This window comes from Drosophila nasuta, chromosome 2R (genome assembly GCF_023558535.2).
Source record: "Drosophila nasuta strain 15112-1781.00 chromosome 2R, ASM2355853v1, whole genome shotgun sequence".
Taxonomy (NCBI): domain Eukaryota; kingdom Metazoa; phylum Arthropoda; class Insecta; order Diptera; family Drosophilidae; genus Drosophila; species Drosophila nasuta.
The window spans coordinates 32367235-32490772 of record NC_083456.1 but is presented as its reverse complement, the minus strand read 5'-3'; the positions used below and the strand labels follow the sequence as shown (position 1 = coordinate 32490772).

At 37.2% G+C, this 123538-nt stretch overlaps 4 protein-coding genes across 10 annotated transcripts; 3 read left to right on the top strand and 1 right to left on the bottom strand.

The window, feature by feature from the left end:
- Nucleotides 1–2265: 2265 nt before the first annotated feature.
- LOC132784613 (extracellular serine/threonine protein CG31145) lies at nt 2266–79062 on the bottom strand. 4 transcript variants are annotated; one of them, XM_060790333.1, is made up of 13 exons: nt 78870–79062; nt 37187–37268; nt 34942–35144; nt 33404–34491; nt 27733–28632; nt 21095–21358; nt 13265–13389; nt 12202–12280; nt 11415–11507; nt 8448–8691; nt 4833–4913; nt 4268–4380; nt 3560–3704 (listed from the first exon to the last, which is right to left on the bottom strand). In XM_060790333.1, exons 3-13 carry the CDS (start codon nt 34975–34977, stop codon nt 3560–3562), a joined length of 3168 nt encoding a protein of 1055 aa, XP_060646316.1. In that variant the 5' UTR covers nt 34978–35144; nt 37187–37268; nt 78870–79062. The 4 variants fall into 4 exon arrangements, with proteins under 4 accessions (XP_060646317.1, XP_060646314.1, XP_060646315.1 ...); XM_060790334.1 differs by lacking the exons at nt 37187–37268; nt 78870–79062 and adding an exon at nt 2266–3489 and having other exon boundaries at nt 3564–3704; nt 34942–34992; XM_060790331.1 differs by lacking the exons at nt 34942–35144; nt 37187–37268; nt 78870–79062 and adding an exon at nt 2266–3489 and having other exon boundaries at nt 3564–3704; nt 27733–28629; nt 33404–33418.
- LOC132784614 (GILT-like protein 3) lies at nt 20584–91481 on the top strand. 4 transcript variants are annotated; one of them, XR_009632273.1, is made up of 5 exons: nt 20584–20941; nt 20997–21612; nt 90814–91042; nt 91093–91270; nt 91323–91472. XR_009632273.1 is itself a non-coding variant. In XM_060790335.1 (4 exons), the coding sequence occupies exons 2-4, from the start codon at nt 90947–90949 to the stop codon at nt 91328–91330; spliced, it is 282 nt and encodes a 93-aa protein (XP_060646318.1). In that variant the 5' UTR covers nt 21358–21612; nt 90814–90946; the 3' UTR covers nt 91331–91481. The 4 variants fall into 4 exon arrangements, 1 of the variants encoding a protein (XP_060646318.1); XR_009632272.1 differs by lacking the exon at nt 20584–20941 and having other exon boundaries at nt 21358–21612; nt 91109–91270; nt 91323–91481; XM_060790335.1 differs by lacking the exon at nt 20584–20941 and having other exon boundaries at nt 21358–21612; nt 91323–91481.
- Nucleotides 57360–58054, top strand: LOC132785822 (uncharacterized). The gene has a single exon (XM_060792109.1). It carries the CDS (start codon nt 57397–57399, stop codon nt 57946–57948), a length of 552 nt encoding a protein of 183 aa, XP_060648092.1. The 5' UTR covers nt 57360–57396; the 3' UTR covers nt 57949–58054.
- Nucleotides 91482–93243: 1762 nt separating the features above from the next.
- Nucleotides 93244–94082, top strand: LOC132785097 (GILT-like protein 3). The gene is made up of 3 exons (XM_060791086.1): nt 93244–93552; nt 93606–93914; nt 93970–94082. Exons 1-3 carry the CDS (start codon nt 93295–93297, stop codon nt 94072–94074), a joined length of 672 nt encoding a protein of 223 aa, XP_060647069.1. The 5' UTR covers nt 93244–93294; the 3' UTR covers nt 94075–94082.
- Nucleotides 94083–123538: the final 29456 nt, after the last annotated feature.

Below are 123538 nucleotides of genomic sequence, written 5' to 3'. Positions count from 1 at the left end.
GGACCAAGAAGCGCAGATCCTTGCAGCAGTTAAATGGAGATTATTTCCTATAATGTTAATAATGTAAATAATATGTAATTGCTAACTTAGATAAACTAACTTTAGGATTCTCACACTGATCCTTAGGACAATTACATAATCCTGTAATTAGACAAGTTTTCATGAAGTTTATGTAAGTGTTAAATATGTGGATGATTTCTATGTATTAAAAAATATTATCTGTAATTGATGTAGGTATTAAAATATAATTCAGCAATACTTATCCCGACGTCCTGCGGCAGGATATGCCGAAATTATGAGCAAAATACGTCGAAGGACCTTCTAATTTTAGCTCTACCGCTTTTGTGTCCCTACAAACTTAAAAAGGACCTTCGCTTTTGAGCTCACAGGAGCTAGGACTATCGATCTGCATTCAAGGATAATTCAAATCTTATAAAAAATCTGACTACAAATTTTTTAAAGGGGGGAGCACAGAAAATTGGTCAAAAAATCATAAATATCGCTGTAACTCCGCCATTTCAAGGACGATTGCGATGTCCTTTGGCCACCGGATATCATTTGTCAAACGAAATCGATTGCCGTTGAAAAAAGGACGAAAATCCTTACAGGAGCTGAGATAAAAGGACATTTTTGAAAATAAAAAATTAGCTATATCTCGGGAATGTCCTTGCATATCCTGTCGAGTGATATGTCAAACTAAACCTATCATCAAGGACTATCATCCTGCCAAAGGACATCCAAATCGTCCTTTCGGTTCTCGAGATATTCAGGATTTTGTAAATTTGACCAATTTCTTAGCGATGCCGAACCGAAATTTTACAAGTGTTGGATTCTTAGATGACCCCATAATGTTTTGATGCAAATCAATACAGTTCGTTATCCTGATTCCAGCAAAACTTATCTCGACGTCCTGCGGCAGGATATGCCCAAGTTATGAGCAAAATACGCCAAAGGACATTCTTATTTTAGCTCTACCGCTTTTGTATCCCAACAAATTCGAAAAGGACCTTCGTTTTTGGGCTCACAGGAGCCAGGACTATCGATCTGCATTCAAGGATAATAAAAATTTTGAAAAAATTTCACCAAAGAATTTTTACAGGGGGGAGCATAGAAAATTTGTCAAAAAATCAGAAATAACGCTGTAACTTCGCCATTTCAAGGACGATTGTGATGTCCTTTGGTCACCAGATAGATATTCACAAACGAAAACGAATGACGTTTGAAAAAGGACGAAAATCCTTACAGGAGCTGAGATAAAAGGACATTTTTGAAAATAAAAAATTAGCTATATCTCGGTAATGTCCTTACGTATCCTGTCGAGTGATATGTCAAACTAAACCCCTTATCAAGGGCTATCATCCTGCCAAAGGACATCTAAATCGTCCTTCGGGTTCTCGAGATATTCAGGAATTTGTGATATCGACCAATTTCTTAGCGATGCGGAACCGAAATTTTACAAGTGTTGGATTCTTAGATGACCCCATAATGTTTTGATGCAAATCGATAGAGTTCGTTGTCCTGATTCCAGCAAAACTTATCCCGATGTCCTGCGGCAGGATATGCCCAAGTTATGAGCTAAATTCGTTAAAGGACCTTTTTATTTTAGTCCTACCACATTTGTATCCTTACAAATTCCAAAAGGACGTTCTTTTTTGCACTTACAGAATGCAGGACTATCGATCTGCATTCAAGGATAATTAAAATTTTGGCAAAAATTCAACCCAACATTTTTTACAAGGGGGGAGCACAGGAAATTTGTCAAAAAATCAGAAAATACACCGTAACTCCGCCATTTCAAGGACGATTGTGATGTCCTTTGGCCACCGGATATATTTCGGCAATCAAAAACGAATGACGTTGGAAAAAGGACGAAAATCCTTACAGGAGCTGAGATAAAAGGACATTTTATAAAATTAAAAATTAGCCATATCTCGGTAATGTCCTTACGTATCCTGTCGAGTGATATGTCAAACTAAACCTCTCAACAAGAACTATCATCCTGCCAAAGGACATCCAAATCGTCCTTCGGGTTCTCGAGATATTCAGGAATTTGTGATTTTAACCCGTTTCTTAGCGAAATTTTCCAAGTTTTGGATCCTTAGATAACCTTAAATTGTTTTGATGCAGATCGATAGAGTTCGACGTCCTGAATGCAGCAAATTCAGTCTCGAGGTCCGGCGGCAGGATATGCTAAAGTTATGAGCCAAATTCCATTGAGTAGTAAATAAAAGAGCTCGTTGCATTTCTTTGGTATTTTTTATTCAATGTTTCTGAAATTTTCACTAAAATTGTTGCTACTTCTAACATTTTTGCATTTTGTTTTTGTTTTTGTGTATGTTATTGTTTTTGTTTTTGCTTTTGCTTTGTTACATTGTTTTATGTTTTTTATAGTATGCTCTCTCTCTGTGATTGGCCAACAAACAAAGTGCAATGCGTGGCATTGCGTCAGATTCAACTACATTAGGTACGATTCAAAAATGTACATTACTTTGTAAAAACGAAACGAAATTAACTATAGTAATTAATGGTAATTGTTAACAGTAGTTTGATAACTCTTGAAGTACATCGTTTTTCACGCTGGAACTAATTCGACTAACTAATAAGACAAATAATAAACACAACATGACTCTCAACTCTCAGGAAGAGGGCCGTGGTACGCATTCTGATAAAGCTACACGTCTGATATCGATCGATATAGTTTAGTATCTCTTATCAACTAAATTTGCAACTTGAGGGTTGTGGTAAAGGGAAGGGAAGGGTTAAGGGAAGGGAAGTATTATGCATTAAATTTACATATTATAAATATACATGTTTGTTGTTGTTGTTTGTTGTAAAATGTATGAAACAATTATAAATAAATATTTAGCAAATAGTTGTTTTTTTGTTATATAGTCTTTTGAAGAAGTTTCACTCGAGTGCAATGCATGTGATTTAGTTTTTTAGTTTACACTTTTTTTTGTATCAATTCAAGTTCTGCTTTTGGCACCCACTGTCGTGTGTGTGTGTGTGTAGGTGAGTAGATTATTGTTCTAACTACACGATTTTTAGCTGCTCAGAAGAAAATGCACACAAGATATAGTACAACAATGATTTGTTTGCTTGTTTCCCTTATTGTTTTCCATGCTTCGCTTTCTTTTCTGTTTTCTGTTTTTTGTTTTTGGTATGTGCAAGGATATCGCTGGGCAGCGCGACCTTTTACAAAGGTCTTTGTCAACGCTTACTTCTCTAGACAGTACACAAGACACACTCAACTAATAGCTAACTTTAGACTCTAAACTCTGTGCTTAGCGCTATGACGACAAATCCGTCTCGGATGCATCGAGTTCGCCGGGCGGATTCCGCTTGATGCAATCCCGTATGCTTTGCAGTATGATGCCAACTCGTCGATCGAGTGCTTCGAGATGCGGTTGCCACAGCACCGGGCTGACTGGATCATTGCTCAGCGATTCGCCCATCACCTGTGAGAGCGGCTTGGGTCCATTGTGGAATCTGATTAAGAATAAGAAACACAGACAACAACAAGTAGTTGGTTTATCAAACATCTTTGCTTTATGTTTACTCACTCCAGCAGCTTGGTGAGCGTCGTCTTGCGTATCAGGCAGCATTGCAGAACAGGCGCCAGAATGGAGAGCTCATCGTGGAAGGGACGGCCAAAGCCACGGCCGTGGTCCAAGTGGAGGGGGAAGGTCTCATTGCCATAGATTCTGCAAAATGGTAGAATAATGCAGGCAAGTGTGGTTGTCAAATTGCGCATACGACCCATGATCAAGGCTGTGTGGCATAATTGCCAGCAAATGTGATTAGAGGGGGAGAGAGGAATTGGCTTGACTTGGCTTTAGGGCGTGCAGCCAACCAGGTGTAAGCGGACTCCAAACGATGTCATCGTTATGTGTGTGTGGCAGACGCTTTTGCATAGCAAACAATGTGGCAACTGGCAACGAGCAACGTCTGCTGTCTTCGACTCGCAGACAGATTCTGGTTTACCTTATGCATCAGCTGCATGAGAATATCTTTCCGAAGCATTGCTCCCAAACGCTTAACGTAGTCCTTGCCAAATGCAAGCAACAGACGGCAGGCTGCAAGCATACGGAGCGTATACGTAACGTGCATAGTAGGCATGAAGCCAACAACGCCATTTATGCGGAAATAAGCCAATCGCATTATGTGTCTCATGCCAAGAGAGTTTCAACCATTTATGCACACGCCTCAGCATTACCCATTATCCATTACCATTCCCCATTCCCCCCTCAACTGGGTCAATACTCACTTGAATGTCTCGTAATGATGGCGATCCATGTTGCCGGTGAGAAAATCAAACACAGCCATATCCATAAGGTCCAGCAGACGTCGACCCTCATCGTAGGGCGGAATATCGCGTACCTAAAGAGAGAGGAGAGAGGAGACAAAATCAAAATGTGAAATTAAATTGCAGCTCCAAGGAAATGAGTATAAGGAAGCAAAAGAAAGGCAAAGAAGGATGCTGGTTGAAAGAAGAAAATAAGGACTTAATTAAGTCAAAGGCGATTGCCAAGCCTGCACAATACAATCTGAAGTAGCAGATTCCAGTGGCAGAGGCTGAGAAGGAGAAGGCAACTCGAGCAGAAGTAACAAATAAAAACATTTGCATTCCATTCGAGCTGAAATGCAAATTACAAGTATGTAAAAGTAACCGCAGTAAGCAGCGCAGGAAGCGCTGCAGACGACAAAGCATGGCGAGGACAACCGGAAGTGGAAATGAAAATGGCACACAAAATTGGGGTAAGCTCCAACTCCCAACTCCCAACACTGTGAAGTAGAAGTTGAAGCTGAAGCTGAGCCACTCGTTTACTTACCAGAGCACAATAATTGGCATCTGTCTCCCATTGAGCCTTCTTGCGTTTGTGATAGGAGCGTCGCCAAGGATGCCGCCAGAGCTGCACGAGAACATGAAGATAGAGATGAAGAAGACGAGAAACCAAAATCAATATCAATTTGAGCTGTTTGAAGAATATAAAAATCCAAAGATGCTGCTGCTTCTGTTGAGTGGCATTAATATGCCACACGAGTGTGGCAGAGGCGGGCAGACGGGAAGCAGCTAAAACATTTATTTCTCATCTCGCAATACGACAATATTATTTTTTATTCAGTTTTTCACTCGTTTTCCTCTGCAGCAGCACTACAAGCGAAATTAATTTTGCTTAAATGAAATTATTTGCGGGGCTGCTGCCAAGAGAAGCAATAAAACTTTCTCTCTGACTCTCTCTCTTTCTCTTTTGTCCCCCAAAATGGGATAGCAAAACTTACCTTTCGTCCCTATGCAATGGTAAAGAGCGCGGCGCGTTCAGGGAAGCATTTTTGTGGGTGGGAATCGCAAGGACAACAACAACAACACAGTTACCAAAAATATGTAGAAAAATTAAACAAAAAAAAACGTTGAGAGTGGAGAGAAAAAATCATAATAAAAGCGCTGGGCAAGTCTGTGTAATGACCAGAATCCCGCACTTGCCACAAAATGCAGCAAGGAGGCAAAGCAAATAGAAAGCGGGGCACAAAAAAAACACATAATGCAAGCTGCCACAACGGCAAAAGCAGAGGCAAAAGCCGAGGCAGTTTCAGTGGCAAGCATGAACGGCAGCAAAAAGCAAACACACACACACACACACACACAAAGCGAGCATATAAAAAATAAAGCACGAAATGTAAGGTAAGTTAACGGTTACACGGCGACTATGGAATATAATGGAAAGAGATTGTTTGCATATAAAGCAGCAGCAACCACGCCCCATAAACTGCATAAATCAAGCAAAATTAAATTCACGCTGAAAGACAAGCAAACGCCGGAATGTGGCATACAACTACTGCGATGGGCAAGCACTTTGTGGCACGTTAAATGCTCACAAAAAAAATCGCATTAAAGATTATCAAATTCATTTAAATGATGGAAATTGCGGGGTGCTTTTCAAATGTGGGGGATGTGGAATGGGTTTTAGGTGGATGGGAGATGAGATTAAGCCAAAAAAATATGATAAAGATTTCATTGTTAAGATGAAATTAAAAAGCATAAAAGCTAATCCAAAGATTAAACATCCTAAACGACAAAACTCAGTCATAATATGGGTAAAAAAAAACATATATCAAAACAATTTTTTAATTGTACTTTAAGTAAGGATGAATGTTATAGATCTCGATTATCTTTTTAGGTAGAGCTAAGAATAATTTTTGGAACTATTTTTCTGTTTTAAGATAATTGCAAAAAAACCAAAATATTAAAAAATGTATATAACAAATACAATACAAAATAGTTCTAAACTTCTATTTTAGGAACACAATTTTTAAGACAAATGTTGTAGTTTGTAAGCCAAAGATTAAACATCTTAAACGACAAAACTCATTCATAATTCGATAAAAAAAAACATATATCAAAACATTTTTCTAATTGTACTTTAAGTAAGGATGAATCTTATAGCTCTCGATTATCTTTTTAAGTAGAGCTAAGAATAATTTTGGAACTAATTTTCTGTTTTCAGATAATTGCAATAAAGTATGAATTCGTACTCAAACCAAAATATTAAAGAAAAATAGTTCTGAACTTCTATTTTAAGAACTAAATTTTTAAGACGAATGTTGTAGTTTATTTTCAGTGTAATTTCTAACAAATGCCTCACCTATTATAAGCTGAGCAATCTATTCTCTAATTAGCAAACTAATGACACAAACACACCTTAAGCATTGAATGCATAACACCCACTATAAAAGTCAAGTAATGAATCTCTTAAATACAATTTTGTATAATAGTTGTATCTTCCATATATTCCTCTGTTGTATTCTAATTCCCCTATAGAAATTAACAAGCGTGCAAATCAAATTTGCAACTTAATTAAAATTCCGCACAGTTACAACATTGTTTGGCGTTTTCTTAACTCAGTTTTCTGTGGGGGCAAAAGCAAAAGCAACTCTTAAAAGGATAATAGTAAAAGTGAATAAAAACCGAAACAACAATAGCAGCAACAATAAGAGCAACAACAACGACAACAACAGCGACAGCAACAACACCTCTGCATTTTTCTCTAAAAACGGTACTAAAGAAAAATGATCTCCTGTGCATAATTTACAGTTTTGCCTTACGCTAAATCTCAAGTATACACTTAACCATTTTCTACTTGTTAACTGCAAGAGAGCCGAAAGCCCGAAAGCAAAAACAAAGGCGTAAACAGAGCGAGAAAGTCGCCAGGAAGATACCCTTTAGTAGTGGCTATAAACGCTGATGTGGGACATCTCCAAAAAACATGGCTTAAATGTTGTTTAACTTATTCATCAGTTTGCATATTTTAACTGCCACCTGTGTTTAGGCTTAAGTTGTGTCTGTTGTGTTCCCTTTGGCAGCTTACAGGGTATACACAAAAAAAGGAGAACAGAAAATAAAGAGAATTATTCCTTTGAGGCACGAGCCCAGCCCTGTAAAAATAAAAATACTTGGAGAGAAAAATGTTTTAGCTGCGGCAAATCTGTCTGCAAAATGCTAGGGGACATGGTCAAAGGGATAAACCCTTTTCTCTAAGCCAAAAGGTGGCTGAGTCGGCATTTTGTTGCTGCTTCTGCTGCTGCTGCTGCAAGCTGATGGAGTTGGGTTTTTGGTTGAAATTTTCAGTTATTTGCATTTAAAAGCCGTTGCTGTTGCCGTTGCCGTCACAGTTGCCTCTGTTCCCGTTTGATGGAGTGGACTCTAGAATTTATTAACGTCCGTCTGTCTTTCTCTGGTCTCCGTCCGGGTTGGTTGGTTGCATTTATATTTCATTTTACGCTTTACGAGTTGCTGAAGAACTGATACAATATTTTTGTTTTTAATTCAAGCAGCGGCGCAGGCGGCAAAATGAATGAAATGAAATGAAATTGCCGAGTGCTCTGCTGACTCAAACAAAGGATACACAAAAAGTAAAACAACAAAATAAGTAAAAATAAAAAATTATGCAAATTAAAAGCGACTTTTTTTCTTCTTGTTGTTCTGGGGGATGGCAACATGAAACATGAGGCGAGAAGCGATGAAGTGCCACATCCCACGAAGCACGAGTAACTAGTTAAAATTCTCCCCCGGTTTGCTGTGAACTCTGGCAAATGAACTGCTTTAGTCCCAGGGGTCAGCTTATAGAGCTTATTTCCAGATACAAGAGAGATACCTGTTGCGGGCGGCCACTTGCCACTTGCCGCATGCCACATGCCACACACCACATGCATGCTCTTCTAAGTAAATAATGTGATTTGTTATTTAGTTTGGCCAAGCGAACGAAATTAGTAATGAAAGCGAGGGCCAAGCATATAAATTGTAATCTGGGCGCTATGTTGAGAGTTGAGAGTTTGCCGTGCATTAATCAAATACCACTTAGCAGAGAAGGACCACCATGAGTTTTCCCTTTTTCACACTATGACTAGAGATGAGAGTGAGATGGAAGCAAATACTCGTACACACATACCTTGCGATTCGATGAGTCCAGGCTGGGCAGAAAGGCGGCAAATGAGCCCTCGAGCATGTCCGGATTGCCGCAAATGGCATGCGAGGTGTCACAATAGTACGAGCACTTGCCATGGAAGCATAAATTAAGCGATGGCGAGACAAAGAATGTCTTCAATAAATTTTCGTCGGCCTTTTGATATATTTCGGTCGTAATGTTCAGCGTCCGACCTGCCACAGGCATGGCGCGACGAAATCCGAGAACTCTGCAAAGCAAAGACGAACAGAAACAGCAATGAAGAAAAACAATACAAAACATTCGAGATCTGAGTGTGAAATAAGCGGTAAATAAAGCGACCAACAGCAAAAACAGTTATGCTAAGAGTTGGTTAAACACAACACAAGTAAGAAAGCGAGAGTCAAGTGTGCTCGACTGTGAGATACCGCTACTCATTTAGAATAAAAGCAAAAAGGTGGGGTATTAACATATACCAAAGGGTGCATTTGGTATATTGTTATAGTAGTATATTTAACTTATATTAAAATACTTAACTATACCAAATACTACATTTGATATATAACCACATTCAAAATATACCATAGAGTTGAAAATATAACAGATATATATACCAAAATATACTGAAGGCTATATTTAGTATATCGATACTGCATCCCATTTTCATTATAGCCATATTTTAAAAGTATGCCAAATTTATATACCGCAAAAATACTAAAAATATAACAGAGGGTCTATTTGGTATGATATGGTACCAAATTAATGTGCCTCAAAATATTATATTGATATAATACTACATTTTAAATTATGGTATATTTTATTGCAAAATATACCAGACAAAAGTATTTCTTAAACAACTTATACAGTGCTTCTTTGATCTAAACCATAATTTTCAGGAATTATATCTCCATCTCTTATAGTCCCTGAGATCTAAGTGTTTATACAGACGGACGGACAGACAGACAAACGGGCATTGCTATATCATCTCAACTGTTGACGATGATGAGAAATAAAATATATAAAATATACCGAAGGCTAAAATTAGTATATCGATATATACTTCAATCTACTTTCAACGTAACTATATTCTTAAAATATACCACAAAAATACTAAAATATGCTGAAAATTATATTTGGTATATTGATATAGGATTTCTATCAAAATATACCATAAAGTACAAATTATACCAGATTGCTAAAAATACTGAAATATACCGAAGGCAATATTTGGTATATCGATGTAGTATATATACTATACCAGATTATCAGCCAATATACCGAAGGCTTATATTAGTATATCAATATATACTTCAATTTACTTTCAACGTAACCATATTCTTAAAATATACCGCAAAAATACTAAAATATACTGAAAATTATTTATGGTATATTGATATAGGATTTCTATCAAAATATGCCATGGAGTACAAATTATACCAGATTGCTAAAAATACTGAAATATACCGAAGGTAATATTTGGTATATCGATATAGTACTACAATCAAACTATACCAGATTGTCAGACAAAGCAAAAAAGACCCGACCGCAGCAGCAGATCAAGAATATATGATCGTATATATATTCTGCCTGTTAAATACATTTCCCTTGGCCACAAAGCTATAATACCCTTTCTCCCTATAGGTAGCGGGTATTAAAATACGAAACTGGGACATTTTTCTTTCGCCCCATATATCAATAGTCAAAGATTTTTCCTCTCTCTGGCTGGCTTTATAAAATTTATCTTTTTCACATTTAAAACTTGGCTTCAATTTAATGCTGAGCTCTGAGCAGACTGTATCACAGCAACAGGTGAACAAACACAGCAGAGGAGAGAGGAAGGAGGGAGGGAAAGCATGTTTGTTGACCAAAAATTCTTTGGCAACAATGAAAAATGTTGATTGCGTGTGCGACGAGTGTCGCCTGAGGTTATCAGTGAAATGCCATAATTTTATTTTGTTTCAGTTTCAGTTTTGCTGTTGCTTTCGGTTTTGTACGCACTTTAGTTCATTGTTTTGCCGGGGTCAACAAGTTGGTCCCTTTTAGCAAATTGCAAAACTCTAGAAAGTGAGACTTGACTTGACTTGATTGTATGTGCGTGCAAGTTGGTACTTGGGACTTTCCTCTTGTGTTGTCTGACAGCAACAATTACACAAGTTCTGATGTTTATCTAAACTCAAAAATGCCATACTCTCGGATCTCTGTGTGTGTGGAGTGGTCTCGTCTGGTCAGTATAATGGCCAAAAGCAAGCAACTGCCAACTATGCAGACAATTTGAATCTAAATTAAGGCTAAACATGTCAGAATGGAGAGAGTTGGTCTGCTCCTGTGTTTGTACAAGTTAATTAGTCATTAAAAAGGTCGTTTGCTCCTTGTGGGTCATCTCATTATTTGGATGAGACTGCATTTATTTCCATATGAAATTTATTCTTAAACAGCATAACATATATATTTCTCTAGATGCTGTGCGTGTTCGTTGTAAATCATTTTATTGCCATGACCATCGTAAATAATAAACATAAATTGATGGCACCTTTTGCTTTCCCCCTGAGGCTATTTGCGGATTACCACAGACTTCCTTTCCAATCTAACAGAGTCAGACGGACTCATAAACCTAAACTAGAGCCTAGCATTAGCTAATTTGATTGCTTTAAATCCGTAAATGGAGCACGGATTTGTCAGGTGTAAAGAATGTTTGTAAATAACATTCCATCGATCTTTCTGTCTGTTTATTTTCTAATTGAATAACGTAATTCCAATTGCTGCACAATTTGCATAAATATTTGCGTTCGTCAGAGACGAAATGTAATTAAAAATGAAATTTAAAATAAATATGCATTCATTTCGAATGCAGTAATGAGAGCGATGCAATGAATTTTATTGCATAAATTGCACTTGCATTCAGTTCACTGCGTACTCTCATTTCCAATGGCCTTTACAAAGGAGAGAACAGAGAGAAAAAGAAAGTAAACTCACCTGTCCAAATGGAAGGCTGCAATCTCGGCATTGTGACGCTCGTAGTCTGTGAAGTAGAAGTGATTGGGCAACGTTTGCTGGTCCCGCGGAAACCTGAGAGAAACAGATGTGCAACGGCATAAAATAATAAAGCGATAAAATAATGCAAATAACAGAAAGTAAATGAGAATTGCGAAGTGCGAAGTGTAATGCAATAAATTGAATTTAAAGTGCGGGTGCCAATTGAATGCATTTGCATTTACAGCTACATTCAAGGCACGAGACACAGAAACAGAAACAGGAACAGAAACAGGACCAGGTAGAAAGTCCTGTCAGCTGGCAGCTTAATTACTTACACGACGACACCGCAGCGCAATTCACAAAAACGTTTCATTTAAATTGCAAATGAAGAACATTAAAAGGACACTTTACACTTTGGCAGCTGCTGTGGTTTCTCAGCTGCTGTGGGCTGCTTGACCAACTCCAACATTGCAACGCGTTTAAATCTCATTAAAAACAAAAAAAAAAAGAACGCGCGTATAAATAATTTAAATTGCGAGCTGCTTGAAGTGCCACAGCAAACTTAACATCGCAATGCTCGATGCATCGCAGTACATCAACGAATTGTCCATTTGCGTGGCCACAGAAAAGTCAGCATTGCCGTGAATAAATTATATTTACTCAACTCAACTCAACTCAGCTCCGACAACCGCTGTCGGTTTGAGTTTTTATCAATTATTGCGATTCACTTGCACTATATACATATATGTGTGTTCTCTCTTGGCATTTTGATTGCCATTAAACTTACCGCATTGGCTTCATTAGAGCCTTGATGTCATTCGGATACTCGATGATCAGTTTCAGTTGTGTTCCGCCCTCCTTTTGCACTGTGAAATACACAATTAATTGAAATCAAGTTAAGTAAAAACTCGCTGCACTTGCATTTAATTACGTCCAGAGTTCAAAATTCGCACATCGTTGCACAATTATTTTTGGAAGAAGCTGCCACAGAATTAAGAGAAGGCAGAGGCAAGCGGATATTGCAATCATTGAAATTGCATCAAGTGAAAGTGCATGAGCAAATTACACTTGACTAAATTGCAATTAAAATGCAAGGCATACAAGCTTACGAAAAATATTGCGTATACGCAAAGTAACCCCACAAAGAAACCGACACGAAAATGCTGACCTCTTTTGTTGGGCCTGTGCACTCAACTGGCCATTGCCCAATAATATACACATCAAAAGCATATTTTTGCTACCCGTACAAGTAAATGTAAATGTAAATGTAATTAAAAGCAAGTTTCTCTCAGCCATGCAAACCACATACCACCAACAACAACAACAACAACAATTGAAACAAAAACTAATCTCATTCTGCATTAGAATGCAAGTCGAATAAATGGACAATACTTAACAATAAAAACAAAGCCCAAAAAGGGAGCAGTTGTTTAGCTTAACCCTTGCTTAAAGGAGGTGAATTTTACCGTTCAACACTGCGTATGATAAATGTGCACCGATAAGTAAAGTTTGCGACTTTAAAGTGTCATTGTTGTTGCTGCGAATGAGTTTAGACTTTTGTCTTGAACATTTTAATGTTGTTGCGTAGTTTTTGCGCCTCGTGCAAAAGTTTATTATTAATAAATTACGGCCAGAGCAAAGTTTCGAATGAAAATAGTTTTGCGTGTGCCACCTTGGCGGAGGTCTCAATAATCCCGGGCAACTTTTGTGCAGCTCCTTTGCATAATTAAGTTAAATGTGCAGCCAGCCAAAGGGCGAGGAGGAGCAAGACAACGAGAACTTGGCGTATTTATGGCTCTACAATATGTGTTGCGATTGAGAGACAGGCTCGGGCTTCGTTTCGTACTTACCCACATGCTCGATTGGCAGCTTGATCATGTCACGTAGCACCGCATCGACCAGTGTATCCTGTTCGCTGTAGAGCTCCTTCTTGGTAATGCGCAATTGGAATCGCTCCAAATTGCTGGCGTTTGCTCTGCAACACAAGCGTGAAATAAAAGAAACTTTTTAGTCAGACACAATCACACAATTGGGGATGTGCAGGCGACTGCGCTTATAAGTATGCTACGGAAATGCTTTGGGCCAAAAGCACACACACACACACACACACACAGTCGTGTACTCAAGAATAGGTATCAAGTTGCCCTAATGATTGTCACATTGATTTGTCAAAGCAACCAACGGCAGAAGGCAATCGCTAGACGACGTCGTCAGCTGGCTGGCACAGCAAATCTTTTGCCTCTTTGTGTTTTTTCAATGCCAATTTGGCTTTCAAATGCATTCTCCGCCCGCTGCTTCCACTTCCATGACTCTCTTTCACATTCGCAGACTGAGATTGAAAAACTAAGAAGGAGACAGAGACGGAGACAGAGAGATAGCGATAGCGATTGAGATACGCATTTTTTACGCTGTAATCTCTCAAGCCTCAGAGGAAACCATCTTCAACTTCTTATGCGTCTGCGATGGCCAGCACAAAAAAAAAGAAATGGACTTTACTTTTATCATACACCATGTTGCATATTTCCTTCTTCCTTCCTCTCTCTCTCTCTCTCTGGGGTTTAGTTTTTTGTCTTTTGACTGCTTCTGCTCTCGCATTGGAAACAGTTTATTTAAGCACATTTTTGCCCAGTTTACTTTTAGTTTTGCTGTCAAAGCATTAAATCCGATTGGAAATTGCAGTTTAAATGCGCCGCAAACTGTTTAAGTGGCTTTGCCTCGATGTTGCATACTTTTCGTTCGTATCGAACTGCAGAGAGTGAAATTGCTGACAGTCCACATAGAAAACAACTAAGTAAGCTACAGTCGAGTGTGCTCGACTGCAAGATACCCGCTAAATGTTGTAAATAAATGCAAAACAGCACTAAAACTTATACCAACGGCTATATTTGGTATATTGATATAGTATTACATTAAAAGTATACCAAATCTATTGATACTACAAAAATACTGTCACTATTTTGATAAATTAATATAATACTACATTAAAAATATACCATTTAAAATCGTAACATATACCATGGTATATTACCATATTACCGGAAAAATACTTCAAAAAATACCAAATTATAACTAGTATATTGATATAGTACTGTATTCAAAAAATACCATAGCAAAGCAAAACACTGTGGTATTTATTTTTAAATATATCAAATCAATATATACCACAAAAATACTAAAAGTATTACATTGGCTATATTCGGTATATTTATAAAGTACTGCATTAAAGATATACTGTTTTTAAATATAATATACCAAAATAATATACCAATGGCTATGTTTGGTATATTGATATAGTACTACACTAAAAATATATCATTTAAAATCGTAACATATACCATGTTAATATACCGGAAAAATACTTTAAAAACTACCAAACCATACCTAGTATATTGATATAGTACTGTGTTCAAAAAACAATGCAAAACACTGTGGTATTCATTTTTAAATATACCGAATAAATATACCACAAAAATACTAAAAGTATGACATGGGCCATATTTCGTATATTTATAAAGTACTGTATTAAAGATATATTAATTTAAAATATACCGAATCAATATACCACAAAATTACTAAAAGTACAACATGGGAAATATTTGGTATATTTATAAAGTGCTGAATTAAAGATATACTATTGTTTAAATATACCAAATTAATATACCACAAAAATATAACAAAGATTTTTGGTATATTTATATTGTACTACATTACTTAATATATAACATTATGAGTAAAATATACCATATTGTCAGCCAAATCAATAATAATTGGGTAAAAGAGACGTAAAGACAACTTAAATAAATACCAAGAGAAATATAAGACTGACAAATTGAATTGTTGCAATTTGCTGTTGCTGTTGCTGTTGCTGTTGCAACTGCTGTTGCAGTTGCCGTTGCTGTTGCAGTTGCAGCTGCTGCCGGTCAGTCAAGTTGCCAACTTGAAAATCTGGCCATGGACAAAAAGGGTTGACAGCTAGCAGCAAAGCATGTTTGCGGCATTGTGCGGCATGTTTATCACGAGATAATGTAGTCACCATTCGCCCAACTCTATCCATCGCTTGGCTGAGCTCACGTAACTCCCATGGCCATATTCCGTAGACGTAGTCAACGTCGTTGTCATCGTCCTTTTACCCGTTGTCATTGTCATTACTGCCACTACAATGATTGCTGTTGCTGTTGCTGCTGTTCCTGACTTGGCTGCTTGGCTGTCTGGCTAGCTGCTGCTGTTGGCCCAAAGTCAACTCGCTGGAATCCTTTTCATAATTTGCTTGATGACGTCTGTGATACTTTACGCAGGCAATGCTTTAATGCTGCCCCTTCCTGGTTGCTGCTGTTTGCCAACCTTTCAACCTTTTGTCGCCACTCGCTCCTCAACTCTAGTCGACTCGACTCGACAGGAAGGAAACAAATGTCTGAGAGCCAAGCCCCTTGTGCAGCGAGCAGCACAAAATGACTTTCAATATTTTAACTTTTTATGGAAATGGCGACAACTTCCTGACTACCTGGCCTCAGCTTGTAATGAGTCAGTTTTCTCTCCGTTGCACTTTAAATTCTTAAAGCGACTGTTAGAATATATTTGGACTGCAATTAAGCATTAGTTCGAATGGCTATTTCTTGGCAACAGTCGGCAATTGTCATGAGCTGGTCAAAAGATTGACAAGGGTTCAGTTTCTATTTTTTCGGTCTGAGGAAGAAGATTACGAACGCAGCTGCTAAGTGCGGTCGACACTTTGCAACCACCAGCAACAGTAAGGCAGCAGGCATCATCATACTTCATTCGACTGGCTCAGACTGAGTCCAATTTCTGCGCATGTTTCATTTGTCAAATACCACAGCGGGGGGCAAGCCAAGAGAGGGAGAGCAGAGAGTTGTGTAATTGATGAAGCAGCTCGCCCGGACATTGACTAAGCACCGACCACTGTCCAGAACTGGCAATATGTTTGAGGTTAGCGGCTTCTTAAAACATTTCGCCAGTTAATGCGAGTTTCGAGTTGCTTTCGATTGCAATTGAGTTGCAACTACTTGCCGCCATATGCTGTCCTTCAACAATAGCGAAAGCGATCACAAATCCCTTCCAACCATTCTACTCCTCCTCAAAAACTGTCAACCGATGTAAATTTGATTATGCAATCCGTTGACAAGTTTCAGTCTCCTTGTTCACAGTTGACAGTCTCCAGAAATAGCCAAAGAACTGACACAATTTTGTTGGATAATTTATGAACAAAGTTCTGGATGCGGATGATGCTCTGCTTTGAGTCACTTTTGATGGAAATGAAAAGGAAATCAAAAATGTTCAAGCACTTCTGAGCAAAGCCAACAAATTAAACTAATTGAAAAGGGATAAACAAAGGGATCAGATGAGTGATACTGATAAAAATATGAAAAAATAAATGAATATTATATAAAAGTAGATTCCAGTTGAATTTGAAAATGAAATAAAGTTAACTGCATTAAATATTTTAATATTTCTTTGGTGAAGTAAATTGAAATCTTCTAAATTTCTTTCTCTATTCTAAATCGATTTTTCCCATGGTGCAAACCTTTAACTTTTAAACAAACATTTCAAACAACAAAATGTTGCCGTAGCAGAAAACTTTCACTTGAAGTTTCTGTGCTTATCGTTTATATATATTTTTTCGAGTTTTCTTATATATTTTTCATTTTTTTTTTTTGCGATTGCAAATGTTTTCTCTCTGTGGCCCTAGTAGATATAATAACAGCTGTCAGTCGGCATGTCTGTCCTAAGCCCTGTGCTCGGCTTCTCGTCTTCACCGTCTTCGGCGTCTTCGTAGTCTTCAAGCTCCGCCCCATAATTGTTTCAGCATAAGAAAATGTCAGTAAACTTTGCCATCGCTGATTTTGCTGTGCAGCTGCTGCTCCACAGGGAGAACGAAAACCAGGAGCATCAGCTCAGAACTAAAGCCCCAGCCGGAGTCGGAGTCAGAGCCAAAGACAGAGCTATAAGCAAACCACAGGCACTTCTAGAGCAGCTCGACGCCGTGTGCTTAGAAAGTGAAAAAGTTTGTGCGTGTGAAATTGTGGCAAGGCGGCAACCAAAGAATCGCCCAACAAGGCAACCGCGGCCAACAATCCGGCGACGCGACGACAGCAACGACTGGCGAATGGCGACTTTAGAGTGTAGAGCGGAGAGCGGAGAGTGGAGAGCTGGCAACCACGGGCGGACATTTTGAAGTGAGTTACAAGAGAGCAACAAGAACAAGCGAACGCACAAGAATGAAATTAAACTTATATTGTTGCGTTTGCCGGTCTACAAGGATAAACTTTAGTAGCGAACGCGAACATTAAAACCACTGACAGCAGCAGCAGGAGTAGAACAACTAAGAAAGCTACACTCGAGTGTGCTCGACTATGAGATACTCGCTACTCATTTTAAAGCAGTGCTGTATTAATTTTTATTTAGCAAAGACTATCTTTGGTATACTGATATATTAACATTTAAAATATGCCATTTTAAAATATACCAAATTAATATACCGAAAAAATACTCTGAATATACCAAAGGCTATATGTGGTATACTGATATAGTACCATTTAAAATATGTCATTTTAAAATATACCAAATTAATATACCACAAAAAATACTATAAATATACCAAAGGCTATATTTGGTATATTGAGTACTACAATTTAGATATGCCATTATCAATTTTAAAATGTGCCATATTAATATACCACAAAAATTATAAAAATATACCAAACACTGTATTTGGTATATTGACATAGTATGGAAAATATACCGTTTTGCCCATAGAAAGATATTTCTTAAATAAAATCTACAATTTTTTCCCATTTCCACCAAAATTTCAGGAATAAAAGAAATTATAGCTATTATTGTCTGTACCAAAATCGCAGATTACAAGATTACACTTGTTATTTGATTGGTGATCAATTTGCGGGGGCGTAAGTGGGCGTCACAAAAATTTGAAAGAAACTTGATCTTTGTCGAAGTGATGTCGAAGAACAATTATATCTTTATAGTCTCTGAGATCTACAGGTAGGTGTTGGTGGACAGACAGACAGACAGAATTACAGACAGACAGACAGACGGACAGGCGGCTCATCTGTTAACCCTGATCAAGAACATTTATACCTTAAAGGATCATACATGCCTCTTTCTGTCTGTTACATATATTTCCTGCAGTCAAAAAGTTATAATACCCTTTTACCCTTCTGAGTAGCGGGTATAAAAAGAGGAGGTGGAATTTTAAGAGAAGATGGAGTTGGAGTTGGAGAAGGTGGAGCAGCTGCAACTGGGAACTCGCAAAATGTCAGCGCACTTTAGTTTTACACACTCGCCGACATTGAGCATAGTCTTTTATTACGACGCGTCTGTATAAACCGCATCGCCATCCGCAGTCAGATCCGGCCCAGGAGTTGAGCCGGGGCCAACAGCAGCTGCTTAACTTGCAGTTCGAGCTTAATTCTCTCTTCCTTTTCGCTCTCTCTCTTCATTTTTTTTTTCGGTTACTTGGTTTGTAATTCGCTCGAAATAAGATTGCTGTCCCAGCTCAACGCGGTCGCAATTGCAGGCTAATTAAAAATTTGTCATACTAATTAAACGCACGCCACCGCGTAGACGTGACGAAGAGAAGAGCGACAACGACAACGACAACAACGATGACAACGACGACTACGATGAAGGCCAAAAGGACATCGGGACATTGCGGCTTATGGTAAATCAGTGGCACTCGCTGTGTCAGTTCTTCTAACAAGCACAAATTTTTGTAATTATATTTCAGCTAATGGAGAAGCGCACGACCCACTTTGCTCCTCTCTCTCTCTCTCTCTCTCTCTCTTGTCTCTGCTCATATTTCATATTATAATTTTTAGGGGAAATTTGCATTTTTTCGTGTTACGAGTAGTTGCATTTCTTTTTTTGCAAAAGAGATAAAGATAGAGAATCACCTGCTGCCTGGCTGCAGTGCAGTGCAGTGCTGTGTGTTGCAAAAGTGCTGACAAAGCTGCCACTTGCGCCACCCTCGCTGCTGCCTCGTAAATATCTTCAGCATGCATAGCCAAGACAAAAGGCGGCCTAAACCAACCACACGAGCTCGGAGTGAGCTCGGCACGCGCTTGGCAACAAAAGCAGCAAGCGGCAGCGAGTTGACAGAATTTTAATGAGATATCTCTGATGGCAGCAGAAGCTATGCTTGGGATCCAATTTAGGCTATATCCTAAAGCCTTCGCCAGCCAGAAAAGGTATCCTCACATTGTTATAAACTTTGTCACAACGTGGCAACAGATGTGCGAAATCTTGCCACAAAGTTTCATTCTTTTCTATATAGCATTAACGCTGCTAAAATTTTAAGCTGAATTTTGACTTAGGACTTTGCAGCTTGTTAAGACTACTTATGACTCCGCGCTTGGTGGAAAGTAAGTGTATTTCCATTTCTACCACATGATGCATGTTCTACACTAACATACACTTTGCTATTTCTTTGATTTTTTGCCTCTTTGTGCTATGGCAATTTTGCTTGTTAATGAAATTTGCATTTGTGCTACGTGCAGCGCAAAAAAGCATTTTGGCTCCGTTTCGGTGATGTGCGATAAATTAGAAAATCAAGCACTTTTATGCTAATGCCAAGAGCGCAAAGGCAAACAGCCGCCTCCAGGAGGCAAACGGCAAACAACGCCTAGAACAACATACTTTCAGTTTGACAAGTTTTAACCACTTTGCATTTTCCCCCATTTGCGTTTTATTATCATTACACGAGTACGAGTATTTTTTTGTATCCTTTTCCCTGTTAAACTATTCGAGCAAATGAAATCACTCATACGCCACGTTTTCAATTTTGATAAAGACAGCATGAACAATCGTAGAGGGGAGAAAGGAATGTACCTAAGCTGATTACTGTGCAAGGAAATCAAATGAATTCGCAGCGAAATAAATTTCATTGCTGCATTAAGTGGAAGAGAAGCTGTAGCTGAAGCTGAAGCTGCGAGACAGAAAAGTCTGAAGCAGCTCGATACGGGAATCCGCATTGATTTCTTTATTGCAGTTTTATTTGATTGCGCTCATATGAAATTACGTATACGCAATGTTGAGACAAGCACACACTGTAACATTGCGCTAAACTCTCATCAGCGTTATCAGCGAGTGGCATCAGACAACACCAAACCACAGTCGAAGGGGAGACAGACAGACGGACAGACAGACAGTCAGCCAAGACGTAAACGTTAACGTTAGAGCAAATATCTAAAACGTAAATGTGTCACGTAAATGGAGCGTAAATTTCAATAAAAATCATTTCAATTTCACCAAAGCCAAAAGGACTCGTAACTGCTTCAAACGCACACACACACCGCACCGCATTGCCTAGGAAGAATTTGGGATTGGAATGATTTGGGAGAAAGAGGTGAATGGTTGTCTACTCGGTTGTCTGGCTTTGGCTTTGCTACCCCACAATTACAACAATTACAACAACCGTTGCTACGCGTGCCTGGCAAATCTAAGCGAGACTGTAACCAAAGCAGAACGAAGCCAAAGCCAAAGCGAAAGTCAGGAAGGTAAAACACTAAGCATTATGCCTTCCGCTTAAGGGAAATTGAATTTTTCGTCCAGCTTCCGTTCATCTGGCATTAACAATCCTCGGAACACAAATCACAAATCACGAATCGCACTTAACTACTCGACACACTCTTTAACTATCATTCACTCACCCCACTTGTCGATGCAGCATCTCGCCCAGCGTCGGATTGTTCACGGACACATCTGGAGCATTGTCCACAATGACGTGCAGATACTCATCGCTGAGCAGCAGCTTCTGCAGATCGATGTAGCGATCGTGTGGCGTTGGCTTCCGTGTGGAGAGCGTTGAGCCAGCGACGACGGCTTCTTGGCCGCTGGTTGTGCCACCGCCGCCGCCATTTTGACTGCCCGATGCTTGGGCCTGAGTGGACGCCTCCTTGGAGCCAGAAGAGTTGCTGCAACGAAAGAAAATAAGATGAAGGCCATAATTAGTTTGACGTTGAGGCGCACTTGACAATGGACCAGCCACTTACACTTAATTGCAACTCACAAGTGGCAGTTTATGATGCACTGTGCAGCAAATGGAAAACGGCCAAGAGACCGAACGAAGGCTGAACACTGAACACTGAATGTTGTAAACTGAAAGATGAGAGACGAGAGCCGAGAGCCGAGTGGCTCAAGTTGAGCATTTAAGGACATGCTCCACAAGGTAAGTTGAAACTTTGACTTTTGCCTAGGACTTAGCTATCTAAAGCCCACACGCATTTACACGTAGACACACACACACTCGCACACACACGCAGCTGAGCTGCAATAAACCAAAATTACAAGCACTTTTGATGGAAAGTGCATGCCGTAAGTCGAGGCTGCACAGTGGCCTAAAGTGGCAATTATGCTGGCCAAATTCTAAGTAAATATAATTTATTGTTTCATCAGACGAACTTTGACATTTCAGCTAAATGTTTCGCAACTGCGAACAAGCATTAGTAAGCCATTAGTTGGTCATCAATACAATGTTGTGAATAAGTTGAAATCAGATTCAACAAATTTTGAGCATCTCCTTTCATCTCCAGCCAATCCCTTTTGATCGGAAAGCTAAACAAAACGGAAGCTCTTAAATGTAAAAGACACTTCACAATCATCATCATTCATCATAAATTGCCTCCCGATAGAAGACAACACTTAAAAAGGCTACAGTAAGGTGTATTAATTTTAAAATATACCAAATTAAATATACCCCAAAAATAATAAAAAAAAAATTTACGAAATGCTATATATGGTATATTTATATAATACCACATTCAAAATATCATTTTCATTTTTTAAATATATCGAATAAGTATACCGCAAAACTACTACAAATATACCAAAGGCAACTTTGGGTATATTGGTATAATACCACATTCAAAATATACCATAGAGTGCAAAATATACCATACAAAAGTATTTTTTCTACAATTTAATAATAAAACTTTTAGTTATTATTGTATGTAGTCAAAATTGCGACTCTATCTCTTATAGACTCTGAGATCTAGGTTTTCATACGGACGGACAGACAGACAGACGTATGAACTTTGACATTTAAACTAAATGATTCACAACCGTGCAACCATTAGTTTACAATTAGTTCTCTATATATTTAATGGAATTCTCTCAATACAAAGTCAGTCATTAGTTGAAATACTTTGACCTACAACGTAGAGCGTTTGCATGTATTTAAAAATATATTTTAATTACTTTAGACTATCAGCAACTTTTGCTATAAATACATTGATAATTATTTCGTTGCTCTGCCTTGACTTTTGACCATTGTACTTTGTCAGTGAAATAAGCAGCAGTTGAGCAGTGCTTAGAACTGAAATAAAGTTGCTGCACTTTGTGCTCTCCCATAATATGATCCACACACACACACAGCTTGGTTGGCCGAACTGTTTTATATTAAGGTTTAGTAACTTTTAGATTTTGACTAAAGTTGCCACCATTGATGGAGCAGCATCAGCTCTTGTTGCTGTGACTGTTGTCAGAGTTACCTTAACCTTGGCCAAGATGCTCAGCAAATTGCAGTTGCTCGTTAGCACAATTTCAATTTCATTTCGAGGAGTGGCAGCTTTGGCTTCTATCGTAATTTGAGTGCTAGCTTTTTTGGCCATTAAAATGAATCTCAAATCTCTGCAAATCTCAAATCTCAAATATGCCTATGCGACACAACAAGAGTTGTTGCCCGAAAAGGAGTGTTGCATCATTAAGCGAAGGGCTTCCAGGATGAGTTCAGTTGAGTTGAGTTGAGTGAAGAGCTTGAGCTGAGCCTGAGATGAGCTGAGAACTCAACTGAGCTGAGAACTCGAATCAAGAAGTGCAAATTGTTTTGCCTTAGCCACAAAACTTTGCACATTGTCGTTTAAATTTTTAATTGTTGCAGCAACAATTTGCGATGCGTGCGCTCCAATGGATATATTCCATCTCCTTCCACCTCTTGCTTGCCACCCTCAGGTGAGAGGATGTCTGTGTTATGCTGCTGTCTCTGGCTGTCACTCAAAAGGAGGCATGCCACATGTGCAGGCGCCCAGGTAAAGTGCGAAACTTTTTCAATTAACAGTTACCAGCAAGCTTTAAACTTTACAGCCGCAACAGCCTCCTTTGCTCCTCTCTCTCTCTCTCTCTCTCTCTCTCTCTCTCTGTCTCACTCTCTACTTGCCACTTCTGAGTTATCTTTGCCGCAAGGCTTATTACGAATATCTCATAACGAGCTTCAGCAGATTTAACGCATTTAATGCCATCACAACACACACAAGAAGCTGGCAAGCATGAAGCATGCCACATAATAGCATTTTATGCGGCAATAAGAATTAAAAGCTTACTTTTGTTTGTCTCGCCCCACTCTCCTTTTCCCATTCTATCCATTCTTTGCAATTTTTGATATTTATGCAATGCTTGAAATTGATTTTGTGGACAGCGTCAGATTACTCGCTGGCTAACAAGCCACGTGGCAGCTTAGTCTGTTAGTCTCCTCCTAGTCTGGTATTGTTTAGTAACGACTACGTGATGCAACAACGGGGCAACTACAAAATACATTTGTGACATTTGCACCGCCGTTTGCCGCAGATCGATGCGACAGCTTTGCTCATTAAACTGTCACGTGACATGCGTAAAGCAGGTGGCACGGCCTTTGGTCTCAGCTCACGGGCCTTCAACTGGACATGCAACGCGATTAATTAAGCGATTGCTGCATTGTCAAGTGCAGCCGACATTTGCCCCAGATCGTTGCCATGTAAATCAACAGTCGCGATGCGTTCTATGCTTCAAAAGCGAGCATAATGACGAGCTGTTCTAGTGAGAGCTTAGTAACGAACTGCATTGATATTGAAGTTTATGATAAGTATTATGGCATATCGCTTTAATAAAACAAGATTCAAGATATGTCAAATATACCAAAAATATACCACAAAAATACTAAAATATGCCGAAACTAATATTTGGTATATATCTGCTGAAATTTTTTAATGAAACAAATTCTGCAAATATGCCAAAAATATACCAAAAAATACTAAAATATGCCAAGGCCTATATTTGGTATATTGTGAAAAGCCCGCTGTCCATTTTCAATAAAACCAGATTATGCAAATATACCGAAAATATACCGCAAAAATACTGAATTATACCAAAACCTATATTTGGTATTTTGTGAGAAATCCTATTTCATTTTCAATAAAACTAGATTCTACAAATATACCAAAAATATACCGCAAAAATACTAAAATATACTAAAGCATATATTTAGTATATTGTAAGATAACCGCTACCCATATTTAATAAAACTAGATTATTCACGTATGCCAAAAATATACCACAAAAATATACCAAAGCCTATATTTGGTATATTGATATAGTATGAAATTTGAAATATACCATTGAGTATAAAATATATCAGATTGTCAGCCAAAGCAGCTAACTCTGAGATACAGTGTTTCATGCTGACAGACAGACACACGGACATGGACATCATTGTCTCAATTTCAGTTGTTTTCTACATTGATCTATAATTAATCTTTAATCAGCTAATTACCACTTATTAGTCTGATGAATTCTTTAATGAAATTAATCGATGTTCTCGCACAACATATTCTAAACTGCTATCTTCTACATTGTGATATCGATCTTTATACAGCTAATAATTTGTTATTAGCCTGCTGAATGCTCTAAATATCACATTGATGTTCTCCCGTATAATTCATCAAAGTAATACCCCATATTTATATTCTTTTCTTAAATTACAAACAACATTTAAAGCTTCATTGCGATGATCACGTTCAAATGCGAAATGAAATAATAAATAATTCAAAATAAATCGCGAGCCGTCAATTCGGGATGCTTTAATAGAATTTATTACACTGCACTGCACACTGTCTTAGCTGAGGTATCATAATTTTGCATTTGCCACACAGCACAAAGGGACGGACATGGAGGGAGAACAAACTGTACAAAGTTTTCCAAAGGGAAACACGGAACACGGAAATGTGGAAACCGTTTTACAGGCGACGGCGACGGCACCAGGCGACCGACTTATGAATTAATTAAATATTTACTAGCAAAATATTGGCGTTTTATGTTCCCCTGTCAGTTTCACCAACCAACCAGAGAAGCAAATGGTGTATCGTGAACGCCTTCACGGCTCGACAGACTGCCTGACGCCCTTCTGACTGCCTTCCTGACTCCCTCCTGACTTCCTCCTGACTCCTTTTCTCCTTCCCTCCTCCTCATGCTTTGCTGACTTGTTCCCTGTTTGCCTGGCTGGGCCCAGCCTGAATGTCTTGAGACTTGGCAAGCGTATCTTGCTGCGTCTTGCTGCGTCACTTTTTATGCTTTATTACATAACTTCCGCCAACAACGAGCCGCAGAGCAACACACACCCACACCCTCACACACACACCCACGCACACACACTCCCTGCGATTATGTTGGTGGAAAGAAGAAGAAAAACGCAGGAGCAGCAGGTCGACGTCGACGTCATCGTAAAAAGCGCAAATGCAACCCCGCTATGAGCTCACTCATACACAAGGTAACTGCTACAGTGGAACTTCCCTAAGAAGCACAATATCTTTTTCTTTTGATCTAATTATGCTACAATTTTGCTACAGCAAAAGTTGTCTTTATTAAACTTCCTCTGCTTGGAAATAGATTTAACTTAACGAAAGGTTTCACTGTACCTGCTGCAACTTTCCACAATGTGCAACATCCTAAGCTCTGCCTGCCCCCGCAGCACGTTTAGCTAGTAGCAAATTGCGTTTTAATGCCAGACCAAACAACTTTTGTATTGCAACTTTTGTTGCATTTGCTAAATTGAATTATGTACAATGCGCGACCGAAGCTCCTCTGGGATCTGGCCATGACGTGCGGTTGGCTTAGCAACAATCTAGGGAGAGTCCTCAGTACAAGTCCGAACAGATGCCGAAAAGTGTGCTATCAAATAACCCATTATTGGAAATTAAACTCGATGAGCACAGCAACGAATTCAGTACTTCGCATTACCAAGGATTCCATTGAGCGATTAGTTTGTTGCATTACAATTACTTGTGATAAGAAGTAGCAGACATTTTGTGGAGAGAGTTTGGTCATATGAATACATATGTTGTATTAATAATAGAATGAATGATTGCTTATACTGAGCACCTTCTAAATTAGTAACTACATCCTTATAATATGAGCTTAAAGTTCAGCTCGAAGAAATCCCTAAAATATATTGTTGTGTTGTTTTTATACTGATTCAATTACATAATGAATCTTTCACTCTAATAAATTGATAAATTTGAAATTGCATCATTACAATATGCACCTCTTATTGCATTAATCAAACACTTTGTAGTCTAACTTAACACTGAATTTTTACCTAACTACTAAGCTAGCTCTGTATTAATTTCTTCATTTATGTTCTTTCTTCTTTAATTTCATTATATATGTTGTATATATATAGAGATGCATAGCAAACATTCTTTTGTAGAATAATCTGATACTTAAAACCTTTAAGTAGCTGTCAAATGACGTCACTAATAGACGTTCTATCTTTGAAATCGTATTCTTGTCTGAATTTAGTTTGAATAATCATAAAAATAGCATTTCAACAAAGACTGTGTTAATTGAGTCAAACATTCTTTAAATTCCTGGAATAAACTAATGTTAAATAAGCATCAATCGAATGCGATTTTAACTCTCGATTTCACCGCTGAAATAGTCATTTAAATATTTATGTTCTTTCCAAATAATGCCAAATAATAAACATTTCATCTACGTCAAGCTGTATTGCTCTTTCTTGGATATTTATCTACACATAAATATATTTCGATAGTATAAATTTAATCATCTCCCAGAGAATGAGTAGAAATGGAATAATATGACTTATGTTATAGTTGCTCTGCCTTTATAATCCTCTATCAAACAATCTAAACTAAAACTGATCACAAAAATAGCAGTTAAGCAAAGTTTGTGAATTGATTTTCATATTCTACAAATTTATTGAATATATTGTTGATACATGCTCTTTTTACAGTCATACTTTTATCACTGTTTAAATATTAATATTCCTTCATACTAAACCCATATAAAAACCATTTCCTTTACACCCCATCATATCGCTTTTGCTTGCATAATTCTCTACCCAAAGCTGCTTCTTCATTAACTTAAATTAGATGATCTCTAAACGCACTCAATTTCCATGCTCACACCTTTATCCTTTGCATATTTGTTAGCTTTTCAATCACCCGCTCTCAATTTTGTAGTTGATTGAGAGCAGCTTTAATAAAGAACAAAAACAATTTGCAACCGCATTGCTACTCACCTCTTCTGCAGGAACTTGCGTTTGAACTCATGCAACATGCCACCGCCTCCTCCTGCTGTGTTGCCTGTTCCCAACTCGTTGTAGTCGTTGTTGGTGTTGCCGAAGCGGAGCTTTTGATGCTGCTGTTGCAGCAGATGGCGATTCGCCACACCGAAATCCATTTGCACATCGACAATGAGGAGCAGAGTGAGCAGCACGAGCGTTGCACCGAGGCTAATAGCCAGGCGCTCTTTAAGCTTCATAGTACGCAGGACGGCCATAATGGGATTAGTATGGGAATCAAGGGGTGAATCGAGGGGGGAATTGGCTTTCCTCTTGCTCTTCTCTATTTGACTTTGAGTCTGTGCTGTGTTTGGCTCTCGAAAACTGAAATTCCGCAGCCTTGATAGCCAGCCGAGTCGAGTATTTGGTTGTTGACGTTCGCGTGGCTTCAACTCCTCCTCAGGATGCTTGCCGGCTGAAGGCGAACGGACGCGTGTCGAGCGCACAATGCGACGCTTGATGAGCACACGTCGTCGCGGTCCAGACGCCCCAGATGCCCCCGATGCCGCTTCACTACCGTCGCTCGCCTGTGGCAGCAACAGCGACTGTGGCTGCAACTGCGACTGTTCTAACGCGTCACTCGAATATCGCGATGCGGCGGCATCAACTGCAGACGCAGCACTGACACCAATCGAATGCCAAGCTGCGGTTTGCCAATTGTTATTGTTATTGTTATTGTTGTTGTTCTGCTGCTGCTTCTGCCTATGTAAATTGGCAACGGTTACGTCTATTTGTTCAGCTGATAACTTGAAGTTGTCGTCGTCGTCGTTGCTGATATCAGCGCTGATGTTGTAACGCTGCTGTCGCTCCCGGAATCGCTGCAGGCGCTCCGCAAGCGGCGCAGACTGCGCACAGCTGCTGAAAGATAGATAGAGAGAGAGAGAGAGGAGAGAGAATTTTATTAGCAAAACGATAGCAGAGAGTCAGTCAATCGCAAGCGTAGTGAATGCAATAAAACCAACTGTGAACAATCTGTGTGCAGACCGAAGGGAATTTTATTGGCCAGCTAACAGCATTAGCCACAGTTCGACAATCGACAATCGAGGAACAATCGATCCTACTATGCAACTGCAAGTTAAAGACTTTAAAATGAGAGTAATTGGCATATTCATGTGGCACAGCGAAATGTGATTATCTAACATGAACATGGCGGAGATTGGGCTGTCATAATCCTAGAGGGGACAACAAATGGCCGACTTGACAAACTTGTTAAACTGCGCTTTCCAACTGCAGTAAAAATATGAACAGCCTGTCAGAGTTGGCTTTGGGTTTGTTATGCTTTCCTTTCTGTCTGTCTTTCTGTCTGTTTTTTGGGTTATGTGGCGCATAAAACGGCGTCACGACCATCCGCCATTCGGTATTCGCTATTCGCCATGTTGACTGCTGCCGGAAATGCGCCAGAGTCCATTTCTTTTTTGCCAGCCGTTCGTCGTCGCTTTTGTTTTCTATTGTCTGGCGTACAATTTTTTCGTTGCATCAAGCATATTTTTTTTTTCATTTGTCTCGTGTGTGTGTGTGTGTCAGTCAGAAGCATAACAACGCGAGTTGTTCTCATTGTTGTTGCTGCTGCTACCGCCACTGATAGCCAGGGCAAAGTTAACGAAGCTTGTCGCTAGCCCACTTTAAAAGCCAACATTGCTTGCTAGCTGATAACAACAAGAGCAGTGTTTGTAACTCAGTTCTAACACTTAATTGAAGCAACACTTTGCATTAGCAAAGCTGAAGACACACTTCCATTGCACACAGAATGAAAAAATGCTATAATCAAGAATAAAATTTTTAATCAAGATTGTTTACGATTGTTTACGTAAATGTCAAAATATAGCCAAGAAGGTTTATTCTTAAATCAAGATTTAGGATCTACAAAAAAAATCTAGATTGCCCAATCATGAAATTCAAGATAATAATCTTGTTTCAAGAATGGAAAAATATTGAAATAGAACCAAGAAGGTAAAATCTTAAATCACGATCAAACGTTCTACATATATTAATTCTAGATTGAATATACTTGATACCAGATTGAATTTGACTCATTCTTCTAATTTTAAAGGAAGTGAATTCCAAGAATTCTAAGAAACATATCGAACAAATCTTAAATCAAGATTTACACTTCCCTTTTCAATCTAGAATAAAACATTCTCGAGTCAAGATTTTAATCTTAAAATATGATGTTTTTAATTTTAAAATGTCAATTCAGCATAAAATTCTTTATTTAAACTCTGAAATCTTATTTCAAAATTGTTCTTTTTAATATCAAAAAAATGTTAAATAAAGTTTTTTATAATCTATATTTCTCGCTGTGCATTAATCATGCAATGAGTTGACTCATCTTCAGTTACGTAAAGCCCGCATAAACTCAGACTGTGAACGAGTTCAAATTTGACGGCTGTGCTCATTGCTGTCAAAAATTGGCGATTAGAGGCGATGGCTGACAGATAACATGACAAAGGCGCCTTCAGATTACCCACAGCACAGCAAATCGCAAATCGGAGAGGGATCAACTGCATTGCATTGCATTGCATTAAACTTTGCCATCGAGGAGGGAGAGTTCTTGTCAGACAGCAAATCAAACATTGTGCCAATTGGCAATTGGCAATCGTCGATGCAGCCTATCAAACTTGCATATCACGAGGCGCTCAGTGCGATGACGATTTGACAGGCACATCCAGAAGGAAGTGAGACCTGCAGAGACTTGAAGCAGGGGCAAGAAGAGATACCATCCAACAATCAAATCAACTGCAGACATCGGCATCGACATCGACAGCAACAGCGACGAGGTTGCCACGTTAAGCAGCAACTGCAACTGCAACTTCAACTGCAACTTCAACGTCAGTCAGCAATTGCAAGCAACGTGACCCGAGCAAATGGCAACGATGAGTTCAAAGACAAGTATATATACCAGACACACACATACTATATACATATATATATCGAGTACAGCAACAACGACGTGTGATAAGCGACAGACACAATGGCCCTGCGAGTGATTGAGGGGAGAGTGTTAATAGCAATTGCTATCGCTGCACGTTGCTGTTGCCGTTGCTGTTGTTGTCAATGTTGCTGTTGCTGCTGTTTGATAAAATTGCTGCGTTGCATTAAATTAAACTGATGCGGTGTATTAATGATGGAATGGCTCGATGGCTGGAACCGAGGGAACGTCAACACCAACAACAACAACAGCGACTAGCAACAACAACTTCGCTTTAATACAATTGCCGACAACGCAACGGCAACAACTTAAGTGAGTGACAGCAATTTCCCTTGCAATTTGCAGATCTGTTTTTATTAATCACATAAAAAGAGAAAACAACAAGAAAGCTACAGTTGAGTGTGATCGATTGTAAAATACCCGCTACCCATTGTGAATAAGTGCGGTATTTTAGATATACCAAATTAATACTTCAAAATACTAAAAATATACCCAATAGCAATATTTGGTATATTTATATGGTCAAATGTACCATGAAGTGTAGAATATACCATAATTATACCAAATTAATATACCACAAAAATACTAACATTATACCAACGAATATTTTTGGTATATTTATATGGTCAAATCTACCATAAAGTGTAGAATATACCAGATTGTCAGTTAAATTAATATACCACAAAAATAATAACATTTTACCAACGAATACATTTGGTATATTTATATGGTCAAATGTACCATGTAGTGTAGAATATACAAGATTGTCAGTTAAATTAATATACCACAAAAATACTAACATTATACCAACGAATATTTTTGGTATATTTATATAGTCAAATCTACCATAAAGTGTAGAATATACCAGATTGTCAGTCAAATTAATATACCACTAAAATACTAACATTATACCAACGAATATATTTGGTATATTGATATTGATATTTCAAAATATACCATAGAGTGAAAAATATATCAGATTTTCAACCAAAATATACCAGATTATCACAAAAATAGCAGTACTTGGTATATTTATATGGTCAAATCTATCATGGAGTGTAGAATATACCAGATTGTCAGTTAAATTAATATACCACAAAAATACTAACATTATACCAACGAATATATTTGGTTATTGATATAGTATCACTTTCAAAATATACCATATAATGAAAAATATACCAGATTTTCAGCTAAAATATGCCAGATTGTCACAAACAAATTTTTAGGAATTATAAAAACTTAGATTATATTATTGTATAAGCTATCGCAAAAATATTATCTCTATCTATTATAGACTCTGAGATATATGTGTGCATACGGACAGACAGACAGACGGACATAGTTAGATCTTCTCAGCTGTTGAAGCTGATCAGGAATATAAATATAGTTTATAAGATCGTACCTCCATTTATCTATTTCACACATTTCATAGAAGCACAAAGTTATAATACCCTTCTGCTATATAGATACCAGGTATAATAAAGCAAAAAGCAAAAGTAGAGTTAAGGGCAAACGAGTTCAATATCTTCATTTCTTCACTAAAAATATCCGCACATGTGAAGAACGTGCGAAGCGAGCAAATAATTCACATAGATAAGAACGAGAAGAAGAGAGAGTGACGAGGTGAGGAGGCGGAGAAGGGTCAACCGAGGGCAACAGAACTGTTTAAAAGTAGAGAGGAATTGACTTCGCTTGTTGGCCTCATTATCATCGTATTCGCAGTATAAATCAAACTCACTTTCAATCAAATGACAAATTGCTTTCCGCTACCTTTCTCCTGCTCAATTAGCTGACAGTCAGTGAACTCGTCGACAACAAGATTATGCATTTTCCCCCAACCCCACCCCTCTTCTAGCTACGCATGATTGATTTTTGGATACAATTCCCACTCAACTATATATATATAGTAGAAAAGACTCTGTGTTTGGCAATTTGGTTCGATGAGTGGCAAAAGCGAACGCGTAACCCGCACAATCTTGACTCGCAAATCAGCAAAAACTCGAAATCAAATCAATGGCGATTGTGCAACAGCTAAAATTGACACGCTTAATGTATTCAGCATGAAGCAGAGCAGAGTGGCAACTGTTTGTTGCATGCCACGCATCAATGAGGTTGAAGAATGTCATTCATTCTGCTTTTGCTGTTGCTGTTGCTGCCAAACAAATCGAGAGTGGCGGGCGGGCAAAAGACTTATCGATTTGCAATGCGATTCGTTTCGATTCGATTCGATTGTTGTCAGCAGTTGCACTTGAGCTGCTTACGACTGTCAACAACAACAACAACAACAACAGCAATCAGGCAATCGAGCAAGCAACTCAAGCCAATTGCAATCCGATATGCAAATGTCTAACTGTTGCGATTCGATTCGATTCGATTCGCTTTGATTTCATTCACCAACAGGGTCAAGGTTGCAGTTTGTATTTTCTTTGGAAAAATAGCAAAATGAAAAGCGTGGAAAACTTCCACAGAATTTTGCTGCTTTACAAATTAAACAATGATTCATTCATCTGCTATTTATTCAGTTTTGTTCCCTTTTGCTGCCTTATCAAAGTGTTTAATGCAAATGCTGCTTGTAAATTAGCGAAATTAATAAAAGCTAAATTCAGCTGCTTAAATCCATGCTTAATTCATTTCACTTAAAGTTTCCCTTAGCTTCAGCTTCAGCTTTGCCTTTGCCTTTGAGCTTTGTCAATTTACCTTTCGCTGTGCACACTTTGACGCTGCTGCTGCAACTTATCAACCTCATCCGCATCCGCCTCTGCATCCCCATTATCATCATCGTCCTCATGCTCATAGTAATTGTAAGCCGGAGCTGCAGCTGCAGAATACATGAACATTGCTGGCTTTTGGTCTGCTTTGGCGGCTGGCGAGTCCTGGCGTACTTCCAGGTGATTCAATGTCTGAGATTTCTCTGTTGCACTGCCCCAGGTCATTTCATTACCATAGTCAACAATGTTGTTGTTGCTGCTGTTGCTGCTGTTTCGCAAGAATCCAGCCAACTTAAGCTCCAGCAACTCCTGCGGCTGTTGCTGCTGCTGCTGTTGCTGCTTCTGTTTTTCCATGCTGCTGTTAATAGAATTTTCCGACTGACTCGCTGCACCCAGCCAGTTCTTTCGCTCGTGCCAGGAAAACGATGGGCGACGAGGCGTCGCTTCAACGCACTTCTCTTGCTGTTGCTGTCCTGTGGCCAATTGCATTGCACTGTTGTCCCTTTTGGTAAAGCCATACTCTGACTCAATTCCATACTCATGCCCATTTCCATTCTGATTCCCATTCTCATTCCTATTGTCCATCGCATTGTCTGAGCGCCAGTCATGGCCCATTGAATTGCAGTTAACGCCATTGTATTGTTTCATTGCTGATTGATTCCTAGTCATTGGCAATTGATTTATGCCTGCTCCGGTTGCTGTTGCTGCTGGTCTATTGCTCCCCAGGCGTATGTTGTGCTCTCCCTGATAATCGCCATTGTTCAAGCTCGCATTATTCCCATTGTAGCCCGCAATTTGTCCCATGGAACGTCTCAGCTTGCTGCTGCTCATCAGCAGGTCAGCAGTCTCCAGCTTCTGTTCCTGCTCCTGCTCCAACTCCAACTCCGGCTTCGATTGTTGCCGCTCCAGGCAAACGCTGCTCTGGCTGCGCTGTCTCGCCGCCTTCCGCTGGGCCAAAGTTGCCGGCGAGGGCGCAAACAGACTTCGTATGTTGGCATTGCGTTGAGTGACGTTAATTTCAGTGCAGCTGCCGCTTCCACTCAAGCTGCCTCTGCCAGCGTCGCTGCCTCGCTTAACCTGAATAATTGTGAAATGTTTGCAATTGGGGTTTTCATTGCTTTTTTAGCTGGGAGCGGCTTTTGTTCTTGGCCGTTTAACATTGTTAATTGGATTGGCTCTGGCTCTGGGAAAAACCATGACGCTCAAGGCGATTCATGCGCAAAGGAAGTTGAGCAACAAACAACACGAGTTGTGAGTACTTTTTTACATTTTGTGTTAGTAGAAAAACGCAGCTATAGAAGAGAACGAGAACGAGGAATGATAACTCGGCAACGTCAACGATAACGATAACAATTGTTATAAGCAAGGCGAGCGAACGAACAAGGAACGAGGAGAAAAGGACACGTGAAGAAGCTAAGCCAACTTTGGTCAACTCAATGGGCAAACATAATCGGATGAGTTATTTGTGGAACAGTTTAAGCGACAGCAACGAACGAACAGGAACGGAACGGAAACGGAAGTACTTACACTGCTTGCCAGCGATATCCTTGAAGCAAGTGACATCGAAGAAGACGAAGAAGAAGAATAAGTCTCTGGCAACAATTCAGAGGGTCATCAAGTACCTTCTATGCACACTCTCTCTATCTCTCTAGATGGATGTCTCGTATGGATGTGCTGTGCTCTGTATTCTCGAAAGCCGGCTCAATCTGTTCATCCGTGAAACACTGAAACTGGCAATGCCAAAACACACACACACACACACACAGTAGCGAGAACAAGAGAGAAATCAGTAAAAGACTCGCAAGATAGATGGATAGAAAAAAGAGAGAGAGAAAATTTGAAACGTAAGACAGATTAGCATAAGCGGATAATTCTCGCAGCAATGAAATGGTAACAAAACAGCAACTTCAACACAATTGGGAAGCCCCAACTTTATGTGGCAAGTGGCATGTGGCAAGCAGCATGTGTGTGAAGCAACCAAGTGCTGATGCTAAGTAATTCTCAAATGCATAACAAACAAAAAGCTTGCACCGAAAAAGACAAAGCCACATTCCATTCCATTCAAATGGATGTCTGCTTCTTTCCAGGCATCTTCTTCTTCTGTCTAGATTTTCAGCAATTTCGCAACGGGATAAACACATATGTTTGGCGCCCAAAAGTATGCAGCAATATTTTACAGCCAGCTCAGACAAAAGCGAGCAATCAACGTAATCAGCTCAACTCAAAAGTATTGTTGCATCGCATCATATCAATATTTGAACTGCACTTGTAATTGCAATTGAGAGAGATTCCAGGCTCTGTCTAAGCTGATTAGGTTTAATATTAGCCAAAGAAGAGTCGAAGAATGTTCGATTTTATGAAATGAAATTTAAAAATGAAATCTTCATGCACATTTTTGTTTGTTGGCAATCAGTCAGGCAAGTGTCAGTTTGTGGTTGTGATATGTGTGTGTAAGTTTCGATCGGAGATTGCCAACTGATTCACTCAAGGTTCAGCGTGCCAATGATTGTTTATTTATCCAAGTAATGCTGCTGCTCCTCTGCCATGTCCCCACTTATCCCTAGTTTTGGCATTTCATTCACATTCACATGCAGCCAAGCTGCTGTAAAATACGAGCACTCTTTTCTATCTTTTTTTATTTCGCCTGCAAAATAATCAAAACTGGGACACACACACATACACAGACACAGACACGAAGCAGAGAGTCAGATAAAATGTGAAACTGGATGGAAGACCTTATCTGATGGAACTTTACATCTGTTTGTTTGTCCCACAGAACGATGTTGTTGCTGCTGCTGCTGCACACAAAAAATTGCATGTCAAGTGAAATTACTCGTTTGCTGTGGCAACAAATGGTGATAGAAGAGGGGGGGAGTAAGGAGTAAGGAGTAAGGATACGCATATGCCAGGCTTAGAGCACTGTGATATACGCAGACGACACTTCGATCTGCTCGGATATGTGGCTAAGAACGATAAATTGAGATGAATGTCTGGCAGTTTCTCTGCTTCTGCTGCTGGTTGCACTTCTCCTGTTGCTATACTTTATTTTCTGTGATGTAAATAGAGTACATTTGCCTGCTCTCTGTCTATCGTGCTGTCCATTGATAAACATTTTTGGCACTTCTCGATCGAAGGCTTTAAGATGTTGCCCAGCTATTGAACTGTGCGCCGTACGCCATAAATATTTTATAGTGCACTTCATAGAGCCAAGGGCCATAAAAAAAAAGAGGAATCGAGTGGCAGTGAGGCGGCAGAGGGCGGTGCAACCATTAAAATGCAACACGCATTGCAATTGCGACGCGTTGCATAATTTAAGGCGTTCGCGCACGCAGTCAACTGCAACAATCAGGAACAAGCCGAGGCTGCCAGCCTGCCTGCGAGTTGCAGTTGCAGTTGCAGTTTGCTGATGTCGACCATAAAATATTCATTTAAAATGCAACATGCAACACTTTGCATGACGCATTCAACATATTCACTTCACCCACTCTAGGGTGTCACATGCAAATGCCAGCCTTGTGAATGTTGCATGCCCCGATGACAGCTTCAAACGGACAAATGAACAGTTCCCTCAACTCTACCCTGAACCCTGAACCATCCTCGCTTCTAATCCATCCTGACAGCAGGCATGATACTATGATGTTACGTGTACTATTTGGCCGGGGCTTGGCCTTTAAACAGTTTGCGATAACAAGCGGCATAAAACAAGGCAAACATAAACAGAAACCGAAACTGAAAATGCAAAATGGAAATGGAAATAGGAACGAGCACTTACCAAATAACAACTGCCAACTGCTGTCAATTGGATGATGCCACTCCAATTGCTGTTGCTTGCCACAAATAAGCCGAATCATCAACTGCAAATAAAGCAAACACATGTTTAATTAGCATTTCAATTAGTCAAAACTGAAGCCCACTCTCTGATTTATGATTATGTTCAAATGTGAATTAGATACTCTCTCATATCTTTGAAATGATTAAGTAATTTCCATTGGATTGCAATCAATATTCAATTCGGAATCGAGCTCAAACAATAGATTTGACTTGTCAGCTGTCATTCGAATTGCCATTGCAGTTTGGTAATTATGTGTCTCTCTCTCTCTCCCTGTCTCTGTCTCTCGATGCCATTTGCTATGTTGCCTGATAATGCACAACAGTTGTTTGGCAAGAATACGCCATATTCGTCGATGGCAGACGCCATTATAATGGGTCGCATATTAACATTGGCTTTTAAAAGCAATATCACGTTTGGATATCCAAAGGCAAAGACAATGCAGGAAACTCTTGCCCTCTTGCCTCTGCAATTATCCAATTCACTCAGACGTGGCAAGATAGTCGTTATTGTCGTCATCGTTGATCGGACAACCGTGTTCCTCAGAGTATTTATACCCGCTAACCATAAGGCAGAAGGGTATTATAACTTTTTGCCTCAAGGAAATGTATGTCCTATAGTATTTACTTGTTTGATTCCTACAAATTTGATTGCAATCTAATTAAGATTGACGAAGTTTCTTAAGAAATACTTTTGGATGGCAAAAAGCTCCTATTGCAATTGGGTCTTAGTTTCTTTGGCTGACAATCTGGTATATTATTTACTCTATGGTATATTTTGAACTATATTAACAAATATAGCCGACGGTATATTTTTAGTATTTTTCTGGTATATTTTGTCGGTTATGATCTATGCCAAAAATATACCGCAAAAAATACTAAGATAGAAAGCTATATTTGGTATATAGCTATATTAACATACCAAATATGGGATATTTTTAGTATATTTCTGGTATATTTTGGTATATTTAAATAATGCAATTTACACAAAAATATGCCGCAAAATACAAAGATATACCGAAAGCTATATTTAGTATATAGATATATGAACGTACCAAATACGGGATATTTTTAGTATTTTTCTGGTATATTTTTGGTATATTTATAGAATGTAATTTACACAACAATATCTCGCAAAACACTAAAATATACATAATGCTATATTTGGTATATCGATATTATCCTATATTCAAAAAATACCTTAGAGTACAAAATATACCAGAATATGGTTGTATTGCAAATGATTAGCGGGTATCTCACAGTCAAGTACACTCAACAAACGTTTTCTTACTTGTTTTCTATAAACGCAAAAATTTATAGCTGAAATAGCCATCGGCTGTGCCTAATTATGCTCTGCTGCCGTAACAATTTTGCGAGCTATAGATTCAGTTTGAGATTCACGATGTTCACGTTTTGCCTTTGCCATGATCATGGCTCTCATGGCTCTTATTATGAGCCCAGCTAAGCCACGTTTTGCACACAAAAAAAAAAAAGCGAAAATGCAGCAGCAAGAAAAGGGGGAAAACTCGAAAAGGGAAATTTTTGCTGTGCTCACGTAATTGAATTGCAGGCAGCCAGCTAAATTGGCATTTATTATAATAAAAGCAAATATGCAATTTCACTTTTTTTTTGTTGTTGACTGTTGTCTAAAAACGTCAACAAGGAAGCAGATAAACTGAAGACGGCAGAAACTCGTTTCAGCAAAAGGTGAGAGGATAAACGAGACGTGTCAAATAAGCATTTGATTATACTTTAGGTAATAATGGGACAGCAGTTAAAGAGTGAACTAAACTATACTCTAACTGCCACACAAAGTGAAACTCAAAGAGAGCACTTAATCAGCTTACGAGTAACTGCAATTGTCATACCCAAAAATGATGATTTACTCGTAATGCGTGCAATCCTCTTAGAGAGTCAGTCTCTCGATAAGTACATTTTTAATTAAACGCACATTAATCTGATTTTCTCCATTAATAAATCATTAAATGTGGCAAAGGGGTCGCTTGTTATTGTTGTTATTGTTGGACAAACATTTCGAATTGATTGTGGGACAACACTCACTCGATTTCTAATGCTCAACGATTAGTTTATTGGCCACCGCATTTATTTAGATTGCCAACACCGAGGATGCACCACAAAATGCACCGCAATCAGCATTTGATATACGAATGAATAATTAAACAGGGTATGCGGTAAATGTGCCTTATTCGTGAATGCAAAATATCGAAATTAGCGAATGCAAATAGTACACAAAATCCCATAAATATTTAAAATGACAAAATGCCAACGTCAGAGAAATAATTAAATTGAATCGAATTGAATCGAATGGCGATTCCGACTGCTAAATTGTGTAGCAAAAATTAGAATTTTAATGAAATTAATTTATGCATAAATTATTATTAATTGAATGCTCGACCATTCATGCATTTTTCAGTCATTTACCGCTCTCTCTCTGTGTGTGGACTAATTCGATTATATTTATGCGTGCACGTCGAAAAGGATTTACTTTTGAATTTAAATCGCATTAGAATGCATTTCTTTGAACTCCCGCAAATCCCGAATTTATTTTAAGCCAAAGCAACGTTATCGCGACATCGATTAAATGGGCTAAATCTGTCTCTCTCTGCCTCTATCGCTGTCTCGCTTTCGAGCTGCACATCAATTTGGCAAATGCATTTATTTTCCAATTTTCAAATTACGCATGCGGTTGCCTCATTTTCCAGCTCGCATATTGAAAGCAATTATACCAAATAATTGCGTGAGTGTGTGTTGCTAACTCAAAGTACAGACAAGTATCTAGACTGAGTCTGTATTCATCTCAGACACAGAGACGAGTGAATACTCTACCAAAGAAGTGACTAAGGAATTGTCTGATAAACACTTTAGTTGACTTTCAGTTATTTTCTTCCAGTATTTTACACGCTAACCAAAAGTAGAAGGGTCAGGCAGGAAGAGTCAACTTCGATACCATATTCTTGGTATGGTATATATGGTATATATTCTTAAAATATACCGAATAATATACTGCACAAATACCGAAACACACCTAAGGTCTATGAATTAATGATATACCAAATATGACTTTTAGCATATTTAGTATTTCTGTGGTATATTAATTTGGTATATATTCTTAACATATACCGAATAATATACCACAAAAATACTTAAATACACCGAAAGCCGATCAATGAAGGACTGATATACCAAATATGACCTTTGGTATATTTTAGTATTTCTGTGGTATATTAATTTGGTATATTTTAAAATATAAAATTAAATTTTTTGAATGCAGTACTATATGAATATACCAAAGATAGCCTTCAGTATATTTTAGTATATTTGTGGCATAATAATTTGGTATATTTTAAAAATTAAAATTATATATTTTATTGTGGTATATTGAAATGGTATATTTAAAAATATAAATTGTTTTTTTTAAATGCAGTATTTTATGAATATACCAAATATAATCTTCGGTATATTTTGGTATATTTGTGGCATAATAATTTGGTATATTTTAAAATTTAAAATAATATATTTTTAGTGTAGTACTATATGAATATACCAAATATGAGCTTCTGTATGTTTTAGTAATTTTTCGGTATATTTTAAGCATAACAACGCACTGTGTTGCTTATATTCAGAATCGATTATACTCGACTGTAGCTTTCTTACTAGTAGAAAGAGTATCTCTACGTTTACTATCCTCACTTCAAGTGCGACAATTGAGTTTTCCATTGCGCCACACAGCAAACAATTTCCGCATTTAATTACATTAATTATAGGCGGGGATTTAGGGCTTTCGGTTTAGTGTTGCAGCATTGAACTTGAAACTGGTTGCAAATTGCCAAATGGCTTTCTGGTAGTGCCACAATTAGTTGCCATTTGTGAGGCGGGTGGCAACACTTTCATGCTCCGTCAATTGGTGGCGAAGCGCGTGAAATGCTGACGTTGTTGTCAACAAAGTTAACGCTTTTGCAAATTGTTATAATTGTGTGTGTTGTGTTGTGTTGTGTGTTGTGTGTTGAGTATGAGAATTAAACAAAATCCATTAACTCATAATTTTCTGCTATGTTGCACTCGCTGCGAATGCAAACAGCAACAGCAACGAGAGAACACACTGTCGACAATTGAGCGTTCAGTTTGTTAAGCCAAAAGGCAAAATTGTGCGCAATTTAACGGCAGAGCGCGCTTTGCCACACCAGACGAGAGGCCAGAGGAGAGGAGAGGCCAGACCAGAGACCAACAAAAGCGATGCGCACGTATCCGTGAAATATTGTGAAAATACTCACAGTATTCACAACGTTGCTCGTGCTGCCAACTCCAACAAGCAACAGCCAACAGCCAACATCCAACAGTAGCTACAGTCAACAGCAAGAACCACAACAACAACTTCGACTCAGACTCTGACTCCAACTCCAACTCGTACTCGCAGTTAAGAGCTGCCACTGCAATTGCGGCAACAAGAAATCTTTCCAAAAGTTGAGGGAGATCGCTTCAAACAAAATTCACACGACGTTGTCGTTGTTGTCGTCGTCGTCGTCATCGTTGTTGTTGATTATGGGAACCACTCAAAACGAGTTTGATTGTTATTATTGTTATTGTTGTCGTCGACTTTGTCGTTGCCGTTGTCGTTGTTTTTATACTTGTTACCCATAAGGAAGAAGGGTATTATAAATTCGGGAGTGGAGGAACAGAAAGAGGAAGTCATCTGAGTCACTGCTATTTTTTTTGTTTGATTTACAATCTGGTATATTTTGTACTTTATGGTATACTTTCAACTTTGTGGCATATTTAATACTTTGTGGTATATTTGTGTACTTTTGGTATATTTGATGCTTTTTAGTATACTTTCTATTTTATGGCATATTTATTACTTTATGGTATATTTTTTTACTTCTGGTATATTATCAATGTATTACTTTATCGATATATTTTCGGTATATTTTAGTGTACTTTCTACTTTGTGGCATATTTATTACTTTATGGTATATTTTTACTTCTGGTATATTTTTAATGTATTACGTTATCGATATATATTCGGTATATTTTAGTATTTTCGGCTGGCAATCTAGTATATTGTGTACTTTTGGTATATTTTCAAGGTAGTACATTTTTTGGTACACCAAATATAATTTTCGGTATATTTAATGTATTATTTTATCGATATATATTCGGTATATTTTAGTATTTTCGGCTGAAAATCTAGCATATTGTGTACTTTTGGTATATTTTGAATGGTTTGCTTTTTTTAAAACACCAAATATAGTCTTCGGTATATTTATTGTATTTAATGTATTACTCTATCGATAAATATTCGGTATATTTTTGTTTTTTTGGTTTACAATCTAGTATATTGTATACTTTTGGTATATTTTCAATTTAGTACCTTTTCGATATAGTCTTTGGAATATTTAAGTATTTTTCTGCATATTTATTTGGTATATTTTTAGAATATGGTATTTTGAAAATGGTTAGCGGGTATTTCAAAGTCGACCACTCTAAATTTCGAGCTCTATTGACTCTGTTGTCGTTGCTGTTGTCGTTGTCGTAATTTGACTGTTGCAAGTGAGCTGCATTGTGTGGGCTGCATTTACTTTGCATATGCTTCAGCTACAACTGCAACTTGCCTTTATTTCTTGCTCTGATGATTCACTTTTTCGCCACACTGTGTCAGTCATAAATCTAATGCTAATCAACAATTCGTTCAAGCTTTTTCACAGCTAAACAAATAGCGCTTAAATCAATCTCAGCGCAAGTTATTAATTAGCAAGTTAATAAACTCAAAAAGTATAAAAAGTGTATTCACTAGTCGTATTTCCGTTAAACAATCGTTTTGTACAGGAACTAATTGAATTTGTTTACACTGCGCTTTGTCTCACACAATTGGAGTTCGCATTCGCATTCGCGTGTGTTTTTGTTTTTTATTTATTAACTGTAAATTGCTGAATTAAAAGCAATTACATAATTTCATAACCAGACAAAGTCACACGTCAGCGGCAGTCGAAACGACTTTATTAGCAACGCAATTGCCGTAAAAACTTTGTTCGCCCTTTGCTTCGATTTGATTTGCAACTTTTGGCGGACACAATTTAAAATAAATATATAATTTGTGTACTTATTATAATTTTTGTTGTTATTCAGCGTGTGTTGCGACAACTTTGAGTTGACAGGGGAAAATAAACTTTTTCTTTCTTTCTTTCGGAGGGGTGAGGAGATTAAGTATACGCAGTGTCGCCAGCGTCGTCGGATATGAAGATGGAGATGACGACGATGCCGGCCGGAAACTAACGGAAATCATTAGACCCTGCACAAATGACTCGAAGTGCTTCTGCTTCTACTGCTGTCACACTCGTCTCGTCGAGTACGATGGGAATAAAACGAAATTACGCAATAAAACCGAATGCGAGTTCATAATAGAGGCGCAAACTATAAAGCAAGTTTATATGCATATTTAATGATGATTTCTAATATCAAATAAAATGTCAAATTTCAGCATAGAAGTTGATACACTAGTTTTGCAATTTGATTATAATTCTGGGTATAAAATATATTTTATTTCTATCTTTTCCATAGTGCGTTGCTCTACGATATTCTTTGTTCTGTTGTGATATTTTCGTTTGCCCTTCGCACAAAAGGCAAGATGTGCCTTTAGAGGCATTATTGTTATTGTTGTTACTAGTTGTTGGCTGGTTGCTGTTGGTTGCTGGCAGCTTATGCTCGAAACTACTCAAATATCCGGAATCATTATTATAAGAATGTGCCAGGGCAAAAGGCGAAAGAGAGCGACAGAGAGCGGACGTACTGGGGACAGGAAGTAATTAGAGCAGTGCACATAATTGGTAAATTATTTGCGCAGCCCGTTAAACTCCTTGATGGCCGTGAAAGGGAGCTGCGATTTAGCTGAAACAGGTAGCGTTAATTACGCCAAATGAGTCGAAGTCAGCGGGGAGCTGCTTCGTGGTAATACATCTCAGACAGCCAAGCGCAAACTAGGCGGGAACTTTAAAAAATTACCCCTAATAAAATCAGTAGCGTCAACGACAACGTAGCGTATACGCAATGTGACTGGAAAGAGGGAAGGGGAGGGAGAGCAACGTTGCCCGTAAAAAATAAAAAGCAGATAAAAATCAAATTAACAAACGAAGTGAGCACACCAAAAAGAGGAGAAAAATGTTCGCACAAGTAAATAAAACTGCCCCAGCAGAACGAGAGTCATCTGATAAAAATAAAAAAAAGGGAGCGAGTCGCTGCTGATGATGCTGCAACACCTGGGAATCTGGGAAGCTGGGAAGCTGCTACAAGTCGCTCTAGCTTGTCGCTTGGACAGAACCAATTTATATTTATGTATATGCAAACATTTGTTGTTGCCGCTGATTGCGCGAGTGAAATGAATTCAGCTGCTGAGAAATGAGAGCCCAAAATGCTGACTGGACTCGCTCGCTACTGACTAACTGACTCGACTCAGCTCGACTCGACTCGATGGATGGCAGAGGATAGCTCGCTAGGTGGTTGGCTTGTAACGTGTGTTGCGCGTTGGCAATATAAAAACCCAATTTAACAATGACCAAAAGGACATTTACAGAAGCAAAATTTAATGACGTTGGCGCGAAGATAAAAAACGGGAAAAAGGAAACCAGGTGAATTAAATGAACACACACACAGAGAGGCAGAGAGTGACAACGAGGCTGCTGCTGGCGAAAAGTGTCCTTAATCTGTTTAAAAGCCCAACGTTGCCACCACCGAGCGAGGGCATCAAAATTAACGACAAGAAATTTAAAATGTAATTGACAGGCCAACTGACAGAGCAACTGACACGGCAGCGCAGCTCGGCTCCGGCGGCAGTTATTAAAACACACGCACACGCAACGCGTTGCGTATACGCAACGTCGGAAACGAAAATGCAGCATTAAATGCAAATAAAGCAAAACGACAAAGGGAATGAGGACGAAGATGTGAACGAGAACGAGAATCAAGTGTGGGTTGAGGACACTTTTCGCCGCCTGTGTTTGGCCGTTAATGTCGCTGTGAGCTGCTCGTAATTGCTCTCAGTGGAGGGCTTAGCCCTTAGTCTCATTCTCTCCCTCTCCCTCCCTCTCCCTCACTCTTTCTCTCTCTTTGTCTCTGGCTGTTCATGTGTTGTTCGCCCAATGCTTTATTTGCGTTTATCGCGATCATTTCGGACGCCGCTTTCCGCTGTCCTGTTAATATGCCAATTTACATTTACATTATTTTTATTGCACCCGCGTCCCTTGAAATATATATTTGTCATATTCAATGTGTGAGGCAGCAACTGTGGCAAGCATTTTGTGTGCTTGCGCTTATCGCATAATTGCATTGCACTCAAGTGCTGCGCAAAGTTAAATTTAAATGCTGCCACAAAATGGCAGAGAGCAGCCCAAAGCCATAACAATTAGAAGCAATTGCTACTCGCTGCCAACAGCGAAGGCAGGCAGCAATTTCACTTTTCACGTGCAACTCGTCACTGGAGTGGCAACTAGCGGCGACGAGTGGCAACACGAGTGGCAAGAAGACTCGAGACTACCGACGACTGATGAATGACAGCTGCCTGCTGGTGGCATCGTGGCATCGTGGCATCATTGTAAAGGTAAACATTAAACGTAAATCTCATGGCTGCAGCTGCTCAACTCAACTCAGCGACTCTTTAGCCGGAAGCAACGACGCATGCGAAAATTTCACTTTCAACTCTTGACTTTATCTACAAGTTGGACAACAGAGCGCGACATAGTTAGATACAACGTTAGAGACAACGACAACATCGCTGACTACAGCAGCATCAAAGACAACAATAACAATGAATGTGTTGTAGCAACAATGGATGAAGCGCGGTGTTGGGGCACAGCCGAAAGGCAGAAGTAGCTAAGACAACAAATCTCATGTTTCCATGCAACACACACACACACACATGTGAGGGAGGCAGCAGCAGAGGTAAGTATTATGTGACAGCAGCAAGTCGAAGGATGCCGTCATATATCTTCAGTCGTACAAGAAAAGAAAAAGAGTTGAGGCAGCATACACTCTGTCCACTTAAAGTTAGTTGCAACTGGCAACTGGCAACAAAGTTTGTCAAAATTGCAACAATGGCAACTGCAACAGCAACAGCAGCGCGTACGTGCAACGTGCAACGTGGAGCGTGCAACGTGCAGCGTATGGAAGATGAGCTTAATTGCGAAAACGAGAAATGTCAAAAGGAAAATTATGAGGAAATAAAACAGCTAATTGGTAAACAATTAACCTGCAAAAGCTGGTGTTAATGCGATTTAGGATTAAAGCTGCTTAAAGCTGTTTAAAAGCTGCTTAGACCAGCTATAAACAGCTTAAAGCTCATCAGCTGTTTCTCTGCTGCTCTTCTCTCTGCTTATGACGAATGCCAATAAAGCATAAAACAGCTTCTCATAAAAGTGTTTTTTCAACATTTATCTCGCATAATATCAAATTAATTGCACTCCTCTCTTTCTTCCACACTCTCTTTTTCTCTCTCGCTCTCTCTTTCTCACTTTTTCCCACTGACGTATCACACTTCGAGAGCAACAGCAACAGCAGCAACAACAAGCAAACAACAAGTGCAATCAATTGCATCTTGTGCCGCATGAATGCTCGACTGAATAGGAGCACATTGCGTGTTCTCATCTGAGTGCCCCAGCCACAGTGTTCTTGCAACTGCCCCTGGCACAGCTAGCTGGGGTAATAAATAGCTGCAAAAAAGTTTCAAGTGCATTGCATGCGGACTGCATGAGTGAGTGAATGCTGGGTGAATAAAGTGAATGAATGCGTGCTCTACACGTTGAAGTAAAGGATTCAATCCATAAAAACTACGACTGACCCAACACACAACAGCGACAACCACACAATCGCCATTTGCTGTTGTTGTTGGACTGACAGGCGACGAATGCAAATCACAGAGAGACCTCCTCTCCTTCCCTCCCCTCCCACTCCCTTCTATCTATGCGCTGAGTTGAATTACAATCGGTACTTTTACTTTGCAACACCCTTGGGCCTTGGCGATGATATTGATTTGCTGTCATTATTGTTAGTTTTTGTGTGGAGTAGAAAGCACAGAGAGAGAGGAAGCGAGGGCGTTCCCTTTGCTCCGCCTAGAGGCAGACAACACAAAACTCTCAATGCGGCACGTGTGAAAATAGTATCCACTCCTCCCCCTCGCCCTCTAGCCAAGCCCTCAGGCTCAGCCAGCGACGAGTACAAAATTTGAATTTACGCGACGCTCGATTCGCGAAATTGAAATTGTTATTTGTTGAGTTGAGCCAAGCAAGGAACGAAATATATATTTACAGCAACATTGAGAGCAAAAAAAAACGAAGAAAAGTTTGTGGTTTCCAGTTGCCAGCGGCATCTCCACACTCCAATTTTCCCTTCTCCTCGCATCCAATATACAAAAATATTGTAGTGTCTTTTTGCCAATATATATTTTAGGGCGCATTTTACATTTCGTTGTTTTGTTGTTGTTTTTTCTCCACTGGCAGTAATTGACTTTGGCCAATGCAATTTGCATGCTGATAGTATATTTCCAGCAGCTGCATTTTAATTGTGTTCATTGTGGATCAGAGCAGAGCAGAGTGTGCGGCCCAAAAACTCAACCTAACTCAGGCTGTGCCCCAATAGTTGAGTTGATTGTCCACAAAACACAAGCCGGAGTCATTTAGCTGAATGGATGGAGGACGAGGGCCCCAAAAGTAAAAGCAAACGAAATCAATTGTCAGGTCATCTGTCAATTTGTTTGTTGTCTAGCTCTGCACAACACGACAGCTGTCAAGGGAAAGGGGTTGCAGTTGTTCCCGTTCCCTCTTCCTTTCCCCGTTCCCCTTTCCCGTTGTAGTTGAGGGTGGCAGTTGCAAAGGTAAACATGCCAAAACACAAAACGCTTTTAATGTGACGCGCAAGTTGCAACAAAATTGCCGTCTTCTCATTGCGAGAATTGAGACAGGCAGGCAGCAGGGAGCAGACAACAGACAGCCTGACAGACTGATGAACTGACTGAATGACTGACTGAATGACTGCCTGACTGACTGTCTCAAGTCGCGGAAAAGTTCAAAAGTTCGTTGTCGCTTGTGTAAACAAATTATTTGTTTAAGCTGCTTTTCCTGCCCAGGTAATTGGCCACGCGAGCTTGGCCAACGCCAGAGTCAACACATTCAGACAATTCGACATTTGTAATACCCAGCAAATGATTGCCTAAAGGGTATGCTCTATATATCTAAACTCTCTGAAATAGCAGCTTTCACTTTAATTATTTGCCTTTTCTTGGCAATTATAACTATCAACTCTTTAGCTAAACTTTGTATATATTCGCTACCCACTTCTGGTATATTTTGAGTGTAGTACTATATTAGGTATATTTTAGTATATTTCGGTATACTTATTTGGTATATTTTTAAAATATGGTTTTATTGAAAATGGGTTGCTCGCATTATATCGATATACCAAACGTAGTTCTTTGTATATTTTAGTATTTTTGTGTCATATTAATTTCGTATATTTTTAAAACATGATTTTATTAAAAATGGATAGCTGTTACTGTATCGCATACATGTATATATTTTACGGTTTATTAATTTTTAGAATATGATTTCATTAAAAATGGGCAGCTGATACTATATCACATATACCAAATATAGTCTGTGATATGATTTAGTATTTTTGTGGTATATAAATTTAGTATAATTTTAGAATATGGTTTTATTGACAATGGGAGCAGGTATTATATCGATAAACGAAATAAAGTCATCGGGATATTTTAGTATTTTTGCGGTATATTAATTTGGTATATTTTTAGAATATGATTTTATTAAAAATGGGCAGCTGCTACTATATCACATATACCAAATATAGTCTGTGATATATTTTAGTATTTTTGCGGTATATAAATTTAGTATAATTTTAGAATATGGTATAATTGACAATGGAAATGCCAAATATAGTCTGTGATACATTTTAGTATTTTTGCGGTATATAAATTTAGAATATTTTTAGAATATGGTATAATTGACAATGGAAATACCAAATATAGTCTGTGATATATTTTAGTATTTTTGCGGTATATAAATTTAGTATAATTTTAGAATATGGTTTTATTGACTTGGAAGCAGATATTATATCTATATACGAAATAAAGTCATCGGGATATTTCAGTATTTTTGCGGTATATTAATTTGGTATATTTTTAGAATATGATTTTATTAAAAATGAGCAGCTGCTACTGTATCACATATACCATATATAGTCTGTGATATATTTTAGTATTTTTGCGGTATATTGTTTTGGTATATTTTTAGTATATGATTATATTATTATTATTACTATATCACATATACCAAATATAGTCTCTGATATATTATAGTATTTTCCGTTATATTAATTTGGTGTATTTTTAGAATGTGGTTTTATTGAAAAAAGTTATATGATATTATATCGATATACCATATATAGTATATTATATTATTTTTGCGGTTGTGAATTTTGTATATTATGAATATATAAAATATGATATATTATATTTGTGAAATGTAAAGTGTAGAGAGTATTTCACAATAGTCACACTTTACTCTAGCTTTCTGACTTGATTCAATTTACAGCGCATCTCAAAGTTGTGCACTTCCTGTGTTTGCGTCTGACGTTTGCCATTTATGTGGCATTATCGACTTGTCGCTGGTCTTTTGTTATGCAAGGAGCGAGACCATTCAGTGCCGCATTGCAGTCCCGATTTTAGCCTAATTAGAATACAAAATGCGACCGACTGCTCGCAATTAGTTAACAACTGAACTGAACACGGACTGAACTCTCTCTCTCTCTGGATGGTTTGACATCTGGCAGGCAACTAGCTAACTACCGAATTAACATTCCACGAAATGGCAACGATTAATAAAGCACTCGAAAATCAACTCACTCAGCAATGGAAAAAACGAAAAATAGCGAGCGAATATCTATCAAGCTGCGTTCACACCATTGCCATTAATCAAATTAATTGAAATTGATGATATACCTTTTGTTCGGCTTCGGCTTCGGCTTCGAGTGTTTCCTCTTTGAAACGGCGGCGCGTTTACGTAATTGCGTGTACTTATGGCCTAAGCACAGAATGTTTGAAGTACAAGGATTAGACCGCTTTCCCTCTTCCTTTCCCTTTCCCTATCCCGCATTGTGGCGAAAAAGAAGCATTTATGGCATCCCCTGTGGCGTAGCCTTTTTGGTCTACTAATTATTTTGGCTTACTCGAACGTTAATCCCTTAAAAGCCCCTGTAAATTACAGTCACACAAAGAAGTAAACACACAGGGAAGGCTTTAAATGTTTGTCGATTGTCGCAGTTGACAACGTAATGAATTGAAGTTTCAGGGGCTTCAGCACTATCTGATTGAAATCAAAGCAACAATTGTTCATCCTCAGTTGCAACTGACACACGACATTATTCTCGTGTTATTTGTATTTAATATAATTAATTAAAACTGACGACGAGTCCAAGCATAAACAAACTATTTTGTCCCAGTCACTCGCAGGCGCTGAAAAATGAATGTAATACACACATTTGTGTGCGGTTTTTGTGCCTGGGATTTTGAGTCGTCAAATATTTGACTCATTTAAATGATTGAATAAGGCTCTGAGAGCTCTGAGCTCTGTAACAAATGGGGCAACGCGCTAAGCTGTTTCGGTTGCAAAAAAGCAAATAGAGAGTGTGGCAGATATCTGCCAGAGAGAACTCTTAACGTGGTCATTACATTTATGGCTGCCATAATAATGAATAATGTATAACACACACACACAGAGAGAAAGAGAGATTTTAGCGTGGCAAATGCTTTACGCTTATTTAGTACATGGAATTAAATTGAATGCAAAATGAGAGAATCACATCTGAATCGAATTTTGGGCTCGCATTCATATGGTTTGGTAATCGATGTAAGTTCGGGGGCATTATGAAAGGCATATTGAATGCGTAACTAAAGCAAAGTTAGTTAGGAATACGACCCCCAAAAACCGAACCGAACCTCAAGGGCGTTTGTGAGTGGGCGGGTCCTAGTATTTTCCAATCAATTGAACTCCAATTTGCATAATTTTCAGAATGTCAACGTAATGTGCATATATGAAATTCGATTATTTTCCATTGAACTGAACTGGAGACATTGAAAGTGGACTACAAGTGGACAAAGGACAAATCGTTCAGCTACAGTTCTTCCTACACACACACATAAACACACACCCACACACACACACCTACACACACACAAAGGGTCAGACATTGGGTGTGTCGTGCAGAGAGAAACAAACATTTTTTCACTTTTATATGTGTTTTCTGTATGTTTTATATCGGGGCGGACATCGAGACAGACAGACGGACAGACAGACAGTCGGACTACGGACTGCGGACTGTGAGTGACCCCAAAGCAATGGGTTTGACTCAAAAACGTATAAAATGCTAACAAAATGCGAGAAATACTGAGCAGAGAGCAGGACACAAAAGCGGGAATGCTGAATGCCCAATGCTGAATGTGAAAGCAATAAAAAAAAACTAGTAAGAAAGCTACAGACGAGTGTGCTCAACTGCGAGATACCTGCTACCCATTTTTAATATATCATATTTTAAAAATATATCAAATAAATATACGGGAAATACTATAAGCCAAAATTCAAAATACACCTTAGCGTACAAAATATACTAGATTGTCAGCCAGAAGTAAAATAAAATATACCGCTGACTATATTTTGTATATCGAAAAAGTATTAGATTAAAAATATACTAAAAGTTCCATAAGTTCGATAAAAACCATATCCTAAAATATATCAAATAAATATATGGGAAATACTAAAATATACTGAAGACTATATTTGGTATATCGAACAAGTACTGCATTCAAAATACATCGTAAAATACAAAATGTATCAGATTGTCATCCGAAAATAATACTAAAATAAACTGAAGACTATATTTGGTATATCGATAAAGTACTACATTCAAAATATATCATAAAGTACAAAATGTTCCAGATTGTCAGCCAAAAAATATTTGGTATATCGATAAGGTACTACATAAATATATATACTAAAAATATATTGAAAACTATATTTGGTATATCGATAAAGTACTGCATTCAAAATATATCATAAAGTACAAAATATTCCAGATTGTCAGCTGAAATTAATACTAAAATATACTAAAGACTACATTTGGTATATCGATAAAGTACTTCATTCAAAATATATCATAAAATACAAAATGTACCAGATTGTCAGCTGAAAATAATACTAAAATATACCGAAAACTACATTTGGTGTATCGATAAAGTACAGCATTCAAAATATATCATAAAATACAAAATGTACCAGATACCTTCAAAATATACCAAAAGTTCCATTGTCGATAAAACCATATCCTAAAATATACCAAATAAATATATGGGAAAATACTAAAATATATTGAAGAGTATATTTGGTATATCGATTAAGTACAAAATATACCAGATTGCTGACCAGCAATGACTTAGGTGACTCCTTCCGTCTGTTACATACACAAATTTGTAATACCCTTCCATGTTATAGGTAACGGGTATAAAAAGCGAAGCCTGGCAATGAAATTCTCGCAACGCTTCGCTTCGTTTTGCTCGTTTCGCTTCGTTTTAGTTGTGAAAAACTAACACACACACAAGCAGGCAGCTAAATGAATTTTAGAAATGCCGAAAATACCCTGTATATATCAGCAGAAGAAGGGGAAGATTATCATTGCTAAACGATTGAGTTATGATAACGCGCTCAAGCTGCGGCTGCCATCGAGCATACCCTTTTCTTTTCCTCTTAGTCACGCTTCTCGAGCAGAGAATATGCGTGTCCTTTTTGTGTGCATTTTACACACGCCCACGTGCCAGAGTTCCCTATGGCAAAAAGGGTAAAATGTATTTACTGTTCTCCTCGTTGTTTTTTTCACTTCTCTTCGTTTTATTATTTTTGCTTGAGAAATGTGAAAAACACGCAAAGCAGTCACAGTCCTTGTTGTCCTTCTCCTTGTTGTCCTGTTCTTCTTCTTCGACAGCCCAGCCCATTCAGAGAATAAGTTTGAGTTTGTCCTCGGCAGCCAAAAGGCAAGTCACTCTCTATATCGACCATCGGCCATTGAGTGTTTGTGCTTTTTTGTGGGCGCGCGCGAGTCGTAAAAATTTAATTAAAAAATTATTTTCGCTAACAATAAAAATCAACACTTCGCGAGGCTTGAATTGTAGTGAACTCGACCCTCAAAGCTGATGGCTGATAGCTGAAAGCAGTTGTCAGTAAGCGAAATAATGATTAGGCATACGCTTGACTGCCATAGTCGAGAGAGAGATGGGCTTTATGCCACGCCCATTAGCAGTGGCAAAATGTGCGAATAATGTCCACGGACAACAACGGGCATTTACGGCCCATTACGCCCCCCAGACTTTAGCTTCTACGCCCAGACTCTTATGTGTCAAGCCAAACAAAATTATGATGACGACTTTTATGAGACGGACAGGCATTGTCCTCTTCTGTCTGTTGGCTGTCTCTTGTCTCCAAGTGGCCAGCAAGTCAATAAAAATTCAGTAAACCTCTGTCGACATAGGCTCAAGGATTATTATTGCTACTTTATGACGGTTTATGTGCCGAGAGTGTGTTGTGTGTGTGTGTGTGTGTGTGTGTTTCTTCGACCTACACACACAGAGATTCAAAAAGGATAAATACACAAGCATCGAGAGAAGAGAGTTAGTTGTCATAGGCATTGATACAAGTGGTAGATACAACAATGCAAATTGTCTCCCGACCAAACTCAACTGAGCTGTAATCCGAGTGAAGTTTATTGGAACAGAGAACGGAAATTATGCTTGGCCTTGAGGTAACTTTACATTTGCATTTGCATTTCCATTTCAGTGAATTATCTTCTTTGACTTTTAACAAAGTTAACAATGTTTCTTTTTCGACTTTTTCGACTGATGAATGAAATTCATACAAATTCTCACGCTAATTATGCGCTCGAGGTAGAAGAAAACAAGAACCTCTAATGACGTCCACAATTCCACTGTTAATGAAGACGCTCAGGCTGAAGGTGAAGCTGAAACCTCAAGCTGAAGCTCAGACTTAAGCTCTTTTGGCCCAATTTCAATGCCAGCCCCATAAAATTAGCATACTTTTCCACACTTCTTCTAGATTTTCCATGTTTTTCGAATATTTTCGACATGGCAAATACGTTGACACCTTTTTTTTTGTCGAAAAACAAGTAAGAAAGTTACAGTCGAGTGTACTCGACTGTGAGATACCCGCTACCCACTTTTAATAAAGGCAAAATATTGCGGTATTATTTTTAAAAATATACCGAAAATACTAAAAATACTAAAAATATACCAAATGGTATGTGTGGTATATCGGTATAGTACACCATTCAAAATATACCATACACAATGTATCAGATTGTCGACCAAAGCAACTCAGAGCCCTAGTGAGTAGGCGTTTTTGCCCATACAAAAGTATTTCTGATCGCAACCAAATTTTCAGGAATCATAACTACTATGGTAATTATTGTATCTACCAAAATTCGCAACTCTAGCTTTAAAATTACGCTTGTTATTCGATTTTTGTGATTTGCGGGGCGGAAGTGGGCGTGGCAACAAATTTGAAACAAACTTGATCTGCGTACAAACATAACAAATGCTGTCGAAATTATAGCTCTATCTCTTATAGTCTCTGAGATACAGTGTTTCATACGGACGGACGGACAGACAGACAGACGGACATGGCTAGATCGTCTCGGCTGTTGACACAAAGTTGTAATACCCTTCTACCCAATGGGTAGCGGGTATAAACAGAAGAGAAACAAGTAAAATGGACATTGCTAATTGCAAGCGGGCGGCTCAACAACGGCTTAATTACGCCGTGTTGTTGTTGTTGGTGTTTGAGTTGACCTTTTGACGTGGCATGTTTCAATTTCATTTGCATAATTTGCGTCGTTTTAATTTTTCTACATTTCTGTGGCAATTTTCACGTAGCATTTGCATAAAGAAAATTTCATCAATCGCTCGCAAAGTGCACGAAATCAGCGAGACAGAGAGAGAGAGAGAGAACTTTTCGGGCAACATTAAAACAAATATTAGTTGTATTACAATAACCAAACAACAACATGGTAGAAAAAGAAAAAAAAGTGTGCTACAAACTGAACGAACTTTTTACGGGCGATATTTGCGCATCAAATTAGTTTTCTCGCACACGTTTTCAATTTTCGGCACTGCAAAACTTTGTCGAGGGTGTCGAAAAACCAAGAGAGAGGGCGAGAGAGGAGAGAGAAAATGTTATCTAGGGATGCGAGAGAGGTCGAGAGTTAAGAGGCAAGAAAATAGGCCAGGAGCTGATGGCTGATGGCTGCTGGTTGCCATTAAAGAGGATTGAAGTGCAGTAAGCTTTGAAAACTGGGTCAATTACCGTTGAAAATAAACACAATTTAAAAGTAAACTATATACTATGAGATGCTCAACTCAGCTCGAGAGCTCTAAACTAAATATTACTGTAAAGATAAAAAGCAGCTTTGCATTTGCAAGTTAGATAAAATATTTAATATGCATTTTACTTGAGTAACAATGGAACAATGCGACAGCCTTGCTCAAAATATTTGCAATTACACAAGTGCAAGTTAATTTGCTCTTACACTACACACACACAAACACACACACACACACTTCTGGCTGCTCATGAATATCCGATTAGGCGGGCCCACATTGCGTATGTGCAATATTTGTTGCGTCTGTACAAATATGTGCAAATATTTGCCTGTTTACCCAAGCTGCCGCCAAACGACAAACTCACAAAACTCGCAAACTCACAAAACTGACAGCTTGACAAAAGTGACAAAAACTGATAAATGGATAGAGTGACATATTGACTGACGACAGGGCAAAAGCTTTGACTTTGTTGTTTGCCATTGATTTTCATTAGTTGGTAATTTGCCTCACGCAATTGATTGTAATGCATTTAAATAGAATTAAAATAAGTTTTACTTAATGCTAATGCATTTTAGCTAATTGAAGGTATTAAGTATTAAATGTGCCATTTAATTATCACATTCAATAGCTATCGCCATTTAACGATAGCATTTCAAATTAATAGTTTGTTTAGACTGACTGCAACCGCATTTCAAAAGCCTTTTTTCAACAGACACTCAATTTTATTTACATATGATCGAGTCAGATTTTTTCTGATTTAAACGGTAAAACGGAGTGCAAACAAACTTTAGACAGTAAATTATAAATGAGAGATCAAAATATTCGAAAAATTAAAGAAGTACTACCTTTAATAATCAGATTTCAAAGTTGCATAACTTTGCATGCATTTTTATTATCATTTTTTCATATGTTTAAAGGTGGAAAACTATCGATGACTCAAAATTTACTTTCGTCGAATATCGATGGCGAAAGTTCTCCACCTCTAGCTGTGGTGAGCTCCGTTTCGATTTCACCTCGCTTAAATATCGCGTGACTGAAAAAATATATCGAAAAATAGTGGTCGATATATTCACAAAACATACGCATGTGAAAAAACGGATTAAGGGGCAACTGTGAAATTTTAAATATTTAAAAAAAAAAATGATAAAACAGCATCAATGATGCGACAATGATTCCGAAATGTAGCCGTATCTTGGCTACTATTTTGGTATATTTATCGAAAAAAGTGTTATGTCGATCAAACCCCGCAAATATTGGCTGACAGATACATATGAAAAATCCAAAGTTTTCTTATGGGTTTTTCCCAGGGGAAAATGTAACATATCGAATATAATAAAAAAAAACACCGAAAAAAACCGAGTATTTGGTGCTGTGGAAACAGGACTCGAAAAAAGTATCGATCGCAATCAGCTGACTATCGGAAATTTTGGCGTTTTAATTTAATTTGAAATTGCTTTAATATTATAAAAAAAAAAATCAGCTTAAAATAAATCTAAGCAAAGCCTGACATAATTCTTATTAAATATCGGCAATCAGATAATCCTTCAATCGATGCTTTTGCAAATCTACTTGGAACTTTTCGATACATTTCGATCACGTTCTAACAATATAGAGTTTACAGAATCTGGTCACACTTCGGCAGGAGAAAACAGTTACGGGGACGCGTTCGCGAATTCATTTCACAATTGGAAGACAAGATGAAGACACCAGATCAAAGCGCATCGCCCACAATCGAAAGGCGCATATGTCAAATTAAATTGCATCGTCTACGTAAGCCGTATAGGACTATTAGTGACCGAAATATCCTGAACTTCGTCAGGATGGTTAATCCGGAAATACGCAGTACTTCGTTGGTTTGCGAGGATTGCTATAACACTGCGAAGCAGATCTACTTGCCAAAGCTGCGGCTTTTAAAAGCGAAGCGAGCTGCGAAGAAAGATGGAGCACAAACCGACTCCATATCAGACGTAAGCAGCGTGTTGAGTGCGGTAGTCTCAGCTCCATCGACAGTCTCGGCTCCATCGACAGTCTCAACATCCAGTCAGGAGCAGCAGACTTCGAAAACATTGGGGGCCAAGCGCAGACGCGATTATGATGACGACGACGACGATGAAATGTTGAGTCTGAATGCTTTTAATGGGACACGATTGCCGCATATTCAACCCATTCCCAAGCGTCGTAAAGATGCTCTTGACCATTTGGATCCCTTCTCTCGGGGCATATTACAGCAGGGAATAAGAGGAGGTTGACTTTCATCTACAGGCCTGGATCATACGAACGGAAGCTATCAATGGAGTTAAATGTAACATCCTCCTTCTGTTCGAAATAAAGCATCAGCTTACAAATAAATAATTAAACTACTTTCTTGTGTTTTTTTGGGGAATGTTTAACATATTATTGATACACAAACTTTTCTCGTAATTTGAATTTAATTCAAAAATGGAATGCTTTGTCTGGATGTCGCAGTTTTCTAGGGGAATACTAATAGCCCTACATTTGTGGCTGTGGCTAACGCAAACAAATTTGAGGCGTGCAAATATTGAAGCAAGGTATTTGAGTGTTGTGTGTGTGTGTATTTGTATTTGTATTTGGCACACACAGATGTACATTTGCGTAGAATGTACAGAATTTGTTTTCCTTTTTTTTTTTTCTTCCATCCAATGTCCAACATGCGCAACATTTTTTATCTGGCCATGACATGCTAATGCCTCCGTTGATACGCAGCAAAGACCTAGCGATTATGTGTCCCGATCTCCGGACCCCGAAGCGAGACCTTAAAGCCTGGGCAAATAACAAATATGTATACGAAAGCGGAGATGATAAAGAGAGAGAGAGAAAAAAGCTTTTATAGCTGCCATGCAAATGAAATGTAGCACATGACTAATCACACAATGCAATTCTATTTTGATACATGTTGTAGTTGCTATCTAATTATCAGCTGGCTGCTTATTAAATAAAGAGTGTGAACCAAGGGGCAAATACAATTCTGACAACAAAAGCCGCCACTTGTGTGTGTGTGTGTGTGTGGAAGATAAGGCAACAATTGAGAGAGAGAACAACTGCACAACACTTTTTTTTGTGGGGGTGGAAGCTCAGAATCAGATAACACAACAAATGTGGGAAACTATGCAACCTGTGACTCCAACTTCGACTTACGACAACCAACAACTACATATGTACATACATATTATGTACGTACTTATGTATGTTTGTATGATAAGTCTGAGTGACGTCAATTCTCTTACTCTGTCTGTCTGTCTCGCTGGCGCCCACTTGATAAGCGTTGCAAAATTGTCTGTGTAAATTGTTTTCCCAGCATTGTTGAATGGCTTTTACTTACCACCAGCTTGTCTGTAAAGAGATAAAGAGAAAGAGTGAGAGTGAGTGAGAGAGAGAAGAAAACTTGATTAATATGCAAATGCCGAGCAATTTGATTAACTAGTTCAGTACTCTTAGCTTAGCTTCGGTTTTAGTTTTAGCCCGCACGTTTCCGCCAGTGTCGAGTAACAAAAGCAAACAAAGTGGGCTTAATGCACTTGTCGTGACGCTGGCCTCAAAGTCAGGCTCCCAGCTTAAAGTAAAACTTAGTCACACAGACTTGACAGATGCAAGATGCAAGTCAAGAGCGCGCTGCTTAAGCTCCGCAATAGTTTTGCGGCTCTCGAAACTCAACACTTGGCTGACTGTTTGGTTGGTTGGTCAGTTTAGTCGACTCTTGGCTGGCTTTGCAAATGTCACAATCGGCTTAATGGCCCATACACACACACACATACAGAGACAGCCAAATGCTGAGAATGCGAGAGTCGAGTCATGTGCAAATGTTTAAGGTGCAATCCACAAGATGCCTTGACGTTTGATATGTGCGCCAAACTAATTAAGACATTGCTCGACTTGTTCTTGTTGTTGTTGTTGCTTGAGCTACGAGTTATGGGTCAACCTTTTGAGTTTCCAGCTCACTCAAAAGCTCTCGCAATGCACACTTATGCATGCATGTGTGTTTGTGGTACCAATGCACAGTGGTCACGGGCATAAAACAAAATTCAAACATAATTCATAACAAGACAAAACTTGCAAAAAGTAACGAAACCGACCAAGCAAACCGGTTTATTCTAGATACATATATAACGGGACTTGCTCAAAATGGAATTCTAGGACAGCATTCATACTAAGACAAAATTTGCAAAAAGTAACCCTCTAAAATGAGCAAGCAAGCCGCATTTTTCTGGATACATACATACAAATGTAACGGGACCTGCTCAAAAGAGAATTGAAAGAGAAGAGAAGAAGTGAACACGTGTTCATTTGCAAGACGCAGTTGCTAGAGTTTTGGCGGTATCGATATTCTGGAAAAAAACTAAGCATCGATACAATGTTTTCAACGATACAGCATCGAAGTATCGCTGTTATTGCCCAATAAACAAAACTATCAAAAATGGAGAAGCAAAAATGTTTTTGTTTGTTTTTCATCGACTATAAATCGACTTATCGATGTTACCAAAAAAAACTAAGCATCGATACGATGTCTTCAACTGTTAGCTCAACATCGATGTATCGATGTTTTTGCACAATATCCAACACTATCAAAAATTGAGGAAGCAAAAGAGTAAGTGCAACGCTTATATTAAAAATAAATGTGAAAGTTTATTTTCGTTTTTTAGACTTCATTACATAAAATAAAAGGTTGCAGCAAGCATTTTACCACATACAACATAGAGGCCGAACCACTGTGCACTGTGCACTGTGGCACTTAATGTTAAGCTGCTTAGTTGTTAATTGAATTAGTTTACGAGTGAGGCATTGCATTCGCCTTTGGCTCTATGAATTGCTTATTGGCGCATAAAATGCACTCGCTCACCACACACACTTACACCCACACTCACACACACCCACACTCATACAATCGCACCCACAATTACACTTGCACTTGATATACAATTAGATTCTTTGTTGTGGCTGCCAAAGCCAAGCAGCTGCAATTCTTTTTTTGCTTTAGTTTTTTTTAATGAACATTTAATTGGTTGCATCTTGGCTTTGAGTCTGCATCTCCTCTCTCACTTCCTCTTCTATGCTGCGTGCATAATTAAACGATCTTGGGGCTCTAAGTAAATTGTTTAATTAAGCCATTAAAATGCCATAAAAATAATTAGCAGGCCTAGACGGAAGTTAAAGGCAGCCCCATGGTGAGTCATGGGATGGCGATCTAATACCAAATAGAGGCAAGAGTTCAAATGGCTTTTGACATGCGACTCTTTCGAGTTTAATGAGCTAGGCGCCAAGCTCAGAGCAAGGTTAAAGTGGGCAAAACTCAAGAGCTGTTGGGTAACACAAACACAAACAGCAACAAAAGAAAACAAAATACAACACAAACTACAATTAGCATTGAGTGAAGCAACAATCAAAACCCATGCTTGCCATGTGGAAATTTCATTAGACCATCAATTTAAGAAGCAGTGTTGAAACTACTTTTAATAAACACCTTCATGGCAGCAGATACTTAAGTTAATCAGTAGCCAACTTATCAACCTGCTGGTAATGGCCAAATGACCAAATGACCCAAAGACTTGACTCGAATGTGTCATTAATAATGACAGCTACATCGAGTGTAACAGCAAAATTGACATGCAGGCTGTCACCATAGCGATAACTGATTACAATATCATTAATTCAAATAGGCCACAGTATCAATAATCCATTAAACACACGACATCGATGGGAAAACTACTGAACTTATTACTCACAGAATTAAATTTTCTACTTTCTTTTATGTGTGCAATTACCTACATTTATATTTTTTATACCCGCTACCCATATGGTAGAAGGGTATTATAACTTTGTGCCGGCAGGAAATGTATGTAACAGGTAGAAGGAGGCATCTCCGACCCTATAAAGTATATATATTCTTGATCAGCGTCAACAGCCGAGACGATCTAGCCATGACCGTCTGTCTGTCTGTCCGTCCGTCCGTATAAACACCTAGATCTCAGAGAGTATAAGTGATAGAGCTATAATTTTTTTTCGACAGCATTTGTTATGTTTCCACGCAGATCAAGTTTGTTTCAAATTTGTTGCCACGCCCACTTCCGCCCCCGAAAATAAAAAAAATCGAATAGCAAGCGTTATTTGAAAGCTAGAATTTTGGTATATACAATAACAACTATAGTAGTACGTGATTCCTGAAAATTTGATTTCGATCAAATAAAAATTGTGGAAGCTATTAAAAAAATACTTTTGTATGGGCAAAAACGCCTTGTTGCATTATCCGACAATCTGGTATATTGTGCCGTCTATGGTATATTTTGAATGTGGTACCACTATATACCAAATATACCGCTCGGTATATTTTTAGTAGTATTTGCGGTATATTTTGAAAAAATACCGCAATATTTTGCTTTTATTTAAAATGGGTAGCGGGTATCTCACAGTCGAGCACACTCGACTGTAGCTTTCTTACTTGTTTTTTTTTTATAATTCTCTCTCACTTTCCCTCTATTCTCTATGCTAAGTGCAACTCAATTATGGAAAAAAAGTCAATGTTTAATTAAAAACAATTAATTGTTTTCTCGAAAGTTATGCTGCTGTGTTAAAGTTAATATTAATTGTAAATAAAAATGTCATTCACAAAGGCTCGCCATTTTTTATGACCACCTCATATAATGTTTAATTTTTTTATTTTTGCTGTTGTAATAACTTTTGTGCATTCACTTCATATTCAGTTTAATTAAATTTTAATAACGCCGGTAATTTATATCACGTTCGCCGCAGCAGTATAAAAAGAGAAATTTGCACAAAACAATCCGATTTCATTAGAGAGAAATTCAAGGGGAGTGAAAACCCTGAGGCACAGAATCACATCTCCATTTCATTTTCATTGAATTTTATACCACAACAACAACAGCAACAAAAATTACTACATAAATTTCATTGATTCGAGAATTCGATAGACCAGCAAATTACACAGAAATATTTCTACTCGAAATTGCCATGATAAATAATAGCAAATTGGGGGCGCTTCACAATTGATAAATCAGCCAAAAACATTCGCTAACAAAGAGGCTTTGATTTTCTATACTTTCCGATTCCGATTTCATAAATTGATTCCGATTTCGCAGGTGCATGATCAGTTTTTTCCACTTGAACTTCTTTCTCTGTGTGTTGAGCGTATTTAAATCAATAATAATTTGCAAACTCGATTTCAATGGAATGATCAAAGTACAACCACACATAAGCAATTAAATTCGCGTCCAGTGTTGCGTATACAAAATATACCGACACATATGTACAAACATATATCAAATATTAATTTGTCCATACGCCAAGCAAAACAATTTAAACAGAACGCAAAAAAGAATTGAATATAAAAATCTGTACACAGCCGCACAATCATAATGAAAAATGAAAATAAAAAACTAACACAGAATAACAACGGGTTAAACCAATTTAAACAACAACAATCCTCCGACACAATACCAAAAAAAACACGCTTTCCCACACGTGAAGTGTCGCGAAACTTTTTGATTATATTTTCCGGGGAATGCAACAAAATTGCAATGTCAATCATATGGCTAGATTTTTTCGCAGTCGGATAAAAATACTGCTGCAGTGGTTGCTATATGTTTAAAGTGTTTGTGTAACTCGTTTAATCAATTACATGACACGATGAATTTACAGATTTTTAACCCACAAAATTGTTCAATTGCATTTCTAATCAAGCAAATATGTGAAAAGAAAACAAATAAGTGCGTTACTAGTATTTAAATATATTAAATTAATACTGAATATACTGGTATATTGTTTTAACAAGTGTTGTTAAACGAAAATTCTAACAAATTAAATTACAATAGCCTTTGGCTTTTTTAAATGGGTGAATGAATGTTGAGGCATAAATCCCAATAGTAAGTATACGACTCGCTGATTGAATACTTCATAGTTTTTCAGTCCAACAAATTATTGAATTACATTTATATTAAATACGGTATTAATATTTAAAAATACCAAATTAAAATACCAAAAAAATACTGAAATATGTCAAAATGTATATGTTCAAAAGAAAAATATAAACATTCAAATATACCAAAATAAAATACCAAAAATATACTGAAATATACCAAAATGTATACGTTTAATAAGAAAGCAAAAAAGAATGTACATTTAAATATACCAAAATAAAATACCAAAAATATACTGAAATATACCAAAATGTACATGTTTAATAAGAAAGCAAGAAAGAATGTATGGTAAAAAATATAAATATTCCAAAATGATATACCGAAAATATACTGCAATAATAATGTAAGGAATTGGAATATACCGAAAAATTCCGAACATATTCTGGAATACACCAAAATGTATATATGGTATATACATATGGGTAGCAGGCATAAACAAGCTTAAATGCTGTATTTCAACTTTAAGAAAAGAGTTTACTTCAAACGCATTTAGAAATGAGTGAATGGGCGATTAAGGGATAAATTTCATAAGCTCAATAGTAAGTATACGACACGTTGCTTAAATACTTCATGGATTTTCATTCGAACAAATTATTGAATTACATTTCTAATCTAACAATGATTTAAAAAGGAAACAAGTAAGGAAATACGGTATTAGTATTTAAAAATACCAAATTAGAATACCAAAAATACTGAAATATGTCAAATGGTATATGTTTACTAAGAAAGAAAGAAAATATATATGGTATAAGCATTGAAATAAACCAAAATGATGAAAATATACTGAAATATACCAACATGTATTTCAAATAAGAGAAAAGAGTTTATTTCAAACGCATTTAGAAATGAGCGAATGGGCGATTAAGGGATAACTTCCATAAGCTCAAAAGTAAACTATCAGCAAACTGTCCCTCTCTCTGATTCTGTCTCTTTCTCAGTCTCTGTCTCTTTCTCAGTCTCTGTCTCTGCAATTTCCCATCGCAGCTATTGCGTCAACTTTCGCTCGGTGCACACGCTAATTGAACTTTCAATGAAACTCAAGTCTCATTAGAAAGTAAGAGCAGAACGAGGCAAGAGAGAAGCGAGTAGAAGTTGAAATAGAAATCAGCGCGGCTTGAAAATGAAATTAAAGAACAACAGAAGCCAAGCTAAAGAGAGAGAGAGAGATGGGGAGTGATTAGTTTTCTACGTCTCTGCTTTGTGTTCAAGTTCGATTTCGACTTCGACGTCGACTTCGTCTGCTGCTTCAACTTGTTGGCTTTCTTGCAATTCAATTGAAATCAAATCAAATTAAATTAAATGCAATTATTTTATCATCATTTGGCCAACTAGCTAATTGGGTTAAGTGCGTTTGCCGCTTATCATCAGCTGCTGTCCAGCTCTCCTCACCGCACTTCACCGCACCGCATTGCGGTGACTAATCAGTGAACAACACGGCATTGTTTATGGCTTGCACTTCAAATTAATTGGCTCACTTTGAATTCGCCTCGAAATTCGAAATTGTTGTTCTAATCCAATTGACATGACGCGCAAATCTACTAAAAAATTTCCAAAGAGCGTGAAAAATTCAGCAATCCAGAGAGAGAGAGAGAGAAAAGTGTCAGCGCCAACAAAATTCCCCAAAAAACTTTACACAAATATGTTGTGGTCTAACTCTGTCTCACTCTCACTCTCTTGGTGTCTCGCTCTATTGCCGCAGTTGTCGCCAGGTAGACAGCAAGAACCGCAAAAACAACAACAACAACGACAACAACAACAAATTGCGTTAGCTCCCAGTGGCCAAAGGTGTGAAGACAAAGACAAAAACAAACACCAGCCAAATTTTGTTGATGTATGTGTGTCTATGTGTGTGTGTTTAATGCAGCTTAACTAAAAAAGCAAACAATAAGGCGAAAAAGGTGGAAAGGCAAAGGTCAATATTGAAAATTGATAAACAGGCAGCGCTCCACTGTAAATAAAAAACAACAAGAACAGGAGAAAAGCGAGAGCACAAAAAAGCAATCGAGGGCTATCAAAGGTCTCGGTTGTTGCCGCATCGCTCAACGCTGCGGTCTTATAATTAAAAGTAAACAAATTGCGAAACTCGAAATTAAATTTCGACAAAATTTTGCGTCGCGTTTAATTTTAAACTAGAAATAAATACATCAACATCAGCATGAATATCATCATCATCATCATCAGCAGCAGCCAGCCACAGTACACAAAAACAAATTGGAGCATTATAAATAGAGGAGACTATTTTTGTATAAAGCTCTTAGCGCACAGATCTAAACAGCAAAAAAAGAGGAGAAACAATGGGGATGACGGGGTGTGTATTTTAATTTGATTTAAAACAATTACACACAGCTCCTCGCATTTACATAATCAAGCGGTTCCCTTGAGAGAAACAATTAAAGTCATTAGACAAACAAGCATAATGAACTTGTCTCAAATAGATCGCGACGTAATGCGATTACCAAAGAATGTCAGGCGCAAGCTATTTATAATATTTAAATATTATAATGAACAAATCTTAAGAATAAATTCTGAGACAGAGAATGCAAGATGAATTTATTACAAATGCCAAAAAATACTCATGCATGTAAAATTCAACATTTTATTACATTTTATATTTACTCAATTGAAAAAAAATCCCATTCTATATTAACTTGACTTGAGGTCATGCGTAAAAATGAATTTCAAGCTGGCTCGCTATCGAAATATCCGCATAATAAATGCAACTTCTCCTCCGAGCCAATAATAATCCCCCTCTTGGGCATTTAAATACATATTGTATTAATTTATTTTCACATTTCTCTCACATTTTTTTGTATACCAAAATGCCAAACGGAAGTTGCCATTTATTGCATAAAGAAATAACATCCGAAAATGCATGTAATATTTTGAAATTAAATTTCCAGATTTTTTCCTCTCATTTTTTTTTTTGTTGTTTTTTTATTTAATATTATTTGGCTGACATGCGCTTTTCGAACTGCCATTTCATGGACGAGCAAACACAAGCCCAAATAAAATGGTCTTTGTAATAAACATTTACTATACATAACTGAGTGAGCTGTAGCAGATTTACTTGTGTGCTGTGTAAGAGCAAAACAATTTCACGCTATTTATTTGGGTTTATCAGCAAAACAGTATTTTGCAATAAGTGCTAATACCCTGTAAGCAGAATAATATTATTGCGTGCAAACTAAAATTGAAGGTCTGCTTCGAATTTTATTATTTTCTATACCCGTTACCCATTGAGTAGAAGGGTATTATAACATTGTGTATGTAACAGGCAGAAGGAAGAATTTCCGATTCCATAAATTATATATATACTCTTGATTGGCGTCAACCACTGAGATGATTTAGCCATGTTTTTCTGTCCTTCTGTCTTAGAGATAGCACTATATGGTATATTTTTAATGCAGTAGTGTCTAAATATACCAAACATCACCTTTGGTATAATGTAGTATTTTGCCGGTATATTAAATATATCATAGTTTGAAAGTAGTACTATATAAATATACCAAAATATATTTCAAGAATAATACCGTTTGGATTTGGTTTTATTCATATCAATATATCAAATATAATCTTTGGTATTTTTAGTATTTTTGTGGTATATTAATTGTACTGTTCTTTGAATTTAGTACAGTATAAATATACCAAATATAACATTTGGTATATACTTAATACATGACGGTATATTATTTGGTATATTTTTAGAATAACACCACACTTATTTTAGTATATTATCAGGTATATTCAAGAATAATACCACTCTGTTTTGTTTTTATTCATATCAATATACCAAATAAAATAATTGATATTTTTAGTATTTTTGTGGTATATTAATTATACTGTTCTTTGAATTTAGCACAATATCAATATACCATATATAACATTCGGTATATTTTTAGTATTTTTGTGGTACAATATTCGGTATATTTTAGAACAATTCCACATTTATTTTTGTATATTATTAGGTATATTCCAAGAATATGATTTGGTTTTATTCATATGAATATATCAAATATAATCTTTGGTATTTTTAGTATTTTTGTGGTATACCATTATTTGAATGTTGTAGTATATACACATATCAAATATATAATTTCGTATATATTTAATATATTTCAGTATATTATTTGGTAAATTTTAGAATAATACCACACTTATTCAAAATAGAGAGCGGGTATCTCACAGTCGAGCACCCTCGTTTCTACTTGTTAATTATTCAGCATGGAATGGAGTGAAGTGTGTTCTTCAGTCATGTTGTTATTTATTTATTACCACCCGAGTCTGAAGAGGCTTTTACGATCAAAGTGATGGGCCACACTTTGATATAGTAGCAAAGGCAAATAAATTAATTAATAATTAAATAATTTAATAGAAAATGAGCTCATGCAGTGATCTCATCAAAACTACCCAAGATAATAATAATATGTTTTGCTATTCTCCCATCGAGGAGTGTAATCTCTAAACAAATTCAATTCACACTTGAGATAGTGTTGCAACACTTTTAGAGGCCAACACAACACACAGCACACAACACAACACAAGCAACGAGTAGACAAGTTGTCTGCAACTAATATTTATGGAGATTTCAGATTCAATTATCATCAACTTTTGCAGACTTGATTGCTATGCTAAAATGCAAATTCGCATAGCTCGAAAAGTTGTAGGCCATGGCGAAAACCTCTCAAATTTTGTTGTTAAGGAAGGTGTGTGTGTGGAGTACTCATTTTACTTTGGGGGCACAAAAAAAAAAGGAAATATATATAAAAATAAACTGTGATTCTATCTACTTTATTACTCTTGAAGTTCTTGAGTGGGCGTCAAATCTCATTTTTTTTTTGTGTGGCACCCAAAGTACGCAGTGTCGTGTGTCGTGAACAATGTGCGTCATCAACGTGCCACGCAATTAATGTAAGCGAAACAATCTGGATGACAGCGACGCAGATGCGTTTCCATTTCATGTATCCCAAATTAAATTCATTTCAATTATACGCCAGACAGTCTGACTGTCCTTCTGTCCGTCTGTCTGTCTGTCTGGGGCTGGCAAAAAAGCAGCGCTGAAATCAATCAGATTCTGCAATAATAATAACAACAGCAACAACAACTCGCGGGTCAGCTACGAAAATGGTTGCGGCTGTTAGAACTGAAATTATTTGTGGTTGAGCGACGGCAAAGGTTTAATCCAAAGGTTGCCTGCAGATTGCGACACAAGTATTTAGATGGAAACGGGGGCGCGGCACGCCCCCAAGCCCACAACACCAGCGACTGTCACTGTTAATGCTAAGCGAGCATTTTAAGGTTGGGCTCTCTGAGCCCAACACGCTGGTTGCGGTTCGTCTGCTGCCGCCGCTTTTCAAGTGTGTTGTTTGTTCAACGAGTTTTCCACATCCAAAATGCTTAGCCCCAAATAAAAACCATTTTAGAAAGAGTGTGCTCGTCTGTGAGATACCCATATTGAGTAAAACCGTGCAGTATTAATTTTAAAATATAATTCGGTATATTACATATACCATAAAATACTAAAATTGTGTCAAACGATGCATTTAGTATATTTATATGAATAAGAGAAAGGCAAGGTGGTATTAATTTTAAAATATACCATATTAATGTACCACAAAAGTATTAAAAATATACCAAATGCTATATTTACTATATTGTTGCAAATAAAATCAAAATAAGACGGTATACAATTTAAAATATACCATATTAATATACCGAAAAAGTACTAAAAATATACCAAATGTTATATTTGGTATATCGATATGAATAAAATCAAAATAGTACGGTATATATTTTAAAATATACCAAAAAAATACCACAAAATACTAAAAATGTACCATACGATACATTTAGTATATTAATATGAATATGAGAAAGGCGGAGTTGTATTAATTTTAAAATATACCGTATTAATATACCGCAAAAGTACTAAAAATATACCAAATGTTATATTTGGTATATTGATATGAGTAAAATCAAGATAGCACAGTATACATTTTAAAATATACCGAAAGTATTACAAAAATGCTAAAAATATACCAAATAACATAATTGACAAATTTATATGAATTAAAGCTGAACAATGTGGTATTAGTTTTAAAGTATACCAAATAAATGCACCGCCAAAATACTAAAACAATATACCAAAGGCTATATTTCTACATTGTAAATATACTAAAGAATACTATTATATACCAGGCATTTCTAAATTCTAAATATACCACAGCGTACTAAAATATACCAGGTATTTCATGGATGCACACATTTATAAGACCCTTCTAGCCTATGGGTAGTGGGTATGGAAATATATACCGTAAGTACCAACTCAAGCATGGCCAATGCTCCGTTGCTGTTGCTGCAAGAGTGGAGCAATTTAGTTACTATTATTTTTGTTTTTTTTTGAGTATCCAGTATTCTATAAGATTTAATTACGACGTCCTCTGCCTCGCCTCTTTCACCTGCACTGGCTCTAACTCTGGCCGAAAAAAAAGTTACAAAAAACAGTTACGCTTTGTATTTTTGTGGAAGTTTAAGTTTTTGTTTTTTTTTGTTGAGCCGCCTAAATGCTGCCCCGTTTGTTGGCCCCCATTTTGGTATTGTTCTGCTGTTCATGAGCTTTGCACTTTTGTAAAAATGTTTGACACAGTTTCTGGGTCGTTTCGCTGCCGCTTCGGTTGCTGAGATTGAGACTTTTCGCTTTGGTCTTTAAATAAATGCCATTATAAGTAGTTCTGCTTTGAGATGTCTCTATGCTGGCGTGAAATTCTAAGAGCTACCAAAAAATGAAAGCCATGCCATGCCCGAAAATATCGCAAGTCATGTTCTGGAAAGCGTAACAAAAGAAGCCAAAGAAAATTGTATCTCTTAGTATCTTTTCGTATCTTCTCACTCGCATCTGTCCCACACAAACACATGCATACTGTAAAACAGTTGGCAACTAAATTACATCCGACATATGAGGAAAAATACAAGACATACGCGCTAAACTAAAGCGATTTTAATAATGCGTATCGTTTACACTACACAGACTTTTATAACTCATTAACCTTTCCGCCTAGAAACTTCTCTCTTTCCCATCTTTGTATCTTTTTTGTTTCTTTCACTCGCTCTCCCCAGGTGAGCGTCTAGCAGCCAATGTTTGGTTGCTCTGTGTTCTGTTTGTGTTTGTTCAAGTAATATCTCTGGCTTCTGTGTCACTGGCACAGCCAAAGAATCGTTTGTATCTTAAAGATACACACAGCACAACATTCGAAGCGACGACGCTTAATGTGCTTCATTTGACTCGCATGATTTTCACATTTTGCTAGCGTCAATTAAAATTTCGATTTTTGATTAATCATGCAGTTTAATGGCATAAACAACAATAATATCAAGATCAACGCAAACAACAAAAGTGCTTTAATTTTTTATTGAGTGTCGAGAAAAAGAAAATAACAACCGCATGAGACGGAGAAAATGTTTAGAAAATCAAAAGTTCTATTTTATGTATCGTAACTTTTTCTTGTGGAGTATCTAACGGTCTCTGCAGTTATTTTCTCATTTGAAGAGAGAGAGAGTGCAACGACCGATTAAAATTATATCGTTAAGTGCAACGGAAATGTGTGTGCACAATGCACTGCAGCTTATAATAATAAAAATCATAATCTACATACCGAAAAGGAATATCATAGGAATGGCTTTGGTGAAAGCCAACTACGATTCACAACTGGGCAATCAAAACAAACCTCAAGTGCGACTTCGACTGTGATGATACAACAAATGTAACAAGCTAGGCATACAAAGTAAAGATCCGACATTCAAGACCCCCCTCTCCCCTCTTGTAGATTCCCCTACCTGTTGGCATGTGCTGCGGCTTCCTGGTCTCCAGTGTCGGATGCGCTGCTTTGCATACTAATGGAAGATAAGTTATTTTAGGTATTTAACACACAGCGCTCGCCCAGCAAATATGGAAACGAGACCTGAGACTGGGTGTGATGTGTATTCGACTGTATTCGAGTGTATTCATGAGTAGTTTGACTAGTTTGAGTTACGTTCAACTGAGCATAATTTACACCAATGCAAACTCAATTATTTAACTAATCGTGGATACTCAACGTTGGGAGCTGTTGGGAGGTCAGCCCATGAAAATAAACAAGTTTGTGAATCACTTGGAAACGAGATTATTTACATTCTCTAGGTCGAAGTGTTCATGCTCTCTCTCACTCTCAAGTATGAGAGAATTCTCGGTTCTCGATTGTTAAATTGTTAAGCAATTTGCATTAATTGAGTGCGAGAAAACATTGTCTTCGGTCTCAGACAAATCAATTGAGGGCTTTCAATTAAAGTCAAGATTCAAATTGATTACCAGCTTTGCGTGTTTCTTTTGGGGAAGGGTATTGAAACAGTCGACTGTGATTATGTATTTCATTTGCTGTTGCAATTTAATGCACGAAAATTTCATTGACACAGTTTTTAAAGTTTTGTTTCTTGTTGCTTGTTTTTATTTTATTTCACAGTGGTTTTTCCTTAACAAAACTCGTCTGCAACTGTAAATAAAAACCAAATAACTAAAATTCTGCCAGACCATCTTGTATCTTTGTTAAGCATATGCAAATTTATGTAGAACGCACAAGATTTTGATTGCCCGGGTCGTTCTCTTCTTCTCTGGCACTCAACCGGTTCTCATGCAAGACATTCCAAGAAGAATGCACGATGTCGACGACGACGACGACAACGATCAATGACTTAATTTCAATCAATGCGAAAGAACTTTCTCAATCAGCTAATTGATGAATCTTCGAAAGACATTTCAACAAAATTATCTAAACACGCAAATTATATAAATATACCATATTATTATACCACAAAAATACCAAATATATGTCATGAGCTGTATTTGGTATATTGAGTGTGGTATACATTTTAAAATATACCAAGTCAATATACCACAAAAATACTAAAAAATATATACCGATTGCTATATGTGGTATATTGGTAATACAAATATGAATGAAAGCAAAGCAGTGTGGTATAGATTTTAAAATATACCAAATAAATGCATCACAAAATACTAAAAATATACCAATTGCTATGTGTGGTATATGGGTATAGTACTGCATTCTAAATATACCATAGAAGAATGCAAGTCAACGATCAATGACTTCATTTCAATGAATGCGAAAGAACTTTCTCAATCAGCTAATTGATGTATTTTCGAAAGATACTTCAACAAATTTATCTAAACACGCAAATTATATAAATATACCACATTAATATACCACAAAAATACTAAATATATACCATAGTCTGTATTTGGTATATTGAAATGAATAAAAACAAAAAAGTGTGGTATAAATTTTAAAATACACTAAATTAACATACCATAAAAAATACTAAATAAAATCTACCAATTGATATATGTGGTATATTGGTAATATCTAAATTTAAATATATATAATAAATTTTAAATTATACCAAATAAATGTATCACAAAAATAATAAAAATATACCAATATGTGGTATATTGGTTTAGTACTGCATACTAAATATACCATAGAACAACGATCAATGATTTCATATCAATCAATGCGAAAGAACTTTCTCAATCACGCAAATTATATAAATACACCACATTAATATACTTAATATATGCCATAGGCTGTATTTGGTATATTAATATGAATAAAAGCAAAAAAGTGTGGTATAAATTTTAAAATATACCAAATTAATATACCATAAAATACTAAAAAAAAATATACCAATGGCTATATGTGGTATATTGGTAATACAAATATACAAAATAACATAATTGGTATATTGATACCAAATAAATGCATCACAAAAGTACTAAAAATATACCAAGTGCTATATGTGGTATATTGACTTCATTTCAATCAATGCGAAAGAACTTTCTCAATCAGCTAATTGATGTATCTTCGAAAGGCATTTAAATAAAATTATCTAAACACACAAATTATATAAATTGGCCAAAACACCCCACGCTACACTCTGTCCAATACATATTTATATTTGATCTACATAATGTTATACTATATACATATCATTTTTCTGTGTTCGTTCATTAACATTCAATGCAAATCTCGTCGCGTCTCGCACGTTTCTGTGTAGTTTACATTTTGCAGTCACTGTTTATTGGCGTTTTTGTTATTTTGATGTCACGTCATTTATTTCGGGTGCCGCTTGCAATATTTTGTTTTTATTTCTAGTTGATTTCCTGCTGCCAGAGAGCACAAAAAATTTGGGCATCGACAATTGTCATTTATCGACTTGGCTCCCTTTGAAGTTTGGGGGGAGATTTGTTGCTAATAGAAAAGACTATTTCATTTCGCAAACGTCGTTACATAAACGTGACATTTACTTAGCTCGCAATTGTTTCAGTCTTCAGTTCATTATAATTTATTACTATTACTTCTTATGGTTACTGTTATTGTTATTGCTATGGTTATTGCCATTGTTGTTGCGACTATTTGTTTCTGCTTTTATTTTTCAGTTACTCTTGCCTCAGCTTTTCTCGCTCAAAGCCCACGCGATGTGTCGACATATATATTATATATATTTCGACAAAGCTGAGTGCAGTTGCAGCAAAATGATATCATTTAATCAGCGAGTTTTTCTTATCAGCAATTTGTGCTCCACATTCGCTGATAACGAAATTACCAAGAAGCCGAAGCTTACACATCAAATTCAAAGGCAACAGGTGAATGTCGACGAAAAGCTTTTCTAAACATCGCCTGTCTACAAAAAAGCTTAAAAACTTTCCATGCGCCATCTATGCTGAATCCTTGCGAACTAAGCTAAGCGCTTAGATTTGAGCTTTTCGAAAGTTTCGCTTGCCATAAATCGAGCATTAAGCTTGGAAGCGAGGGAATTCAACTTGAATTTATAATAAATTGCGAAATAATGACAAAAATTGCTTTTCAATGCAAACTGAGAACTGGCAAAAACATTAAGACGAAATAAAGTCTAATGAGAAAGGAATGCTGAGTTTAGCAAGCTGCAAATTAAATACCCTAATAAACAAAAAGTTCTAAGAAATATTCAGCATTTATATATTCAATCGAAGGGGAACTAAAAAAATAAGCTAACTTGGCAAGTTTTATGAGGATAACTCTAAGAGTGCGAAACTAGTTGGCAAATAATTTCATGGACAGACGGAACGACGGAAGAAGCGAAGTTTCACACCTCTCGACATAATTATAAGACCCTCTGCAGAGTATGGAAATGAAGAAATCGCGAGTAATGTGCTTTATTGTATAATTCTGCGTGCTTGCATTATTTCTTTTCTTTTTTGTTGTGTTTATCTTATGCTGCAGTTAAAACAACAGTTAGTCGGAAGAGAATCAGTCGGAAAGAAAAAGAAATCGACACAAAGAACCTGTACTTTGGGTTGGGCTCGGTTCTTGGGTCTTGGTATCGTGGTATCAGTCAGGTAACGGTAAATGGGAACCCTCATGTGACGGTAAAAAAGCCACAATCGAAACTGCGACTGTGGCAGGTATTAAACGTCAATGTCAAAAATACATTTAATAAATCGTTTGGCTTAATATTTTGCTGTATGTTTATCGCGTGTCATTTTTGCCTCATACTCGTACAATTTCCAGTTTTGATTCGATATGAATTTCCCCATGGCTAATATATCAAAAAGAAGCAGACAGCTCGTCAATTTTTAATGCAATCAAATGCCGGCAAATAACATTATATTAAAATTGATCAAATGAAAATTGTGGGCAATTACAGCAGATTCATTCCGATACATAACAATGGTATATTGCTCTCGCTTTGCGTGACTCTTGATGACTTCAGACCACATCGACTATATACTATATATAGTATTGATGTGACAGTCGAATAACTTCATGCTGATCTTAACTTGTGCGAACATGTGAAATGCGCAAATTGAATAGATTAATCCTAATTATTTAGATAAATTTACTCTTGCTTCGGCTGTTGGATTAAGTAACTGATTTAAGACTGCCTCCAAGCACGCAACTTAAACGATTTAATAGACTTCGAAGCTAGGAAAAAAACCACAAAAAACATCGCAATCAGCAACTACAAGATTTATGACTCTTAAAGTACACATTTTACACAAATAGCTAAGTAAATGTCAGCTTTAGTGAAGTTTTCAGAGCTGTAAAAAGAAACCTCTGAAAATACTGAATTTCAACTCAACATAAAAATAAAATCAACTATTGTTTTGCGAGCATGTGAAGCTTTGCCCAACAAAATATGAATTGAATACGGATTGCGCAGACATTCATCCAAAAATGTTTGAGCCAGTTATTGTTGTTGTTTTTTTGGGGCTATAAACAAAGGCCAACAATGAGCTGAAAAAAAACGTGCTGATTAATGTTCCGCACACCACAAATGGCATAGGTCAGTTACACTAATTGAAATAGAATGTTTGAGGCCAGTTGCTGTTTTTATTATTTCTCTGCTTCTCTGTTTTCTGTTTCGCTCTGGTTTCATCCATTGAATACTCGTGGGTGCTAAGATCACATGAGAGGCGCACGATCAGTTTACATTGCGTATGCTTTTTTTGCTTATTCGTATTTTTTGTGAGTGAGTGTGTTTTCGAGTGGCTTGTGAATGGGCACTCGATTTACCAACTACTTTAGAGTAAGGGGCTGTAGTTTAGAAAGCACCAACTCTTAACATACGAACGTTCGAGTAAGTAGCTCCTTTCACTTTAGAATGCGACTGAGCCAAGTGAAAGTGCAACAGGCAATGCGATGCGAAGAGATGAACAAACTGGCAAAGTCATCTCAGCGCATAAACGAGTTTAATACCATGGGAAGAGTCAAAGAAGTCAACAGGCAAAGAAGTGATTAATCAAAAGGATGAACTCAGTTAAAGCTCAGATTAATAAGCTTTCTAAAAGACTATAATATCTTTCATAATGTTCAAGTTGAGTATAAGAATAAAGAATGAGCTCATTTGAAACTAATAATATGAAGATTTCTATAATATATAGAAAATATATTCTATATTTCAAAATATTTATAAATAAGTTTCTTATATCAGTATTAAAAGTCAATGATATTATTGAAGTCGAAGAAGTTAACAGGCAAAGAAGTGATTAATCACAAGGATAAACTCAGTTAAAGCTGAGATTAATAAGCTTTCTAAAAGACTATAATATCTTTCATAATATTCAGGTTGAGTATAAGAAAAAAGCTGTGACTACTAAGGTTTATGATAGACTACAATATTTTTCATAATATTCTGGTTAAATATAAGACAAAAGGATGAGCACATTTAAAACTAATATTACTAAGATTTCTATAATATATAGAAAATATGTTCCATATTTCAAAATATTTATGAAATAGATTGCACTAAAAAACAATATGTTTAAAGTTTCTTATATTACAATTAGAAATCAGCGATAATATTGAAAAGATTAACTCAAGCCTCTTATGATTTCTAAAAGAATTTAATAGAGATTCTATTTAACTAAACTTGACATCAAAATAGTAAAAGTTTTTATTGAATATACATATGTATAATATATAGACAATATATTCTATATTTCAAAATTTTTATAAAAAAGATTTCACTAAAACACAATATGTATATTTAAAGTTTGTTACATCAGTATTAGAAGTCAAACCAAGCTAATTTAATTCTGATTTCTAAAAGAATATATTAAAGATTTGTTTACCTAAACTTCACATCAAAATAGTTATAGTGTATGTATATATATAAAATAAAGAAAATATATTCAATATTTCAAAATATTTATAAAAAAGATTTCACTAAAAAATAATATATTAACAGCTCCTTACATTTCAATTAGAAATCAGTCACAATATTGAAAATATTAACTCAAATCAAGCTAAATTCATTCTGATTTCTAATAAAATATAGTTAAGATTTGCTTAAAAATAGTAAATGTTACTATTGAATACGCTAAACTACGCTAAATATAAAAAACTGGTATTTCTGAGACATTATAATATTTGCTTTTTGAATATATGTTAATTATAGATTAATTATAGAGTTATTTTTGATGTCAAGGTTAAACTGAACTAAAGTAAACATTGCAGAAATTGCTTAAAGAGAAAAAATATTTTCTTTTCCCTTGAGATGACATCAACAAGTGTCAAGAAAGCAATAAAGTGCATATGAATTTGCAGAGTGACTTGGCACGAAAAAAGCTCTCAAGGATGCAATTGACGTTGGCTTGGCAACAGCCGCTTGAGCTTTTTGGTGGTCTAAGCTTTTCAATGCCCTGGAGCTTAAGAAAGAAAGTCAAAGTGCAGCTGACAGCTGAGAGGATGAGGATGAGAGCGAATCACGTGGCTGGCAAAAAACAAGAGAGAGCGTAAAAGGAAGAGAGAGAGAGGAAGAAGGATGAGAACTTCGCATGCGTGGCAAATGTCAAAACAAGCAAAGCTTTTGATTGTTGTTATTGTTGCTTGTTGTTGTGTTGTGTGTGTTTGCGCCTGGTGTGAGTTTGTTGTTTATTGTTGGCCTGATTTGACGAGGGCACTGTTACACACACGCACACTCACACACATGCACACATGAACATAGAGAGGGAAGAAGAGGAATAAGAAGGAGCGCCCATTGCAGTGCGACATTGATTGACATGATGAAGTGGCAAATGCAGCACTTGAGAGCTGAACACTGTGCACTGTTCACTATTCAGTGCTAAAGAGTGCTGCCCACTTTAAGCACAGTCCCAAGTGGGCGTGTCAAAAGGGAAATGCAAATGGGAGCGGAGATTGGGCGCAACTAAGTCATGTGGAACAGAAAAACAACACAAACAACACAAATGTCGCATCGCGTCACGTTGTCTGGGGACAGAAACTAACATAAATAAGGCGCCACAGCAGCAGCCACACCCCCCTGGCAAGTGAGAGGGCGCCAAGGTTAGGATATTCAGAGGGGGGAGCGAGGGTGACAGCGAGTGCGTGGGGAGCGCTGTGGTTGGAGGTCATTTTGTCAGCAGCTTGTGCAATCAGCTGTTGCTAATGAAAAGCGTTAACAAGAGTTCAAGGCAGGCAAGGAGCAGACACCGACACACACACACACACACTCTCACACACAGACAGGCATTAAAAGTCAGCCTTTATTGATTTTCTAGCCGTTTTTTACGCTGCTCGAAAATGGGCAGCTCGAGGAATTTCCAGGAAGCAACGAAGAGAGAGGGGGGAGTGGGGAGACTGATTACAACTAAGCTATAACTAAGTGGCTAATTAGCTAATTAGCGATTAACTTACCACACTCCAACGTTTTGATGTCGATTCCGATTTCAATTTCAATTTCAATGCGATGAGGTTTTTTATATACTATATTAATTTCTTTTTCTTTTACTGTTTACGCTTTATTGCACTCACAATAATTTATGTGCAGTTTCTTTTCATTTGTTGCAATCTCTTGTATATATATTTTATTTATCTGTAACTATTTCCGCTTTGAATTAAATGCAATTGCCAATGAAATTATTATACATTGATTAAAACACATATAGATTTCAGTTGCACTCGCGATTTGCACACGCCAAGTATTCAAATATATATATATATATATATATAACATATTATTCAGTTGACCGCGGGGTCAGAGATAAGAAATTTGAGTAGGAGATAGAAAATAGACTAATTGCTTTCCTTATCAAAACACACTTGCAATCAAAAATGCTGACAGTGGGAAAACACCAACTGGCAACTGAGCAAATTGAACAACAATGCAATCAACAAACACACACGAGACACAACACAAAACAACGAAAGAAACAACTGCAACTTGTAGTACACACGTTTTGTACTCGACTTTATTCATTCATACGCTGTTTACCGCTGTTTAGTTCAAAGCAGAACAACACAAACGATAATGATAACGGACAAGCAGACAAAGCGAGAGGTGGCGATGGAGAGTGTGGGAGCGGTAGAGTGGGAGAGAGACACCGGTGATATACACACACACACACACACATAGCTGGACTTGTTTATTCTACTAGTTTTAAGCGCCTTAAGTACTTAGTACTGAGTCTTTTTTATTGTTATTGCGAGCAATTTCACCGCATCAAACAATTTCACTTTGCACATCAAAAAATCTTGTTGTTTTGACAACCAAATCGCCAACGCAAAAACCAACAACAGCGATCCGTGAACTTGAGCTGCCAAAGAAATTGTTGTTGGTTTCTCTCTATGAATTGATTATTATAGTTTGCCTGAGTGTTGGTGTGTAAAAGTTATCAAAGTATTTGAATATTTTTAGAATGATTTATGCACTGCACAACAGTTGTAGTCTTAAAATATTATTGGCTATTTTATTATTAAACTTTTTTTTTGTGGTTTTTGCAGCCCGCAACTTGTATAAAATGTGTTGTATTTGTGCGATGTCAAAAGAGAGAGGCGAGCGTGAGAGAGGTTAAAGCTAGCGCGCGTGGGAGATGAAAGATGAGAGACGCAGAGAGCCAGAGCGAGAGAGCGCGCACAAGCACAGGCCACAGGCAGAAGTAGAAGTCGAAATAGTAGTAGGTAAGAGGGAGACGCAATCAAGACGAGAGACGAGGCTGGCTAGACCCAAAACCAAAAACCGAACCGAATAGCGCAAACGGCGAAACCCAACAACTAAACACAAAAGTAACAACACACAGCGCACAACACTAAACGAACCGTGCGCGTCGACGTCTCGGACATCACAGCGGCACCAAGTTCCGATAACAACTGACTGCGGCACAGCAGCGGCTCGTCGAGTTTTGTTAGTGGGGCTTTGCTTTTGCCTCTGCTTGTGTCTTTGCATTTGTGTTTGCGTTTGCTTTGTTTTTTTGCCTTTGCTTTTACCTACGTACGCTGTAGTTGAACTGCGACTGTACGATGGTGTGTGTGTGTGTGTGCTAGTGCTCAATCAATTGACAAAAGTTTTGCAGGGGGCTTAGCTTTTCATTTACGACGTCGCTTGCTCTCTCAAGTGGCGCTCTCTCAACTTGCGCTTGCTCTCTCTCTGAGAGTTTGGCGTGCCCTCTCTCAGCTAAACAGCTGTTTAGTTTATACAAAATGTAAACAGACTGTGAAAAAAGCTTCTTTTTGGCTTTGCTTTGCTCCTCTCACAATTTAATTGAAAATAATTGTAATCAACGGTATAGGCAACGGCGACAGCTGAAACAACAGTAAATGCAACAAAAACAAAAGCCAAGGTAGACGGAAACGAGTTTCTTACAAAAGTGACGGAGGAGGAAGAGGAGGAGGAGGAGGTGCTGTGACCCAGGAGGGGGGCCACAAATTGTGTGTTACCCTATTTCAACTCGACGAATTGTAATTTCGCTTGTCGTCGCGTCGGACCCAAAAATTTGTGTCACACACTAACCGAAAAATAAAGGCGAAACCGAAATAGACGAAAACGGACGCCAAAGAATTTCTCAGCTGGCTGCACACACAGAAGCAAAGCAAAGCAAAGCAAAGTGAGGCGAGGCGAGGGGAGGCGAGGTATTCGACCTAGACCCACATAAGTACTACGTTGAGTACAATGCGCCTCGGCTTAAAGCAATTGCTGGCGGATTCTAACGGAAGCCTCACCAGCACATTACGTATACGTACAGTTGGACAGATCCCCCCCGGTCAAAGGCGTTATAAATCTTGCGCAACGGCTCATTGGCCTGGTCTCTCTGGTCTGTGAACACCTCCAAGTCGAGCTGACGAACAATGGATCGTGGGCATAAAATATTTGCACTACGGCATCGCAGTAATTATGGCCGGGTCGCAATTTGTTTGATTCGCAAACGCTTCATTCTAATAGCCCATTGTTGGTCAGTGTGCTAATGTGATTAGAACGCCGCTTTCTCATTGTGTTTGCTGTTCTTGTTGTTGTTGTTGACCCGGCCACTTGTTGCTGAACGCTTCACCGCCAACAGCCTTGCCAAAAGCAACAGCAGCAGCAACAGCAAACGGAATGAACCCATCGGCCAATGCTCGTAAATTTGTTACCTGACATTTCCGCTTCTTACCTCGCTGATATATTCATTCCCATTCTCGACTTCTCTACTTCTCTACTTAGCCAGCGGCATGACGTACTCCAGATACACTTGTCCAACTCTTTGATAAATGATTCATTCTTCTATGTTTAAATCACAGAATCATTCCAGACAGCGCAAGAATTCTTCTGTAAGATAAAGAGTTAAAACGGAGCTATTAATAAAAGAAATTTACAATTTAAAAAAGAAGTTTAGTAATTATTTGAGTTACACATCAAAATTAGTTATCTTCATAAATACTTTTGATCACACTAAAGCTTAAAAATAATAGATAGAGTATAAATTATATCATGATTTAGCTTAAGCATAAAATATAGAGAATTTTGTAATCTGTCATTACCCCCTTAAAAGAGCTTAGTCATATTTTGAAGAATAAATAGTTTAACATATAATAAAGATCATTGAAATTTCATTTAATCTAATGTCTTTTGTTTCTATAGTTTGAAATATAATAGAGATCATTGAAATTTCATTTTATCTAACATCTTTCGTTTCTATAAATATAGGTCTAATTAATATAATGAGTATTGAAAGATCTGGTAATAATAGAAAAGACAGAAGACTCTAAAGAAAAAATGTTAATTATTCCGTTTTATTTCAAATTTATGTCTATGTCTGTCCATTAAAAGATCTTATAATATACTTGTAAACAGAATAAATTTAAGATAGCGAATACTTTAAAGAGAGTTTTCTAATCTGTCATTACCCATTAAAAGAAGTTAGTCATATTTTAAAGAATAAATTGCTTAACATATAATGAAGATCATTAAAATTTCATTTAATCTGATGTCTTACGTTTTTTTATTTTGAAATAGAAAGGAGATCATTGAAATTTCATTTCTGATATCTTTCTTTTCAATACAGTTAAGTTTAATACTCGTAGAATAAGAATTTTATTAAAAAATGTTTATTAACAGGAAAGACAGAAGATTCTAAAGAAAAATGTTTAATTCTTCCGTTTTATATAAAATATTAATCTTAAATTTAGTGACACATATTTAATCTAGTTGTAAACAAATTAATTTCATTTAATCTAGAATGCTTAGATAAGTTTATTTCTTAGAACTTTTAGAATAACAAATACTATAACATCAGTGAATAAATTTGTTCTTTAGAACTTTTGGAATAACAAATACCATACATCAGCAAATAAATTCTTTAATGATCTTATCTTAAAGAGAGTGTAGAAAATTCTTAGATACAGATAGTTATATTTAAATGAGAAATGACTCCGCTTGCTTGACGTACTGTGAAGACCCTTAAGCACTGTTAGGGTATCGTGTGGCCTGTCATACTATATACTATATAAATAGAAACTAGTAAAAGTCGTTATTCGTATTTAGCCTTTCATTTGTTCAGAATATGCGCAAGTGTGCGTTGTTCAGATACACGCATTCTCATGTCATTGTGCGAATACTACGAGTATCTTGTAGTTTGTTTGCTGTTCACTACTTTAAGTCCGTCCGTCTGCCTGTCTGCCCGTCTGTCTGTCTGCTGTTTTGTTGTCTTCTGTTTGCCGTTTGGCTTTGCGCTTTTGCTCACAATCCAATTAGAAAGAACAGCTAACGAGCGACCGAGAAGAGTGCCCTACTAAAGTCAGTATCAGTCAGCGTCAACAGTTTTTCTTTTTTGGGTTTTCTACGTGCCGTGCTCCCAATTTGAGTCAGCTGCTATTTCGATCTTGATGTCGATGTCATAGACGTAAAAGCCTCGAAACAATTATGCTACAATTATAAATAAGTATTCCCCCAGAACTTTATCTCTTTTGTGTGTATGTGACTTATGGCCAAAGGCGTTGGAAGTTGCGTCAGTTTGCTCAGTTTGGAGGCGCTTAGCTCATGTTTTGCTAGCTGCTATCTAAACACTCGAGACACATAATTTATAATGGACTATCTTCCAGTTAGTCAGTACTTTACTTTTACGCAGTTGCAACTGGGTTTCAGGTTATTAACATCGGAACTAACTGTTTTCACTGCGCAGGTAACAAGTGCCATAAAAAGCAGCCAACGTAACTTACGAGTAACGTGGCCAAGATGTAAACTCGGCATTTAACCGCAAAGAACCAGTTCGCTTCGTTCTCAAATTCGAATGCGAAACTGGAGCACATCATTTCTTATGAAATTCCTAAAGATATGCTAATAAAAAACCAGCAAGAAAGATGTCGAAATCTCTCACTCAAGAATGTCAAAGTTTAATCTCTCAGAGTCAAGCCAAGCCCAGCAAAAGTAATTGTCTGTTGTTTGGCAGCTGCAATCTCGTATGGTAAATGGTTAAAATGCATTTTCGCTGCAAAGATTGTGGCGTCATTTTTTCCAAGTTTCAGCTTCAGCTTTGGCTTCATTTTCGGGCATGCCTTTTGATTTTCTTCAGTGCTGACAGCTTTGCTTTGTTTGGCTTGAAAGCAAGCGTAATATACGAGCCTTATTTTTTGCTTATAGCCAAATGCAGAGCCCACAGCAAATTGGAAAGTTAAACCGCAGTTTGAGAGAAGGAGTGAATTATACCTTGCTATAAATTATAAATCAATCAACAACATCTTTGGGCGGCATAAATTTAAATCGACTCTTTTATAATATTGAAATTAAATGTTGTGCATATTTGCTTCATTTTGCTATAACAATTCGCAGTAAGTTTTACATTGTTGCCAGCGTTTTTTGTTTATAACAATTGCCAGCACTGACTTCAATGTTTATGATTCACATTTTGATAGTAAAAACATTGCTGAGAAAGGGTTGTAAAGACTAATTTTTTAAGCACGATGCAGAGAATGAAAAATATGTAAAATACTTTTATTTTATATTTTATTTTTATTTTATAGTTATTGAAGAAAAACGTTTTTATGACAACAAACTCCTATAAAGAAAAAATACGTGTTAAAATCTAGAATAAAATCTTGAAACAAGATTGCATGTCAAAATTGAATCAAGACGGTTTATTCTTAAATCAAGATCGAAAATCTACAAAAAATAATCTTGAATTTTTTTCAATATAGATTTTTTTCCTGTGTACCGCATTTGGATCTTATTTGTTTTAGCTGATAACATAGTATATTTTGTGCTCTATGGTATATTTAGTACAATATTGATATACGAAGTATAGAATTCGGTATATTTTTAGTATTTTATGGTGTATTTAGTACTCGGTGGAATATTTTGAATGTTAAACAATTTTTAGTATTTTATGGTATATTTTTGAGTGTTAGTACAATATCGATATACCAAATACAATCTTTTGGTATTTTTAGTATTTTGGGTATATTTTGAACTTGGTGGTATATTTTGAATGTGATACAATATTGATATACTAAATATAGGCTTCGGTATATTTTAGTCTTTTATGGTATATTTTGTGTGCTAGTACAATATCGATATACCAAATACAGTCTTTTGGCATTTTTTTAGTATTTTGGGTATATGTTGTACTTGGTGGTATATTTTGAAGGTTCTACAATATTGATATACCAAATATAGCCTTTGGTATATTTTTGTAGTATTTTGTGGTATATTTTGTACTCGGTGGTATATTTTGAATGTGATACAATATTGATATACTAAATATAGGCTTCGGTATATTTTACTGTCTTATGGTATATTTTTGGTATATTTGTATAATATGGCTTTACTCTTTTAAATGGCAATTCTAGCTAGGTTTCACTATTTAGAATTTCAACTAATGTAACTTTTTATGTTTTGTTTCATAAATAGAAAAAGGTAGAAAATAGTTTAAAAATACTGTAATTTTAATAAAGTTGAATACTGTGCGATTTTTAAAGACAACTTTACTACTATGGAATGTGATAGAAATGAAGCAAAAGAATGTCTTCACTCTGCGTTCCATTTATGTAATTTTTCATGCCTCTTTTTACAGCGTATCTTCAAGTTAAGCAGCTTAAAGTTTGCTCTCCACTTTTTTGAATTTTATAAGCGCTTTGCACGCAAACCGAAAGACGGCAAAGCCGCAAAGACTGAGAGGGGGAAGACAGAGGGGGAAGTCTTCGCTTGCAAGTCATCATGTAATACTCGTAGCCAAGAAATGTAGCGATGAGGCAAGGCCCCATCAAATAGCCGCGCTCCTCCGTTGCAGTTGCAGCTGCAGCTCTGAGTTATGCCAGAGTGTCTCTAATAAGTCTCGACACTCACTCAAATCGACTCGACTCGAAGCGCGACGACTCACGATGAGCTGTGAGCTGTGAGCTGTGATCTGTGTGGCTGCCATAAAGAATCAGAAATTGACAACGGAAATTAGGCATAAGAGCAGCTCAGACTCTGAATGCGAGTTATTCAACTCGCCTTCAAGCTACATAATTTGCATAAGAAGGCGGCTTAGAGCAAACGAATAGATCGAGTGCATATGAATACACTCACACGTTGAAGTATTATGAGCAGACACGTCTCTCTCTCTCTCTCTCTCTCTGTGGAAACGTGAATTGACTGCAGAGAAGATCATTCGCCTAACGGTTGCTAATTTCATAAATCTTGTGCAACACACTCGCTGCCAAAAATGATCGAGTATATGTATGAATGAATGCGAGTGTGTGTGTGTGAGTGTTTGGGTAAGTGCTCCAAATGATATGCGCAACAAGCGGTTGTTGTAAATTTCTTCCTGCCACAAAAAACTGGTCCACCGTGACCCACAAAACAGAGCCGCATGCAACTCGACTCGACAGGCGGCGTCGCATTGAAAGTTGCCTGACGAATTTAACACTCGAGTTGCAAGTCAGCATAAACAAGCCATTGAGAAACTGAAAGAAAACTAAAGTCATACTATATAGTATGTAGTATATAGTATATACTAAATAAAATACTAAATGTCACTCTTCAATATACTGAATATTTTGTTTTTCTTTTCATTCGTTTCTAAATAAAAAATATTATATATTAAAAAATATTTAGTATGTATATATGTATATGGTATAAAATATATACTATATGTCGTATAAAGTCACTCTTCTTCGAACAGCTTTTCAGTGCCGAAAAAAAAAATAAACTAAAACAATTTTAAAATTAAGTGAAGGTTTTTCTTAAAGCTTTGGATTAGCACTATTTTTAGAGCTAAGATTGATTTTAGTAACTTATTCTGTTTTACGATAAAATATATAAATTCGCTCATTTTTTGGTTTTGCGTACGAATTTGTTAATTTTTGAAATTATCAGAACAGAAAACAAAACAGAAAAAAAATTCCAAAACCATTCTTAGCTCTAATTAAAGTACTAATCTAGAGCTATAAAAAAAACCTTTACTTATTTTTAAAATTGTTTCAGAATATGTTTTTTTTTGTAACTGAAAAGCTGGTCGCACGCGACATCCCTCAGAGAATTACCCATATACTAAAATGTATTACTAAATGTCACTCTTGAATATTTTAAATATTTTCTGAATACTATATATGTTGTAGTATAATCTTTTCAAACGTTTATGTGCATTATATACTAAATATAATACTAAAATTCATTCTTGAATATACTAAATATTTATTCTACCACATATATATATATATTCTTTTCACTCTATTATAAGTGAAAAAAAAATATATTTAGTATACATATATAGTATATAATATATACTAAAAATTGTTTGAAGTCCCTTTTGAATATAATACAATTTATTGTTTGCTACATATAAGTTCTTTTTACTTTTTAGTATATCAATATGTGTATGTATATAGTATATACTACATACTATATATTGTATTAAGTTACTCTTGAATATACTAAATATTTGTTTTTTACTATAAATAAGTTCTTTCCATCCTGATGAGTATCTCACAATCATCATGCACAAATTAATATAGTAGATACATATATGTTTATTATATATTAATTATTTTTTTTATAAAGTTACTCTTTAATATACTAAATATGCTTCTTATGACATATTCTCTTCACTCTTTTATAAACGTAGTATTTCTTGTAGTCACCTTTTGAAATGCTGCAATTACGATCGAGTCATCATCATCATCATCGCTGAGTGCATCCTAATTTTGGGAGATGAGTAAACCCAGAAGCAAGCAGCGATCAGCAGAGAAGAAACTCGTTCTCTGTAACTCATTATTCAACGCACATTTCATTTAAAAAGTGTTATTAAAACCACAAAGCGAACAAAGAACCTTCAAATTGAATTTCACAAGAAGAAGGAGAGAAGCTTGTTTGTTGTTGAGGCACAATTATAAATACCACAAGTAATACTTAAGTTACTCGTTGAACAACAAGCTAAACGAGTAGTTTAAAATACTTGTAGTTTAAGCTGATTACCGAGTGAGACACAAGGGTTAACGACCAGAAGCGAAATCAAAAAGAACAAAAATTGAACTCGAAAATTTCAATTCGATTTATATGTCGAGCAACTCTTTTCGATTAGAGTATAAAACACACGACAAATGCAAATTGGAAATGGAATTGGAAACTCTAGAAAAGTCAGAGAAACTGGCACAAACACCCAAAGATATAAAGAGGGAGATAGCTAGAGAAGAGAGCGAGAGGGAGACAGAGTTAAGACGATATTCGTGAGCTGGCCTCAAGCTGTTGTTGTCAATTGGACAGCAAAACGCAATTTGGGTTAATTGTTGTTGCACCGACGCATTCAAGATTTGAATTGAGACTTGGAGTCTGGGCTGAAAAGATGGAAGATGGAATTGCGAGTGAAATAACAGCCAATTAATGCAGCGGAAATGCAGCGCAAAAAAAGAAAAATGAAGGTGCATTAAACACGTCATAAAACACTGTCACTTTTTGTGTTCAGCAAAGTCAGTTGAGTGTGTCGCCAATGGAAATGGTTGCAAGTAGCTGGTTGCTGGTTGCAAGTTACTGGTTGCTGGTTGCCAGTTGCCACACAATTACGCGTTGGGGCAGCATTCTTGCGTGCAAGCCTTGACCATGAAATAGACAAACAGCAAAGCAATTGCAACAATTCCAATTCCAAGGCAATTAAATCGCTTTGAAATGTTCGTTAGAAACTGAAATTGTCCAAGTGAAGAGTGTTGCAGCCAAGTCTTTGCTTGTGGTCAATGCCACGCAGAGAAAGAGACAGAGACAGTTGTTGCTCCTTTGACTTTGGCTCTAACGAGTATTTATCATTGTCATATTCGCATCTAGTTCAACTGGTTTGCTAACCAAACTCAAACATCGCTGGTCAAAATGGAGCTGTCTGTCAATTAGCGACAGCTCAACAAACACACACACACATACAACAATATGTGACAGTGCAGTGAACTATTGTTATTGTTGTTGTTTCTGGTTGAAGTCTTCATTGTTTATGATTTGTTAATGTCAACCGGCTCGTTGGACACACATAATTGGCTATGAATATGCAGAAGCGCAAACCCGCAGTGACATGGCACCTCTCTCTATCTCTCTCTCTCTCTCTCTCTCTCTCTCTCTCTCTCTCTCTCACTCCCTTTCTCTCTCTGTTAACCCATTGGCGACCACTAAACATGCAAAACATTGAAAACGCTTTAATTACCCCTTTTGTTGTATGCACAATTTTAATACCCATTTTTGGTGCATTTCCCGTTATTTCCGTGTGTGCTGGGCGTTTTATCAAATACTCCCATTAATAACGGTAATTACATGTAAAACGATCTGCAACCAGTTTTCAACTCCGATCAAGCGATATGAAAAATGATTTAAAGCGTTTTTCACGCTCTCAACTCTCAATTCACTTTCGACTTCGACTTCAATGGGTTAATTATTGTGTTTGTGTTATCCATTTTGTACTTAATTAGAATTAATGTTTAACACATCTGCCACTTAATTTCAATTGATATTAAGCATGTGCTAAAAGCACAGTTAACTTGTGTCAAGTGTTGTTAACAGTGTTGGGAAACGTATGATTACTGTTAGCTTCATGTTTGCACACATCGAATTAATAAAAGTAATAAAAAGTATAGATATATTTCTGTTTAAATTTTACAAAATTAAATTTGTTGAACAAATTATGGTAGAAATGTTTGGATTACTTCAGTATTTTTTAGTATTTTTAGAATATACAAAATTAAATTTGTTGAACAAATTATAGTATTAATGCATTGCTTAGTTCAATTTAAATATAATAATTGAATTGAAATGTATGTAACAGGCTTTTCTGACATACCAAATAAAGTCTTTGGCATATTACAGTATATTTTCATTACAATAGTATACAAAAAATATAGAATTATACCTATTTTAACATACCAAATTAAATTGGCTTAACAAATTATAATATAGATTTTTTGTATTTCAATTTAATAACAACAATTAATCTTTATATGGCATTTCTGATATATCAAATAAAGATTTTGGTATATTTTAGTATTTTTAAATATACAAAATTAAATTGGTTCAACAAATTATAGTCAATCTAATACAAATAAATTTATTTTATACTCTACAGGAAATGAACGAAGCATTTCAGATATACAGAATACAGCTTTTGGTATATTTTAGTATATTTTAAATATATAAAATTAAATTGGTGCAACAAATTATAGTATAAAGTATCGCTTACTAATAATAACAATAATTATCTTTTCTACTCTACAGGAAATGTATGTAAGAGGCTAAGCGAGGAATTTCTGATATACCAAATATAACTTTTGGTATATTTTAGTATTTTGAAGTATACTTAAATAGGTTTAACAAATTATAGTTCATCTAATGCAAATAAATATCTTTTATACTCTACATGAAATGTAGGCTTTTCTTATATACCAAATATAGTCTTCGGTATATTTTAGTATATTTTCTTTGTACTTAAAAAAACACTTCAATGTTTTGCTTGCATTGAAAATGTCTAGAGGGTATCTTACAGTCAAGCCTTCTTTACTTGTTTCTATTTAAATTCAGAGGGAAGAAAATTGTGCATGATTGAATTTAATATTGTTAAGCATTCGTAAAGTTGATTAACCCATTTAATGTGCTATGAAAAGTATAAACTTAAGCGTGGTTTAATGTTTATTTTTGACAATACTTATATACAAATTTCTTAGTTCAAATAATAGAGTGATATAATTATGTTTTTTCATAACAAACGAAATTGATCATAGAATTAAATATTATGCTTAACAGCACCTAAGGGTTAATCTGCGTATTGGTAATTTTTTGAGGTGTGTAGATACAAGAACTGAGATCAGTTACGTTTAACAAGTAAAGCTGTGTTGTTCACTCGAAAATGAATTTACCCTTATCTTTTATTCTCACTCTGCTAATAAGCTTGACAACTGGAACAACAACTTTGGCCTCTGAACATTGGACCAGAAGGGAGTCAAGTAACAGGCCAACTAAAGCCCCCGTTATCCCAAAGTTACCCCTCGCCATACACTATGAAGCACTCTGTCCGCAGAGCATGTACTTCATTCAACACCGACTGCACGATGCTCTGCAAGAAAACAATTGGTGGCCACGCGTTGATCTCAAACTGTATTCCTTTGGTACAGCAAAAGTGAGTTTGATCAACTTATTAATATCGTCATAGTTTGAAGTTCTTTGAAGTTCTTCAATAATACAGATCTGAATCTCATGGAAGTGCATTGTCAACACGGCAAAAAGCAGTCGCTGCAGTCAAGAAGTGTAAAGACAGCAGAACAACAGCGGAGATCCTCACGCCCTACGGCAAAGAAGCACTCGCTCTTTAGTTGTCCGTTGTTCCCAGTATTGTGTTTGATAATGAGTAAGTATGAATCTTAAACTGTAATAGGTTTTAAATTCACTGTTCTTCACAGCGCTTTGAGCTCCACCAGCAGAGAAAAATTCCCTACAACTTCAGGGCTTTTTTTTTGCAGCGAGTATGAACTTGCGATCGATTAAAATGTGCCTGTCAATGCCAAGCACTTCTAAACTGTAACAATACGAACTTGAACTAATAATAAGTGTCACATACACGGTTGCCATTCCAAAAAAATTTGTTGTATCAAAATTTTGAAAAAATGTACCAATTTTACCAAAACTGTACCCCAAATTTTTTCACGAAAGATTTTTTGTATTTCACAAATTGTGATTCACAATATATAACTGTTTACGTGGTGATAGACCTTAGATTGGCGCATACATATTTTCTCAATTGACACAATACATCGCAAATCGACTGTATGGGATATTTTTCAATGGTAGTCATAGTTCAATTTCTAGCTGATAAAAAATTTGTGTCTGGTGGAACAAAGCCATTTGTTAAAATAATATGTGTGAACATAAAATTTTATGAAAAATTTAAATTCTAGACCAGGCATATTGAAAATGTACCAAGATGAAAAAAAGTGATCCAATGGTACATTTGTATTAAAAGTGGCAACCGTGGTCACATATCAACTGCATGCTGCGCATTCCAAACTGTGAGAAGCTTTACATTCACTGTTCTTCACAGCACTTTGAGCCCTACCTGCAGAGTAAAATTCCCTAGATCTTCGAGGCTTTCTTCTGTATGGAGTAGGCATGAAAATTCCTCCAAATCAAACTTCCCACTTGCGATCGATTAATGTGTGCCTTCTAAACTGTAACAAAGCAAATTAGGTATATAATTAAATATACTTTAGCTAAGTTTATTACTCAACTTGGGTATTCAGTAATTAAAAGATAACTTATTCAAATATTTCCTATTTTATATTCACAACAATAATAATAGAAATAGTGAAATTATATCTTTCTATATTTGTGAAAGATAAAAAAATGTTTATTACCCAACTTATGTGCGATAATCGGTATTGAACTTAACTTCTTAAAATACAGTATTGAAAAGATAATTTATTAAAATACATTATGTCAAGAAACAATTTACGCAATCAAAAAGAATATATTTGTTTGTTCTTTGTTTTCAATATTTTATTAATGCAGAACCTATATATAACTAATTTTAAATGAGTTTGTAGAAAAATAAAAACAATATAACGAAAGGTAAAATTTTAAAGCAACGAAATATGAGTTTACTAATTTTTAACACTGTGTTCGTTTTGTCTATATTATATTCTTAACAATACTAATAGAAATAGTGTAATAATTTCTTTTCATATTTATGAAAGATAAAAAATGTTCTTCAGGCAATTAACAACTTATCAGTATACAAAAGATAACTTATTCCAATATTTCCTATTTCATATTCATAACAATAATAATATAAATAGTAAAATTATTACCTTTTATTTTTGTGCAAAACAAATAAAGTTCTCCATTAATTATATTCTTTTAGCACCCCCAAGGGTTAATCTGCGTGTGTGCAATGTTCTAATGTGTATATTTAATTAATATATTGGCTTAATGTGTATAATTATTGGTTTAATAGCGAGTAAACCAAGCACGTAATTGGCTTTCGTATGTTTCTCTCGTGTTTGCTAAGCAACCGCAATGGGTTAATCGACTAAAATACACGCAAAGAGTGTGTGGGAGAGCGAGACGGAGATGGAGATGAAGAGAGAACGAAAAGCAGACGCGCAGATCTAAATATATGAATGTATGTGTGTGTGTGTGTGTGTATCAACGAATTTATATTCATAGATAACAACGGAACTGAACAAAAAACAAAAACAAATGCGAGTGGCTAGTTTGCATAGCAGAGAAAGAATAAGGTGGAAAGGGGAAAGGAGAGGGGAAGGAGAGAGAATGTGCACGCTGATCGCTTTTGTAGTTTTATTTTAGAACACACATTTGGGAGGAACTCAAAACAGTTGCGTTTCACAAGTGAAGCTGTGTGGTTCACTCTTCAAAATGGATTTAACTTTCGCTTTGGCTTTTATTTTGACGACGCTGCTGATAAGCTTGACAACTGGAACTACTTCAACAACTGAGATCAGCAGCAACACAACTGCATCCCCCGCTATCCCTAAGCTACCCCTTGCCATACACTATGAAGCACTCTGCCCCGACAGCATGTTCTTCATACGACGCCGACTGCATGATGCTCTATTCGACAACGATTGGTGGCCTCGCGTGGATCTAAAACTTTATCCCTTCGGCAAGGCGAATGTGAGTTCTAAGGAATTACCTGTAATTCTACAGTTTGACAAGCGCTCTGTTAGTTCTACAATAACACAGATCTGAACCGCATAGAAGTGTATTGTCAGCATAGTGAACCAGAGTGCGAACTGAATGCGCTGCATGCCTGCATCCTGGAGAATCTGGAACTTCAGCCAGCTTTCCAGTTGATCAACTGCATGCTGCGCTCTTACAGCAATGCAATAGATCAGTGTTCCAAGCATCTCAAACTGGATGTCACGTCAGCCAAGCAGTGTAAAGAGAGCAGAGCAACAGCAGAAATTCTTAAACCCTACGGCAGAGAGACCCTCGCTATCCAATTGTCCTTTGTGCCCAGTATTGTGTTCGACAATGTAAGTACTGTGCATTTAAACTGTAAAGATTTTTACCTCTTCTTATTTTTCACAGCGCTTTGAGCCCTACGAGCAGAGCAGTATTCGTTACAACTTTGAGTCAAATTTCTGTCGCGAATACGAAACCAAATTCCAAATTAAATTGCCAACTTGCGGCTGATTAATGTACATCTGTTAGTGCCAATTATTCTTAAACTGTAATAAAGTCAACTTGCAATAATTCCAGTCCCAGCTAAAAAGGGGACTTGCGTAAGTTAGCTTAGACACACACCCTAACTCTATTTCCCTCCCGTATCGTATGTGCTAAAAACCATTATTCACATAGCAGACAGCTTTGAGCGAAGCAGTAGTGTTTCATAGCAAGCAGCTTTGCATAGCAAGCTCGCAGCTTTTGGCTGTTTGATGTGGCAACGCTGAAACCAGATTTAGCTGTGTGGCAACTTTGTGCGAGGTAACGGCGGCTAGCTTTTTGTAACGTATTTTTGTTGTTGCAAACCAAAAACATTGCAAACGATTAAGAAAAATAGATAAATGTGTGAAACATGAGCGCTTATTAAATGCAATAATCTAGGTAATCAATTCCAAATTGGCTGCTAACAAGATTAACTAACTGGCGAAGATCGTGCTGAGGCCAAACGATAAAATCGTAATTTATTAAATATCAAATTGCAGACGCCCCTTAAATTACGACACATCAATATTTTGCAATCTGAGGCACAACACCTCGGGGCAAGCTATTCAACATGCCACATGCAACATGCGCTCTCACAAAGAAGCGCCATACATAATAATTTGCCAGACGATTTGTTCGCGAATTCACAACCAGTTTTGAGGGCGATGATAAGAGAGGGGGGAACTAAAGTGGGGGGAAGGGAAAATTAATGGCTTGGCTACTGCGAATAGATTCGCTGGGATCTATTTTCGCTTTGTGCGGAGTTGTGCTCTAAACAATTGACGCAAATGGACAGCAGCAAAAAAAAAGGTCAGCAAAATTTCCCCTTCAAAGCAGTTTTTCGATGGCGTTCACCTTTACTTAGGGAACACTTCTTGGATCTGGGAATTATTTGGGACTCATTTTACACTCATTTGAATTACAAATTATTATTCGAAATTGTATTTGATCAAAAAATAAAGCAGAATTAGAAAGTATTCTCTTAACACTAGTGCTTAAAGCACATTTCGATAGTCAATCAAAAAAAGATCAGCAGAATTTCCCTTTACAGCAGTTTTTCGATGGCTTTCAACTTTATTTAGGGAACACTTCATGGATCTTATTCCATTAAAAATTGGGTAATATTTGTTTTTGGTGATAGTAAATATTTGTAGGTAAATTTTTGAACTCATTTGCATTCATTTTAATTACAAATTGTTGTTCGAAATTGTATGTTATCTAAAAATAAAGCAGAATTAGAAAATATTCCCTCAACGAAAGTGACTAGGGAAAGTTTTCATTGTATTCCAGACAAAAAAAAGATCAGCAAAATTTCCCTTCAAAGTAGTTTTTCTATGGCGTTCACCTTTACTTAGGGAACACTTCTTGGATCTGGGTAATATTTGGAAAATTTTTGTTCTTCGTTATAGTAAATATTTGTAGGCAATTTTTTTAAATCATTTGCATTCATTTTAATTACAAATTATTATTTTAAATTGTTTATCATTCGAATGCAAACAAAATAAGAAAATATTCCCTCAACTCAAGAGACTAGAAATGTTTTCACTGTATTCCAGACGGGTTCAATGTCACGGTCAGGGTTTGAGTCTGGGTTGAAGTCCAGGCTGGAGTTTGAGTCTGTGTCTAAGTCGGGGTTTGCTTTTTGTTTTGGGCACATTTCGAATAGTCAATCAAAAAAAAACCAGCAAAATTTCCCTTCACAGCAGTTTTTCGATGGCGTTCACTTTTACTTAGGGATCACTTCTTAGATCTTTTTCCATTAAAAATTGGGTGATATTTTTTTTTGGTGATAGTAAATATGTATTTTAAAGTCTTGTATATCATTTGCATTCATTTTAATTACAAATTATTATTTTAAATTGTATTTTATTCGAATGCAAACAAAATTAGAAAACATTCCCTCAACACAAGAGACTAGAAAAGTTTTCACTGTATTCCAGTCGGGTTCAATGTAACTCAATGTCAGGGTTTGAGTCTGGGTTGAAGTCTAGGCTAGAGTTTGAGTCTGCGTCTAAGTCGGGTTTTACTTTTTGTTTTAGGCACATTTCGATAGTCAATCGATTCGCTGTGTGTGTTGAGCACTTACGCAATTTGTTGCCAGCTGCGACTGTCTGTCTGTCTGTCTGTGTGTGTGTGTGTGTGTGTGTGTGTGTGTGTGTGTGTGGAAGTGTGAGTGTGTGTGTGGCATGCCCAGCGGGGCAAGGTTTCAAGCGCGTGTCAGCAGCAGCAGCAGCAGCAGCAAAAAGCAGCTGAGAGTCCACTACGAATGCCAGCAGGCTGTAAGTGGGCGTTTTGGGGGGGTCGTGGGGTCAGCAGGGGGCGTGGCTAGTGCATGACAGAGTGCCTAGACATTCCCCCCGTCTCCTGTTGTGCTTTGAATTCGAGTTATTGCCAGTTATTTCAGACGGCGTCGCTGTTGCTGTCGCTGTTGTTGTTGCTGCTGCAACAAAGCGTGGCAGCAGCCAGAGGCATTGCTGCTGCTCTGGCTGCTGCTGCTGCCTTTATGGCATGTAAACTGAATCTCAGTTGGCGAGAAGCGGCGAAAAAATTTTAATTTGCACACAGAACAAGTTTAAGTGGCAGGCCATGTGGCAACTGAGGGCGCTTGTGGCATCAATAGTATTGTGTTGACGACGCAGCGGAGATGCGATTTAGTTGCAACGCCCCTCCTCCCTTTGCCCCCCTTTGCTACTCCCTTGGGTAGCCGCAAGTTGCCACCCCTTTGGGCTATTTGGCCAAAAACTCGTTTCGCACAGAAACAACAACCGCTGTTGCAACAACAACAACTGCAACTGCAACATCAATGGCGCTGCACAAGAAGAAAAATAGCAAACAAATTTACTGCCAATTTGCTGCTCATTTCGCTTAGGAAGGTGACATGGCCATGCAACATGCGTGGCATCTGTGTGGCAGCGTTGGCATGCATGTGGCATGCAGCACACAGAGCACACAGAGCAGAGTGTGGCAAGGGGAAACTCCAACACACACTTTTCGAGCGTATGTGTTTCGCATTTTTACACTTAATTGCTCCGCTTTGCTCCAAATTGAACAGACTGTTAAAAGGGGGGAGGAGTGGGGAGTAAGGAAGAGGGGGGTAGGTAGTGGAGGGGGCGTGAACGAGGGCGTCGACTAGCGTGAAACCTCGAGCTGGGCAACAAAAAGCGCAACTGCAACGGCAGCAAAAGGGGCTTAAAAACACACACACACATTCTTACATATATAAACACACACTTACACACACACACACACACATATACATTACACATACATGTTCAGTCAGGACTTTTAGTTTAGTTTGTCGGCTGCAAGTTTATGGAGTTTTTGGTTCGAGTTCTCGATAACGTTTAAAATGCCAATAGAGCGAAGCAGCCCCGAAAAACGTTAAACAAACAAAACAACAAACGAAACAACAACAACGAAAAACAGGAGCAAACAACAAAAGGCTGCAACTAACTATTTTCGGCGCGATAATCGCCGTCAATTGCATTGGCAATTGCAATTGGAATTCGAGTTGGAGTTGGACTTAGAGAAGGGGAGCAACGTTTGCCTTTTGCCGAATTTGCGCAATTTGTGGCAACTTTTGTGGAACATAATTTTAGTGGCAATTACTTGCGTGCCACGTGCCACCAATGCATGCCTCACCTCTCCTTCTTGTTCTTTTTCTTCTCATCACTGGCCAGCAAAATAAAATAAAAAACGTGTAAGAAAGCTACAGGCGAGTGTGTTCGACTTTGAGATACCAAATTTCATAAAAACCATATTTTAAAAATTTATAGAATATATACCACAAAATTTCTAAAATATTTCGTGAACACTTGACTCTGAGATACCCATTTTGAATATAATCACATTCCAAAATATACCAGAAATATACTGTATATACTAAAATATACTGAATGCTTAGTATTAAAACAATATATATAAAAAACATGTAAGAAAGCTACAGTTGAGTGTGCTCAAATACTAGCTACCCATTTTGAATAGAACCATATTCTAAAAATATACCAAAAGTATACCGCAAAAATATTAATATTTTGATTTCGAGATAATTATTCAAAAAAAACTATATTCTAAAAATATACCAAGAATATACTGCAAGAATACTCTGAGATGCTTATTTTCAATAGAATAATATACCAAAAATATACCAAAAATATTCCGCAAAATGTTAAAATATGACGAGCATACTCATTTTCAATATTACTATATTATGAAAATATACCGTAAATATACCACAAAAATACTAAAATATTCCTAGCACACTCGACTCTGAGAAACCCATTTTCAATGGAGACATATTTTAAAAATATACCAAAAATATACCGAGAAAATATTTAAAAATATTCCAAGCACACTTGATAGAAAGCATATATAATATACTATATAAAATATATTGAAAATTATGTATAAAAAAATATAATATAATATTTAAAAAAACGTAAGAAAGCTTAAGTCGAGCACACTCGATTCTAAGATACCCAGTTTAATAGAACTTTATTCTAAAGATGTGTCAAAAATATACCACAAAAATACTTAACACATTTACAATGCAACCGTATTCTAAAAATTTACCAAAAACACTCGATTCTGAGATGCCAATTTCAATAAATTCATATTCTAAAAATATACCAAAAATATACCACAAGATAGTGTGAGATACGCATTCTCAATAGAACCACATTCTAAAAATATGCCGAAAATAAAACGCAAAACTAAACTATTCCGGGCACACTTGACTCTGAGATACCCATTTTCAAAAGAACCATATACAAAAAATATACTGCAAAAATACTAAAATAATCTATTTTAATACCGATTTTGCACTACATTCAAAATATACCATAGAGTGCAAAATATACCAGATTGTCAGCCAAAGCAACTTAGACCGGATTGTCGTCTCGTCTGTTTGACGCTAATCAAGAATATATATTAATTATGAGGTCGAAGATGACTTCTTCTACCTGATACATACATTCTCTGTATTCACAAACTTATAATACCCTTCCAACCTATGGTTAGCCGGTATAAAAAAGGAGCAGCAGCAGCTGAATTTATGCGCTAAAACTTCCGTTTGATTTGAAGTAGAAAAATTGCATGCAATTTGATTTGGCCAAAGGATGAAGGAGAAAGGAGGCGGGGGGGAAGGTTGATCGGGTTATTCATTTAAATTATAAATGCATGCGGAATGTTTAATTTTTGAATAGCCAAGGATTTGCAGTCCTTGCCACACACACACTGAGAGTGAGAAAGTGAGAAAGAAAGTAGTGGAAAAGTGACGTTCACATTTATAGAAGGCAGCACATTCGATTCGCATTAATCTTCATTTGTTTCAGCATAGACTGGCTGCCCCTTCGTCCCCCTCTCCCCTTGCGACTACTCCTTATTCAGCTCCAGCTGCAAAAAGGACAAATACAAATCGCAGAGCAGAGCGAAGCGAAGAAATGTCTGCGAAACGAAGAGGAGAAAAGCCATAGGTCATAAATTAGATTTTCCATTAAGCATATAAAAGCACCTTTTGGTTATCCTCAAATGCGTCGTTGCTCGTTTTCCCCGATTTCCCCCGATTTTCTCGTTTTCTTCGTTGCCTGCCTGATAAAAGGCAAAAATCCAACTGTGCTGCAAAATCGAAGAAAAGCATTGAATAAACGAATGAGCCGACGATTGAGCTGAGCTGAGTTGAGATGGGAAGAAGAATGTTGTTGGTCGAAGTAGAAGGTGTGCAGCAAGTGCAACGAGGGGGCGTGGCAGGAGGAGGGAGGAGGGGGGCAACAGCAGCCATATTGAATGGATTTGCACAAACGTGCTGCAAAAGTTTCTGCTGACACAAAAGGATGCAAACGAAAGACGCAGCGGGAGAAAATATCGTCGAAGGAGCTTGGACATATTTTTGCATAGTATTCAAACACTCACACTCACTCTACGGAATGAGTACACTCATTGCGGCTGCCTTTATGAACACAAGAGTTATTGCCATTCGCATTGCTTTAATCAGCTAAGGGCGCAAATGAAGGCCACATTGAAATCCCGTAAACGTTAACGTAAACGTAATGAGCCTTTTTCGGCCAGCCCATAAAAAGTCATATAAACATTTCAATTAACGTGGAGCACACGTAGTCGATGTCTCCATCTCCATCTCCATCTCTCCATCTCTGTTCACACCTGCCAAACGCCGGCGATGAATGAGCCATGGCTTTGATAAATTGAAGCAACAGCAAAAGACGAGGCATGGAATGGAATGTTCTCCTTCTTCTTCTGCTGCTGAGGTCTTCTCTGAGGTCGTTTCGTTTCAATTCATGCCATTGCCTGGCTAATTTAGTGAGGAAATGGATACAGCCACGAGAGCCAATGGCCAACAACCATTCACAACAACAGCAACAACAGCAACAACAACAGCAACTACTACGTCAATGGGCGACGACACAAATGTGTCGTATTCAAGGTCATAAAACGTGCGACACACAACCGGTAATCAAAGCATGAAATTAATTTCCAATTGATTTTGGACCCTCAGTTGCTCTCTGCTTTCTCCCTCAGTTCCAATCGCAATCGCTGCAGGAAGTTGACCAACGGAAGTGCGAAACGATAAACAGCCAACCAGAAAGAGAGAGAGATGCAGAGAGAGAGAGTGAGAGATGGGAAAAGAGAAGTCCCCAGCATTGGAAGCAGAAGCAGCTGCTTGGGGCAGTCAAAGTGGGGGAGTGGGTAGAGGGAGTGAGTGGGGCATTAAACGATCAAGCGTTTAATGACACCCGGCCAGCCATTGATTTGGCCAAGTTACGAAAGAGACTCAGAGACTCAGAGAGAGAGAGAGGGGAAGGGAGTGCTCTATGGTCGATGTTGAGTCAACACAGCCGCAGGGACAGCAGTCAGTCAATATACGAAAGGACACAGCTCAAGCAGCGAGGTGCACTTCAATGCTAATGAGAAAAGTGTCAAACTTTTGAGAGGCAGCAACATTAAATACTTTCTGATGTCTTTACATGATACATAATGGTATATATTAATCTTGGATCAATAGTAGAAAATGTGATCTGAAGTTAAACTATATTCAATTCATGTCATTTTAGAATTCCGAAAAACTGACGATTGTAACAGCTTCGTATTATTTTACCTTTAGAGGTAAGTTTATGAAAGTACATCAAAACAAATAAATACTAAATAAATTGCATAAAAACATACAAATGTATGTGTTTTTTAGTCAATATACTTTAAACTTCCAAGTCTTAATTAAAATAATAATGCAAAATTTCAAGAAATTGACAATTTGTATTTTCAAAAACCAAAGAAGAAAAGGGAAACATATTGTAAATATAGTACATGCATATCAATATGGTCTATTTTGAGTGTTGTAGTATATTGATATAGTATATTTTGTATACAGTAATTTATTGATATTGTATATATTTTGAATGTAGTAGTATAAATGAAATATTTTGAAGTATATTGATATAGTATATTTTGAATGTCGTAGTACATCGACTTGGTATTTTTTGAATGTAGTAGTATATTGTTATGGTATATTTTCAATTTAGAAAATATAGTGATATGATACATTGATATGGTATTTCTGAAATGTTAAAGTATATTGATATAGTATATTTTGTATATAGAAATTTATTGATATGATAGTAGTATACTATATATAGTATATTTTAAAGTATATTGATATGGTTTATTTTGAATGTCATAGTATATCGATATGGTATTTTTTTGAATGTAGTATTATTTTGTTATGGTATATTTTCAATGTAGAATGGTGAATATATTGATATATTGATATGGTATTTTTTAAATGTAGTAGTATATTGATATGGTATATTTTGAATGTCGTACTATATCGACATGGTATTTGTGAGTTGTAGTATAATATTGATAAGGTATATTTCGAATGTAGTAGAATATTGGATTTGGACTATTTTGAGTTTTGTAGTATATAAATATGGTATATTTTAAATGTTGTAGTATATTGTTACGGTATATTTTGAGCATAGTTGCACATTGTTATGGTATATTTTAAGTGTAGTATTATATTTTGAATGTAGTAGTATAAGGATATATCATTTATAGACTTTCGGTATATTTCAGTATTTTCAGCACATTAATTTGGTATATTTTTCTTTCGCACGGTTGCACATGTATTGAAAATGAATAGCAGATATATATTGCAGTTGATATGACACATAAAATTCATACAATTGCTGCTTCATAGCTCTTCTCAACTATCAAAACAGCAACTTGCAAAGCTGCCCTCGTTGTCAAAGCAATGACAGCAACAGCGACAGGCATTGAGAAGGCATGACCATCAATATGAGACGAATGCCAATGTCCCCACTCATGCAGCACAGTCGAGACCAGAGCAGACTATAACAGAAGAGCAGAGCAGCCAAGCATCAGACCAAGAGCAGAGCAGAGCAGCTGGCAATGGTCAGAGCAACACTTGGCCTACGCCGCAGCACAAACAACTGAAGCGGGGCATTTAATGTCGCTCTGGCTGTCATCACCCCAAATCGAAAACACAACAAAACCCAGCCAAAAAAAAAAAAAATCTGAGAAAAACGAGAGCAGAGAAAAAATGTGACAGACGAACCAAATGAGAAGCGATGTGGATGGGGGGAGGGAGGCAAGAGGATGGCATCCTTGACGTTTGTTCGCTCGTTGACGCCCAAAAGCAACTCGCAGCGCTTTCACTCTCTCTTCCCCTTCCCTCTTTCCCTCTACCATTCCTCATTGCGGGTGTCCAGAGTCCCGTTCAGAGTGCGAGATGTGTTCCATGTCTAATGTCGAAATGGTTAGTTTCACTTTTTGCGTCAGAAATCGTAAAATTGGATATAAAATTTTACGAGCGTGTGGCCTCCCCTCTGTCCCCTCTCCTGCCACCTCTCCTGGCTGACCATCTCGAGTGTGCTCTGTTTTCTGTTTGACGATGACGATGACATTGGTGGTAGATGCTTCAGTTGCTGCCTCTGTTGCTGTTGCTCTTGCCGCACGAATTTGTCCTGCGCCTCTATTTCGTATTTGGTCACGGCGCAAATTTTTGATGCTTAACTAGAAATGGCAGCTGAAGTGGCAGCAGCAACAACCACAACAACAACATCGAGGCAACTGCGTGTCGAGCAGCATTTTGCGTTTTTCCTACGTTGTTTTTTTGTGTTGGTTGCTGGCAATAAATCATTTATGCAAGTTGCCGTTGCTATTTGAGTTGAAATTTGTTTAACAATTTTGCTTGTTAAAAATTAAAGCGCCCTAGACTCGACTCCACTTCAGTTGCAGCCACTTCGCCATAAGGAATCGTCTTGACTTTGGCTTTGTCTTCCAATTTTATTATGCCATTTTTGTCTCCTGTGTGAACTTTTGAGTTTCGACCTGCGCCAAGTGTGTTGTGGCAGATGAAAAGCTGCAAAGCTTGTAATATGCAATAATCTGCGATACACTCCAGCAGAGAGAGAGAGAGAAAGAGACAGAGAGAGAGAGAGGGAGAAATGAAGATAGAGATAGAGACGCATACATATGTCCTTCTGTAGATTCATGAGCAATACATTTTATAAGCATCATTGTGCATATTGGATAAAAAAATAAGCTTAAAATACAAGAATTGTAAAGAATGAGAAGAGGACACGACAAAAATAGTATGAACGACTAGAAAATACCTTTTAAGCAACAATTATTGTTGCTCATAATGTTCTCTAAGAAAATTTGATTGCTTGTTAGTACTGAGAAGCAAAGCTATGACACATAGATGGCGCTGCTGTCAATTTAATCTCCCTCACAATATTGACTACTTTTGTTAAGCTATAACTTTGCTATTTGTTAAGCAATTGTTATGAAATTTTTAGAACAGTTTAGGAATATATTAAAATATATGAATATAATATAATAGTTGATAATTATTGTTAGTTTCAGTTGAAAAATGTGCAAGAATTGCAAATACGTTCTATTCTTTATCACATTTTCTTTCTCAGTGCCATGCAACTCGTTTCATAAACGCTTTTTTCAATGGTCGCAGGGTATATGGAAATACTTGGATACTTGTTGGCGGGCTGCTAAAGCAATCAGACGCCACATAAGTAGAGAAGAGAGAGAGAAAGAGTGAGCAGAAAGAACTCGCTCAGCTCAGCCATTGTGCCAAATGCTCAACAGAGCTCCAAATATCCTTTTAAAATTGTACCAGCTGCCAGGCAAAAAGCGAGGGATATGACTGCAAACACACACATGCACATATATATGTATACACATACACATAAAATGTATTTGTAAGTCTATTGTAAGCGAGTGTGTGTGTGTCGGTGTGTGCAACAACAAAATATTTACAAAATTGTAATGGAATATCAACAGATCATAAAATCATGCACATTTTATTTGTCATAGTCAAAGTCGTAAAAGAAATAGCAAAAAAGGAGGAGCCAAAGGGGCAAAGAGAAAGAAATGGAAAGTATATTGAAAATAAAACGAAAGAGAGAGGGAGAGAGAGGGAGAATACTTTATGGGCATTACTCGTCGCACAATGCCAATATACATGATAGAAAATTGTGGTATTTATTGAATGGCTTTTTGCCCATATCCATATCCATATCCATATCCGAGTCGACCTACACACAACATTCAAACTGAATATTCAGTGTTGTGTTCGAGGCCGTGGGGGACATCCTTAGATTAAAGGATTCGGATTCGGAGAGAGAGACTCGGACAGCCCACAAGGAAGCGGTTAATTTCTTGATGGCCACAGTGGGCAGCTACTTAAAATTTAATTTGAAAATTGCCCTGACCACAGGCAACAACAAACAACAAAACGAGGGGAACGCAGCTCGAGCTCCAGTTTCAGTTTCAGTTTCGAGTTGGAAGTTGCCACAACAGTTGCCGTGACAGGGAACTTAAACAAATGTCGCTTGTGACTTGTTTGCTGAAAACTTTCAGCTAATTTTTGATTTTAACGAGAATTTTCAAGTACAACCCAAGGCGAGAAAGAAAGAGAGAGAGAGAGAGAGAGGGAGCAACTTAAGTTGGTTGTCGATTTGGATGTGGCACATGGACAACGTCCAAAAAGTAAGTTTAGGGAGGGGAGCTAACGAGAAAATGGCTGGCAAACACTTAAAAACTTTTACGATGAGCTGCAGTACGAAAAACCATGACGAAGTCGCAACTTGAAGTCCAAGTCGAAGCCTGCACTATGGAACACAAAAGCTGAGCTCATGAGCTCATCAAATAAACATCTCAATTGTGGCAAGTAATTTGCATAGCTTGCCTGCATCTTTCAATCAACTTAAACTCACACACAACTGTTTCATACTTTAATTGTCGGCAATTTGATGGCAAATTGATCCACTGTGCATTATGCTCAGGGACAAACACTTCAATGTTCCCCACGGTTTACTTACCCGCTGTCCAATAATGTCCAATCTAAGCGTGTCTCAAAACAAAACTCTTGACAGTCGTCAGACAGAGCTAGAAAGAGAAAGAGAGAGAGAGGGAAGTATATGCATTACATTTGCACTTAAAAGCAGTCAGCAGCTCTCGGCTGCAAAGCCAAACTATAAAATTAATGCTAATTATAGGCAGCAGAGTCCACAGTGAACTGGCTATTTTCGGGGCAATTGTCAAAGCTGACAATTTTACTTTACTGTCTATTTTATTGGTGGCCTTCGCCAACTCCACTGAACTGAAAGTAGCAAAAAAAAAGGAAGGAGAAACCCTATGAAATTGAACACGGCTGACAGTAGTAATAACCAGGCAGATAGACAAAGGGCAACGGGAGGGAGGAGGGAGACAGGGAGGGACAGGAAGGGACTGAGAGGAACAGTGAGGTAGGCGACAGTCAGTGAGCCAGTGAAGCAAAGCCAGGCCAGGACTAAAGAAGCGATAAAAACGAGATAAAACGCTTAAACCCCACCCAGCAACAACAAAAATAACAAAAACAAGTAAGAAAGTTACAGTAGAGTGTGCTCGACTGTGAGATATCCGCGACCCATTTTTTAATACAAGCGATATATTTTGCGGTATTATTCTCAAAATATACCAATTATACTACAAAAATACTAAAAATATATTTTGGGGTATTATTATTAAAATATACCAAATATACTAAAAATACTACAAATATACCAAATGATATGTTTGGTATATCGATATAGTACACCATTCAAAATATACCATAGACGGCACAATATACCAAATTGTCAGCCAAAGCAACTAAGATCCCTAGTAAGTAGGCGTTTTTGCCCATACAAAAGTATTTCTTTAATAACTTCCACAATTTTTATCTGATCGCAATCAAATTTTCAAAAATCATAACTGCTATAGTAGTTATATATACTCTAGCTTTAAAATTACGCTTGTTATTCGATTTTTTTGATTTTCGGGGGCGAAAGTGGGCGTGGCAAAAATTTGAAACAAACTCGATCTGCGTGCAAACATAACAAATGCTGTCGAAAAAAAATTATAGCTCTATCTCTTATAGTGTCTGAGATCCAGTGTTTCATACGGACGGACGGACAGACGGACATGGCTAAAATATATATACTTTATAGGGTCGGAGATGCTTCCTTCTACCTGTTACATACATTTCCTGCCGGCACAAAGTTATAATACCCTTCTACGCTATGGGTAGCGGGTATAAAAAGAATGCTATATAGTAAACGTGGCTGTAGTTGTAGCTGGCCACAGCGCAACTGAAGTGAATAGTCTTGTTTTATGGTTTATTTAAAAGTCAACTGCGAGCCAGACGCCCAGCCAAACAGCCAGAGCGATAAACCAGCCCCAGTTTGTCAATTGACAGCGACGAAGAGGGGGAGGAGAGGAAGGAGTGAGAGCTGCAATTGATGCGGCAATGGCTGTGGCAGTATCAGCTAGTAAACCTGCCAAAACGATTAACAGCAAACAGCAAGAGGAAGAAGAAGGTAAGAGAGCGGCGTATCAACCTCAACTACAACCTCAAGCTCAGGCTTAAGCCTCAGCCCAGAAAGCCAAAAATTCATTTGCCTGAAATTACAAATTACGGCACTTGCAGTTACCAGCAACCAACAGCAACCAGCAACCAACAGCAGCAGCAGTCAGTTGCTGTCAGCGGCAGCAGCAACACGCACCCAAAGGGGAAATGGAAGAAGGGAGCAACTATTAACTCAACAAGCATAAAATGAAGCAGGCCAAGGCAAGAGGAAAGGGCCACAACTAGATGGGAGCGAAATGTCCAGAGTCCATGCTCCAAGTTAGGTTGGCTCCACATTCATATGGCAGCTGAGCTGGCAAATAAGCCGACAGCAGATATTGTCAACGTGTGACGCTGACGATGATGCTGAAGGCAAACTGAGTGGGAAACGTAGGCAACCCCTGATTATGTTGTTGGCCTGGCCTGGCCTGGCTTGTTACCTTTCATATTTCAAAGCCGTCAACACTTTTCAACAAACATACACAGCAAAAAAAAAATGCGATTGCATGAAGTGGGAGTGAGAAATATTTACTACAAGCGTCCAACGGAGCAGCAATTATGACAAAAGTATGGCTGGCATAAATTTTGCACTTGTTGGGTAGCAAAATAAAGCCGAGAGCGGAGTTGTGTGTTGTTATGACATTTGTTTGGCTGCGAAATAAAGCGACGCATTAAAGTTAATGACGCCCAGGAAGGTGGCTTAAAGTGCCAGTCACTCAAAAGGGCCGCCACAGGCCGCAACCGAACCGCAGGCCGACAGCCAAAGAGCCACCAACCGAGAGAGAAGAGGAAGAGGAAGAGTGAGAGTAGCTCTCCACTCACCCAATTTAACCTTCCCTTCCCTTCCCTTCCCTTTCTTTCCTCCTTCTCCTCCAGTTCTTGCCCAGGTCACAAGCTGAGGCGGAAATTAGAAATTAAGTCGCTCGCTGTTTGAATATAAATTTAATTAATGTTACACAAATGCTTAAAAGCCTGCATAGTTTGTTTGCGATAGACCACCGCCATAACAACAGCAACAACAGTAGCAACAACAACAACAACAAGGAGAACAAGGGCAACTCTGACAGGCAACAGCACGCGCCTTCCGACCCCGGTTTTCCGCTTGTGCGATGCGAACTTTTGGACGCTGTTTAATAGTTTTCAAATGCTTGTCTAACTGACGCCTTCCGTCACTACACAATACAGTATACTACAACACAACAATACACATTTACATAACTAGACCGAGGGTCGATTGACAAGTATTTGACAAGGCGAGAACGTGTGCGAAATGTTTACTGTTAAAGGGGAACTCGACTTCATTCATGTAGTCTTTAAAAACAGTTGAATCTTATGTGAAATTCTTTACTTTGTTTAGAAATTATCTAATAGAATATTACCTACTTTCTATAAGAACAGAAGTGTAATTGACGTCTAATGTCAATTTAGAAAAATCAAATAAACACTTTGATCTACGCAATTGAGACAAACTCTTTCTCGTGGGAACGTTTTCCTAGTTGATTGTACATCGCAATTTATAAGTATTTGATTTCAATTCATTATACCATTTCATTTAAGCTATATCCTATGCCTACATACATCGACATCCTTGTTCGTATGTATTTTTATTTAGGATTATACGAATACGATTTTAATTAGGAATTCGATGTAGACATAAGTCACAGCTAAGATATAATCAATTAAAATAAAATACAATAAAGTTTCCTTACCTTCCTATGTACATTTTGTTCCTTACCTTATTGTAGTTTATTTTAATTTGATTATATCTTAGCTACGACTTATGTTTTCATCGCATTCCTAATAAAATTTGATTTTATTTTTATATTCATTTATTTTTATTACATTTCACTTTTTAATTATAGTTTTTTTTGTATTCATGTTCTTTTCCCTTCTCTCTAGTTATATCTATCTTGTTTATACCAAGCGTTAACTGTCAACTTTTTTCTTAGCCAGCTTCATCCACCACTAAATATATCTGCTAGTAATTATATATTAAGTACAAGTTAATCTCGTGGTTAGCCCGCAAGCACAAGTTCAATAGAAGTTTAATTAATTGGCGCGCCGACTTGGAGTAATGCTAATAATGAAGTATAAACCGCAGCTCTAATTATCAAAATTGAATAAAGTGGCCCTCTCTTGACTCCCACGCAATGGGGGGGAGAGAGAGAGAGGGGGAAACGAGCCAGGGTTGCCACCACTCAAGCTGGTCAACAGTGTTGACTAATAAAGGCGGAAGTGTATCCGTTCCGCTTGCGTCATGTGTGTGCCGGAGTCCTTCAGTGTTTCAGTCCTTCAGAGCTTTCGTCCTGCTGCAGTTCATTAATTATTTGCCCCACAGCAGGCGGGCAGCCTCCCCTCCCCTCGCTCCCCTTCCCTACACTATACTACTGCGCATTTTTCTTCTTCCATTTATTTTTTGTGTGTGCTATTTGACAAAGGGAAAGTCGCTTAATTAGTTTTACTACTCGGACGTTAGAAGTAGTTGAAGTTTATTATAAGCGCAAACTTTGACATCGATAACAACACAATGTCATTTGCATGTGCACTGCTCCCCTCTACTCCCCTCCCCTCTTTCCCCCTCTCTGTGCAGCTACATGACAATGCTTTTAATGGCATTCGCGCTTCCTTTTTTGCCCGCTTTCCGCTTCCCGTTACCCTTTTCGCATTCTCCATTGACGTATAAGCCAAATAACATTTTTGGTCAATGTGATTTGCATCTTACAGCGGATCGAGCGAGTTTTGCATGCGCTGAAATTCGCTGTGTTGACCCCGCACTGTCATTATATCATGCTAAATGTCACTGACTGTTGCTGTCACTCACCCAGCAGACACAGAGCGAGAGCTGCTGGCTCCAGGCTGTGTGCCAACACCAACCAGCAGCAGCAGCAGCATTGCCACTTGTGCTGCGGTTGCGAATGCAAATAGCAGCAGCAACATTTCCATGGAATTAGTTAACATTTACCAGACCAAATGCCAGCAATAACAACACCAAGTAAGAAAGCTAAGCTGTTTGACTGTGAAATACCCGCTACGCATTTTAAGTAATAATAAATAAATATACCGCAAAATACTAAAAATACACTGAAGATTATATTTGGTATATTGATATAGTATTTAAAATATACAGCAAACAATGTGGTATTAATTTAAAAATATACCAAATTAATATACTACAAAAATACTAAAAATACACTAATGATTAAATTTGGTAAATTGATATAGTATTCAAAATATACAGCAAACAATGTGGTATTAATTTAAAAATATACCGAATAAATATACCTCAAAAAAACTAAACATAATATAAAGGTAATATTTAGTATATTGAATGGTACCACATTTAAAATATACAGAAAAACAGTGTCGTATTAATTTATAAATATACCTCAAATATACTTAAAATATACCAAAGGTTATATTTGGTATACTGATATAGTACAAGATTCAAAATATACACAAAAGAGTCTGGTATTAATTTAAAAATATACCAAATTTATATACCTTAAAAATACTACAAATATACTAAAGACTGTATTTGGTATATTAAGTTGTACCACCTTCAAAACATACAGCAAAACAGTGTCGTATTAATTTAAAAATATTATTCAAAAATACTAAAAAAAAACACCAAACGTTATATTTGGAATACTGATATAGTACAACATTCACAATATACAGCAAAACAGTGTGGTATTAATTTAAAAATATACCAAATTTATATATCTTTAAAATACTACAAATATACTGAAGGCCATATATGATATATTGAGTACTATCACATTCAAAAATATACCGTAGAGGGAAAAATATACCAGAATGTCTGCTAAATGTTATTAATTAAAAAATATACCAAATAAATATACTTTAAAAATACTGCATTTTGAATGTGGTACTTTTAATATACCAAATATAACCTATATACTAAAATTTATAATATAGCACAAATATACCACAAAAATACTATAAATATACCAAAGACTATGTTTGGTATATTGTATAATACTAAATTCAAAGTATACCATAAAGTGCAAAATATACCAAAATAAAAAAATATTGTCAGCCAAATAGAAAAAAACCGAAAAATACCAAAAATATACCAAAGGCTATGTTTGGTATAATTGAATAGTCCAACAAAATGTAATAGATTGTCGGTCAAAGCAACTAAGATTCGTAGTAAGCGTTTTTCCTCATAGATAATTAAAATACCCGTCTACCCTATGCGTAGCGGGTATAACAACAACGACAACAACAACAACGACGGGGACTGGCTGTCGCCATTTGTAAGCTGGACAACCAAATTGACAGTGTTAAATTAATTTGAAAATACATGCAACTGCTCCAACTGCCAACTCCAACTCTGGATTCCAACTCCAAACTCTCGTAACTCTGCCAACTCCAACTCCAACTCCAGTTCCATTTCCATTCCCATTTCCATTTCCATTACGCTGGCCTAGGTAAATTCAAATGCAGAGAGCAACAACAAGAGCTCAGCCCCAGGGCCGAGAGTCGAGTGTCGAGAGTGTCTGCGTTTCACTGATTTTAATTAATTCATCTGTCAAATAGGATTAGTTTTATGGTCCACATTGTGCCCCCGCTTCTGTTGTTGTTGATTGCACTCGCCACTGATATTGGCACTTGCGGTTCTCCGTTGACAGCCAACACTCTGCGTATTTGTTTCTCTCTCTCTGTTGTCCATGAAAAATAACTAATTTATTGCAAACAAAAATGGCAATTTTGGCAAGCACGAAACTGGCTTTAAGCTGGGCTACATTCTACTTCGGCTTAATCACATTTCGTTGGTCAGCGCCATTAATGAGCCATAATAATTCAATAAACTGAAGGCAATATAAATTAACCTGTTGCCCAAAACGCTCAGCTACACGCAAATTTCATTTCACAAAGGCACATAGTACACACATATATCTGCTTAGAGATATATGTAGTTGGAGATACGGGGCAGACATTAGGCGCACATCCTGCATAACGTTAACGTTAACTTGAATGTTGCTGCAATGGAGATGGTTTCCTCTTTGCCCCCTCACGCCACCCCGGGGGCAGTCATATGGCCCATTAGGCACAGATTTTGTAAATTATGTCAATAATTCAATACAGAAATGCCAACGATGCTGACATTTGGTACATGTCGCCTTCCCCTCTCCCTCTCTTCAACCTCTATTAGCCACCTTAATGACAACAACAACCAGAATGTCATTTGCTGTCTCGCTGTCTTTAAGTTCGTGTCAAATTTGTGCGCTGCTTCCATTGTTAATCGCCCGGTCATAAACCCAAAAACAATTAACTTAATCAAATGCAATTGAGCAATGTCATTTGTGATTGTGCTTGTGCTTGAATGCGAATGGAAATGGAAATGGGAATGAGAATGGGATTTGCAACTCCTTCCAACTGCTCCTTCGTGTTGCCTCTGGCATAACCTTTGCTCATATTGTTTATGTATGCTCGCGATTTAGACTCAGATGATGCTGCTGCTGCTCCTCGACGTTATTAATAGTATTGTCAATCGCAAATTGTGCCTAGGCTTTGTTAGGCACAACTAGGCAACGAGCCAGGCCAGCTGACACCCAAGCTCAGCTCTCTGTGTGTGTTTGGGGCGTTGTCATCATCATCAACAACATTGTCGTCGAGGCTTTTTGGGGCCTCGTTTGTGCCTCGCATTGTGGCTGAAAATTATTATAGCGGTTATTATTCACAGTCAATTACATTGCCAGCGAGCGAGCGAGGGAGACTTTGACAGGCGCACAACATCAACACAACAACACAACAACACAACACACAACTATCTATCTACTATATATTGCACATAATGACAATTATAATGGCAGCCACAATTATGAATGCCTGGCGATTAATAACGCCAAAAGCTGCGACAACATTCGCTGCTGCCAGGCAACAAAACATTCGACAACTGCTGTTGGTTGTTGCTGGCGGTTTCTATTGTGTGTGCGAGAGAGTCCCGAAAAATGTCTTGCGAGTGTATTAAAATTGCCAGTTCGGGGTTTAATGCGCTGTCAATTTAACATCGCTTAATTTCTCATTTTGCCAGCAGCAGCAGCTCATAATTGGAGCAAAAAGACGACGTTGCCTGGTTGCCATATGCCATCAATCTAAACGCAGAAACTGTAACCAGGCAATGGCCAACGAATGGTGTGACGTCAATGTAGAATTTGCAATTAAGTAAATCGACTGTTGAGCGTCGTTTTCACCTGTTTAAATGCGTCATTGCAAAAGCTGTAGTTAATCTTGTTTAGTTTGAATTGATTTATCTATTCATTAATATTAAACTTTAATCAGACGCAGCAGCTTCATTTCCTTTTGTTCCTTTCGCTTTCTAATGTTCCACTTGTCGTATGCTTAATATATGCATGTGGGGCGTGCTTCGATCTCGTTAGCGCGTAAATTTAATTAAACTCCAAATTAGTCAATTTTCATTGGCCTTTGGCACAAAAAGCAAAGGGCTTCCTTTTATTCGCTTTTATTTTTGCTGCTTCTTTTGCTGCTGCAGTTTTCTTTGAGCCAAATGAAAATAAGAAAGAAATCTGCAATCGAGTGTGCTCGACTGTGAGATACGCGATAGTCCTAAAATATACCAAATTATTATACCGAAAAAATATTAAAGTGGGTAACGAACCCATTTTCACTAAAGAAAAACAGTGCGGTATTTTTAATATACCAGAAAAATACTGAATTTTTCTTAAATTATACCGAAAAACTACTAAACTTCCCGCTACCCATTTTGAAAAATAGAAAATAGTATTTTCAAAATATACTGAATTATTATACCGAAAAAAATACTAAAATTCCAGCTATTCATTATACCCGCTACCCATAGGGTAGAAGGGTATTATAACTTTGTGCCGACAGGAAATGTATGTAACAGGTAGAAGGAGGCATCTCCGACCCTATAAAGTATATATATTCTTGATCAGCGCCAACAGCCGAGACGATCTAGCCATGTCCTTCTGTCCGTCTGTGTGTCTGTCCGTCTGTGTGTCTGTCCGTCCGTCCGTATGAACACCTAGATCTCAGAGACTATAGGAGATAGAGCTATAATTTTTTTTCGACAGCATTTGTTATGTTTGCACGCAGATCAAGTTTGTTTCAAATTTTTGCCACGCCCACTTCCGCCCCCGCAAATCAAAAAAAATCGAATAACAAGCGTAATTTTAAAGCTAAGGTTGTGAATTTTGGTATATATAATAATAGCTATAGTAGTTATGATTCCTGAAAATTTGATTGCGATCAGATACAAATTGTCGAAGTTATTAAAGAAATACTTTTGTATGGGCAAAAACCCCTTCTTACTAGGGGTCTGAGTTGCTTTGGCTGACAATCTGGTATAATGAGCCGTCCATGGTATATTTTGAATGCGGTACTACATCGATATACTACGTATACCATTTGGTATATTTTTAGTGTATTTGCAGTATATTTGGTATATTTTGAGAATAATACCGCAAAATATATTGGCTTTAATCAAATTGGGTAGCGGGTATCTCACAGTCGAGTACACTCGACTGTAGCTTTCTACTTGTTTTCAATTGAAACACAGCAGTAACATGAATATACAAAATTATTATACAGAAAAAAATGCGAAAATGCCAGCTACCCATTTTCAATAAAAGCAAACTGGTGTGGTATTGCTCTTAAAATATACCAAAAATACTGAACTACCAGTAAACATATTTTCACTAATAACAAAAAGGTGGTGTTATTCGTAAAATATATACCTAAATTTTTATGTAAAATACTAAAATATACTAAAGACTTATGTGATATATTAATCTACTATTACAACTCAAATATACCATATACCTCCTACCCCATGGGAAAATACCAGCTTTCAATAAAAGCTCTTAAAATATACCAAAAATACTGAAATACCAGTAAAGCCATTTTCACTAAAAGCAAATAGGTGGTGTTATTCGTAAAATATACCAAATTCTAAATAAAATACTAAAATATACCAAAGATTGTATGTGATATATCAATATACTATTACAATTCAAAAATATACTATTTTATATACCTTCTACCCTATAAGCAGCGGGGTATAATGATGTACGCTGTTGTTGTGTGTGTGCAATGTTTATAGTTGTGCTTTTTGCTGCTGATGCTGTTGTTGTTGTGCATTTTCATTTCATTGCGAAGACAGTTAGCATAGAGCTCTCGCTCTGTTTCTGTTTCTGGCTTTGGCGCTGGCTAACTGTCAAGCCACTAGAGTTTCGCAAACTAAATTAGGGTTAAGATTGCGAATAAAATGTATTACCCAAAAGAACTTCTCTCTCTCTCTCTCTCTGGCTTTCTCTTTACTTGCGACTCATTTGAATTGCATAAACAACTTGGGAAAAAGGAAAAAGTTCAACGACTGTCGCTTTTGCTATTGCTATTGCTGTTGCTGTCGCCATTTATCTCTTTTAGCTCAGCGCTGTCTAATGACACGCCCACCACGCACACGCAACTGCAGTTGGGGAAAGGCGGAAGAGGAGGGAGGAGGAGCTGAAGCTAAAGCTACATTGAGATAGATGGAGAGTAAAATTCATGGAAAGACGGCCAAAGTGACCGCAATTTAAGCCTAAATGCTGTGCGTTTAAAACAACGCCAGAGCCAACGGCTGTGAATGTTGCCGACATGCAATGGAGCTTCCATCTCCACTCTCCATTCTCCCCTCCCTTCTCCCTCTTTGCTTCCTGTTCATTTCTAACCACAGTCGCAGCTCCAATTTCAGCTGCTGTCGCTGCTTCTAACCAAGTACAAATTTGCTGCAAGGCCAATGCGAGAGAACAGCCTCTACTTTGTCTCTCTGTCCTCTGACTGTCGCAGTCCGGTTTTGTCTGCAGTCTGCAGTCGCCTGCTGTCAGCGCGCCTCGAGCTGTGGGCATACACGACGTATGCGCAATGTGCAGCCCCCTTCCAGCACAGCACAGCACAGCACAGCACTAAATTCAACTACAGTTAAATAAATTTCATGAAATTAGTAATATTTATGCTGCATTATTACCACCACTCACTGACGGTAGCTACAAATAAGAACAGCAGCCGCAGCATCAACAGCATCAACAGCAGCCACAACAATAAAACTGGCGTGGCGTGTGCCTAAGTAACCGCTCTTTATCTCTTTCAATAACGAGTCTAACGACATCAGCAGAGGAACAAGAGTAGTTAGGAGCAGTAGCAGAACTATGCGATTCGGTCGTCGCTTTTGTTGCCGCTCGAGTTGAATGAATGACATAATGGTGGAAGACCACAATTTCAAAAGCATACTTAACAAATATTACGAAATACTGCGAAAAGTGCATGCAACAAAAGAATAACAACAACTTCAAGAGCGACGGACGAGGGAGGGAGGGGAAAGAGCTCGTTGCAGTGGCCACTATGCCATACAATGGAGTCCAACAAGCCTAGGTGGAACCATCAGACAAAGGGGACGAAACAATGCAAACGACGCGCCGTGGACAACAGACAACAACTCGGCAGCAGGTTGAAGCTCACGCTGAGGCCGAAGCTGAGGCTAACGCTGAAGCTGAGGATGACAGCAGACTCCGCTGAGAACCGCAATCAAACTGCAGATGAGAGCGTGAGAGCAGCGATGATTAACGAGTATTGCATAAATATATGACTAGCAATCTAATTGATGACAAACTACTAAAGGAGTGCAAACGGAAGCGTAATTGTGAGTTAGTAGGTAAGAAAGTAAGTAAGTGTAAGTAAATAAGTATGATAACAAATAACAATATATATTATTACCATTATTTATTTATTTGTTTATGATCACAATCTTAAGATAAGTATAGTCTAATTGAAAATAATTACTAAAACACAGCCTGACGATAAACTCTAAAGGGGTGAAAAAGTGACATTCTAAAAGAGATGAGTTCCATGAAAATTCTATAAGTTATCATATTATTTTTCATTTCCTTTGTTATTTAAATTGAAAATTCAATAAAAATACAGCAAACTAATTGATGACGAACTACTGAAGGAGAGCAAATAGAAGCGTTATAAAAGTGTGCTTTCAAATCACAAAATAGATATTTTCGGTATATATTTTTTATTATAAATGATCTTAAGAAAAGTATTCTCTAATTGAAAACAATTACTAAAACACACTCCGAAGATAAACTCTAAAAGAGTAAACAAATATCTTAATAAAAGAGAGAAGTTCCATTAAAATTGTATGAGTTATTAATTTTCATTTCCTTCATTATTTAAATCTTCAATTGAAAAGAATTAAGTCAAAGTATCGGTAGCATAACGGTAGCATTGGTAGATTGATGGCTGTAATTAAAATCGATCGATTTAGTGCTCTAAGTAAAAATGTACTAAAAGATACCTTGACGATAAATTCTAAAGTGGTGAAAAGTTTTGTATTAAAAGAGAAGAATTATATCAAAATTCTATATGTTATTCAGAGTTCATTTGTTGTTAAAATCTTTAACTGAAAAGAGTTCAGTAAAAGTATCGATGGCACAATGGTAGCATTGGAAGATCAATAGTTCTAATTAATATCGATCAATTTAGTGCTCTGGAGATAAATTCTAAAAGAGTGATTCCATTTGCTGTTCAAATCTTTAACTGAAATAAATTCAATAAAAGTATCGGTAGAATTGGGAGATTGATAGCATATAGTAATATCAATAACGTCATGATGTAGGAAAGATGAAAGGGGACAGACGAATGTATTATTGAAGTATTTCAGTTTGTAATTATATGTATAGAATGAACTGTATATTACTAGACAATTATATAACCAGACAATTACACTGACGAGGAAAACTGAGACACGGGTTCATTGTTGCAACTTCAAAGGTCTGTAACTTTTTTTCTAATGCACGAATTTTAAAGATCTTAGTCTTGTTTTATAGGTTATATCATTTACTAATATTAAGCAAAATTAAAAGCTATTTGTTATCAGTTAAAGAAAATGACACGCCAAACTGTAAAAAGGTCAAATGTTACAGTTTTGCACTTTGGTTATATTAAATGTGGAACACGAAATGAAAACTTGACAGAACTTTAAGGATCCTGAATACAAATTAAATAAATTCTTTAATTGTAGTATATATTTATTTGTTTTATTTAGTATAAATATTTTTTAAATACGTAAGTTGTGTTATTTGCTTTCCATATTCAATATTTATTGAAAATATTTTATAGGTATATAAAGCATAGAAGTCCTTCTCAAATTCTCTACCAATTAAGATGCCTTCCTCAATTTGTAGCCGTGACTTGCATTTTGTTTGTCGTGTCACGTGCTCCGCACTGGCTAAGCGGTAAGCTGACACTGTTGCTGCTGCTGCTTTGTTAGTGGTGTTGTCTGCGGCGTTGTTGTTGCATTAAATAATAATAATCATAATAAGTAATGTAGGTAGGCAATGCTTTCAAGTGAGCAACAGCAGCGCGTGCTGCAGTCGAAGAGTCCAAGAGCAGAGTGAAAGGGATAGAGTGTAGAAGAGGGGCAGAAGAGCAGCACTTGGGCCGGCTAAACGTCATGCAAAGTGCGCCAAAAGGACACTAAAGGATGCTGTCGCTGATGTTACACTTCCTGGCCCTTAGTCTCTGTCTCTCTGTGTGGCAGGCAGCAAGGCAGGCGACCTGTGTGTAGCCTGGCCTGTGTTCATTTGCCTGCCTGCCTCCTGTCTCCCATTTGGCATTGTTGTATTCTAAATTCCTTAGCCTGTTGTTGGCTGGCGTTTAGTTGTTGTTAGTTGCCACGAGTCCTTCACGAGCCATAGTGGCTCCATCTCTGCTCTCTGCACTCTCCACTCATCAGCCTCGTCAGCACGTCCCTGCAAATCCTTTAACAGGAGGTGCTCCTTGTATTGTTATCTGCCTGCAGCTCTCGCTCGTTGTTGTCGCCATTGTTTATACTACATACGTGTAGCTCTCTCTCTTTCTCTTTCTGTCTCTTGGCTTGCGCTTTAACTATGGCTTAGCCTACTGCAGACAAATACTTTGTGGTTCACATGCTCTCAGGTAGCTTAGACCACACAGAAGAAGCAGAAGCATCGTCGTCATCATCATCAGTGGAATCATCATTGTCATCGCCAGGAAACAAAACAAAACAATGCAGCAGATTTTAGCCTAGGCTGTGTTGTGTTGCCCGAATTAAGCTCGAAATGATTTAATGAGCATGTTTTACCTAAAATGTAGTAATTGTCACGTATTACGTGCTCAGCCTGAAGATTTCATACGCACACACACAAAGAGAGACAAATAGCTAAATCTTTGCCTTGGCCTGGGATTGTGGCTTGACTTCAGACTTGAGAATATGTGTATTTGCATATGTAATTTTATGGTAATACTCGTTAAAAAATATATATGAATAGCGGAGAGCGAACAATATCAGCAGTATAAACAAGCAGGCAAAAGTACGTGTGCTTGTTGCTAGTTAGTTGGCCTATAAAACGGGCCTCTTCTCATCTCTCTCTCTCTGTCTCTCTTACTTCTTTTGTTGTTGCCCCGAAAACCAAATTAGAACGTTGGCAAAAGCAGCTCACAAGCTCAGCGGCAGCTCAGTAGCTGAGCTGTTTGGCAAGGCGGCATGTGGCATGTGGCAGCCTCTGACTGCCAACGCACGTGGCAAACCGAATTTGTGGCAGCTTCTTCTCGATGTTGTTGTTGTTGTTGTTGCTGCTGTTGCTGTGGTAAAACTCTTGGCGAACAAATTTTCGTGCTGAGTGCATAAAAGACTCTAAAAAATTCATATAAAACCAAAGAACGCACTTTACACGCTCCGTCACATGCACACACACACACACACACATACAACTGCACGTATGAGTGACATGTAATAAAAACGAAACAATATTGTATGATAAAGTATACGCCCAGTGGGCAAAAGGTTTCGCAAGCGTACTTCGATATGCACACACACACACACAAACACAAACACAAGCATATCTCACTGTATATGAAAACTGAATTAAACGAACTACGAATGGTCCCATAATAACAACAGCAACAACTGCTATGGCAAAAAGTGAGAGAGCGAAGCAACCACAACAATGGCCAAGCAATGAGAACAACAAAAAGCAATAGCCAAAAGATAATAGCAACAACAACAGCAACAACAACAACAGCAACGAGATGAAGACAAAAAGCAGCAACAATAAGAATGCGCAGCATAAACAGGAAGCACAATAGAGTCAACTTTCGACGAGGAGGTCACCAACCAACAACGAGCTGAACGACGATTGCAGGTCTTACGCTCGGTCACTTAATAGCTGTTCTTCTTGTTCTTCTTCTTGTTCTTCCTCTGCTTGTTGTTGCTTCACTTTTGAGCTTGCTTTTTGTTGTACGCCTCGGTCTGGGGGGCAAGCAGCATACTTTATTTGATGGTCATAACTTTTTCATTAGAACAAAAATATATATTCGAGCACAATATGTCCCGCAGCGCCGTAAACTATAAGTATATAAATAAGTACGGTACGGAGCTGAAGCTACAGCAGCAGTTCATATTATGTCACAGCGCACATATGTGTGTGTGTGCGAAAGAGGGAGAGTGGGAGAAGAGGGAGGGGGAGAGGAAACAAGAGCAATAGCCGGAGTTGTCATACTTTTTGGATGACCATAAAAGTTACTGTGAAGTTGCACGCTTTACATTGCCATTGCAGCTACTTAAACAAGCCAAACAACAGCAGCAGCAGCCACAACAACAACAACAAGTAGGAAAGCTATAGTCAAGTGTGCTCGACTGTGAGATACATATTCGCTACTCACTTTGAAGAAACGCATTAAAGTGCAGTATTATTCTTAAAATGTACCAAACAAATATACTGAAAAAATACTTTTATGCCCACTACCCATTTCGAATAAAACCACGACAGTGCGGTATTATTCTTAAAATATACCAATTAATATACCGAAAATACTAAAAATATACCAAAGGCTAAATTTAGTGTGTTCGTACAGTACTAGATTCAAACTATGGTATAATCAATATACCACAAATATACTAAATACTATAATTGGTTTATTGATATACTACTGCATTCAAAATATACAATAAAGTACAAAATATACCAGATCATATAAGACCATGACAGTGCGGTATTATTTTTAAGATATATCAAATTAATATTCTCTAAAAATACTAAAATTATACCAATGGCTAAATTTGGTATGTTGATATAGTACTGAATTCAAACTATGGTATAATTAATATACTACAAATTGATATACTACTATATTCAAAATATACCATAGAGTACAATATATACCGGATTGTCAGCCAAAACTACTTAAACTAGTAGACAGCATACCAAATTAATATACTCTAAAAATACTAAAATATACCAAAAGCTATAATTGGTATAGTGAAATACTACTAAATTGAAAATATACCACAAATTACAAAATATATCAGAGAAAGCTAATAAGATCGTTATTAAGTAGGCGTTTTTCCCCATACAAAAGAATTTCTTAAATAACTTTTACATTTTTTATATGATCGTAGACAGACAGATAAAGGGGCTATATCGTCTCGACTCGTCGATTTTATATACTTTATATATTTCCTGCAAGCACCAACTTATAATACCCATCTATCCTTTGGGGAGTGGGTATAACAACAACAAATGCGACAATAGCAGCATCGGGATAGCAAGCGGCAACAACCGAGTTGGGGCCTTTCACAACTGAAAGTTAAAGTGTGCAGCGGCAGCTCGAAGTCACTCACTGGGGAGTGAAGTAGGAGACAGCCGGATAGAGAGAACGAGAACCTGAGCATTAAAAGTCTGGAGAGCCAAACAAGTCAAGATTTTAAGATAAACACAAATACAAAAGCGGAGAACAGAAAGCAGAAGCAGCTAGCTGAGAGTTCAGTGCTGAGAATTGCAAAGCGTTCTGCAGAGTTTTATAACTTTTAAATCGAGCAAAGCGCAATGCAACGCTCTTTAAATTAAATGCATTTGTTTAATGCAGCCGAGCTATCACAAGTGCTTTAAATAAGTACCATGAACTGAAGCAGCTCTGAGATTAAGCTGATTAATTGAATCATTTAATAATGATTAAAGATGCAGTTAAGTAATAGAAAAATTTAGTTCGCTTAATTATTCTTCAATTCCCCTAAATACAAGACTTTAAAAGTTATCTATAAGCTTAAAATCGATTGACTTTATTAGAAAGTATAATCAACTAAAGCATATCTTACCAATAACAGATAAGATTGCAGAGATTGTTTGATACTTAAAAATTAATTCAAATTTTATTGCTAGTCGACTAGCTTCGCTAACTTTCCCTTGAATTTCTTGAATTCATGTCTTAATTCTCTTTAAGTTTCTAACTTAAGAGTTATAAGACAATACATTATACATTACAAGTACCGTAATAAACCAAGTAAATTGTCTACTTTGTAAATGTTGAAATAAGCCATCAAATAATAAAAATATTTCCTTTGCTAATCGATCAGTTATTAGTGTTTAAGTATTAATCATTTTCATTTCGTTTTTATCTCTATAAAAGTATTTTTACTGGTGGGTCTATTATACAATAAACATCTCTTAAATGAAAACCTTAAATAGAATCATTTATTAATGTTTAAAGTTGCAATTTAATAATAAATATATTTCTTTGCCAGTCAATCACTTTTGCATGCCAAACTTCGCTACATTTTGCTGCATCTCCCTTTAATTCCTGTCTTTATAAAAGCCTCTTTTAGTCCATCACCGATTGGTTTTATTTTGGGCTTTGCTTTCACGTTTTATGATAATTTGTTACTTGAGCTCCAATTAAGGTAAAAATGATAGCACACAGAGAACAGTGCAGACTGCTGCAGATAGCAGAGAAACAGAGCCGCGACTCCTTCTCTCTAACGACGTTGCAACATGCAACACGCGGTGGCATGGGGCACCAGCTCTGTTTCAGGCTGCTGTTTCAGGCTGCTGTTGCTGCTGTAACATTGTTCCACAACTTTTGAATTCCAATATCAAAATCAACAATTTACCGCTGTTGTTAGCGTTGTCGTCGTCTGCATACTTGCTTTTGTTGTAGTTCCCGTTGTTGTAGTTATAGTTGTTGTTCCTCATCTTGTAGTTGTAGTTGTTGTTGTTGCTGTTGTTGGTGTTGTTCTCGGTATTGTAAGCGACGCATTGGACTCAGCAGGCGGCCTGAGAACTAAGGAATGAGGTTCTGTGTATCCTGTATGCAAGCTGTGTGTTGTTCTGTGTGTTGCGTTGTGTTTGTTTGTTGCCGCTGCAAAGCCAACGAAACTTTTGTCCTCAGTTGCACAAATACGACTGTGCACACACACACACATAAACACAAACCAACGTAAACACACACACACATATACAGTGGCACACACAAAGGGAAGTGTACAAACACTCGTGGCAAAAGATTGCCTTGGGAAATAAAACGTCATCTCATGCAGTTGAATACCCCCAGAGAGAGCTTACTAAACTATTATGCCAGCGCGCAACTTGCAGCAGCAGCAGCGCCTAACCGAGACAACAACAACACCGACAACAGCAACAACAACAACAATAATAACAAGCACTAATAACATCAAAAACAACA

Coding starts and splice junctions, on each gene's coding strand:
- LOC132785822 (XM_060792109.1), top strand. CDS start 57,397: ATGAAGACACCAGATCAAAGCGCATCGCCCACAATCGAAAGGCGCATA.
- LOC132785097 (XM_060791086.1), top strand. CDS start 93,295: ATGGATTTAACTTTCGCTTTGGCTTTTATTTTGACGACGCTGCTGATA. Junction 93,553..93,605: donor ATCCCTTCGGCAAGGCGAAT/GTGAGTTCTAAG, acceptor GCGCTCTGTTAG/TTCTACAATAACACAGATCT. Junction 93,915..93,969: donor CCAGTATTGTGTTCGACAAT/GTAAGTACTGTG, acceptor TATTTTTCACAG/CGCTTTGAGCCCTACGAGCA.
- LOC132784613 (XM_060790334.1), bottom strand. CDS start 34,977: ATGTCACTTGCTTCAAGGATATCGCTGGCAAGCAGT. Junction 21,359..27,732: donor CGCAAGTTCCTGCAGAAGAG/GTGAGTAGCAAT, acceptor CTTTCGTTGCAG/CAACTCTTCTGGCTCCAAGG. Junction 3,490..3,563: donor ACGCTCACCAAGCTGCTGGA/GTGAGTAAACAT, acceptor ATTCTTAATCAG/ATTCCACAATGGACCCAAGC.
- LOC132784614 (XM_060790335.1), top strand. CDS start 90,947: ATGTACTTCATTCAACACCGACTGCACGATGCTCTGCAAGAAAACAAT. Junction 91,043..91,092: donor ATTCCTTTGGTACAGCAAAA/GTGAGTTTGATC, acceptor AGTTCTTTGAAG/TTCTTCAATAATACAGATCT.